At 39.1% G+C, this 144179-nt stretch overlaps 5 protein-coding genes, 2 long non-coding RNA genes, 2 other non-coding genes and 2 pseudogenes across 54 annotated transcripts; 4 read left to right on the top strand and 7 right to left on the bottom strand.

Annotated features, from left to right (window-relative positions):
- Window positions 1-25180: 25180 nt before the first annotated feature.
- LOC139187741 (uncharacterized) lies at window positions 25181-31943 on the bottom strand. 2 transcript variants are annotated; one of them, XM_070817191.1, is made up of 9 exons: window positions 31430-31890; window positions 30552-30632; window positions 29676-30179; window positions 29351-29500; window positions 29056-29187; window positions 27929-27979; window positions 27179-27612; window positions 26621-26861; window positions 25181-25518 (listed from the first exon to the last, which is right to left on the bottom strand). In XM_070817191.1, exons 1-9 carry the CDS (start codon window positions 31755-31757, stop codon window positions 25502-25504), a joined length of 1938 nt encoding a protein of 645 aa, XP_070673292.1. In that variant the 5' UTR covers window positions 31758-31890; the 3' UTR covers window positions 25181-25501. The 2 variants fall into 2 exon arrangements, with proteins under 2 accessions (XP_070673292.1, XP_070673291.1); XM_070817190.1 differs by lacking the exon at window positions 25181-25518 and having other exon boundaries at window positions 26027-26861; window positions 31430-31943.
- A 5197-nt stretch (window positions 31944-37140) lies between these two features.
- LOC139193687 (CSC1-like protein At3g21620) lies at window positions 37141-43940 on the bottom strand (annotated as a pseudogene).
- A 5042-nt stretch (window positions 43941-48982) lies between these two features.
- Window positions 48983-51802, bottom strand: LOC139193322 (CSC1-like protein At3g21620; annotated as a pseudogene).
- Window positions 51803-56750: 4948 nt separating this feature from the next.
- LOC103422370 (uncharacterized) lies at window positions 56751-59183 on the bottom strand. The gene is made up of 4 exons (XM_070817192.1): window positions 58813-59183; window positions 57985-58074; window positions 57104-57607; window positions 56751-56925 (listed from the first exon to the last, which is right to left on the bottom strand). Exons 1-4 carry the CDS (start codon window positions 59147-59149, stop codon window positions 56771-56773), a joined length of 1086 nt encoding a protein of 361 aa, XP_070673293.1. The 5' UTR covers window positions 59150-59183; the 3' UTR covers window positions 56751-56770.
- A 2305-nt stretch (window positions 59184-61488) lies between these two features.
- On the top strand, window positions 61489-62111 carry LOC114825352 (uncharacterized). Of its 2 annotated transcripts, none has more exons than XR_003774032.2 (3): window positions 61489-61626; window positions 61831-61893; window positions 62027-62111. It is a non-coding gene; the product is annotated as an uncharacterized lncRNA (long non-coding RNA). The 2 variants fall into 2 exon arrangements; XR_011578087.1 differs by having other exon boundaries at window positions 62036-62086.
- A 1109-nt stretch (window positions 62112-63220) lies between these two features.
- LOC139193690 (long chain base biosynthesis protein 1-like) lies at window positions 63221-64015 on the top strand. Its single transcript, XM_070817214.1, has 3 exons — window positions 63221-63312; window positions 63519-63660; window positions 63863-64015. The coding sequence occupies exons 1-3, from the start codon at window positions 63247-63249 to the stop codon at window positions 63910-63912; spliced, it is 258 nt and encodes an 85-aa protein (XP_070673315.1). The 5' UTR covers window positions 63221-63246; the 3' UTR covers window positions 63913-64015.
- A 1498-nt stretch (window positions 64016-65513) lies between these two features.
- On the top strand, window positions 65514-85005 carry LOC103430209 (uncharacterized). 42 transcript variants are annotated; one of them, XM_070817197.1, is made up of 20 exons: window positions 65514-65953; window positions 66071-66500; window positions 66994-67088; window positions 67613-67732; window positions 67832-68099; window positions 68174-68272; window positions 68382-68448; window positions 68544-68585; window positions 68982-69079; window positions 69986-70095; window positions 70840-70914; window positions 71518-71568; window positions 71899-71924; window positions 72007-72084; window positions 72288-72368; window positions 73338-73426; window positions 74136-74250; window positions 75422-75582; window positions 76546-76608; window positions 84634-84947. In XM_070817197.1, the coding sequence occupies exons 15-18, from the start codon at window positions 72322-72324 to the stop codon at window positions 75528-75530; spliced, it is 360 nt and encodes a 119-aa protein (XP_070673298.1). In that variant the 5' UTR covers window positions 65514-65953; window positions 66071-66500; window positions 66994-67088; window positions 67613-67732; window positions 67832-68099; window positions 68174-68272; window positions 68382-68448; window positions 68544-68585; window positions 68982-69079; window positions 69986-70095; window positions 70840-70914; window positions 71518-71568; window positions 71899-71924; window positions 72007-72084; window positions 72288-72321; the 3' UTR covers window positions 75531-75582; window positions 76546-76608; window positions 84634-84947. The 42 variants fall into 42 exon arrangements, 21 of the variants coding, with proteins under 21 accessions (XP_070673298.1, XP_070673299.1, XP_070673297.1 ...); XM_070817198.1 differs by having other exon boundaries at window positions 84677-84813; XM_070817194.1 differs by lacking the exon at window positions 84634-84947 and having other exon boundaries at window positions 65544-65715; window positions 65829-65953; window positions 76546-76787.
- Window positions 85006-105901: 20896 nt separating this feature from the next.
- LOC139193323 (CSC1-like protein At3g21620) lies at window positions 105902-107697 on the bottom strand. Its single transcript, XM_070816314.1, has 6 exons — window positions 107583-107697; window positions 107174-107414; window positions 106750-107080; window positions 106490-106665; window positions 106277-106343; window positions 105902-105976 (listed from the first exon to the last, which is right to left on the bottom strand). The coding sequence occupies exons 1-6, from the start codon at window positions 107695-107697 to the stop codon at window positions 105902-105904; spliced, it is 1005 nt and encodes a 334-aa protein (XP_070672415.1).
- Window positions 107698-118560: 10863 nt separating this feature from the next.
- On the bottom strand, window positions 118561-128967 carry LOC139193691 (uncharacterized). 3 transcript variants are annotated; one of them, XR_011578086.1, is made up of 6 exons: window positions 128752-128967; window positions 128548-128636; window positions 126552-126627; window positions 126321-126410; window positions 119476-119523; window positions 118561-118769 (listed from the first exon to the last, which is right to left on the bottom strand). It is a non-coding gene; the product is annotated as an uncharacterized lncRNA (long non-coding RNA). The 3 variants fall into 3 exon arrangements; XR_011578084.1 differs by having other exon boundaries at window positions 128548-128645; XR_011578085.1 differs by having other exon boundaries at window positions 128548-128662; window positions 128752-128946.
- On the bottom strand, window positions 125647-125749 carry LOC139193925 (small nucleolar RNA Z103). The gene has a single exon (XR_011578468.1). It is a non-coding gene; the product is annotated as a small nucleolar RNA Z103 (small nucleolar RNA).
- Window positions 128968-138504: 9537 nt separating the features above from the next.
- Window positions 138505-138611, top strand: LOC139193923 (small nucleolar RNA R71). The gene has a single exon (XR_011578465.1). It is a non-coding gene; the product is annotated as a small nucleolar RNA R71 (small nucleolar RNA).
- Window positions 138612-144179: the final 5568 nt, after the last annotated feature.

Consider the following 144179-nt stretch of genomic DNA (forward strand, 5'->3'; position numbering starts at 1 on the left):
AACAACCAAATCAAAGTTCAAATCAAAGTTGAAAAATAAAGCATTCATTGGAACAAAACCGTCGAAACAAGTTCAAAGAAGTTTAATCGCAGAAACCAGCGAAAAAAGTGTCTAGAAAAAAAAAAGAACAAAAAAATAAAACTGTTTCTGGATAACCCAAAACATAACATTGTTTTTGGAAAAAAAAAATCAAATATAGTGTTTGTTTTGTCTGTGCACAAACAAACACTGTATCCGGAAAGAAAATAACCAAAATTCAGAAAAAGGGACTTAAATTCCAGAAACAGTAACTTAGATTCCAGAGATAGTAACTTAGTTCCAGAAATAGTCTATGTTTTAACCTTTGACTATTTTTTTTTTCATGCATCAGTTGAGTATATTTAAGAAACATGGTGCTTATTTTGCTTTGAATCCAAATACAGTGAATTTCATTATTTCTTTTCTAGCTTACATTTAAGAAACCGTGTGTCTATTTCATTTGGATCCAGAAACAGTTTATTTTTATAGTTCAGAAACAGTGACCCGTCGTTATTATTGAATAGCGTGCATATCTCAAGTATATTTTCTAGAAAAACAAACAATGAACTTCACTGACGATAAAAATTTGAAAAACAGTACCTTGAATACACTATGAATAATAACGACGATCACATTTCAACGAAATAATACAAAATATAAATTAAATAGCATGAGGATCTATATTTTTGTTTAAAAAAAAAAAAAGGTCTGCAAAACAACGATGAGCTCCATTAACGACGAAAATTTGGAACTCAACCTAAAAAAGTTCGGGGGTATAATCGACAAATCATTATTTATTATAGTTGGGCCATTTTTAGTTGGACTACTTTAATATGGACCTTGTACTAATTATTAAACAAAACTTATAACAAGGTTTTTTTTATAATTAAAACTAAAACATTTCAATCACTTTTCATTAGTTTTCCTTTTGTATTAAAGAAATGTAATTTCTAATTATAATTTATAATTAGTATATGACTTCTATCTGAATAGGAATTGATATAACTATATATATATTGATATAGTCCTACTGAAATAGGAATTAATATAACCATATATCATCGCAATCAAGGTTCTTCACAAAAAAATCTTCTAAAATACGGTTTAAATGTCAATATTTTCTCAACTTGATTGCATGAAATACTCACGAGTGAGCATGTACCCTAATTTTCGATTACCAAATTATATATTCTACTCAAATTATTATTCACTATTATATTATCTAAACTACATATTAATAGAACTTTCATTGTCAACCAAAAAATGATAAAAAGACTATTTAGTTTTTCTATCACCATAAAATGTCAAATGTAGTTGTAGACATCGAAATTTCAGTAAAATAAATGTTGACCGATAAATAAAAGTGTCAACGCTCATGTATTACATAAATTTTACACGTAGCGTGTGACTCAACGAAAATTGAAATAAGTTGGAAAAGTCATCAAATAGGACACGTGTCAACACCTGGCAGAAACGACTTATTTCATCTGGAATATTATATTCAAAATTAGGCCTTGGAAAATTCTATAAATACAAGCCCATTTCATTCATTTGAGGGAACCAATTCATATTACACCTTGAAGCTCTGAAGCTCTGAAACTCCGAAGCTCTCAAGCATCCAGGTGCCCGAAGAATCAAGAAAGCTCTCTTCGTTCTTCGTTCATCGTTCATCCAAGATCAAGCCCCAACGGCCCTTTGGATCAACAATCATCCACCAATTCAAGATCAAGCCCCGACGGCCCTTGAAGAAAGCACCATCGTTCATCATCCGTTCATCCAAGATCAAGCCCCAACGGCCCTTTAGATCAACAACGTCGACAAATCCACACACATCCAACCGTTCTTCAAGATTAAGCCCAAAAGCCCTTGAAGATCTGTTCATCACTGTTTCTTCAAGATCAAGCCCAAAAGCCCTTGAAGATCCGCTCATCACCGTTATTCAAGATCAAGCCTCAAACGGCCCTTGAAGAAACATTCATCCTCAAGATCAAGCCCCAACGGCTCCTTGAAGATCCGCTCAAATCCACCTTCAAAGATCAAGCCCACGGCCCTTTGAAGAAACTTCCAAACAGTTCATCCAAGATCAAGCCCCGACGGCCCTTGGATCAACGAAACACCCACCAATCAACACCTTACGGAGATCGAATCAGAGGATCAAAATAGAGAGAGATTGTAACCCAAAATCATCAAAAATACTTAATATTTGTTTGAGCACGTCGTTTCTTGTCTCTTTCGTTTCAGGAATTTTCCGTGTTCACAAATTGGCACGCCCGGTGGGACAATCTCTGCCTCTCATCTCTTTCTCCGTTCAAGAAATTCAAGCACACTTCCAAAATTAATGGCATCAAGGAAGGCTCAAACTGTTCCCGCAACCGGTGCAAAGAACAAAAGCGTCCTCGTCGCAACTGGTGTCACTTTGGGCATCACGACTCGAAGCATGGCAAGAGCTACTTCTACCGCCTCTTTCACCTCTGCATCAACTCTGCCAAGGGAACAAAAGCACCCAAGGCACGAGCCTTTGATCACCTTAGCCTCACTAAGGGCACCAAGGGGGGAAAGCCCAAGGAAACACTCCGAATCCATGCTCTCCGATGCCGATTCAAGCGACAGTTCAGCCATGCAAGTCATGACCATTGGAGCAACTTCAATCGATGAGCAGCTGGCTCAAATGAATGAAGCAATCGCAAGGCTAACCCGAACTGTGGAAGAAAAAGACTTGCAAATTGCAGCACTAGTCAACCGACTGGAGGCGCAGGACGGCGATAAACCCGACCCAGAAGATGATCCACTAAAGGGAGGAGCTGGCGGAGACGAAGAACCCCCGGTGAAGAAAATCGATGGGAAGCCGGAGCCAGACCAAGCAGCGGCACTCATGGGATCTCTTTCTATCCAGCAGCTGCAGGAGATGATCACCAACACCATCAAGGCACAGTACGAAGGGAGCTCACATACCTCCTTGTTCTACTCGAAGCCCTATTCCAAGAAGATTGATGCCCTAAGGATGCCAAGGGGTTATCAACCACCAAAGTTCATGCAGTTTGATGGAAAAGGAAACCCAAAGCAGCACGTTGCACATTTCGTCGAAACTTGCAACAACGCGGGGACGGAGGGAGACTACCTCGCCAAGCAGTTTGTGCGCTCGCTGAAAGGAAATGCCTTTGAGTGGTACACGGACCTAGAGCCTGAGTCCATCAACAGCTGGGAGCAATTGGAAAGGGAATTCCTCAACCGCTTCTACAGCACCCGCCGCACTGTGAGCATGCTAGAACTAACGAGCACAAAGCAGTGGAAGGACGAGCCAGTCATTGACTACATCAACAGATGGCGCACTCTAAGCCTCGACTGTAAAGACAGGCTCTCGGAAACCTCTTCAATCGAGATGTGCATCCAAGGCATGCAATGGGGTTTGCAATACATCCTTCAAGGCATTAAACCACGGACTTTCGAGGAATTGGCCACTCGCGCCCATGACATGGAGTTGAGCATCGCCCATCATGGGAAGAAGGAACCGATCGCCGACTACAAGAACGACAAAGTTCTTGGGCCAAAGGTGGAGAAGGCTACGTGGAAATCCACCAAAGAAGCAATGACAGTCAACACAGCTCCCGTCAAAATCCCTACACGAGGCAAGGCGATTCAAAACGAAGCTTTTCATGATCAAGAGATGCGTAGACGCACTTTGAAGGAGCTTGAGGAGAAGACTTATCCATTCCCCGACTCTGATGTGGTTGCCATGCTGGATGACCTGTTGGACAAGAAGGTGATCAGTTTGCCTGAGTGCAGACGGCCGGAAGAGATGAATCGTACCGACAGTCCAAGATACTGTAAATTCCACCGCTTCATCAGTCATCCGACAGAAAAATGTTTCGTGCTGAAAGATCTCATCATGAAGCTGGCTCAGAAAGGAATCATCGAGCTAGATCTTGACGAAGTGGCGAAGTCAAACTATACCACCTTCACTTCTGGCTCTTCCGACTCAAAGTTTTCACCTCAACCGCTGGGGGCATCGTCCAAGACAAGCAAAATTGAAGGATGGACTCAAGTCACTCCTAAGAAATTGCACAAGAAGCATACGTCTCCTCCACAAGTCCGCCAATCGGAAAGGGGGCAAAGCAGCTCTTGTCAACCTTCAAAGCAACGTGAACGTGTTGAAGATGATGAAATTTCGACATATAGATCGTCCATCCCCATCACGATGCGTGATTTCTTACCCGAAGACTTCTTCAATCACTCGGTCAAGGCTCCTTGCTATGAAGATTGTGAGGAACGCCTCTCCAAAATTGCTTGACAAATTCAACAAAGCTCCTTGTCCGCACGAGCCTAATCTGTAGGACACAAGGCTCCTCGCCTGTAAGAGCCTAAACTGCAAGACACACGGCTCCTCGCCTGCACGAGCTGAAACTGCAACACGGCACAAAGCTCCTTGTCCGCACGAGCCTAAACTGTAGGACACGAGGCTCCTCGCCTGCACGAGCTGAAACTGCAACACGGCACCAAATGCTCCTTGTCTGCACGAGTTGAAACTGCAAACGACACCAAATGCTCCTTGTCTGCACGAGTTGAAACTGCAAACGACACCAACACTCCTTGCCTGCATGAGCTGAAACTGCAAACGGCACAAAAAAAAAAGAAAATACCAAAAAAAAAATATATATATATATATATATGTATGTATTTGAACTACGTTACGACTTGATCTCTTCTTTGGAGGGGTACGTAGGCAGCTCGAATATTCAAAATTTGAGTTCAGTCACATCAAAATAAAGAATAAGAAATTTTATTAAAGTTTGATGTTATTACAATATTATTTTGTCCAAAAAAAAAAAATACTACTGCTTAAAGGAAAAAAAAAAAATATATATATATATATATAATATATATATATGCCTCAAGCAGATCAAATAACATCTGCAATTCCAGCAGGCCTAAGCCTTCCTCCATTTTCACAGCTGCTTCCCCTTCCCAAATCCACACCATCAAATCCTAACCCGTGGCCCACCTTTTAAAGTTCAAGGCCCGGCCCAGGAAAATAGCCCATATCAGTCCACACCGCAGGACCAGGTCACTCTCCACACCGGAGTTGGCTCGTCCCGAGTCACCGACATGGTTCTAGATGCGACTCCCGGCCATCTTCACCATCACCTGTTGCTGCTGAGTGCTCAGATCGGCGCCATTAAATTGTTGGGTGCGATGCCCACGTCCACCAGGCTATCATCCTCTCCAGATCTCCCCAAGTCACCATCTCTTCCATTAAAACTGTTCATCTGCTCACGAATTCTCTCGCTGCATCACAAAGCTCTTCCTCTCTCTCCACGGCTAATGTAACTCCGCCCAAGCTCTCCTTTAAATCCACCATCTCCGCCAACCCTCTGCAGAGCCCTCTCTCTTTAGGGTCCGCGCCGCCCCTTCGACCCCTCCAATGGGGCCGCAATCCGTCGAGCTTCCATTGTCTGGTTCCGAAACGATTTACGAGTCCATAAAAACGAATGCCTCAACTCGGCCAATAACGAGTCCGTATCGGTCTTGCCCGTCTACTGCTTCGATCCGAAGGACTACGAAAAATCCTCTTCTGGGTTCGATAAGACAGGCTCGTACCAGGCGTCGTTCTTGGTCGAATCGGTGGCGGACCTCCGGAAGAATCTCCAGGCGAGAGGGTCCGATCTGGTGGTCAGAATCGGGAAGCTCGAGACGGTTTTGGTGGAGCTGGCGAAGGCGATCGGCGCTGACGCCATTTATGCGCACAGAGAGGTTTCACGCAACGAGGTTAAGGAGGAAGAGAAGGAACAATGCAGTCCTGTTTCTGTATTGGACCCTCCGTTCCAAGACGACGACGAGGGACGTGACGGTGAGGATGATGACGACGAAGACGGTTGTGATTTGAAGTGCAGCTATGCCAATGTACAGAGAACAAAGCATCACCTTCTGCAGACAACTCCATTTCTTTCGCAAATGTCTTCAACAGCAACCCAACTCCCCGACCATCCATGCTCGTCATCATCGTCCTCTAGCTTCCAACTTCATCACCATACTCGTGACCTTCTCTGAGCAATAGGATCCTCGAAAGTTATTGCTTGTGCTGCTATCCTGTCTTCGTCCTTCCCCCGTCACCCTCGCCTGTTCTAGTTCCTGCCCCTGGATCTCAAGCATTCCCAGTAAATGGTGGTAATTTTCACGTTGAAAATCCTGCTTCCAGGCAATGGCCTACCATGCAGCCCTGCTACCGGGATTCAGTCTGCTGGACAACAATATATGCCCTCCATTGATGGAACTTCGACTGTTGCATCATAATCGTCAGCTCGGGAAGCAAAGTCTACTGGAAGAAGAGAACTTCCTGCGGATATATTTTTTTTTTTTGCAATAAACTATTCTTCTTTTCCCGCATCGGTTCCTGGCAAGACCTGTGCCCTCCATTACTGAAGCTCCGCTGCTCTCGAACCTGCTCATCGCCCAGCACCGCACCTCCACTGCAACTCCAGCGAGTTTGGTCTAGATCCATCAACCACCTTCTTTTCTCCTCCAGTGCCGGCTATTTCCGTCCGCGCGGACATGGCTTCGAGGATGCTCGACGGAGCAGTGAGGCTGCCAAGGTAGTTAACGGGTAAGGTGACAGCTGTGACGGATGTGAATGAGGCTGTACAGCAGCCAAGGGCGACAGGAATTTGCTGAGGATCTTCTCTCGGTCGGAGCTCCGCGAAGCTTTCAGAGAAAATACGGACGGTGAGAGTGCAACAGAGCGTAGGGAGACAGCCTCCTTTGCAGCAGACAACCACCCTGGCTATGGGCATCCTTCCATGCAGCGAGCATAGCAAACAGCAAAGAGCAGCAGCCATGTCGCCGACTCGTCCTCGTCCTCGTCCTCCTCTGCAAGACCTTTCCTTTTGCCCAGCAAGGATGATCAGCCACGAACTCCACACCTCCGGCTCCCTTTCTCCGTCCATCTCCGTCGATGCTCTCTGCAAGCCCTCTATCCCTATATATATATATATATATAATAAATAAAAAATAATAAATAATAATAATAATAATAATAATAATAATAAATAAATAAATAATAAAATAAAAAAAAGTAAAGGGCTTCATGGTGCGTCTGGCACCATGTGCAGAAAAAAAGAAAGAAAGAAACGTCTGGCACCATGTGCAGAAAAAGAAAGAAAGAAAAAAAAAATATATATATATAAAGAAGTAAATGGATCCTTGGTGGCTAGCACCATGCAAAAAAAAGGGGAAAAGGTTTTGGAATGGTGGATCAGTCAATGTGAAAAATTAATATGTATGTATGTGTGTGTGCATAATATATGTATGTATATAGCAAAAAAAAAAAAAAAAAAAAAAAAGCATTGAGAGAAATAGAAGTCCATTTTATTTATTTTTCTGGAAATTTTACATAAATTTGCATTATACATACATTTAAAAAAAAAATAAAAAAAAATAAAAAAAATAAAAAAAAAATCAAATCAAATTTACAAGAGGGGATCTTCAAGGACGATCAGGTGGCGCCTCAGTACTCGGCGGAACCCCAGGAGAATGAGGCACTGAAGGTTGATCATTTGAGGCTTCATTACGCGGTACAGCCCTAGAAGAAGAAGGCAAATGCTGCTGGAACAAACCCACAAACCTCTGATGATCAAGTAAGATCTGACCATCAGATTCCTGCATCTGGTCAATTTTCCTCTTCATGTTTGTGGCATAGTTGTGTGCAAGCTTGTGCAACTGTTTATTCTCATGCTTGAGCCCTCTGATCTCCTGTTTGAGACTCATCACTTCAGCCGCCAACGATTCAACTTGACGGGTTCGAGCAAATAGGCGTTGGGCCATGTTGGACACAGAACCCGCACACTGCACACTAAGAGCCAGGGACTCCTTAACAGCTAACTCATCAGACCGCCTGGAAAGTAGTCTGTTATCTTTGGGAGTGACAAGGTTCCGGGCCACCACCGCAGCGGTCATATCATTCTTCATCACCGAATCCCCAACAGTAAGAGGACCAGTAGGGGATATGAAGGATGGGCGCCATATGTTATCTGGAGAAGATGGGACTACCTCTTCACCAAGGTTCAAATCAAAACGACGGTCGGAGGGTCCAGACATTTTCAAAGTGTTGAAGGAAGAAGAGGTCGGACGAATCAAGATCTTAGAAGTGCAAGAAGGGAGTTTTCACAAGTAAAATTCAAGTGTGCTTTGAAACGAACATCGTGCCTCTATAAAAAATCAACACTCGACGGGATTTCGGAGATCGAAGGGGCAAGCTCAGAATTCGAAGACGCCAATTCAAAAATCGAAGAGGCAAGCTCAGAAATCGGAGAAGCATCTTGCTTTTCCAAACGTGTCGGCACCCTTCACACGCAAACTCAGCTTTGCGGAAATCACGGGTAATTTGTCGAAGCGCCAATCCCAGATATCGAAGAGGCGCCAGTCTTTTTCAGCCGAGTCATCACCTGTCATATGCACACTCAACTTTGCGCAAATCACGGGCAATTTGTCGAAGATTTTCGGTGAAGGAGAAAGCACGTGAAATTTTACTGTTCAATCACGCGTTAGTTGCCGACACGAGTGAAAGAATAGTACCTCTACAGGTATTAAAGAACTTCCTATAAACTGTCCACCTTCACCTTACATAGTAAGGTAGACATACATAACATTTCTTCATCTCCAAAAATGCTTTCCCAACGAAACCTCTCGAGTCATTCAGTGTTCCTTATTCCTTGGGGTACCTCAGCAAACAAATGACTCCAAAGCAAAAGTATCTCATATCACCAGGGTAGAAAGCAAGAGTATCTCATATCATGCGTTCTCCCTGTCCTTTCCTTTGTCCTTGTTCTTACCTACAAAGACAAGGATAAAGAAAACAATATGCCGGAACTTCCACTCAAACTCGGGTAAGGAACCGACTGCTTGGAACCCTTCCCTGATTGCCTGCCTAGCACTGCTCTCGAGTACTCGTTTCGCACTGCTGTTGTACTTCCAAAGAAGCTGCCACATCTGCCTGGAGAACAGATAAGGCAAGTGAAAATGATACCTTGCAGCATGTGGAGACAAAGTGCAGAAGGAACAAGCAGAGAAGAATGTGGTCTGCACAGTCAACTCAGCAGAAGGAGTCCGAACTGAGGAACTCGAGAAGCTGCCATATCTGCCTGAAGAAACAAGCAGAGAAGAATGCAGCATGCACAGCCAACTCGGCAGAAAGAGTCTGAGATGAAGAACTCGTTTTGACCCTCAAATTCTTGGGTCGACTTACTAGGCGTTGTGGGCTGCACGTGCCGATTCACCACCCTTGAATCGAATCCTTAAAGATCAAGTCACCAACTGGAAGAAAAGCCCATCAATCTTGAAGATCATACCGTTGACCAAACTACTCAGGTGTGAATTAGAAAGATTGAACAAAGAAACAGGTTATCACCTTCACCTCGTGCCTGTTTGCCATGTGTTCGAGTCAACCTTCAAGAATCAAGCCTCAACGGCCCTTGAAGAAGTTTCCGGCCAAATTCAAGATCAAGCCTCGACGGCCCTTGAGGAAATCACAAGTCCGATTCAAGATCAAGCGTTCACCATATTTGAATCAAATCCAGTTCAAGAACAAGCTGTGGAAAATCAACAATTGGAGGAATCCAGAAAATCCTCCAACCCAGTTCAAGATCAAAGCTGTGGAAAGTCAACAAGCGCAACAAAATACGTGCCGATTCATCCACTACCAAAGCCAAATATCATCTACCACATGAAGCTCCTTGTGGCCCAATTTCAACCTTCAAGATCAAGCCTCGACGGCCCTTGAAGAAATTTCAAACAAAAGTTCAAGATCAAGCCTCAACGGCCCTTGAAGAAATCTCAAGCCCAATTCAAGATCAAGCCTCGACGGCCCTTGAAGAAATCTCCAGCCCAATTCAAGATCAAGCCTCAACGGCCCTTGGATCGACATCTACAGTAAGGGACTTCAAAACGCATTTCCTACACATGACAATCACATGTATACGACGCGCCTTGAAGTGGGGGCATTTGTAGACATCGAAATTTCAGTAAAATAAATGTTGACCGATAAATAAAAGTGTCAACGCTCATGTATTACATAAATTTTACACGTAGCGTGTGACTCAACGAAAATTGAAATAAGTTGGAAAAGTCATCAAATAGGACACGTGTCAACACCTGGCAGAAACGACTTATTTCATCTGGAATATTATATTCAAAATTAGGCCTTGGAAAATTCTATAAATACAAGCCCATTTCATTCATTTGAGGGAACCAATTCATATTACACCTTGAAGCTCTGAAGCTCTGAAACTCCGAAGCTCTCAAGCATCCAGGTGCCCGAAGAATCAAGAAAGCTCTCTTCGTTCTTCGTTCATCGTTCATCCAAGATCAAGCCCCAACGGCCCTTTGGATCAACAATCATCCACCAATTCAAGATCAAGCCCCGACGGCCCTTGAAGAAAGCACCATCGTTCATCATCCGTTCATCCAAGATCAAGCCCCAACGGCCCTTTAGATCAACAACGTCGACAAATCCACACACATCCAACCGTTCTTCAAGATTAAGCCCAAAAGCCCTTGAAGATCTGTTCATCACTGTTTCTTCAAGATCAAGCCCAAAAGCCCTTGAAGATCCGCTCATCACCGTTATTCAAGATCAAGCCTCAAACGGCCCTTGAAGAAACATTCATCCTCAAGATCAAGCCCCAACGGCTCCTTGAAGATCCGCTCAAATCCACCTTCAAAGATCAAGCCCACGGCCCTTTGAAGAAACTTCCAAACAGTTCATCCAAGATCAAGCCCCGACGGCCCTTGGATCAACGAAACACCCACCAATCAACACCTTACGGAGATCGAATCAGAGGATCAAAATAGAGAGAGATTGTAACCCAAAATCATCAAAAATACTTAATATTTGTTTGAGCACGTCGTTTCTTGTCTCTTTCGTTTCAGGAATTTTCCGTGTTCACAGTAGTAACGTAATTTCACAAAACAAAATTGTGCGGTTTATTGTTTAAATCTCACCTACATGTGATTTTAATATTTCTAATTTAAAAAAATAATAATAAAAAAATAAAACTCTCCCTACTCTTATGTTCTCTCTCACTCTCTTCCTCTCTCCTTCAATTAAAAAAAAATCAAAAAGGTGTTTTCAAAACCATAATGGTGCGCCACGCCACGCCGCCAAGTCACGACCTAAAGCAGTGTAAGCCGCACAGTCGAGCCTCCCGGTGAGCCACACCGTTGAGCCGCCACTTCGAGCCGAGTCGATGTCCAAACCCAGGAGCGATCGAAATGACATCATTTTGATGTGTCATCCCTCATTCCTCAATTTCTCTTATCACCTCTCAGCGCCTCCGTGTGATTTTTTTTCCACGAGATCTCTCTATCTCAGACCACCTGTGGTCATCCAATGAAGGATTCTAGCTACCCCCGACGACCTGTAGTTGTCCAGGTGACATCATTCTTCGGGCTGGTTTGATATTGTTATGCTTTGAAAAAAATCTGTTGTGAGAATAAACAGCTGTGAAATAAATCAGTAGAGTGTTTGGTAAACTTTTTTGTAAAAGTGCTTTTGGAAAAAAAAAATGAGCAGTCTGATAGTGGGTCTTTTCATTAACGGAGCACTGTAGCTTCGTTTGCTTTGAAAAAAAGCCAGTTTTCCAAAGCTGCAAATAGCAGCTTCAGCTTTTTCCTTTGATTTCAGCTTATTCTCACAACAGCTTCCAAAATAAGCCATTTTTTTTAGTTTACCAAACACCTAAAACCCTCACATCTTTTTTTCATGGGTACTTTTTTTTAAGCACCTCACTCCCAAACCACCCCTTCATCTTCTATTATAAGACATCCACGTCCTGAGATTATAGAGCCCGAGTCGTAGTGGATGGTTTATAGTGGGATTCTTTTTTTTTTTTTTTTTTTATGAATATTTTTTTAATAATACATTACCATCGAGTATCGAACACACATTAACACACTCTGTTAAGGTAAGAAGGGCTCCCCATTTCCACAACACCAGCAACAAATTCTTGATATGACTTAACTTTTATATATTTATATGTTAGATACAGGCTTTATGAACAAAAATTTTGGGGCCCCCCGGGATCAAAGACCTTAGGCGATCGTCTTATCCAGCTACCTTTAGAGCCGACCCTGCTAAAACGTCCCAAAGATCTTAAGTTCTAACACCACTTGAGAAGGCTTAGCGCAATAGGGGAAGTTAACCACCCTTATGGCCCTCCTCATTCAAATTTGAGACCCACTTTTCATCTCAAAACGCCACCTAACTATTGACGAAAAAAAAAACACACACACACACAACACAACACTACTCTATATATAAATGTTAAGAATAAGAGAAGAAATCATAATATGTGTATTTATATTTTGAATTTGCAACTTCCAACTCAACTCACCCTTCAGTTGTTCTTCAACGAAGGCAGGGCCGACCCTCATATTTTGGGGACCCTTTGCAGAGTGAATCGGCACCTCCCAAAAAATGCTGAGATTTAAATTTAAATTTTTTTTATTTTAATTTGTGTTTTCTATAAATTGTAATAAAACAAGTAATTTTGGTGTGGCAAATAAGTGTTCATTTTAATCATTTTGGAAGTCCAGAGTTCGCATTTTTAATTTGCATTCTTTTGTGAAAATTTATGTAGTTAATAGTAATAGAGTAAAAAAAGGCCAAATTTTTTTCGTGATCCTTGTGGTGATACCCTACTTTTAAATAGACATCTGTAGTGAAAAAACTATTAATTGTAATCCTATGGTGAAATTCGTTATCAATCATAGTCTAAATTGAATTTTTCCTCATTCTTCTGTCATTTGTAGGGGTAAAATTGTTATTTTCGTTTCTATTGATTCTATCAACCAATCATAAAGTACCATATGGACATAAATTTTTTTTCATTTTTAAAACTTTTAGAGCTACAATAAAAGAAAAAATAAACAATAAAATTACAAAGTTCATATTATCAGACCTTCTCATTTCAAGAGAGCCAATAGTCCAAATTAAGGATTTAAAAAATCACAAAGTACCTCGTCGCGTTTAGGTTAGAATATAAGTTATTATGCAAGCATTGAATTTAGTTTCATTTTAAGAAGAATAGTGGTGGACGGGATAACTAGGGTTATGTGACAGAGATGAGGGAAGGTGGTGGGTGGTCGCTATGGATGTGGCTGTGGTTGACAAGGGTAGGGATTAGAAAGGGATTTCTTCTCTTTTTTTTTTCCTTCTTTTTTTGTTGATTATAAAAAAAAAGTGGAATTACCAAAAAGAATGGAATGACCTTTTTTACCCTTGCATGTGGATGAGATTTTGACATAAATTTCAATTTGGACTACGATTGATAACGAACTTCACCACAGGGTTAAGATTAACACTTTTCACCACATGGGTTGATTTAAAAGTACTGTCTCATCACATGGATCAAGAAAAAAAGTTTAGCCTAAAAAAATGCTGAAATCAAATTCATGCACCTTCGAGGGCGGACGAGCTACGCAAGTCCGGTCACCTGTAAGAAAGTAAACAACCATGATCAACCTAAGGTACCAATGTGGTATCATTCAAAAGCCTCCGACGGTCAAGTTAGTAAGCAATAATTCAAGCAATGGGTTAGAGAATACGTAAATGATGCGTAGATTGCGTTCGCAGAGATATGACCCAAATGAGAGAGCATTCATATTAGTCGAGAGAGAGACTTTTTATGATATAGAATCCGTATTAAACCATGAGAATTTCAAACGATATATAGAGATAAATATTGTTCCCTTTTAGAAATATGCTTGCAAAACATGTCAATTCCTAGATTGTAAAAATCTCGAAGAATATGGAAAATCCGTATTAATAAGATATTGTTTGTTAGATTTAGACATTAGGCACGACAATTTCTTACATGACCTGCTAATCCGACACAACCTATTAACGAATTGATATAATTTTACCCGTTTGCCAGGTCTACTTCCAATCCAAGGTTTGTGATAAGATTATGAACCAACGGGGGTCCTACTTGTACAATTTTAGGCAACAACCTAGTGGAGTGGATGAGCACCTAGTCTTTACACAATCATTTAAAATGGAAAAAGTATACTCGCCGAATCATTTTCCTAAGGATTTTAAGGATCCCGTGATCTTACTTGTTTATCGTACATTGTGAGGTTATAAATTATTTCAAAATTTAAAATTTAAAATTAAATATGAATAATACTTAATCAAAACTGATAACACGATATACGATAAATAGATGAGAGCACGGGATCCTTAGGATCCCTAGGAAAGGGATCTGGCAAGGATCCCTTTCCATTTCAAATATCATGAAGGACAGGTAAGAGCAAAACCGTAAAATATCAGTCGTTAATTTACCTGAAAAAATTCTGTGTGGTTTCAAGTCTCAATCCCTAGTTTTACACTCTCATTTCGATGAAAAATTAGGAGTGAAAATCACCGCCGAAAAATAAAAAAATACTCCAAAAAAACAGAGGGAGAGAGAAACTGTAGGAAATTAATCCCATGTATCTCATTTCCCAGACTCAACTGCAACAAAAAATCACCACCATCCAATTGTTGTAATGGATGAGGATCTCATGAATTACTTTATCGTGTCCGTTCATCATATATTACGGCTAGTTTTCGTCAGGTACTATTTGTAATCAATTTTAAATAAAAAATTTTAAAATAATTTCTAACCATAAGATGAAAGATGAACGGACATGATAAAGTGATCGTTGGAATCCTCACAAAGAGATTCCGGATAAGATCCTATTCCTGCTGTAATGGTCCCCCATCGCGTACATGTTGGACTGATTTGTCCCTAAAGCATGACTCCTGTGATATACATTTGGACTATCTGGGACATTTCCAAGGAACACAGAAAACACAAGCCATTCTTTTCTTCCGGCCAAAATATCCAACCAATCACTCTTCGGATAATCTACTTGTGGTTCAGCAACCACTGAAAACAAGAATCATCTTCAAATGCTCAGCACAATTCTCTCTTTCTAAAGACTAGGTGACGTTCTTTTACTAGACAGTGATACTGAATTGTACATTTTAATTTTTAATAAAGATATACTAAATTAACCATTCAAACAATACGCTGCGACAAATCAGATTAATAATTTGGATTCATAGTCGACAATCTATAGTTTAATATTTCTAGTAAAATACTGGATGAGTTAATTCATTAACCACAGTGCAAAAATCTTCACAACCCTTTTGACAAATGAAAATTTCAAGCCTGTACTTTATGAGCCACATTGTTTATGACTTTATGAATTGAAGCATTATATAATTACATGTTAGTCGCTTTCAAAAATAAAATAAAGAGATTATTGATTTACGAGAATACCCTAGTGGCGAGGGTATTGTTTATGACTTTGTGAATTTACGAGAATACCCGAAGGTATTGATTTTCGTTGACCGTTAGTTCATGATGCGTATGAACTATTACCTTACTGTATTCCAAATGTATGTTGGTAAGGATTGTTATTTATTATTTCTTTCATTTCATATTATTATTATTATTATTTTAGGACTGATTGTTAGAATAGTAGGAGGGAAAAAGAAATAAGGGAAGAAAATGAAGGGGGAGGCTGCCTGATGGCAACAGAGGATAGGAAGAGAAAGAAGATGGGCATTGCCCAATCGGAAATGAGAGAGGGAGGTGAGGAAACCAATCAGGAAGGGAGATCAGGGAGGGAAATGACGGAAGTGAGAAGCACCAAATCGTGCCCTTCATCCCTGTGACCCATCTCTGTGACCCGTTCGACCCGAGAAGAACCCAGACCTCCCTGAGCCATTTCTGATGATATTCGCCATTATTCCCGGCAAATCATAACTCTTCCACACCTGAAATCATCATCCAACCTTTCCCTCTTCCATTTCCAACCAAATTTAGAAGAATTTTGGTTGAAATTTGGTGAAGAACCGTCGGTGGGGTGTGACGAGTTCGTGTGAGAAATCCTCAAATCTTGAAGCTAGTTCCTGCAATTAGCACCACCAAAACACTTCTATAGGGCCAGGAACAATGCCCAAACATTGGTTGGGGCAGTGGAACACTGGAGGTGGAGGATCGTGGCCACCCAAATTCTAAGGTTCCGATTGGTTTTATAGAAATTGAGGCTTTTCTCAGCCAAATTGACCTTGGCCACATGTATGAAAGTTGTCCTCTCTTTGAGATCTTCATTCCTGTAAATTTTGGTAATTTTTAGAAGAGTAAACTGTCGATTTGCCCCCTAAACTTTCACCGAACTTTCGATTTCCCCCCTGAACTTTTCGATTGGAAAATTCCCCCCCTGAACTAATTTTTTTAGCCAATTTGCCCCCTACCGTTAGTTTTTCAAACATTCCATCCAAATTTCTGTTAAGTGAGACCATGTGCACAACATATGAGGGTAGTTAAGTCATTTCACTCTTAAAAATGATTAAAAAACTGAAAATAAATTTTAAAAAAAAAATTCCCTCTATTTTTTACCTCTACCGCCGATCTCCTTGTACCCACCATTACCACCTCCTCCCACCCCTGAGACCCATCAACCACCATATCCGGTCCTCCCCCTTCCCACACACAGAGACTCCTCCTTCCCCTCTCTATTTGTTATTCTATGAACAATGCAAGGAACGAAGAAAGTGGGAAGAGAGAGAGAGAGAGAGAGAGAGAGAGAGATTTGTGATGCAGGAAAAGGGTTGGGTCATTGGGGTAGCAGAAGGTGGGGCCAAATCAGGGAGTGGGGTTACGGTTGAGGGAGATGAGGGTAGGGGGAGGATGTCGTAGGGGTGGGTGATGGGGGTGCGGAAAGGAAGTGGTGGTGGCTGGGGTTTTTGTATTTTTTTCTTTTTCTTTTCTTCGATCTGTTTTTGTTTAATCATTTTTTTTAATAATGTAAAATTACTAGAATGTTCATGCCATGAAGACAATAACACCGTATGTCATTTTTTATACATAGGAATGAGTGAAAAATAAAATTGAGGATATGAATTAGAGGGAAATTTTCAGTTTTTTAATCATTTTTAAGAGTGAAATGACTTAACTACCCTCATATGTTGTGCACATGGTCTCACTTAACAGAAATTTGGATGGAATGTTTGAAAAACTAACGGTAGGGGGCAAATTGGCTAAAAAAATTAGTTTAGGGGGGAAATTTTCCAATCAAAAAGTTCAGGGGGGAAATCGAAAGTTCGGTGAAAGTTTAGGGGGCAAATCGACAGTTTACTCTTTTTAGAAATAGTTGAATTTTTTGGCAAATCAGGGCGGCCAACCGCCACCCGCGGTGGCGTGTACAGCGGCACGTGGCCAGGGGAACGTCGATGTTATTCTTAGGCTAAATTAGATGTCTTGAGTTCAGTTTTGGTGCTTGTATATCGTAGGTTGATCGTTTGGACCTAAATTCATTAAAATACGTTACTTGGTAAAGATGTGAATCAACGATCCGACCGTTGGATCGTCATGAAACTTTAATACATTATAGTACATAATATTTAAGGAACATAGAAACTTACGGATTGGGAATCTGATACACGGATCTTCCCGAATTGGATTTGTGAGTTCATAAAATAAAATGTTGACCGCCACCTGGTTTTTGTCAATTGGCGGAGATCCGACTGTTGGATCGAAATGAAATTTTAGGATGTTGTTCTAGAAGAATAATGTGTATCTTTGGAAGTAACGGATCCGAAATTCGTAATGCAGATCTCCCGGATCAAATCTTAGGGGTGTGTTTTATGTGAATTATGTATTTTTATCGATCAGAACTCTGAGATGTGATTTGATAATTGGTCATAGGCGACAATGGTTCGTGATGTCTCGATATGCATGTTAGGGAGTCGTAGCACGGACCTCAGGTGAGTGGGTATTTTCCTTTCCATCGTATATTATATATATATATATGATTGATAATTCCATAAACGTTTATAAATTGATTATGGCTGTCACACCCCGATCCCAACATACGTCCAGGATCAACACGTGACGACACCAATATCCGTGTATCTAACATACCCCGCCTCCAAGATATGTACAAAGCACAACCCGAGAATCGAATCGCATAGTAGTTTTTCGTGTACTTTATGGCTGCATCTAACCTCCTCGTTAGACTGCCTACGTACCCTCATTAGGGATCAAGCCATTCGTAGTTCGTCATTTCACTACACTCGAAAATTCATCAATTAAATCGCTATGTCTCAACAATAAATCACAATGCATAACATGCACATTACAAGGGACAAACGATGGAGCACAATCATATTCACTAGTCATAAAGTTCAATGAGTCTAATCATAATTACCATAACCAACATCATTCCTTAATCACATCCATTAATAATGCCAACCATCACATCATCAATAACACATACAACACGTCAAAATGCGGGCTAGAGCGTCACAGCTCGCCCGAAGACCACATATCTTAAAAAGGAAATTTTGGACCACCCAACGGAACCAAGGCACCAAAGGGAATTCCGGACCATCACTCAACGGAATCCAATCAGGATACGATTCCGGACCATCACTCAACGGAATCCAATCAGGATATGATTCCGGACCATCACTCAACGGAATCGCGAAGTAGAAGGGATTCCGGACCATCACGCAACGAAATCCAATCAGAACTCAGTTCCGGACTACTCAACAAAACTAAACGGAAGTCCAGGAAGCATAACAATAGCTCGAAAGAATAAGACATGATTCAAGTTACTCAATTCACAAAGACTCAACGAAACGAAACAATATCAAGCAATAAATCCCCATCACAATGGGTTATCGGTCCATTACTAGACCTCACATCTCCCAAGCAATTCAATATGCATTTCAATCACATGTCACAACCATTTCCAATACATAAGTCAAATCATATTTCACTACATCATACCAATCACTATGCTTCCAACAGTATATCTCAATCCATAGCTTGTAACATATCAAGGAATCACGAAGCACAATATTAATATTTAATCACGTTAATAATCAATGAGATAGCATATCATTTCACGATTTTAATTAAAGACTCTACATAATTCCCTACTTGGGTTATGGATAATAACATGGTAATTCTAATTTGTATTCACAAGATCCATCGTGGGTAATTCTCATTCACACGAATCTAGGATTCTAAGATAACCTTATGGAAATGAGCAAGAGTAAGGATTCTGGACTACTTAACGGAATCAAAATATCAAACGGTTTCTTATAATTTACCCAGACCTATCGCATGTGAAATAAGTGCCTACATCATGGAAATGGTGCTATCAAACCAACACACGACTTACCTCCTACCTCCACACTTATGATTTACAACATGAGCACATACACCATCCATTTCTGTATTTCCCATCTAGATTCCAAAGCATTGTTTCGAATTATTACTACAAGCATCCATCACCTCGATCAACTCCTATTTTCAAGTATATGCAATTACTAAATGCATCACTTCCGACTCTAGTCTTAATTAGATTACTTGGAACTACTAATTCACACTATGAGATCCAAGTACTATTTTGGTTAACTTGAATTAACATGATCAAAATAAATGTAACATTTGAATGAAAACACTTAGAGAAAATAAGTGAAGATGCTACTTACAAATATAGATGTACCTGTATATAAAAGCCTTGGCAGTTGGTGTATATATATATATCTAGGGATATAAGTAAGTTCCTTTGAATATGCATACATAGATATATGTATACGGTAGATAAGGAAACAAATTCATCCCTTCATTAATTTATACATACATATAAGGATTCGTTCAACTTCAAACAAAAACAGAAAGGTCTGATAATGCTAAACCAATGAGATGGAATCAATATGCTCATCAACAATGGCTATTCACTGTCATCACAAGGATAAAATCTGGACCATGTTTGACTAAAGGTATACTAACAACTCCAGCAAAATTGTACCAAATATGAAGAGAAACAATTTCACATTATGGGATAATATAATTGTTGATTCCCCATCATCAACATTACATTAATGCATTCACTAACTTTAAAGCAACAAATGCAACATGATAAATGGGTAATTTTCAAATAAGACTATACATACATAATGTTAACCATCAGCATTTCATAAATCAGATGTCACACACCGGGAAAATCGACTTTTTCCAAAAAAATCTCAAATTTTACAGGAATAAAGATCTCAACAAGTAGAGTAAACTTTATACCTGTGGCCAAGTCCAATTTAGCAGGGAAGGCCCTTAGATTGGCTCGCACCCGTCGAAAACCCTAAGGTGGGTGTTCTTCAATTCGGCTTCCTTGGTGTTCTAACGCCCTTACAACTGATTGGGTCTTGTTCTTGGGTCCAAGAGAAGTTGATCAAGGGTGATGGTGAGTGGTGATACTCACCGGAACGACAAATCGTCGTCGAGAACCCCTGGGTTCTCCGATGGAGTTCTACTCGAATTTGGCCTTAAAACCCCTTCAATTTGAGCAAATAAGGTAGATGAGAGGTTGTGGAATAAGTTGCAGGTGGTGAATGGGTGCAAAACACCTGAAAAATGAAAGGATTTTGGCTTGAAATTGGCCAGGTCAAAACCCTTTATTTTTATTTTTATTTTTTATTTTTATTTTTATGGGTGCATGGGTTGACCAAAATTGGGGGGGGGGGGGGAATCCTTTCCCTCTTTTTTTCCTTTATTTTTTTTTTTAAAGCAACACAACTTCAAACGTCCGTAACTATATCGTTATAATCCGGACTCGTAAACGGCTTTCACCTATGCGTTCGTGGGTTCGAGATCTATTTAAAAACACTAGTTAAAACTTCAAAAAGTCAACGAAAGATAAAGATTGATTTCAAAAATTCAAACCCGATAACCATTCGATTTAATTCCCAAAATTTACGGAATTAAAATTAAGTAATAAAAATAACGTAAACGTGAAATACGAACTTAAATTACTAGATACATAATGAGTAGTGAAATTCTGGGGACGGGATTTCACAATGGCTTACGATTACTATGAATGCTTTGAAGTAATTATTGCGAACTACGAATGACTTGATCCCTGATTATGGTACGTAGGCAGTCTAACGAGATGTTAGATGCAACCATACAATAAATGAGACTAAATAATTGAGACAATAGCCTTGTTTAGGGAATTGAGTAATGTGAGGCACATTGGTGGAAAATATAAGATTTAACCTTATGATTTGGTGGTTCAATATTGGTCATAAATCAATGTATGAAGAATCAGGAATTTGAAGTAAGAAAGCGTAAGTAACGATAGTTAATTAAACTAGTATCTAGTTGGGCTTATCATCGATAATTATCTCCAAAAATAAGTAGTTCGGGAGTAGGGCATTACGGATTATGCATTTTATGCCATATTATATATATATATATATATATATATATATATATATATATATATATATATTTAGGAATACTATGTTTTGGTTGAATTTTGATTGCATCATGGTGTATTCATATGTATATTACCCGCACATAATCATTGTAAATGCTTGGAAGCGCGAAGGTGAACTCAGGACATCCAGGTAAGTCCAGGTGAGTTTATGGTATTAGTTGACATGATGGGGTTATGGCATAACTATATTATGTCGTAAGCAACCCCGACATTGTCGTATGGGTTGCTCATGAATCGTACATGTTATGTTGAGATGCATTGAGAGCTCATAAACTTGCACCCCGGTGTTAGCGCTCCCGCCCATGGCCAGGGCACAGTCCTTCACGTGATGTTTACCTCCCGCACCTTACGTTCACCTTGGATCCAAGGTAGGTACACAGTCTTGTCGTACAGACCACTATAGGTGGTTCCGACTAGTAGGTGACCAGTGATTATTCGCACAGTCTTCACGTGATCGTAGCACTTGAACGTATTTATTTACACTCAGTCTTGTCGTACAGACCATTTTAAGTGGTTCCGACTCGTGTGGAGGTATACTTATTGAGTTATGGATAAGTCCTACAGGTCACTAGAGGTGACTCCTGACTTATGAGCTAGCATATATGATGAGATATGGATAAGTCGTATAGGTCACTAAAGGTGACTCTCGACTTATAAGCCAGCATATGTGATGAGATATGGATAAGTCGTACAGGTCACTATAGGTGACTCTGACTTATGAGTTAGCATTGATTGATGAGATGTGGGTGCAGTCGTGCATGTCACTATAGGTAACTCCGACTTGCGTGCTAGTGTGGGTTGTTAATCACATGATTATTGATAATGCTGATGAGATGATGTGTTGTAGCATAATTATGGACTTACAGTTGATATCACTCTTGATTTCACATTGATACGTGGTATGATTTTTCTGGAAACTATACAGGTGTTGTAGCGAGAGGTTATAATATTTTGATATGGTTTCTATTAAAATTTTATCTCCAGGGCCACTCACCCTTGTGTTGTTTTCACCCTCCAGGTTTTATTAGTTGTGCTTTCTTATCGTCAAAGATTCGTGGCGATTCTTAGTATTGGAGATTCTTTCAAGGGTACGATTCTTAATCCTCTACTGTACTTACTTATGCTATAACGTCACGTGTGAAGTAGGTTCTTTCTTGCTCACCAGCGCACTCTGGTATTTAGGCACTCTTAGGTTTAAATTTATTCACATTTTTCCACATCATCACACTTTATGGCTTCGTCACCTTCCAGGTGTCCGCCATCGCAGCTCGATTCGGAGTCCTAGTGGACATTCCGGGTTGGGGTATGTCACCAACACTATAAATTATTGTGCCATAAAAAGACTCACAAACGATAGAATAATTATCTTAAATTACTGGAAAGGGAGATCGAATATGAAACCTAGGATGTAAGGGTGAATGCTTCTAATAAATTGAGTTACAAGGCACTTGTCTTTATTTACGATCTTTAAATCTAACAAAAACATCACACAAAATTAAACAAAAATGCGGTAGAGGAGAAAAAGGGTATGTCATTGTGTGGAAAATTATTTCCCTTGTACAAAACAAATACTAGTGTACTAGAATGAAAATATTATACTATGACGAATTATTATTCTTGTTGAACGAAACAGGTATTTGAAATGATTATGAGGTTTCCTTTAGAGCAAGTCCACCGGAATGGACATTGCCCAGCACCTAGTCCAAAACGCAGCCCAACACCCTGTCCATTTCCTCCAGCCCACAAAATAGCCTGGCACCCAGCCCATGCTGGTCTCTGGGCCAGCCCAAAACAAACTGACCAAGAAGCCAGGCAGTTTGCTAGCGCATGCATGTCACGGGGCCTGTGGCGCGAGTGCCTGACAGCATTTCAGATGCGGGGCCCGCGCATAGGCGCACTTAGACCACAACCCGAGTAGGCGACGTGGCCCACTTTTAGCTGTTGGATTTCCAACAGCTATTTTTTGTAGACCGTTGGATTTCCAACGGTAAAAAAAATTTTAAATTTGACTTTTAAAATGGACCGTCCGATCACAGATCAACGGTCCACTTTTTTTTCACCAAAAATAAAAATAAAAAAATAAAGTTTGTGGTTGAAGAATAAAATGTATTTGATGAGTTTATGTAATTTCATTTTAGTGTGTGTGTGTGTGTTTTTTTTATTTTTTTTTATAGTTTATTTAATGAGTTTATGTAATTTTATTTTAGTGTGTTTTTTTTTAAGTTTATTTGATGAGTATGTAATTTTATATTAGTGTGTATTTTAAGTTTATTTGAAATTTTATCCGAAATTGGTTAAAAATCTTATCCGAAATTAACTTAAAAAAAAAAAACACACCAAATAAATGCGCTGGGTGCCAGCACATTTTTTTAGGGGTGAAGATGTCTTGGCCTATTACTGTTCACTTCAGTCTATTACTATTCACTTGAGTGGATAAATGCGCTGGGTGCTGGCACAAAGTCCTTAGGGGTGGACTTGCTCTTAGAGCAGTTCCACCGGGGGTGGGATAGGCCCGCACATAGCCAAAAAAATGGCTCGGCACCTAGGGAAGTCTCTCCAGCCCAGCAGATTGCCTAGCACCCAGCCCAAGCTGGTCTCCAGGCCAGCCCAAAATTGACAGACCTTGGGACCGGCCCGTATGACGCCATGCTGACTCCAGCTCTTCCCACAACCTTCAACCTCCAACAGGAGGACTCAAACACCGAGAGTGGATTGCCTTGCGGCGCGAGGGGTGGATCAAGAAGAAACATCCTTGGCGATGTGCAAGAAAGTGGTAAAGCAAAGAATAGAAGCAATAAACACAAAGATCCCCAAACCAACCATCATTGAAACTCCGGCCACCGCTAAATCCAGTAAGCTCTGGATGCTTAATCCCATTATCCACATCATTTCTTTTTAAGTTTAACATCTAATTGGCAAACTGGAAAATCTGAATTGGGTATTTTTTTTTTCTTCAAATTTCAGCTTGTGAGAGGATTGTGTTGCTCCGACTCCATTTTCAAAAGCTGAGGAGGTAAGGACGTAGCAAAGGAACAAAAAGAGAAGGAGGAAAGAAATGCAACAAAATTACAAAGAAAATTTCCCGAAATCGGGAAGGGGAACTTCACTTTTTGGGATGGCGTGCTTTGCGATTTATAATAAAAAATAATAATATTTTAATAAAATTAGCTAGGTTATTTTTTGTTAAGAATGAAAATGCATTTGACATATTACTGTTTATTATGATCTATCACATGCACGTGCTGACGCATTTGTGTTAAGGGTGAAATTGGTCTTAAGCGTTTGGTTGGTGTGTCAGAAGAAACACATGCTATGTATTTTTAATGCAAGATAAGGACAAACATGGAACTCGTCAAGAAGCCATGGTGACATCTCTGACAGACACAGTGACATGTAGGTAGTTGATTGAAGTCATTGTTTACTTTCTTTTTATCCTCTCCAGAATCGTTCATCCGGATCATGCGGATCTCCGTCACTTACCTCTTCCTCAACGATAGGCGGCTTAATTTAATATTAAACTAACATATGAATATACACAAAGTGTGTGAGAAAATTTTTTTATTTTGTTTTTGAAATAGAAGGAGAGAGAGGAAGAGAGTGATACAGAATGTGGAAGTGGAAAGTTTTTTTTTTAATTTTATTAATATTATTTTTTAATTAGAGATATGTTAGGATTACATGTAAATGATGTTTTGAAAATAAAACAGTAAAATTTAGTTATGTAAAATTACATTTATACCTCATATTTCTTATGTACGTACTCACAAATTATCTATGTACTTGTGAGCATAGTTGTAGTCTAGTATTTCCTAATCAATTGTAAAATTCACTTGCATTAATAACCCACAAATCACTCGTGTACTCATTACAAAATCCCAATTAGTATTTTTTTTTTGTAACATGCGACATTGGCAGGAGGGAATTTAAACATACGATTTCAAGTGAAAAAATAAACGCTCTTAAATCTTAACCACTTCAGTCATTTATCATGTTACAATCTCTTCAAGATTAATTTAAAATGAAAGGGCAAAGTTATAGCCGATAGCAAACCCGACCTTGTTCGTCTTCTGGGACTGCTCTATTCATCCCACCAAGGACATTATATGCTTCGGAGTGTACTGAATCCACCCTCATTGAGTAAATTTGGACTCCACCTTCAAGAGTGCATCTTGCCTGCACAGATAGAGAAGTGATAAATATTTAAGCAAACATGGCGTATCCAATCGAATATGTGAACATTCGGCCACTCACTTCAAAAGTGGTTTTACCACAATCTTGGTCTTGATAGATTTCAAACTCCAAAACTAATCCGAAACATCGTAGTATCAATAGGCGAAGTTTACCTTCTGAAAATTCGTCTCCGTGTCGTTTTCCTCTTCAACCTTAATAATATCCGTTAAATGGTGGCGTATTTGTATCAAAAAATAAAATTCATCACCATTTGTATAAAAACACGTGATGTACCACCCATATTTCCATCACAATAAAAAATTTATGGATATAAACATCCATTTTCTTTTGTTGACCAATCTATGACCGTCAATCTTACATTTGTATTTGGGAGCTGCCGAGTTGGCATTTCAAAAAAGTCACAATTCAATTTAATTAGCATAAGTATAATTATTTTTCGATACCATAGTAAAATGTCACATGTAAAAAAAATGAGATGCAACACGAAGACTAAATATTCTAACACTTAGATTAATAGTTTTTGGTCACAATGTCATTCATTACAACCAAAGTGCATTTGCTTTGTCTTCCAAAAACAAAAAAAAAGTGCATTTTCTTTTATTATAAAGGATTCAAACAACTTTTCATTACAAGCTTCAAAAAAAAATTGTGGCAACTCCAAAACTAATAAAAATATAATCACGTTAACACGAGGCCGAGTATTTAGGGTCTTCTTCAGGCCAATTTTTTATTTTCTTGTCAAACACGCCTGCTCCATAAGTAGAAATGACTAACTCACGAAGGAGGGGAAATTGCATCCATATGAAAGATGCAATTGGAACACTTGCAAGCAAACAAATTAGAATAGTAATAGATGATTTTCCATGAAGCATAATGGAAAGGGCTGAAGAAAAAGCTATCATCATTGCCGCGATGGATAAAAAAAGGGTGATAAGGCCTGATATCATTTTTGTTGGCAATGATTTGAAGAAATCATCCTCGGCATAACGCGATGTGAGGATTCCCAAAAATATCATTACTGAAGTTGTGGAAGAAAAGAGTGATATAACATCTGAAACTATAAATGTTATGAATGTCTTCTTACTTAAGAATATAGGAAGACCTGTATCTTGTTTATTTCCACCAGGAACCGTAAACGCTGCAGCAAACATGATAGTAACGATGAGAGCCCCTACGACTGTGCAAGATGTTGCTGTATCTTTCATTGCCTTTTCACCCTCTTTCACCAAGTCCTTGTGACCCTTGGTAAATAATTCGCGTGGCGTCATCTCATCCGTTTTATTTATTACTTCATGATCTACCGGCTGTGCAAAACGTTCCACCTCCTGCATGTCATCCAACAAAAACTTAGAAGAGATGTGACTAAATACATCCGAAGGTAATTATGATCTCTTGGTACAAATCCTTATGGCTAATTCTCTAGGTATTTTCAGTTCAAGTTATGAAGGAATGGACCACAAATATATAACATAACTTTTGATTTCCTTATAAATTTCAATTATATACAAGAGAGAAGATGGTGAATAGGAGAAAGAAGGGGGTTCCATCATCAATTTTCACGAATATGATTAAGTAGTCTCTTATATAATAACATAGATTTTTTAAGTATAATATATAACTAATTTTATAGATAAGTAGTTACCTTCAACCATTGCAGTTCCCTTTGCATTTGCAAAGCTGCACCGCGAATAAGATTAATCTGTGCGGCGGAGGAAATAGTTCCTACCATATGCAGCATGTTATTGCTCGACTTATCTTTCCTACTTACGAACCATGACCAGTTGCGTTGATCATCTAGTCCATATAATAGACTAAAAACTTTATGTTGACGACATTCAGCTGCAAATTGAAAGATGTTCTGGCCTTTTTCATTGGTGATCATCCATTGGAGTTTATAATTTGCTCTGCATAAACGAGTAATATACTCCACATGCCCTTTTTTTACTGCTAGGAACATTGCTTTTTCCAAGCCTTGCAATTCCTTGACATCTTTATTTTTCGTCACTTCACACATGCGAGATAGAAATTCAAGGATTCGAAAATGGGCCAATCTCATTTGATATATACGATTGAATCCTATGTTGACATTCAAAACAAATCAAACAAGATACCCTTAATTCTGTATATAGAATTAGAAAATAATTGAAAATAACCAAAATAAAAAGAAAGTAATTAAAAACTATTAAGACAATAAATAGGAAAAGAAAAATGATTTTTACACACCCTTTTAAGTTTTTTCACACACCCATATTTATACATGGACATTAGATTGAATAAAACAAACATAATCAATGACCAAAATTAAATAAAAGTGTGTAAGAGACTGTAATAAAATACTAAAAAGAAGGTGTGAAATGAATTTCCATAGAAATTAACTCATAATGTAGCGTACCCAAAAGTTTACCGAAGGTCTTGACAACTAGTCCACGAAATAAACTTATACCTGCATTTGAAATTCCAAACTGTCAGTAAAGTCTTCAATTACCAATTATATATATATAAGGTTATATCCCCGTTTAAACCATATAATATGGTTCAAAAATTTGATCTCTTTAGTATTACTTAATATTGTACAAAAGTGCGGTAAGTTTCTTCGAAATCAAAATCAATAATGCGTACATAACCTCCTTGTGCTTGCACATATTTACAGTTGTTGGAGGTGAGTTTCTTTGAAACCAAAACCAACAACTGTAACCCACATATAAAAGACCTAGTAAGTGGTGGTTAGACCTTTTTCTTCAATCCACTAAGTCCCAGGTTTAAACTCTCTTTTTCCCCTTAGTTTAGATGAGTGTAGAATATCGATTTTAATAAAAAGGCAAAAAGGTTCCAAACTCCATAAATATTTCAAATAATTCCAAAACAAACACAATAATCAAACTTTAGTACCGCTAGATTTGAGAGCCTTGACCAATGTTCTAAAAGCCGTTAGTCGAACTGCGGGGCCTAAGCAGTTTGATTCAAATTTGATTAAATTATTATATGACTTATAAATAAGTGTCTACGTCTAATACATAGTTGTAATAGAAAACATAAATTGCAACATTGAATGATATATTAATTAATAGGTTGCGATGGATAAAAATATAAGATGAAGATTTGATATGTATGTTGATAGAAGATAAGCCCCACCATCATTTGAAACCAAGTTAGAAAAGAGGTAAATATGAAGAAGATGACCTCCTACATATCCATTGTCGAGGTAGATAGCACAGTAGTAGGACTGTAGAAATGAAAAAAGAAGAAGAGGAAGCATCCAAATGCATCTATAAATCAAGTTAAATAAAAAGGGAATATAAAAATGATATATACAGAACCAATAGGAAGATTGACCTTGCCAATTTCACTTCAAGAATAAAGGCTTCTCCTAAAATATGGTCAATGGGTTTATCTTGAAATATAAGGGCTTCTCCTAAAATATGCTTGCTAACTGATTTATATATAGCTGTGGTACCTTAATTTATGAAACAACTAAACTTTAACAAAAACAAATGGACGTCTGTCATGTAACATGCGTACCTGAGCAAATGAGATGCCTTTGCCTTTTATTACTCTGGTCGCCATCTTCCGGTTTTTCAACGTTTATACAAACATCATCATGAGTGGTAGGAATAGGTTCCTCAATGGTAGGCATTGGTTTTATTTGTATGTCTATCAAGATAAGAACACAAGCCCACTTATATCTTAATACGCGATATAAACTAGTTCCTTGAACCAAGAATTTTCTATTGCTGCGTCTAATAAGAATAAAAGAAAAAGAAAGCTTAATTAGGACAAAATTTAAAATGAAGAGAAAATGGAAAGCATTACTAACCGTCATAAATCCATTGTTCCCAGAAATTGAGCGGGCTTCCACTTAAAAATGCAGAAGGCATACTAGCTAGTTCATTTAAAGGTGTTTTCCCGTAAAAATCTTTAGCAATGGCTAACTCCGGACGGCGCTGAATTAAATCCCACGCAATATCTACATATTGTGGAGTGTTTAGAAATAACCTCTATAGATCTATTTATAAAATTAGCTTAGTCTCAACATTATTAATATCCAACGGTTTTATAGTATTTACACAAGGAAAAAAAAATTAAAAAATAAAAAATTAAGGCGCCACTAATAATACTTATCATTTGAATGTTGATCTTACCAAATCTTTTTAACCTAAAACCTTCGGTAATAAGCATAGCGCATTCGGAATCGTTCAGGGTTTCATGCGGAGTTACGGAATAAAGGTATTTAGCCATTTCTCCTTCATGACTAAGACCATAAGCCTCAAAAAGTGGGGTAATTTTGCCGGCCAAAGGTGCGACGGTTTGCTCGGGAGGATAGACAATACTGAGTAACTTATTGTTCTTTTCAACCATGCATTTTGCTAGTTCGACGCTTTCTGGAATATCGGTTATAACAAGATGAAGAGCGGTAAGACCCACATAGTCCTGTATTTCCAAGTCTTTTGGCCTCATTAAGTGCACCAATTCTTTTGCAATGTCCACCTTCTTATAAATAACTGCCAAGTGAAGAATTGTCCCACCATCCCTAATTCTTGCAGTTACTGCCTTGGGATGTTGGATAAGAAACTCCATTGCAGCATCCCAATCTTCCTTCTTCACTAAATTAAGCAAAGTTTGATTAACGTGGTTGTCTTCGTGTCCTGCCAAGCTAGCTAATGTTACATATATATCTCCATAAATACTGTACGTAACATATAGTTGCTACCCTGATCACCAAAAGAAAAACATAGAGAATATATACTTGTTACGGATTATTCTTATTCTTCTTAATTTTATTATATGTATATAGAGTACTTTTGTTTTATTTTACTATTGAATACCGTCTTTTTTTTTTCGTTGTAAATTGCAACCGTTAATAAGAATCAAAGTCCATAGCATCATGCATTTTAGTTTTTTCCTTGTAAAAAACGAAATAAACGACAATTTTAGAATGAAAATAACGATGTAGATTTGAAAGGTGTTTAATTAATAAATATTGAGCGGAAATCTTTGTGAGAATCGAGACATAATACCTGAATCTATTGCCGACCATTCCTCTAGCTCCGCATCAACAGTGGTTGGGTTGTTATTCGTGTGGTCGTCGGATATCTCCTCTGAAAAATAGAATCATTTATGTTTATGTCGCATCATTCTCTATTGGAAAATATATTTCTCCCTTTTCCTTTCTTATTTTTGTTGTTGTTTAAATTGAACTATTCTATTAAGGATAGGTATGGTTCAACTGACAAAAGGCAGGTCGAAGCCAAAACTGACACTACTCACACAATTGACGTCTCTCTTTTTATTGACCAAAAAAAAAAACATCTCTCTTTTTAATGAATATGAACCCAAAAAAATGTCAATATTAGTGGCTTTTCGTTTTTGGAAGGCCTAATAAATTGGGCTCACTACAATTTGTATACAGTACGACAAAAAGGCAAAGAGGTATGTTTTTCTTTTTTTCGGAAAACGGCGAAGAGGTATGTTTGGCACCTCAAAGTTGAGGAGTTCCTCATAATAAAAACTTTGTGATTGATTCACAATTCGTGCTTATGATAAAAATCGTTTAAATTATAAATCACTCAATAAAAATTTTCTTTGTAAAAAATCAATTAATTCTAAAGTTGTTTAGTCATTCAATTGTAGCAAATAAATATAGGTGGTTTGTAATGCTTGTATTGAATATAACCATCTGCTTTTAGATTGTTCAATGACTAAATGATCTCATATTTTATTAATTTTACAAAAAAAAAATCTTTACCAAGTGATTTATAACATTAACAATTTACATAAAATTCTGTAAATCGATCACAAAGTATTTTGATAATGAACTTCTCCCCGTCCTGTGAGGATCGAAGTTAATTCCAAAGACAAATGCCTAATTATATCGAAAAGGCGAAGATGCACATACCGGTTCTTGTGGCTTGGGATGCTTTAGCTGGCTTCAGCTTTTCTTTCAAAGTATCCCAGGCTTCTTTGGCTGTGTTGGCGCTCATAATAAAAGAAAAAGTATCGACCCCACAAGAAATCTGGATGGAGTGCAAAGCCTTGGCATTACTCTTCCTCCAAGCTTTAAATTCAACTTCATCATCTTCTTGTTCAGGGGGCTCAGTGGTGGTGGCAATGTCCCAAAGATCTTCTGCCAACAGATAGGTTTTAACTTGCAAACTCCATTCTTCATAGTTATTTTTGTTTAGAAGTTCATGAACAATTGGACTAGGGACAGCTGTGTGTGTCATCTTCAATCTGTAAATTTATGTCGAAATTTTTGGGCAATCTTCGTATTAAGCTACGTGCACATAGTGCAGCCAAAGTTCATATTTGTGTGTGTTCGTTTATGATAACAAATCAGCCATTTAAAAAGACTGGAGGCATCCCTATTATTTGTATTACAGCTCTGAAGACAAAAAAACAAACGGATTCAGCTTCACCGGGACAAAAAAAGAAAAGAGTTCTGGAAAACGAAAAAGGAAAAGAAGAAAAAAGAAAAAAGAAAAAAGAAAAAAGAAAAAAGAAAAAAGAAAAAGAAAAAAGAAAAAAGAAAAAAGAAAAAGAAAAAAGAAAAGAAAAAGATAATTAATTATTATCATTTTTATATTCCTGTTACTTGGTTTGATACTATTCCAAACGCTTCACTAAATCAGTCCAGTTTAGTCTAGTCTAAACCAGTCCAGTTTAGACCCTGAAACTAGTTATGTTCGATATAGTTCGGTGCAACAAATGCACCATAAACACTTAGTTATTGCCCAAGTTGGCCCTGGTAAAACCATTTCAAGTTTAATAGAAGGTTTTTTTAGTTAAAAGTGTATCTGAGATTAACATAACTTTTCATTTTGGTCCATGTGATTTGAAATCGTTAGAAGTGGTCCCTTAGTTTGTTCATCATCAATCATTGCGGTTATTCTGACTAATGGAGATTTTTGACTAACATGATTGATGGTGGACAAACGTGGCGGAATGCGATGACTGCATTGAGCGGGAATTGAGCATTCTCTTCAAGTCCCATCTCCTTTCTTTGTACCTTAAAAACACTTACATCACTCAATTTCACACCAATTGGACACTAAAGTTTCCTAATTTAATTTCAAATTGGGAAAAAAAAAGGAAAAAAAAAAGATAAAGATAAAAGAAAAAAGAAAAGAAAAAGAGAATTAATTATGGGAAATGTTATTGGCACTCCAAAAATTTCATTCTACACTCCTCACAAGTGTATTTTTCTTTCTAAATATAGAAAGTTTGGAGTGTAGAATGAGGAATTTGAAGTGCCAATAACAATTCCCTTAATTATTATTATTTTTATATCCTACTTTCTAGTTCAATACTACCCCAAACGCTTTACTAAGTCAGTCCAGCTTAGTCTAGTCTAAACCAGTCCAGTTTAGACCCTGAAACTAGTTCTGTCCGAGATAATTTGGTGCAACAAATGCACCCTAAACACTTGGTTATGCCCAAGTCAACCCTAGTAAAACCATTTCAAATTTTCAAGTTTAATAGAAGGTTTTTTTATAGTTAAAATAGTATCTGAGATTAACATAACTCATTCACTTTGGTCCTTGTGATTTGAAACCAATAAAAATGGTTCCTGAGTTTGTCCATCATCAATCATTGCGGTCATTCTAACTAATGGAGATTTTTTACTAACATCATTGATGGTGGACAAACGTGGTGGAATGCAATGATGACATTGCGTGGGAATTGAGCATTCTCTTCGAGTCCCATCTCCTTTCTTTGTACCTTAAAAACACTCACATCATTCAATTTCACACCAATTTGACACTAAAGTTTCCTAATTTAATTTCAAATTGGAAAATAAATGGAAATTTGTATAGACCAGGTGGTGAAGAGCTTGAGGAACTAAGTGAGAATGTAGGCAAGGAACGCAACGAGGAGAGCGAGGTTAAATGGGATCGACGGCGAAGACAACATTGTCGCATCCGCAGCCATCATCACCTCATCCATTCTCTCTCACGAGCAAGACTGTGGAAACTAGAAGAGAGGCAAAGATGAGGAGTATGAGTCGATTAGGCCCCACAGCCGAGTTCAATCAGGAGAAAGTGGCTACTGGATTTTTTTTCTCTTAGCTACTGGATTTTTTTTCTCTTACTTTTTTTATTTATGAATGCAGTGGATTTTGTAAGAAGCAAGAAATATAGAATTTTGGAATTTTGATTCACTGTGAAAGAAGCAAAGTAATTTCCATGGAACAAGAAATTCTCTTCATCCTTCACAAGTAAAATGCTTCTTCTATCCCTTCTTCGGTAGATTACACATAACTCAGAAGTTTTAAGGTCAATTTTGCAATCGGACTCTCTCTCAGAATTTTTAAGTTTTATTAACTAAGGACCATGACAAAATACCATCAATTTAATAAACAATGAGCTAAAATGATTTGACATAAATTGACGCTATTTTTGTCATTTTATTCATATTTAATGGAGATTTTTTTACCAAAATGATTGATGGTGGACAAATGTGGCGGAATGCGACAATGGCATTCCACGGGAATCAAGCATTCTATTCGAGTCCCATCTCCTTTCTTTGTACCCTAAAAACACTCACATCACTTAATCGCATCCGCAGCCATTATCACCTCGTCCATTCTCTCTCACGAGTCAAGATTGGTGAAAATTAGAAAAGAAGGAAAGATGAGGAGTATGAGTCGACTAGGCCCCACAGCCGAGTCCAATCAGGAAAAGGGGCTCTTGGATTTTTTTTTTCTCTTACTTTTTTTATAATTGTGTGTGTGTGTGTTTTAATTTTTTTTTTAATTTTTTTTAATTTTTTATTTTTATGAATGCGGTGGATTTGGTAAGAAACAAGAAATATAAAATTTTGGAATTTTGATTCACTGTGGAAGAAGCGAAGTAATTCCATGGAACAAGAAATTCTCTTCATCCTTCACAAGTAAAGTGCTTATTCAATCCCTTCTTCGGTACATTACACATAACTCAAAAGTTTTAAGGTCAATTTTGCATTCTAACTCTCTCACAGAACTTTTAAGTTTTATTAAATAAGGACCATGACAAAATACCATCAATTTAATAAACAATGAGCTAATATGATTTAACATAAATTAAAGCTATTTTTGTCATTTTATTCATATTTAATGGAGATTTTTTACCACAATGATTTATGGTGGACATACATGGCGGAATGCGATGATGGCATTCTGGGGGAATTGAGCATTCTATTTGAGTCCCATCTCGTTTCTTTGTACCTTAAAAACACTCACATCACTCAATTTTCACACCAGTTTGACACTAAAATTTCCTAATTTAATTTCAAATTGGAAAATTAAGCCATTGAGCGAGAGTGCAGGTGAGGTTCGAGGGGATAGTTGCCGCCGTTGACGGCAAAGACCACGTCATTTCATACGTAGCCGTCATCACCTCGTCCATTCTCTCTCATAAGTCAAGACTGGTGAAAACTAGAAAAGAGGGAAAGAGCAGTATGAGTTGACTGGGCCCCACAACATAGTCCAATCAGGAGAAGGGGCTCTTGGATTTTTTTTTTCTTACTTTTTTTTATAACTATGTTTTTTTATTTATGAATACAGTGGATTTGGTAAGAAGAAAGAAACATAGAATGTTGGAATTTTGATTCACTATGGAAGAAGCAAAGTAATTTCCATGGAACAAGAAATTCTCTTCATCCTTCACAAGTAAAGTGCTTCTTCTATCCCTTCTTCGGTACGTTACACATAACTCAGAAGTTTTAAGTTCAATTTTGCATTCTGATTCTTTCTTAGAAGTTTTAAGTTTTATTAAATAAGGACCAAAATGACAAAATACCATCACTTTAATAAACAATGAGCTAAAATGATTTGACATAAATTGAAGCTATTTTTGTTATTTTATTTTTATTTAATAAAGATTTTTTTTTACTAAAATGATTGATGGTGAACAAACGTGGCGAAATGTTCGCAGGAATCGAGCATTCTCTTCAAGTCCCATCCTCCTTTCTTTGTACCTTAAAAACACTCACATCACTCAATTTCACACCAATCTGACACTATATTTCCTAATTTAATTTCAAATTTGAAAATTAAGTTGCAGAAATGTGAAATTGTACAGACCAGCTGGTGAAGAGCTTTAGGAATTGAGTGAGAGCACGTGCGAGGAATGCAATGTAGAGAGCGAGGTTCGATGGGATTGACACCACTGTTGACGGCGAAGACGACATCGTCACATTCGCAACCGTCAATACCTCGTCCATTCTCTCTCAAGAGTCAAGACTGTGGAAACTAGAAAAGACGAAAAGAGGATGAGGAGTATGAGTTGACTAGGCCCCACAACTGAGTTCAACCCGCCAATTAGAGATGAGTTGGAATGGATTGCACTGTCCAATCAGGAGAAAGGGGCTGCTGGATTTTTCTTTTGTCATATTTGTTGATTTGTTCCCTAAACTTGTACAAAGCTGTCAATTTCCTCACTAAACTTTAATTTTAGCCGATTATCCCCCATAACTTATAATTAGCCAATTTCCTCCTTGAACTTTAATTTTAGCCACTTACCCCTGAACTTTTATAAATAGCCAATTTCTCTCATGATGCTAGATTTTAGAAAGTTTCATCCAATTTTTTTTATCAAAATGTTTCATCCAATTTTTTTATCAATTTTGATCACGTGGACAACACATGACAACTATATGGGGGCAAAAAGGAAGGAAATTTGGATGGACGCAAATTGGATGAAAAAAAAAAATCTTATGTTGGGGGGGATTGGCTATGTATAAAATTTTAGAGGGGTAATCCGCTAAAGTTAAAGCTAAGGGGGGAAATTAGCCAATTATAAAAGTTTAGGGAGGTAATCGGCTAAAATTAAAGTCTGGGGGAAATTGGCACCTCTATACAAGTTCAGGGGGGGGCAAACTGACAAATACATCTTGTTTTTTCTCTTGCATTTTTTATTACTTTTTTTTTCCTCTAATGAATGCAGTGGATTTGGTAAGCAAGAAATATAGAATTTTGGAATTTTGATTCACTGTGGAAGAAGCAAAGTAATTTCCATGGAACAAGAAATTCTCTTCATCTTTCGCAAGTAAAATGCTTCTTCTATCCCTTCTTCAGTACATTATACATAACTCAAAAGTTTTAAGGTCAATCTTGCATTCTGGTTCTCTCTCCTTCTATTTCCCAATCCCTCATATCTTCACCTTTGAATTAGCTTGGAATTGTTTTGAATGGCTGTGAATGAAAGGAAGGGATAGGAGGGAAGAGAATTTGGATCCGTCAATTTTAGGGTAGGTGGGTACATGACATAGCAGGGCTCGCTATTTGTGTTATGCCGCACAAAACACCTGGTCCGACAGGCCATATGTTTGCATACCACCTCGCAATATGTTGGATCAGTGTGTCCAAGTGGAACCAAAATACAAGAGGTCTCATAGTTGCATGGAAGGTGCCCTATAAATGGCGTGATAGAGCAACCCGATCAAAGCTTTTCATGAACAACAACAGGGGCATTCACAACAAGAGGTTCGACGGGATTGAAGTGAATAAGAATACTTACCACTACACCCGCAAAATAGTCGTATTTTGTTCTAATCCGACCTCAAATCTAAAACCGAAAGGCCTTTTTTTTTTCTTCCTGGATTGTTTTTCTCTATACAATGAAGATCCTAATAACTCTCTCTACAATTCCTTTACAACCTCCGAAGCCAAAAATGTACAGCTAACTTCTTTTTTTTTTGGTCAAAAAAATGTACAGCTAACTAAACAAAGAGTTACAACACACTCTTAAGGGATCATCTTCTGAATATCGTCCTCGGGTATTGATACTGATGAAGAAGAACCGCTATATTTGCTGGCATTGGTGTATTTCTTCGAGAACTGCATTTTGTTAGGACAACTGCGGGCTCCTTCTCAAATTCCTGGGCAGGTGCATCGTTCTTGCTGTCATCTTCACTCTTGAAAACTGGGTGGATGTACGCATTTTGAAGGAAGCCTTCAAGTTCAGATTCGGCTCTCTTGTGCATTCTAATGTATCTTTCATCATTGCTTCCTGCAATCCACCACAAGAAAATGTTCATCACAGTCAAATCACTTCGACCAGCACAACGAAGAACTAGGTCAACCAATAGTGAATGCAACAAACCTGCAAGGGATGTCTGATGAAAGCAGGTTTGTAACGGCCTTTGCAGAATCTATGGAACCATATGGTTAACACTGGGAGTGTGATGAGCAGTGGAGTTGACTAAGCAGCTTCTTTTGTGCTTAACAATCCCATCAGCAGCAGTTGTGAGACAATTAGTGCCGTTATGATGCGCCCATGGACATCAGGCCAGAATGCCGCAGCACTTTCATACTCTTGATTATAGACGTTTATAATCTAGAATCGACCAACGAAATGCATTAGAATTTAGCAGAATTACTCAGTCAAGAAATGAATATCTCAACCAAAAAATAACTAAACCCTTCTCTTGGAAAATGTCGCAACTTACCTGACGACGATAAACAACATATGCCAGGGCAAAGAAAACTATTATGAACGGAAGTAGGATTGGTGACACCACAGCATAAACAAGGCCAAGTAAGAAATATAGTTGTATTTGAGGTTCACCGGTGTTGAAACCAAGGGTTCCAGGATCCATGGCCTCTTCCCTATCCTTTTCAGTCTTCACCAAGAAGAAATTTTTCAGGTGATAAATAATCAAGGGTTTCAACCTTAGAATCCCACCAGAAATTCCGGCCCACCCATCAACCATTATATAAGTGATAAAGAAGGTTGTCTTCATTGGAATTGAAACACCAATTGTCTTCGGGATCCTGCAAATAGCCAATTAATTATCAAAACTTTTTGCATCAAGCAGCACTTTCGATATCAGATACAGAGCAGACGAAGCTTATATTCATTGCAGTCTATCAATTTATGCACACAAGAGATGATGTCAAAACTTGATTGACTTGCTTTCTTCCACGATCTCAAATTAGTGTATTTGTATGAAATGAAAAAGTACATTCCATATAACTAACCATCAGGATACTGCAAACTAAAAGGAGTTGAGGTGCAAATATAAGGACATACTCATTGGCAGATTGGTGGATGAATTCATCTAGTTGTTGAAATGCAGTTCCAGTGATTATGCTCCCAAGAAATAAATTGACAAATTGGAAAATATAATATCTTGTAGCCGATCTCCTCTCTAGAGCTGATACGCTACTGAAACCTTCAAATTTGGACATTACCATCAATATAGAGGGAAGGAATATAAAAAAATCTTCAAAGCAATTCCAGGCAGGAAACCTTGGATAAATGATTTTATGAATTTCCTGCATGAAAAACGGGATGTTGTTATTGCAAAACGACGGTAAAAAAAAGTAATTACGGCTGACCATCCAGCCAGGGAACATTCAAACAAAGATGCATTATATAGAAAGAAAATACTCACACTTCAACAATGGGCTTTAGGAAGGGGACTGCTTTCTCAATACCCTCAATGTTTGCAAGGGACTGTACAAATGCAATGGGGATCATAAAAAAGAAGGTGAGGAAGAAGAAAGCAACGGCAACCACAAGCCTCCTAATCGTCAATGTAACATACAGGATAGCCAAGTTATCCCAATAAACATCATGGGGTTCTGGAGCCCACTCAGTCAACCATATAGTTGGGTTTCTGGATAGTTGAGTTTGTGCACAAACAGCGGCACCCCATCGAGTTCTGAAGGAAACAAAAGCTGCTGGCATGATAGATTTAGGGCTATTTGTAATCTTATCTCTCTCCAAGGATATCTGTCAACAATAAATTTGATTTGAAAAAGAAAGAACATAAGTGTTCCTATAATGATTGATCTATAAAAGACAAAGAAGTAGTCAATCAGGACTTGAGCTAACTCCGAAAGCTTTCCTTGTCCAGTGTCAAATAGAAGCAACAGTGAGCAAGACTGGTGGAACAAATTTTACAGTAGTTAAAGGATACTTCTTTTGATGGCCTCTCAATCTCAGATGTATAAAAATCAATTGCATCCACCCATTTACCCCAAAGACCAAGAAATCCAGTCTGCTCACAAGACTTTGTTAATGGAAATGAGAAATAGCATGATGAAAAAAAAAGGGAAGGAAACAGAGAAAAAAACGAAGAAAGAAATCAGAAGAATAATGCAAATACCTTCTTAGATGGTCTTTTAGATGAATTTCTAGAAAATTTAAGTTGATAGTAGTCAAGCCAATTCTGAAATTTCTTCTTCTCATTGACTAATTCAGAAAGTTTACTTGCATTGTAAACAACCTGCATGCAAATAGTTCAGTAAGAAATTAAACATATAACCGAAATACATGGAAGAAGAGCACAGGTGTAAATCCCCTTTCACATACTGACGTGTTTGCATGTTTATTACTATAGAACAACCCTACTTTATTTAGACCCCTCTATAGTTGTGGAATGCAGAGCAGGGAATGTTGAAATTGAATTTTTTTTTGTAACTTGAAAGCCCGTTTCTGTGTGAATCAGTATTGAGGATGTAAAGAAAAGCAAGAGGACCAAACCTGATGAGTGAGATAGTGGTCTGGATGGTTGACCAGAAAAAAAATGTTCCTCGAGCTGACTAACTGTTTCATCAGGATCTGGTGGAACATTTCTAACCAGTACCTACACCAAATTTACATATTTCACAACAGTGAAAAGAAATGTCTAAAGAACACTAATTTTATAGTTTTCCCACTCAATAATGTAACTGGATAGTGCAGAGGAGTAGGAATACATCAGGTAGAAAGATATACGAGAAAACAAGACTCGGTACTATATAAACATATTGAACATTTACAATTTAATGATGTAAATTTAACTGCTTGACCCCCAGCCCTTGCTAGTGGCTGTTAATGTTATGTCCCGAATACTGTGCTTCAAGGTCAATTTATTTATCACATAAGCTTAAGAATAATCAAGTTGATCTTACCGTGAACTGATCAGGGCGCCGCCGTTCTGATGCAAGAAAATGCAACCTCATTGTTGCAACCTTCTCGTACTCTGTTTTCAATATGCAGCATGTCCAAATTGTAAAAGCATAGGCCATTATTAAATGAGTCCAAAATCTGCATCAGATGTTAAATAATCATGGGAAGGTAAATTTCCTTGAAATGCAAACAAGTGTCAATGCACAGTAGCATATAAATAAGTCCCATCAAAAGTAAATGATCACCAGAAGGATATAAACAAGGCAATTCTCAATTTAGATTAAATCTTGCATATTAACCTAGAATTCTAATTACCCTCAGTTGAGAAAATTAAGAAAATTAATTCCTCAAAGGTCAGATTTTTAAATAATTAGGAACTACGTTTGCAAGAAATTAAAAGTCGGACTTGAGGGAAAAAAAGAAGAAGCAAAACTTAAAGGAAAGTGATGCAATAGTAGAGCTTAGTGCAGAAAGTATTGCATACCTATGAGATCCAAGAGGAACATTTGAGATAGAGAGCTCATCTAATGCGATGGGAACAAAAAAATTTAGCCTGCACTTTAAGGGGCCAAAATCTCGTAATCAGTTGAAGAAGGCAAACATTATAAATCACATCTAGAAAGAAGAGAAGTATTCAGTTGACATATTACATTCCGCCATTGTAGAAAAGCATTTTATGCGAGGAGAAAAGTTGCAGAGAGGATATGGGTTGACAATATACATGAAACACTTGCAATATGCCAATAAAATTATCTTTACTTATGTCAAAATATAAGGGGACACGGTCTTCGCAAATGTGAAAACTCTCAGTTTAAAGTTCTGTGTCTGTTATGTACCACAACAGACATTGTACTCATGTCCTAATTATGGGAAGTTGTGCACACATCACATATTTAGATTCTAATTAGTTACATAATCAAAGAAACATTAACATTTACACTGTCAAAAGCAACGACTAAAACGATAAATATGATTTACCATAGCATACCCTGTCAAGTAGATACTCAAGTAAACCGCAGAGTCCAACCTTGCATGGTCAACTAGCTCAGGTTCTGGCATTTATAATGCAGCAGGCATCCAATTCAAGAATTTCGCATATGATCTGAAGTCCAGATTCACAAACTTGCTTACTCCGCCGAACGGACTACACCTTAACCCTTTAAGATACCATTTTGGAAAGTAGACCCTCTCATTGACATATTGAATCCTAAGTGTTCGTCGCAGGAATCTCCTGGCGGACGAGCACACAGCTCCCCTGGGAGAATGGCGTCGGTTGAGGGTATCTGTCGTACTTCTGCTTTCTTCTCGGGCTCGCTCGGGCAAGCCTTTGTCGGGCATATCTTGGTCGGGCAAGACACACTTCGGGCAAGGCTCGTCGGGCAGTTCTGAAAGAGAAGGACAGAGTTAATTTGAAAGGGTGCCTTTGTGGGGCCTTAGATGTAGGCCTTAAGGCTCACAATCAAGATTAACTTTGTCGTGCTCAGGCGTGCCACTGCCATCTTCAGTATGGCAGATGTTGAATGGGTGTTAAGCTTTGATTGAATATGTATACGCCCGAGAAACCAAGTTAGATATAACAGGTGCCTTTGTGAGGCCTTAGGTATAGGCCTTGAGGCTTCCTGTCAAACTAAACCAGCGCTTGGATGTATCATATTTGGTCTTTTATGGTTGCCAGAGTCTTATCACTATTATACTTTTGATTATCTGAATCCAAGAGGTAGGACGAACCCAAATGAGTGCCTTTGTAGGGCCTTAGGTATAGGCCTTGAGGCTTCCCATCAGAGTTAATCCTTATACTCGGACCAACTAGACCACAACATGAAATGAAGCTAAATAGATGCCTTCGTGGGGCCTTAGGTGTAGGCCTTGAGGCTTTCTATCAGAATTCACTCCCTGCTTAAGCCTTTTCTATGAATCAAGATATAATAGCAACAAAACGGAGAAATAGGTTGATTACTTGCGCCCCAAGTAACTTCGGACTTCTCGCTTATCAAGGATTGTCGTGGATGGGTTGAGTCCACATAGAGTTCTTTTTTATACCTTGAGGCCAAGGACTTTTAAACTGATCTTTAAATTACACGCCCGCCGGGCTTAAGACTTAGATCTGATTTGAACTCTGACACGATTCAGATCGGATCCAAGTGCTGAAGATTCATTTTCATTATGACTTTGCTAGAAATAACTTGTATATAACTGGGAATGTATAACATGTTATTGTGCTTTTAAAAGAAAGAAAAGACAAAGACAGAGCAAAGATAGTCGGGTAAGTTTGAACCTTATCGGCCAAGGCTGAACTTCTTACAAAATCTATCTTTGTGGCTCTGTCAGAGGTCTGAAAGCTTTTAGAGGGGTTGACGGGGGAGAAGAGGATACAAAATGAATCGATACCACCATGAACAAGGTAGCAGAGCTATTACAGGGGTTTGGGAAGGTTTATCCCGAATGGGATGAAGGCTTGTGCTGACTACAGCTTCGTTGAAGGCAAATCTGGCTTGAGCAGAGTTTTGGCTTTTGTTTGTTTGTTTTGAGTGTCCTTAATTCTGTCTTCTCTTCCTCCTTTTATAGACGACTTCAGCTTGGGTTCCTGTAGCAATAGCGGTTGCCCGAATGCGGTTTGGTGATGACTCACTAGCTTTTTTACATGAATGCCACCAATAAAGTACTTTATTGGGCTGTGTAGTGACTGAATAACCTACCCCCTGTGGTCTTTGAGCAGGTAAGCAGGTGGCCTTTGTAACTTGTGCCCAGCCGAAAGCCTCTTTCCTGCTTCCTAAGTTTTCCTTTGGGCCTTGGGTTTGGGCCGACTTTCTCTCTGGCCCAAAGTTCAGATTTTATCCCAAACACTAAGTATGGCAAACGCCACAAAGAAAGCAAATGCAGTGAGAATATTTAAAATATAATGAGGATTCTCTCTGGATCCTCTTTGTGAGGATCCTAGGATCCTCTTTGTGAGGATCCTAGGATCCTCAAATCGTGTCCATTCATCGTACATCGTGCGATCAATTTTCATCACATACTATTCGTATTTAATTTTAAATAAAAGTATTTAAAATAATTTCTGGCCGCACGATGTACGATGAAGGAATACGATTTGAGAATCTCTAAGATCTTTACAAAGAGAATCCGAAGAGATCCTCATTCTTTAAAATATTGCAAGGAACGCCAATAGAATGAATATAAAATTAAGTTGTAAAGTACACTTTTAGAGACACTTTCCAATTTTCTATTCAAATAATAACAGTATACAGAAACATTACAGCGGAGAAAAGAACAAGACTTCGCTGCTGAAATTTCAGCAGGAGGTCCTACTTACATCCAATTTCGGGTGGACACGTGTTCAGGTTTTGATTCTTTTAATTAAAACTTGGACACGTGTCCACCTGGGATTGGATGTAAGCAGAATTCCTGCTGAAATGTTCAGCAGCGAAGTTACTTCCCCGGAGAAAATGCTCCAAACTGTTTTTTCACGTAACGTGAATGCTGAGGTCATCCAGATTGGGGGAGCCCAGGATCATCAAACCATGCTCATTGGCCAAATGCAAAAGGCAGATGAAACATGGATGGGGGGAGATCAGCTGCTCTGCAATCACTTGGAAAGTTACCCAAAATTTGCTTGAACGACACCAAGCGCTTTTAGCATTTCTAAAAGCACTTCTAAACAAGGCCGAAATAATAGAAGTTCCTAAAGGACACAATTCAATCGGAAATCATACCTCAAATAAATATATCGGCTTGTATCAGCATATGAATAACTCCCCAATCAAGCTTTCTTATGTAATTTAACTTCTTTTTTAATAAAGATGGTTTCCTATATGTTATATTGCCTAATAAAATTGAAAACCTGAAAAATATATAAGCAAATGACTTAGCAGACCTGGGTCAACGTTTGAACAGATTCTTGTACATGGTTCCAAGGAGTTTCTTTCAAAGGCTGCACATCGACCTGTTTGGAAGTCTTGTCGTAGTGGACTTAATTTTGTTAACCTGCATTGTTGAGATGTAAGAAGCAAACCGTAAAGCAAAAAACTGCACATATTTGTTTTAACGTATTTTAAATTACATACTAAAAGTGTAAAACTATTCATAAAACTAGACATAATCCAACTGTAAACCTTTAAACTACATGAGTTGAAATCAAGTTCGTAAAACCACCACAACTCATGTCATAGGCCATATGACACTAAGATTCCAACTCGTGGAGCTAACTCAAATTACATCAAGCTGAAAAGTTTGGAACCAACCTGGCGAGGCTGTGAAACAAGTGTGCTATGATTGTTGACAGTTGACACACATTACCTTTACTTGAGGTAGAAGAAATAGCTTTATAAGCTCTTCTGGTTAGTAGTGGCAATCCTCAGGAAGTTTTGTATTACGGGGTGCTCCACTTGCAGGGAGCAGTAAGGATTTTGGATTTTTGGGGGGAGCAAAAATATCTGAGAACTCTGCTTCCAAGGATTTTGTGAAATCAAGATCCTGCTGTGCTTTGGTCTTCTTTTGTTTAACTGTTACTGGTTGTTCTGCAGGACGATCGTTCTCTGAAACTGAAAAAACAGATTGTGTGATGTGTTACCATACTATTGAACCACAAGAGATACACATACACATATTAATTGATGACATGATCACTGAACCTGACCTTTAATTTTTTGATGCTTCCAATGATCAAGACCTACCCATGCATTTTGTTTTGAAGTAAATCCAAGACTTAAGAACAAAAACCCATCAACTTTCTCAAATCTCTCATCCATATCAAGCTCAAGGTAAGCACCTGGTTCATTATTCTACAAAAGTTGAAAATTATCAAGGAATGAATTCATTCTTCAATTATTCATAAAACAAAAATGAAAAACCGATACAACAACAACAACAACAACAAAACCTTTTCCCACTAAGTGGGGTCGGCCTAAAAATGAAAAACCGATGGAACAAATATTTACGATTCAAACTTAATATGAATAGTATGTTCGAAAAACCTCATGATAACTAGGGAAATTTGAACTTTCACAGTTAAGGTCCTCCACGACGCTTGTTTGGTCATCATGATCATAATCCCAGTTCCCGCAATTATCAGATACATCACAATCAAAATCAGCTTCATTGCTATAGGCAGCATCAACTTGATCTGCTGATTCTTGATCACATGTGTGTGTGTGTGTATATATATATCAGGTGGGCTTCTGTTATCCTCATCAAATCAATCAACTAAACTCCTGAGATTGGTGAAATTTCATCTTTGATTTCGCATGTTCAATGCCATCTGTTCTACATATTCTATAAAATATCAAGAAAAAGTTAATCTTAGTAAGCCACATCATTCTCATTTGGAAAAAAAAATGGGAAGATGAGATTTCGAAGAACTCAATACAATACCGAAAACACAACTCACCACCAGCAAAAGAAAGATCAACGGTATTGATTTATCAAGTTGATTATCAGATGCTATGCGCTACCCTGGTACTTCCGAAGAGTCAAAGAGCACTCTGCATCCACCATATACTCCGAGATTATTCATTAAAAGACTTTTGGCCCCACCTTCGTCAAATTGTGCAGACGTCTGATCTCTGATGATAGAGGGGATCAACGGCAAATGCAACTGAAAATACAAACAAAATTGTATCACAAACTTGGCCTCGCATCTCACAATATAAAACTAGTAATGAGGATAGCACAGGATGAGTGATCACCGTCAAACGTTTTTACATTTAGAGCCTCAAAAGATGATTCCAGCGTTGATAAGGGAGATATCTGCGTGTATGGATTTATGTCAGCATTTAGTATACGGGAGTTCAATAAATCACTGTAGTGAGTCAGAGAACAGTCAACCTTCTTGTGCGTCTCATTCTTGGAACTAGCTGATCACTCATATATTTCATGCATTTATACCATTCATTTCTAAGGTTTTTGTGATGTTTTTGTGTTAAACTTGTGGCATTTTATCTTACCTTGTGTTAATGTGCAGTTAATTTTGTTTAGGATCAATTTCAAGCAAAATGGAGAAAATTGAATTGAAAATGGCTGCTTTTTGTTAGAGGGAGAGCACGGACTGAGTGGAAGGGATAAGAAAATAAAGAAGTGGGAGGACACGGACTGAGTGGAAGAATAAAAGAAAAAGAGAGAGGGCAGACACGGCAGATGGAGTGCAGAGAAGAATAAAACGGAAGAGAGAGAGGCACGTACTGCGCAGTGCAGGGAAAGAAAAACAGAAAATAAAAGAAACCTAGCAGAGCAGGGAGCGACGGACAGAAAAAGGCAGGAGACTGACGAAGAGCAGAGGCGCAGCAGAAGCACAGAAGCAGAGGGCGCAGAGCAGAGGAACCAAAAATGGGTGTTTTCTTTCTTGTTATTTTTTATGGATAATTTCTTATGTATGAACATAATTATGTGTAACTAATTTATTTTGCTAGAGTGAGACCATGAGCCGCAACATGAATACGTAGTTTTATCTTTCAATTGCTTAAGTGTTGTTACATGCTTGCTTTGATATTTTCAATCTCTATATTAAACTATCTATGTGTCTTGATGATTGATCATCATTAGGATGCTTAGAAAAGTTATCGGATGCAATTTTGAACGAATGTCACGTTAAAATTGGTTGTGCTTCTTGTAATTGAGAATTGTACTCTTCTAAGGTAAATATCATGCTTTTAGGGATTATATGGTTTAACAAAAGGATTTTCATCAAGATTAATGAATCACTCATGTTTATATTTAATCCAAATGTCATGGATAAGTTGCATGTAGTGGTATGCGTTTTAACTTGAATGTCACAAGTAAAACATATACAAGGAAAATCCAACCTTCAAAGCATGTGTGTTTTCAATTATTTAAGCAATTGGAAGAGCTACGTAGGAGTGTTGTTGGTAAAGGTTGAACTCTAGCATATTGTCAATCTATTTTTCTTCAATCATTTATTTTATCTTGAATTTCCTTATTTACTTGTTTTGTTTAAGTTGAATCATTATTCCTATAAACCAATTCCCATTTTAGATATTTGTTTAAGTCACATCCAATAATATTTAGTTTCGTCAAATTAGTGTAATTCTTAGAGTTAAATAAGTTAAATACACAAAAACTCGTAAATTGTTTATATCAGTCCCTGAGGAGATCGACCTTGCTTGAGCCATTCTATACTACAAACACTTGTTCTCTTGCAAGAATTTTCTATGGTTTAACCCTTTGTTTTACAAGTGGTAAAATCGCTATCACTAGCCACATCTTTTCCATTGTCAGCATTGGCATCCTCTACTCTGGTATCTAAAATCACAACAGTATCAAGATACTAACAAGACCAATGGAGCACAAGTCCAATGTGAAAGAAATTACTATTACAATTTACAAATGAGCTGCTTAAAGATAACTATACCATATACTATTAAAAAAATCAAATTGCTTCGGCCAGGAAAGGTCATTGATTGTATGTTGTCTATTGTCTAATTCATTGTATAGGTTATAAATGCAAAGGTTAATACAGCAAAACTATCGATTTTATCTACCTTGAAACGGTATAATGACTAAAAGGTCAATTTTGCATTCTGATTCTCTCATAAAAGTTTTAAGTTTTATTAAACAATCACCAAATTGACAAAATATCCTCAATTTAATAAACGATGAGCTAAAATGATTTGACATAAATTGAAGCTATTTTTATTATTTTATTCTTATTTAATAGAGATTTTTGACCAAAATGATTGATGGTGGACAAACGTGACAGAATGTGATGACAACATTCCTCGAGAATCAAGCATTCTCTTTGAGTCCCATCTCCTTTCTTTGTACCTTAAAAACACTCACATCACTCAATTTCACACCAAGTTGACGCTAAAAATTCATAATTTAATTTCAAATTGGGAAACTGAGCTGTAGAAATGCGAAATTGTATGGACCAGGTGATGAAGAGCTTGAGGAACTAAGCAAGAGCACATGCGAGGAATGCAGCGAAGAGAGCGAAGGTTCGATGGGATCGATGCCGTTGTTGACGACGAAGACGACGTTGTCGCATCCACAGCCGTCGTCACCTAGTCCATTCTCTCGCAAGAGTCAAGATTGTGGAAACTATAAAAAAAAGGAAAAGAGGAGGAGGAGTATGAGTCGACTGGGCCCCACAGCCGAGTTCAACCTGCCAATCAGAGATGAATTGGAATGGATTGTCACCGTCCAATCAGGAGAATGGGGCGGCTAGATTTTTTTTGGCATATTTGTCGATTTGTTCCCTAAACTTGTATAGAGTTGTCAATTTTCCTCCTGAACTTTAATTTTAGATTTCCTACTTGAACTTTAATTTTAGTCAATTACCCCTTGAACTTTTATAAATAGCCAATTTCTCTTGTAACGCTAGTTCAGGGGGGAAATTGGCTAATTATAAAAGTTTCGGGAAGTAATCGGCTAAAATTAAAGTTAGGGGGAAATTGGCACCTCTTTACAAGTTATGGGGGCAAACCGACAAATACCTCTTTCATTTTTTCTCTTACTTTTTTTATTACTTTTTTTTTTTTTTTTATGAATGTAGTGGATTTGGTAAGAAGCAAGAAATAGAGAATTTTGAAATTTTGATTCACTGTGGAGAACCAAAGTAATTTCCATGGAACAAGAAACTCTCTTCATCCTTCACAAGTAAAGTGCTTCTTCTATCCCTTCTTGGGTACATTACACATCACTCATAAGTTTTAAGATCAATTCCTTTACAAATCATGCTAAAATTTGATTTTAACTCTCTCTACAATTCCTTTACAACCTCCGAAGCCAAAATTGTACAGCTAACTTCTTTTTTTCATCGAAAAAAATGTACAGCTAGTTAAACAAAGAGTTGCAATACACTCTTAAGGGATCATCTTCTGAGTATCGTCCTCGGGTATGGATGCTGATGAAGAAGAACCGCTATATTTGCTCGCCATTGGTGTATTCCTTCGAGAACTGCGTTTTGTTAGGACAACTGCGGGCTCCTTCCCAAACTCCTGGGCAAGTGCATCGTTCTCGCTGTCATCTTCACCCTTGAAAACTGGGTGGATGTAGGCATTTTGAAGGAAGCCTTTCATGATCAGATTCGGCTCTCTTGTGCGTTCTAATGTATCTTTCATCATTGCTTCCTGCAATCCACCATAAGAAAATGTTCACCACAGTCAAATCACTTCGACCAGCACAACAAAGAACAAGGTCAACCAATAGTGAATGCAACAAACCTGCAAGGGATGTCTGATGAAAGCAGGTTCGTAACGGCCTTTGCAGAATCTATGGAACCATATGGTCAACACTGGGAGTGTGATGAGCAGTGGAGTTGACTGAGCAGCTTCTTTTGTGCTTAACAATCCCATCAGCAGCAGTTGTGAGACAATTAGTGCCGTTATGATGCGCCCGTGGACATCAGGCCAGAATGCCGCAGCACTTTCATACTCTTGATTATAGACGTTTATAATCTAGAATCGACCAACGAAATGCATTAGAATTTAGCAGAATTACTCAGTCAAGAAATGAATATCTGAACCAAAAAATAACTAAACCCTTCTCTTGGAAAATGTCGCAACTTACCTGATGACGATAAACAACATATGCCAGGGCAAAGAATACTATTATAAACGGAAGTAGGATTGGTGACACCACAGCATAAACAAGGCCAAGTAAGAAATATAGTTGTATTTGAGGTTCACCGGTGTTGAAACCAAAGGTTCCGGGATCCATGGCCTCTTCCCTATCCTTTTCAGTCTTCACCAAGAAGAAAATTTTCAGGTGATATATAATCAAGGGTTTCAACCTTAAAATCTCACCAGCAATTCCGGCCCACCCATCAACCATTATATAAGTGATAAAGAAGGTTGCCTTCATTGGAATTGAAACACCAATTGTCTTCGGGATCCTGCAAATAGCCAATTAATTATCAAATTTTTTTTGCATCAAGCAGCACTGTTGATATCAGATACAGAGCGGACGAAGCTTATATTCATGGGAGCTTTAACGAAAAACTCCATGTACTGTTCATTTTAACGAAAAACCACATTTTTACTCTAAAAAATCAATCATGATACTATTCACTTACAACACCTTTTTGTCCTTTTAGTTAAAACTCAAAGTTTGCAAGCCCTTTTTATTAGTTTTCCTTATATTCATTGCAGTCTATCAATTTATGCACACAAGAGATGATGTCAAAACTTGATTGACCTGCCTTCTTCCATGATCTCACGTTAGTGTATTTGTATGAAATGAAAAAGTACATTCCATATAACTAACCATCAGGATACTGCAAACTAAAAGGAGTTGAGGTGCAAATATAAGGACATACTCATTGGCAGATTGGTGGATGAATTCATCCAGTTGTTGAAATGCAGTTCCAGTGATTATGCTCCCAAGAAATAATTGACAAATTGGAAAATATAATATCTACTAGCCGATCTCCTCTCTAGAGCTGATACGCTACCGAAACCTTCAAATTTGGACATTACCATCAATATAGAGGGAAGGAATATAAGAAAAATCTTCAAAGCAATTCCAGGCAGGAAACCTTGGATAAATGATTTTATGAATTTCCTGCATGAAAAACGGGATGTTGTTATTGCAAAACGACGGTAAAAAAAAAGGAATTATGGCTGACCATCCAGCCAGGGAACATTCAAACAAAGATGCATTATATAGAAAGAAAATACTCACGCTTCAATAATGGGCTTTAGGAAGGGGACTGCTTTCTCATTACCCTCAATATTTGCAAGGGACTGTACACAGCAAGATTTTTCTATTGCTGTGTCTTATAAGAATAAAAGAAAATAGAAAGCTCAATTAGGACAATTTAAAACAAAGAGAAAATGGTGGAGATTGTTGAATAATTGGCCAAGTGGCCAAGTGGACAACAAAACAATTCAAAAGAAAAAAAAAAGAAGGTGGACAACATCCTTCCTTGTTTTGGGGAGGAAAACATGGAACTTGTCTAAAGTTTTTTTGTTTTTTCTTTGGTCCATGTGAGAAGTCACGGGGTGACTTAATGAATTTTTAGCAGCAATTGCTGCTTTTGTTGTAATGAGAAGAAAGACAGTCGCATAGAAGAAGAAAATAGAAGGGAGCAGCAGAAAGAAGAAGAGAGGTACGCAGCTCCCATATAAGAAAGAAATGTGATTTTCTTTCTTGGTTAGTTCTCACTCCATCAAAGTATTATTGTTGTAATAGCTTTGAGCTTTGTATAAAGAAGACATTAATCATTATATTTCTTTCTCTATTTGTTTCCTTGGTGTGTGAGAGCTATTGGGTGTATTGGGTTATTTGGGTTGTGAGCTTGCCAACACTTTGTAAACTCCCATTCGGTTGATAGTGGATTATTGGGTGAGCTCCTACTGCTCCGAGGACGTACTCCAGTTACACTGACTGTTGAGGAACCTCGTTAAAATCTTGGTGTCTTTTATATTTTGTTCTTGCATTTTCATTTGATATATTATCTGTGGGTTAACTTGAGTTGGTTCCAACGGGTTTGGTGCTATCCTAGCACAACAATTGGTATCAGAGCACTAGTTGCTCTTGGGTACTGTTTAGTTGCCAAAGATGTCAGACGGGCAAGATGAGAATCCTTTTGGAAGCAGCTCCGGGTTTGCAAGAACTACGGTGCAAAATGCAAAGTTCGAAGTGGAAAAGTTTGATGGCACAAACAATTTCGGGATGTGGCAATGTGAGGTCAAAGATGTGTTGGCTCAACAAGATCTACTTGCTACTTTGGGAGAGAAGCCGGAAGCTATGTCGAAGCCGGAATGGGAGAAATTAAATTTGTGGGCTTGCTCTTCAATTCGGTTGTGCCTTGCAAAAACTCAGAAGTATTTTGTGATGCGGGAGACGGTAGCAAGTGTGTTGTGGCAAAAATTGGAAGACAAGTATATGATGAAGAGTGCAGAGTACCGGCTACACTTGAAGAAAAAGCTCTACCGCTTCCAATACAAAGAAGGTACAAAAATGATTAGACACCTTGATGCTTTTAATAAGTTGATTGCCGACTTGTTAAATTTAGATGAGGATATTAAGGATGAAGATAAGGCCTTAATATTGTTGAATTCCTTGCCGGACTCTTATGAGCATTTTGTTACCACTATTATGCATGGTAAAGAAACTGTGAAATTTGAAGATGTGTCAAATGCCTTGATGAATTATGAAATGAGGCATAGAGATAAAAACCATGATAGTACCTCTGAAGCTTTATTTGTTAGAGGTAGATCATCGGAGAGAAGATCATCTTCTAACAGGAAAAAATCATAGTCTCGACCTAGAGGAAACTCTAAAGGTAGAAAAACTTTGGAAATGGATGAATGTGCCTTTTGTCATAATAAGGGCCATTGGAAGAAAGACTGTCCTAAGTTGAAGACCAAAGGAAAAGAAAGTTCTGAAGCCAATGTTGCTGAGGTTGAAACAGATGTTTTTGATTTTGCTTTAACCACTTCCTCATCATTTGATTGTGCTACTAAATGGGTGTTGGATACGGGTTGTACTCATCATATGACTCCTCACAAGGATTGGTTTTTAAGCTTGAAAGAGTTTGATGGTGGCATTGTGTTCATGGGAGATGACAATCCGTGCACAACAAAAGGGATTGGTACAGTTCGTTTGAAGTTGCATGATGGCATGGTTAAAGAGTTGACAGGTGTTCGGTATGTACCGAATTTGAAGAAAAATCTTATTTCTTTGGGTACTTTGGAATCTAAGGGTTTCAGGTTTCATTCAGATGGACAGACATTGAAAGTTACTTATGGTGCACTTGTTGTGATGAAAGCTCCTAGATGTGGTCATTTGTATTTATTGCAGGGAAACACTGTGACAGGTGAAGCATCTGTAGTCTCTAAAAATATGGGCACATCTGATTCAGATACTACTAGACTGTGGCATATGAGATTAGGCCATGCCGGTGAGAAAGCTCTACAAGGGCTTGTGAAACAAGGTCTTCTAAAAGGTGCCGCGACTTGTAAGCTTGATTTCTGCGAGCATTGTGTCTTGGGGAAGCAAACTAGAGTGAAGTTTGGTACTGCTGTACATTAGACGAAGAGCATTCTTGATTATGTGCATTCGGATGTTTGGGGTCCTACAAAGACTCCCTCTTTGAGTGGTAGATATTGGTTCGTGACCTTTGTTGATGATTATTCAAGAAGGTCTTGGGTCTACACTATAAAGCACAAGAGTGAGGTGTTAAGCATTTTCTTGGGTTGGAAGAAAATGGTTGAGAACCAGACTGGGAGAAAGATTAAGATTTTGAGATCGGATAATGGTGGTGAATACACATCCGATCATTTCTTTAAAGTTTGCAAAGAGGAAGGAATTGTGAGACATTTCAGTGTTCGGGGAACTCCACAACAAAATGGAGTTGCAGAAAGATTGAATCGAACCTTGCTTGAGAAGGTTAGATGTATGTTGTCTCAATCGAGTTTAAGCAAGTCATTTTGGGCAGAGGCAGTTAATTATGCATGTCACATCATCAACCGGTTACCCTCAGCTGCTGTTCAGGGTAAGACACCAATGGAGGTATGGACTGGAAAACCTTCTTCTGATTATGACTATATCCGTATTTTTGGTTCACTTGCTTATTTTCATGTGACTGAAAATAAACTTGATCCTAGAGCCAAAAAGGCTATCTTTCTTGGTTTTAGTAGTGGTGTCAAAGGTTATAGGTTGTGGTGCCCAGAGATGAAAAAACTTGTAATCAGCAGAGATGTGACATTTGATGAAGAAAGTATGTACAAAGTCTCTGAGAAGAATGTGAAAGATGTCCAACAGGTGGAGCTTGAGAAAGTTGCCTCTGGTACTTCAAATCCTATTTTCACTGATGTCGAAGCCACTACAAGTGAAGAAGTTGGAGACCATGAGGATGTTGAAGAAGTTAAACTTGAAGATTCTATTCAAGTTGAAGAGCAAGTTTCACCTCAAGAGTCTATTGCCAAAAACAGAGGAAAGAGACAAATTACCAAGCCAGCTCGGTATAGTGACTATGTTTCTTTTGCTCTTCCTGTTATCACTGATGAGATTCCATCCAATTTCGAGGAAGCCATTGAGAGTGAAGAGAAGGAGATGTGGTGCAATTCCATGGGTGATGAGATGAATTCTCTCTTGAAGAACAAGACTTGGGAGTTAGCTAAATTGCCTAATGGCAAGAAAGCTATCGGTTGCAAATGGGTGTATGCCAAGAAGGAAGATGCTGATGAGAAAAGCAATGTCAGATTCAAAGCAAGATTAGTTGCTAAAGGGTATGCACAAAAGGAGGGCATTGACTACAATGAAATATTTTCTCCGGTTGTGAAGCACTCCTCAATTCGCATTATGTTAGCTCTTGTTGCACAGTATGATCTTGAGCTTGTGCAACTTGATGTGAAGACGGCTTTCCTACATGGTGATTTGAATGAAGAGATTTATATGTGTCAACCGGATGGGTATATAGTGAAAGGGAAGGAGAATTTGTTTTGCAAATTGAAGAAATCACTTTATGGCTTGAAGCAATCTCCAAGGCAATGGTATTTGAGGTTTGATAAATTTATGAGAGGCCAAAATTATTCTAGAAGTCAATATGATCATTGTGTGTACTTCAAGAAGTTGCAAGATGGGTCTTTCATTTATTTATTGATATATGTTGATGATATGTTGATTGCCTCAAAGAATGTTGAAGAGATTGAGAAATTGAAGAAACAAATGAAGAATGAGTTTGAGATGAAGGATCTTGGTGAAGCAAAGAAGATCCTTGGCATGGAGATCACTAGAGATAGAGAGAAGGGTTTGGTCAGTTTGAATCGAAGACAATATCTTGAGAATTTGATTCGGAAGTTTGGAGTTCATGATTCAACCAAACCGGTTAGTACCCCTTTGGCTCCTCGTTTTAAATTGAGTTCTCTACAATGTCCTAAAACTGATAAAGAGAAGCTGCAAATGAAAAATATACCATATGCAAATTTGGTTGGTAGTTTGATGTATGCAATGGTATGCTCTAGACCGGATATTGCTCATGCAGTTGGCATGGTGAGTCGATATATGCATAATCCAGGTAAAGAGCATTGGCAAGCAGCTAAGTGGATATTGAGGTATCTCCATGGTACTCGAGATGTTGGTTTATGCTTTGAGAGAGATGACTCTGGTATTGGTCATTTTGCAGTTGGTTATGTTGATTCAGATTATGCAGGTGATATGGATGGAAGGAAGTCTACTACAGGCTATGTGTTTACTATGGCTAAAAGGCCAGTTTGTTGGAGGTCCATTTTGCAGTCGTCTGTTGCCTTGTCTACTACAGAGGCTGAATATATGGCAGTTGCTGAAGCTATAAAGGAGGCCATTTGGATACATAGGCTTATTAGAGATTTGGGGGTTGATCAGAAGCAGGTGGAGGTACATTGTGATAGTCAGAGTGTCATTTATTTGGCTAAGTATCAGGTTCATCATGCGAGGACCAAGCACATAGATGTGCGTTATCACTTTGTTCGTGAAATTGTTGGTGAAGGGGAAATCATTCTCCAGAAGATTCCAACTAAAGACAACCCCGCTGATATGTTGGCTAAGGTTGTTGGTGTAGCCAAGTTTGTTCACTGTTTGAACTTGGCTCACATTATGCCTATATAAAGAAGGCGTTGAGCAGTAGGAGTTTTGGAGCATTTGGCTCGGCATGAGTTGTTCTCTTGCTAGTGTTTGGGAGTGATGTTGTGTGTTAATTGTGTTGGTTGGCTTATCATGGCGTTTTTCGGAATTTGGCCAAGGTGGAGATTGTTGAATAATTGGCCAAGTGGCCAAGTGGACAACAAAACAATTCAAAAGAAAAAAAAAGAAGGTGGACAACATCCTTCCTTGTTTTGGTGAGGAAAACATGGAACTTGTCTAAAGTTTTTTTGTTTTTTCTTTGATCCATGTGAGAAGTCATGGGGTGACTTAATGAATTTTTAGCAGCAATTGCTGCTTTTGTTGTAATGAGAAGAAAGACAGTCGCATAGAAGAAGAAAATAGAAGGGAGCAGCAGAAAGAAGAAGAGAGGTACGCAGCTCCCATATAAGAAAGAAATGTGATTTCCTTTCTTGGTTAGTTCTCACTCCATCAAAGTATTATTGTTGTAATAGCTTTGAGCTTTGTATAGAGAAGAAATTAATCACTATATTTCTTTCTCTATTTGTTTCCTTGGTGTGTGAGAGTTATTGGATGTATTGGGTTATTTGGGTTGTGAGCTTGCCAACACTTTGTAAACTCCCATTCGGTTGATAGTGGATTATTGGGTGAGCTCCTACTGCTCCGCGGACGTACTCCAGTTACACTGACTGTTGAGGAACCTCGTTAAAATCTTGGTGTCTTTTATATTTTGTTCTTGCATTTTCATTTGATATATTATCTGTGGGTTAACTTGAGTTGGTTCCAACGGGTTTGGTGCTATCCTAGCACAACAAGCATTACTAACTGTCATAAATCCATTGTTCCCAGAAATTGAGCGAGCTTCCACTTAAGAATGCAGAACTCAAACCAGCTAGTTCATTTAAAGGTATTTCCCCGTAGTAGCTTTTAGCAATGGCTAACTTTGGGTTGCGCTGAATTAAATCCCACGCAATATCTACATATTGCGGAGTGAAAGAAGAATAACATTGTTTAGAAATAATCTCTATATATCTAGTTATAAAAATTAGTTTAATCTCAACATATTTAATATTCAGCGGTTTTATAGTATTTATAGAAGGAAAAAAAAATTAAGGCGCCACTAATAATAATTATCATTTGAATGTTGATCTTACCAAATCTTTTGAACCTAAAACCGTTGATAATAAGTGTAGCGCAATCGGAATCGTTCAAGGTTTCGCACGGAGTGGCAGAATAAAGGTATCGAGCCATTTTCTCTCCTCCTTCATAACACTGAGCCTCGAGAAGTGGGGTGTTTTTGCCGGTCATAAGTGGGTCGGTTTTCTCGGGAGGAAAGACAATACTGAGTAGCTTCTTGTTCTTTTCAACCATGCATTTTGCTAGTTCGACGCTTTCTAGAATACCGCTTATAACAAAATGAAGAGCGGTAAGACCAAAATCGTCTTGTATTTCCAAGTCTTTTGGTCTCATTAAGTGCACCAATTCTTTTGCAATGTCCACCTTCTTAGAAATGATTGCCAAGTGAAGAATTGTCCCACCGGTCTCATGTCTTGCAGTTAATGCCTTGGGATGTTGGATAAGAAACTCCATTGCAGCTTCCCAATCTTCCTTCTCCAATAAATTGAGCAAAGTTGGATTAACGCGGTTGTCTTCGTGTCCTGCCAAGCTAGCTAACGTTACATATATATCCCCATAAATAATGTACGTAACATATAGTTGTTACCCTGATCACCAGAAGAAAAACATATAGACTATATACTTGTTATGGATTTTTCTTGTTCTTCTTAATTTTATTGTATATATGCATACATACATACATATATATATATATATATAGATATAGTACTTTAATTTGTTCTGTTTTACTATTGAATGCCAGCTCTTTTTCTTTGTAAATTGGCATTATGCATTTTAGTTTTCTCCTTGTAAGAAGCAAAATAAACTATTTTAGAATGCAAATAACAATGCAGAATTTGAAAGGAGTTTAATTAATAAATATTGAACATAAATTTGTGTGAGAATCGAGACATAATACCTTCATGTGGCAATTCTTCTATGACATCATTCTGTGGCTCTGCCTCAACAGTGATTTGGTTGTTACTCGTGTGATCGTCGAATATCTCCTCTGAAAAATGGAATTATTTATGTTTATATCGCATCATTCTCTGTTGGGAAATATATTTCTCTCTTTTCCTTTCTTATTTTTGCTGTTGTTTAAATTGAAATATTCTATTAAGGATAGATTTGATTCAATTGAACAGAGCCAGGCCGAAACCAAAACTGACACTACTCACACAACTTGACGTCTCTCTTTTTAATGAATATGCAACCAAAAAAATGTCAAATATTAGTGGCTTTTCCTTTTGGAAGGCCTAATAAACTGGGCTAACCACACTTTGTATACAGTACAAGAAAAAGGCAAAGAGGTATGTTTGGCACCTCAAAGTTGAGGAGTTCTTTATAAAAAGAACTTGGTGATTTTTACAGGATTTTGTATTTATGAAAAAAATTGTTCAAATTATAAATCACTTAGTAAAAATCATTTATGTAGATAATCAATTAATTCTAAAGTTGTTTAGTCAATCAACTGTAGCAAATAGATATAAATGGTTTGTAATGCTTGTATTGAGTCTAACCATCTATTTTTGGACAATTCACTGACTAAATGATCTTATATTTTATTGATTTTACAAAAATGATATTTACAGAGTGATTTATAACGTTAACAATTTTGATCATAAGCATAAAATTCTATAAATCGGTCACGAAGTATTTTGAGAATGAACTTCTTCTCATCATGTGAGGATCCAAGTTAATTCCAAAGACAAAGCCTAATTATATCGAAAAACGAAGATGCACATACCGGTTCTTGTGACTTGGGATGCATTAGCTGGCTTGAGCTTTTCTTTCAAAATATCCCAGGCATCTTTGGCTGTTCTGGCGCCCATAATAAAAGAAAATGTTTCGACCCCACAAGAAATCTGGATGGAGTGCAAAGCCTTGGCATTACTCTTCCTCCAAGCTTTAAATTCAACTTCATCGTCGTCTTGTTCAGGGGGCTCAGTGGTGGCTTCTACAACGTCCCAAAGATCTTCTGCCAACAGATAGGTTTTAACTTGCAAACTCCATTCTTCATAGTTATTTTTGTTTAGAAGTTCATGAACAATTGGACTAGGGACAATTGTGCCTGTCATCTTCATTTTTATGATAACAAATCAGCCACTTAAAAAGACTCGAGGCATTATTTGTATTACAGCATTGAAGACAAAAAGCAGAGGGATTCAACTTCACCGGGACAAAAAAGAAGAAAAGAGTTCTGGAAAAAGAAAAAGGAAAAGAAAAAAAGAAAAAGAAAAAAGAAAAAAGAAAAGAAAAAACAAATGTGGCAGAATGCGACGATGGTATTGCGCGGGAATTGAGCATTCTCTTCGAGTCCCATCTCCTTTCTTTGTACCTTAAAGACACTCACATCACTCAATTTCACACCAATTTGTCACTAAAGTTTCCTAATTTAATTTCGAATTGGTAAATAAATGGGAAATTATACAAACCAGGTGATGAAGAACTTGAGGAACTAAGCGAGAATGTAGGCGAAGAACGCAGCGATGATAGCGAAGTTCAATGGGATCGACGACGAAGACGATATCGTCGCATCCGCATCCATCATCAACTCGTCCATTCTCTCTCACGACTCATGAGCAAGACTGGAAACTAGAAAAGAGGGAAAGAGGAGGAGTATGAGTTGATTGGGCCCCACAGCCGGGTTCAATCAGGTGAAAGTGGATGCTAGATTTTGTTTTCTCTTACTTTTTTTATAACTTTTTATTTTATTTTAATTTTTATGAATGCGGTGGATTTGGTAAGAAGCAAGAAATATAGAATTTTAGAATTTTGATTCACTGTGCAAGAAGCAAAGTAATTTCCATGGAACAAGAATTTCTCTTCATCCTTCACAAGTAAAATGCTTATTCTATCCCTTCTTCGGTACAATACACATAACTCAGAAGTTTTAATGTCAATTTTGCATTCTTATTCTCTCACAGAATTGTTAACTTTTATTAAATAAGGATCGTGACAAAATACCATCAATTTAATCAACAATGAGCTAAAATGATTTAACATAAATTGAAGCTATTTTCGTCATTTTATTCATATTTAATAGAGATTTTTTATCAAAATAATTGATGGTGGACAAACGTGGCAGAATGCAACGATGGCATTCCGTAGGAATCGAGCATTCTATTTGAGCCCCATCTCCTTTCTTTGTACCTTAAAAACACTCACATCACTCAATTTCAAATCAATTTGACATAAAATTTCCTAATTTAATTTCAAATTGGAAAATTGAGCTGCATAAATGTGATATTTTACAGACTAGGTGCTGACGTGCTTGAGGAACTGAGCAAGAGCGCATGTGACGTTCGATGGGATAGATGCCGCCATCGACGGCGAAGACGACGTCATCGCATCCGCAGCCGTCATCATCTCATCCATTCTCTCTCACAAGTCAGGATTGGTGAAAACTAGAAAATATGGAAACAGGAGGAGTATGAGTCGACTGGGGCTCACAGCTGAGTCCAATCAGGAGAAAGTGCTCTTGGATTATTTTTTTTCTCTTACTTTTTTTTATAATTATGTTTTTTATTTTTATGAATGTGGTGGATTTGGTAAGATGCAAGAAATATAAAATTTTGGAATTTTGATTCACTATGGAAGAAGCAAAGTAATTTCCATGGAATAAGAAGTTCTCTTCATCCTTCACTGAACTTTAATCTCCCCACTGAACTTTAATTTTAGCTTATTACCCCCAGAACTTATAATTAGTCAATTTCTTCCTTGAACTTTAATTTTAGCCACTTACCTTTGAACTTTTATAAATAGCCAATTTCTCTCATGATGACAGATTTTAGAAAGTTTCATCCAATTTTTTTTATCAAAATGTTACATCCAATTTTTTATCTATTTTGATCATGTGCACAACACATTACTTATTCTAAAGTAGGGGGGAGGGCAGGCGCTATTCACGTTTGTTTTGATTTTGCTTTATTTACGACAATGCCAGCCGAATGTGGCTGGGTTGGGGGGTGATTCTCAAAAATTCAGAGGGTGATTTTGTCTTTTGAGGTCAATTCCTCCCCCCTCGATTTTGCTTTATTTACAACAAAACCGTGGGATTTTGGGCTGGGTTGTAACGTAGTTATTAAAAGTTAGGAGGGTAATTTTGTCCTGTGCATTTGAGACGGATTGGGGTGGGTTTGGGTTTGCTGTCATTCAGTAAGGGTTTCGGGGATGGGAGGCCATGCCTCCGATAGAGAGGGAGAGAGAGAGACAGAGCGAGAGAGAGGTGTGGGGATCTCAGCGCCATTGCTGCAGATCCTCGATTTCATGAGTGGGAGAGGGGGGACAGTCAGAGAAAAGTATGGGGGCCTGTAGTTAACGGGACACGAGTCTCAGGAGTAGAACCCAACCAGCTCTCATCTCTCACTCTTCCTCTCTCTCCTACGCGAGCCCTCTCATCTCTCACTCTTCCTGTTTCTGTCCTCCTCAAACCCTAGCAGCCACAGCTCCATCTCTTCCGTTTCTCTCATCCTAGAACAGAAGAAATATGGAAAATCAGGGCCTTTTCATTTGCTTCCACAGATTTCTCGAGCTCCGGATCGCTAGCCTCCGTATGAAGGTTCGTCTCTCTCTCTCTCTCACTTTTTAATCTTATATATATATATATATATATATAACCTAATATTATTAGGACAAATAGAACATTTCATCTGGAGAGATTTTTTTAATTGATTGTTGTAAAATTCGATTCTTGCTAAATGCTTTCTTTATTTTTTGCTGATTTGTGTGTGGATTTTTTGTTTGATTTCATTTTTGGTTGCAGGAAACGTTTATCTTCTAATTTTAGGGTTTTGTTTTGGGAGTTTGCAAACGCTTTCTGGGTCAGGTGTGTAACCTATCATTAACAATTTTTTTTTTTTTTTTATAATTAAAATTGAAAGATTGCTGAGGAATGGATTTGCCTGCGGTTATATAACTTATCTTTAACCATTTTCTAATATTTTTTGTGTTTTAATTAGAATTCAAAGATTGTTGAGGAATGGATATGGCTACGGTTTAGTTGTGAATTAGTGGTGCAGCGGCAACTCCTAAGTTGCCATTTAGGTAAAATATCAGAGCTCCCCCAATTTGAATTTTCAATTCTGAATTTCAATTTCTAGGGTTCATTTCGATTTGGGTTTTTTTTGGAATCTGATCTTTCTTTGGTATTTTTGTTTATTCCGTCGTCAGTCATGGCCTCCTGAGATGAAAGAGCCATGGGCGTGCATGGCTGCTACTGTGTTTGCTTAGTGTGAGAGGCTGATTTGCTTTTGGGTTTGTGTTTCTCTTGCTAATTTTGGATATGTTTGGATTATTTTTTTTTTTTTTGTTTTTGCTGGGGTTGTCATTCTTTAAATTTTTGTAAATTTTCTATGAAGAGTTGAATATTTGTGCCTGTCCAGGGTTTAGGTTTCGCTGAAATGTTCATATCTAGGATTAGATTTAGATAAAAAATTGGGTTTTGAGCTGGGGCTTTTTTGCTTTTTGCTAATTCCATTGTTCCAATCTGCTTCTTACTTATGAAGATAATGTATTTTCCTGTATATTGTTTTCCTTTTTTTTCGTTGGTATTTTTGGTGATTTTCCTGTATGTTGCTTTCCCGTATATCAAATTTTATTTATTCATTTTTTATATGTTGTGAGCTGTTTTATGATTCAATCCAGCATCATCCACTTTCACAAAATAGGTTGCTCATACTTCAGTGGACACAATTTTTTAAGGTTTTTCTTAAAGTCTTGGTGTCATGTTACATTTTGAGGAAAGCTTCCATCTCTACGTGAATCACTGGCAAATAGAAAAACAAACTGTCTTTTCAGCATTCAACGTTGTCATTTGCATCTTGACAAATTGTCTTCAGTTTTTCTGAGAACTTCAATAGCTGAATGCAATTAGATGTAGGTTGATTTTATTTGAATTTTGTTTCCTTTTAATAAAATTTGCAGAATTCTGGCCAAATAGCCCCTTTAGACAAGATAGTTGAATTGAAGGAGAAATATAAGTTTCATGTGTTATTGGATGAGAGTAACTCATTTGGTGTGCTTGGAAAATCTGGAAGAGTTAACTGAATACTGTAGGATTCCGGTATTTTTAGAAACCCGTCTTTTTTTGTATCTCTCATAACTATTGATCCATTACCTGTTTGTGATTTCTGGTGGTGTGATTTTGCAGGTTGAAAAATTAGATATTATTACTGGTGCAATGGGACACGCATTAGCCACAGTAGGAGGATTTTGCACTGGAAGTGCTAGAGTCACCAATCACCAAGTATGTTTACCGAATACACACTATTAACCATTTATATGATGTCTCTGTTGATAGATGAAATTTTTAACAAGCAAATGACTTTCTTATCTTTCTATTTTAGTGAATGCTTAATTATGTGCTCACAATCACTTATGTGCATGCATATATTAAACAAAAAGCGTCAAAAGTTTCTAAATGATCAAATTTTGGGATATGGTATTTGGCAGCGATTGAGTAGCTCTGGGTACGTCTTTTCTGCTTCTTTGCCCCCATATCTTGCGAGTGCTGCCATTACTGCCATTGATATCCTCGAGGAAAACCTTGGTCTGATAACAAAGCTGAAGAAAAATATTGCCATATTATGGAAAGGTATGTTCTTGATCTCTTATTCACTTGCATGTAGTTTGATGTTCTTTATTCTGTATCTGGACAGTTGTCAGCGCCGTGGTGTGTACTCATCACTTGATCAATTTCCTTGGCATCCCCTTTGCTTTGTGAGATCACTTACTGCCTGCCTTGCATTATGATGCTCTTGATTGAGAAATGTGACGTGATGTGATGTGGTGTGCAGGATTGTCAGCTATACAGGGCCTCTCATTCGCTAGCAGTCCAGAATCCTGAATTGTCTTCCTCAGACTACAGAAAGCAGATTCTGTGAATCCTTTTCTGTCCTTTTCTGCCTCTCTACTTTTAATTGTAATGGTTGCGGTTATGCAGTTGTTGAAAGAGCATTCCATCTTTGTGGTTGCCTCCAAAAAGTCATCGCTTGATAAATGTTGTCTTCCATTAGGAATTAGATTGTTCGTCTCCGCTGGCCATATGTAATCCGATCTGTTCAAGGCAGCTGCATCCATGAAAGGAGTTGCAGAATTGGTGCTAGATTATATAACCAAGCAGATTGTCATTTTCTGAAGGCGGTATGTCTTTTTAACCAAGCAGAATTGGTGAAAAATTGAACCCAATAGAATATAGAAAATGAAGTGTTTAGAAAAGAATTTTTTTCAATTCAAGTTGTCTTTTTCTTTCTGTTTATTTAACTTCGGATTGGCTGCTTTATTTGTTTTTCTAGATTATATATTTTGATATTCTCTAAAAACTTATGTATCGTCTACCGTCACCTGCTTCTGCTCCTCAACTTGCTTCATTTTTAATTTTCAAACTTTATTTTTTACATGTGAAAGCAATTGATTGCCTTCTTTTGGAAAAATGCTAATGGAAAACTTTTTCCCCGTTTCTAAATGATTCTCATCTGTTTTTTTGCAGTTTTCTATAGAGGTTTAGTTGAACATGGAGACAATATCCGATTGCTTGAAGGCAGGAATGTCTGGTATTGCTCACCTGGTATGTTTAATTTTCATTGTTCATCTGTCTGATTACGCTTTTTATTTTTGCTATCTCCCTTCATCTATAAACCGTCTGAGACTTATCTATCTCCATTTTGGCGATACAATTTCTTCATTGTGGAGATAATACTGTGTGATTGTTTTGCTTCTGGTAAATCTTTTATCTATTTTCCGTCTGTTCCAATTTGAATTCCCTTTTTGGATTTTATATGCCGTTGATTTTACTAATTAAAGTATATAATTCCTTTGACACCCTCCGTGTATATATAGTGGCAATTTTACTTAAAATTGTCTTAAACCTAGACATGGATGATCATAACCTTGATGTACATGTGATTTGCAATTAGATGCGTTGTCTTCTATAATTATTTGTTTGCCCTGAGGTTTTATACGATATACTTAGTTTCTTTTCTCTACTTCAGACCAAGCAGTGCAGTGCACGGTAGATATGACAGATTATATAGTGTGATGAATTGCTTGCTACTACAGATCTTTTTATCGACAGATATACATTGTATTAATCGTGAATTCCTTCGTGTGACAATAGTTGTGCTTTTGTGTCTGCATTATTTAATTTGGTTATGGTTTAATTTAATAAGATTATTATTAGAGGTTGAGCTGTCTTTAAGGTTTAATACATTACATAAGTGGGTTAGGTTTTTCAACTTTAAAATTGTTTTGTTGTAAACATGCAGCGCCCATGCTCACAAAGTCCTAAACTAATTTTATTAAATTAAGGAGTTGGCAAACCACTTACAAAATTATGGACTCAAGGAATTAAAAAAACTGGTCCATTTCCTACTATCCTAACCCGTCTCCCCCAACCATTTTCTGCCATCCATTAGGTCCTTTAAATAATTAATGTCTTAAGTCTTGCATGACCAAACTTTCCACTTCCCATTTTGGGGGGAGAGAGAGAGAGAGAGAGAGAGAGAGAGAGAGAGAGAGAGAGAGAACCATATGGGGTATTCAGGATTTCAGGGAGAGGGGTAGGGGTCATGAGCAGAGGCTCAGTGTTGTGGGGTGAAAAGTTATTTGAAAATAATGGAAAGAACATTTTCTGCATCGTGATTCTTTAATTGTATGATAATGTTTCCAATGTTTTAGATTACATTGATCTGTATTATTTTAAAGTATATATGAAGATTAGTTTATAGGTTTATGCACTTAAATTGGATATATGGTATTTTTCAGATTATTTGACATACAATTGCATATAATCTCAATTTTTCTCATGCAATTTTTGTCTGAGCTTCGGAATCGTTGAATAGGATAATTCATACTTGGATAGCTACATCAGCACAATTGGAGTTGAATTTGTAAGCATTTTGTCAGTTTTACACTACTGATTCCTTTGATTCAACTCTCATCTTACCAACATCTTTCACTCATCTATCCCTTTTGTTTGTTCCTGATTATGATGAATTTTTTTGCAGATTAAATGTCCTATTTACAGCAAAGCCGTCAGGTTTGGGCTGATATTGGGGCTGGGTTGGAAGGGCAATTTTGTCCTGTGCGTTTGAGACAGATTGGGGTGGGTTTAGGTTTGCTGTCATTCAGTGAGTGCTTTCGGGAATGGGAGGCCATGCCTCCGATAGGGAGAGAGACAGAGCGAGAGAGAGGGAGCGGGAGGAGTGGGGATCTCAGCACCATTTCTGCAGATCCTCGATTTCATTTGGCTTCGTTTTCCCTTTCTGAAACCCTAGCAGCCACAACACCATCTTTGGAATAGCATCGGCTTCCTGCTTCCTAAAATCAAAACCACTCAAAGTGGCCTTCATTTCTGTAACTCGAGAGCTTCGGTGAGATGGAGGAGAGGAGCATGGAGATGGGCTCGAGTCCGCAAACGACGGAAGAGATCTTGAGGTTTGATAATTTTCGCACTTTCTCGAATTGATTCAGTGCATTTTTTTATAAATTACTTAGTTTTGGGTTTGAATCTTTATCTGGAAATCCAAAACGAAAAAACTGCTCTGCAACACGATTGACGATTTCGATGTCGGCTTCATGAGATCTCTTCGATCTTTGCTCCCAATTTCTGTAAATTTGGGGTTTCTTGGGGTATAATGTTTTCAAACTCTGTTACTTATTGGATGTGAAGATCTAATTCAGTTTGGTGATTAATATAATTAGATTGTATTAAATTTTTCATGATTTTGTAGAATTTTACGTTTTAATTTGTGGGTTTTGGAGAATTCTTCATTAAATTTCTGGGTTCTTTTGATGTGAGATTTAGTTAATTTTTGTAGCTTTTGTAAAATCCTTCGATTAACTTTTTTTGTTTTGTTCTCTTTTCGTATTAGCAAGTTATGGAACCAACTAAGATCAATTAACTTATTACTGATTCTTCTCTCTTCAGGTTCATGGATTGTTAAGGAGAGTGTGGGAAAGAAAGGGTGCCTCACTGGTTAGGCACTGGAAATCAATTATTTCCATCGGAAGAACTACTTGGAGGTAAAGTTGAAGAAATAATTATTAAAGTACATTAAAAATTGTAACTTGCGTTTTGATATTCTATTACTCCACATGCTAAATCTGCTTGGACATTGAATGATGGAGGAGCTGGTTTCTTTTTTACTTAGGGCGTGTGGGATGAGATTTAAATGCATGTCTCTCATGATTTGCATAAACATAACTTGGATATGAAAGTATAAGATATCATGAATCATATGTTATTTTCTAATTTGGATACATTATTTGAATTATTGCTTCTTTAGAAAAGATTAAGGAAGGTGGGTTCATCATGGGATTTAAGTTTTAACAATACAACTTCTTAAAATTGAGTAAATGCTCGCATTTGATAGAACTTTGAAGATGGATTTTCAGGTTCAAATTTTGGTTGTGTATTGGTACTGTGGAGTTTTTACTTTTGTTTTATTTGGATGTATGGTTGGGAATGAGGTATCTGAAAATTTTGGAGAAAAATTAGCGGCTATTGTTTACTTGCAAAGTCTGTAACTTTCTTTTAGCTTTTGCAGTACGTTTGGGAGCAAGCTGAAATTGATATCATTGAGCACAAGACAAGAAAAAGCCTCCATTTCCATCTCCTAAAAGCAGCAGAAGAAAATTAAACAAGCATTTTCATACAGCTGGAGGCTGTAAGTTGTTTATGTTTTTCCAATTATTACTTATTTGATAATATTTTGTTTTTCTGGTGAATTCTGAATTACTGAGAGACAATTACTCATGTGTTACAGGTGGTCACTGCCTGACATCAAAGACTACTTAGAAGTGGCAGCCTTTAAGTCCGTTCATTTTTTAATGCGCAAGATGCAAGACAACAGAAAAATCCGAAGAACAGAGGAGTTTACTATCAGCCGGGACATAAAATATGAAGAGATGAAACGTTTTCATCAACATGATTCTTGGAAATAAGAAGCGTGCTTATGTTTTTGTCACAGATCCTGAAGAAAACTATAGATCTGCATGCATTTGTATCTTCAGAGAATTCTAACTGTTGTTCTGGTGAGAAAATAATCTCAAAACATATGATGTGAAGTGGACTTGGCTAATAATTCATTTTGATTATGTATATGCAGAATTAGTAGCTGAGAAAATAGAATGGGCAAGTATACAAATGGATTTGATTTGATTCTTGGAGCTCACATATATCTCCACAATTGTTAATTTTTATCATGGTTAGGCGGCATGACTATATTATTTGCTACTAACTGAGAGAGTGCACCTGCAATTCAAGCCCATAACGTGTTCTTTATTTATTTTTTTATATTGAAAATCATTACACAGCGTTGGTGGTGGGTACCTGATACGGTACCTCTGGCTCTCTTCTTCACTGCAACAAGTTGCCAAAAAAGTAAGTCGAAATCGTGATGCATAATTTCCTTTCATTTTTTAATTAATTTATGAATATACTTTCATCATAATGTATTTACTTCTTGGGCAGTGCAGCCTTTACAGAAATGGATGCATCCATTCTTTTCCCTGGTACAGGTATTGACCTCTGTTAAATTTGATTTTCCTGAGCATTTTCTTTTATTTAAGGTCAAAACTATTTATGAGTCATATTTATCATCGTCGTGCATAGAAAAATGTTGTAATTATTTCTCTCTCTCACAAAATTAGTAGATTTGAAGTCAGTAATTGACTAAATCATTTGTATTTTGTTTGAATGCAAATGTCTTATTAGTTCATTTATGATATTTATTGTGACTGTTAAAATATTATTCTCATAATTATTTAAATTATGTTTCTTACCATAGTAACTAAATAATTTAAAAAATCTAAACAGGAATTAGTATGCAGTTTGTTGAATCCGAATGATATTTATATATGCCCTCATTTCATCTGAAAAACGGCTTTTATGCTTGGTGACAATGTGTTTTTCAGTTTGCTGCAGCCAACGTCGAATTCTATCTAATTAGGGAAAAGGTCCAACAAATTTCCACTAGATCCATCAAGCGCATGATTAAGCTTTTGAAATTTCTGTAAGTAATTCTTTTGTTTGTTCCTTTAAGTTTGCATATATGATTTTTTGCATTTATAAAAGTTAAAATCAAGTTTTGTTTTGTTTTTTTTTTTTTTTGATGAGAATGCAGATTTTGGATTTAGCATTTGATTTTCTTTGATGGGATTTTGAATTTAATGTGTGGAAATTGGGTTTCATTTGAATCTGAAAAATATGAATGTTTAGGGTTTTTGTTTGCTGATTATTGTTTGTTTTATTTGTATTTTTTCGAGTTATATTTAATTTATGTTTATATTGGGTGGTATCTTTAAGGTTTAATAGAATAGATGAGTGGATAAGGTTTCTCAACTTTTAAATTGTTTTGTTATCAACGTGCAGCACCTATGCTCACAAGTCCTAAACTAATCTTATTAAATTAAGGAGTTCGTAGACCACCTACAAAATGATGGAATCAAGGAATAAAAAAAAAGTGGTCCATTTCCCACTGTCCTAACCCGTCTCCCCCTACCTGTAGCAGAATTAAATTTTTGTTTTGAAGTGTATGCCATTTCGGATAATTTGGGCTTTATTTTGAGCACGTTGTTAAGATTATTAATCACACTTTTTCATAGTAATTTAGATGAAAAAAAAATGCTGAATTTGGGGGCATGGGGATGGGGGAGTGGGAATGCAGAGATAGAATTATGGGTTGAGTAGTGATGCTGAATATGGGGGTATGGGGGTGTGAGAATTTCAGAGAGAGAGAGTGAGGGAGGGATGGGGTTGGTTTTGAAAGATTTGCTCTACCTAGGATTGTTCCTGTAAGATTTTGACAGCGTTGTCTCTCTAAAATTTGTACCCTTTTCTGACGTTTGTAGGGTTTAGGTTTCATCAGATGGCGTTTGTAATGTTTATACTGAACTGTCGACTCTTTTATTCTATGTAGGTGAAATTGAAGGTCAGTAGATCTCTTAAATTGATGAGGGGGCTACAATTCGTACAAGGAAACTAGCCAGAGATATGCTACTATTTTGGAAGAGAGTAGATAAAGAGATGGTATCCTTCTTTTCTCCTCCGGAAATGCATTGAGTACAAGAAGTACATGCATGAAAATATCAAAATGCATGTCTTTTTATCCTATTGATCTTAAATTTAGTCCTCTGTAATGATGTGTAGTAGACCTCAAATTCATATCTTGAAATATTCGTGTCTAAAGTTCTGTACATCTTCTGTTTTGGGTTTTTTCCTATTTTAGGCTAAATAAAAAAATTATTATGAAGTCTGGATAGTCATTTAGAATTTTGGTGATATTGAGAGTTGATGAAGTAGGTGATGAAGGAGGGGGGGACGGAGAAGGTGAAGGTACTGATGGAGAAGGTTATGAAATTGGTGAATTTAAGTCTGAAGGCACTTTCAAATGTTTTCAAAAAGTCTGAAAGCACTATTATTTTGCTAATTTGCACCACTGATATATAATAATCTTCATCAGAAGCAATATGTCGAACTACTGCTGCTTCATCAGAATTAGCAGTTGAAACAATTGAGTTTATTATTTATGATTTTCCTAATTAATTTGACCATGAAAATTGTCAATTATTTTCTAAATATTGGATGCTTTAATTCCTAAGTTGAGCAGTTTGTGTTACCCCTGTTAGTCATTTTCACGCTCATTATTTAATTGCGGACATTACACTAAACGTGTTCAATCGGTTTCATAATACCTGATAAGTTCATGCCCATTGAACGCATCAACTTATTATATATATATATATATCTGATATATGTGACTGTTTGAATCAGGACTTATCGAATGAAGGCAGCAGCAAGGGAATTTGAGCCTTGGCCTGTAGAGATACGATTTTGTAAGGAAGCTAGGTACCTTTCTAAACTTATTGGATGTGAAGATTTGAATGATCAAATTTGTGAATAATGTAAATTTATGTGATGATTATTCAACCGCCAAATAGGTGGGCATGTTCATATGTTTTCCAATGTTATATACTCTCCTGTCAACTCTGAATGTTGAATTACTCAACTATTAATGTCAGATTAATTAAAGTTGGGCATCAGTTCATATGTTTTTCAATGTTTTGTAAAAACGATGCAATTTTCACTTGGTATTGAGTATGTGGTTTTTTAAGTAGAATAGTGGGAGATTCATTTGTAAAAAATCCTCAATGATCATTTGAATATAATTCTGAATACTACACTACCGTTCTGCTTAAAGCGCTCTAATAGATGCATAATCTTGAATGAATATGTAAAGACTACTTGAGAAACTAACAGTATACAAAATCGGAATAATTTTATTTTATTTATTTATTTTTTTTACCGACACAAAACCGAGCGCAATGGCGTTCTAGGATTCATATAGCCGACCCCACTTAGTGGGAAAAGGCTTTGTTGTTGTTGTTTCCGTCTTTTTCTAGGTTTGTCTGCTATGGTTATTATGAGTTTCTGGTTTTCTTCATCCTTCAGGCAGTTGCTTCTTTAGGGACTTATGACATAGCATTAGAGATGGGAAAGAAGGTGATATGTATTTTCGTTATCCGTTCAATTTTGATGGTGGTCCTTATCTTAGTTGTGTTTATTTTCTATGTTGTATATATCCATGTACATATGCTATGTGTGCGTATAGATCGATCATCTAACAAAAAACATGCTAAACTATATAGAAAATGAAAATTATACGTAATAATGTGTAAAGTTGTTGCCTTTCTATTATTTTGTGGTACATTATTTTTACAGGTTTGAACCCCTTACTTGCCACTCATCAGTGGTTGCTATTTCTGGAACTTCTACTTGAATTTCTATGATCTGATTTTATAGTTTATTTCTCTTGCATTTTGTGAATCTCAGTGATGGGCGCAAGAGCTGATGAAGAGGTAAAACTTATTGCACTATTGAAATTGCGGTATATCTATACCACTGTGAATGCTCATTTTCTAATTATTTTACTTTGTACAGACAATTGAAAGATTAATTGAGACGGGTGACGGTGAACAAATTTTCCAGAAGGCAATCCAAGAACAAGGGGGAGGCTAGGTTTGTCAAATATCCTTTTTTATTCTCTGCCCCTAAATAAGCACTTTTTACAATCGAAATTGTGCATTCTCTCACAAACTTGACACATTTTTTGACATCTTAAACAATTAATTTTAAGCTCCTAACTCTTCTAGCTTGGGTTGTTGAAAACTTAATTTTCTGATTAAGATTGATCATTTCCAAAATTGTGTATCAAATTGTAGATAATGGACACTTTGGCCGAAATTCAAGAGCGACATGATGCTGTTAGAGATCTTGAGAGGAAGCTTCTCAATTTACAACAGGTATCTTCTTAGTTTGTTCAATGATGTGTACTCTCTGATGGAAATGAAGTTGCTATATAATACAGATATCTACCATAGGCCTTACTTTTTAGAGTTCACTTTACAATTTGGTATTGCCATATTGAATATAATAACATTTTAGATTACATTGATCCATATTATTTTAAAGTATATATAAGGATTAGTTTATAGGTGTATGCACTTAATATTGGATATATGATATTTTTCAGGTTTAGTTTGATTCCAATTCCTTTTTGAATAAAAAAATTGGTAAGTTCGAGTCAATTTCTTGCTTTTCTGCTTAATTTCTACTTCTTTTTTTCCTGCTTTTCTGCTGTTTTTCTGCAGCTTATCTGCTGCCTGTCTGCTCTCCCCCTTTTCTGCTGCCGTCCATTGCCTTGAACAAAAAAAAAAAAACCCATTTTCCAAAGCCACCAAAGCCACAAGAAAAGAATGTATGATGTTGGTGTTTTGTGTATCTATTTCACATCTGTGAATGAAAAAAAAAAACCATTGTAATGTTGGTGTTTTGTGTATCTGTTTCACATCTGTGAATGAAAAAAAACCATTGTAATGTTGGTGTTTTGTGTATCTATTTCACATGTGTGTTGCAAAAATTTGATTTGAATTGGTGGATTTGGGTAAGAAACTAAGAAACCGAAACAGTTCTTTCGGTTTTAAGAGCGGAAATGGACATGCATGTGTTTCTCTTTGTGAGATATAAGGGATTGAGGAATTTTGAGAGTAATGGCTAGCTAAGGAATAGAGAAGGAATAATTTTTTTGTTTTTGGATCTAGAGTTTACTGCAAAGTTGATTGCTCTTGATTTTTTGTTGTTTTAATATCTTTTGTTCATGTATTTGAATGGATTTTTTTTTTAAATTTCTGCCTATTTATGTAAACCCCTATTCAATTTGTTGGATTTCATCAGAGACTATTGGGTCTAATCATTTCCTTTTAATTTTTCAGGTTGTTTTTTTATTTCTATAGGGGAGTTGCAGGTGTCCGTGTCAGATTCATAAGGAAAAAGAACCATTTTTGTGGATATATTGAAACATGTAAGAAATTGTTCTCTACTAACATATTAGGAAAAATTAGAAATTTTCCAGTAAATTTGTTCTCTTTCGGTTAAGTAGTTTAGGCAATATGGACAGATTACTTCAAAATTCAAATTGAATGATGGTTTATTGGTGTGAATTATGTTACATGTTTAGCTATTCTAATAGATGTATATGTATTAATATTCAATTTATCCCCATTCACTTATGGTGTTTACTAAACTGTTGTGCACTATTGCTGCACAACCTCTGATGGTTCCATTGTTGGGCAAAAAATTGAGATTAAATTTAATTACAAAATAAAAAACTAGATCGCTACACGGACTCTGATGTTATTTTGTAACTTAGTTGATTTGGGTTTGTACAGTTTTTTTTCGTCTTTGAGCCACTGGCTTGCAGGTTTTCGAGTGTTAAATTGTTTACTCCTTGCTATGAGAAACTAACAAAATACAAAATTTGAATGATTCTATTTGTGTCTATCTGTTTTTCCGGATTTGTCTGCTATTGGCTATTCTGATTTTCTCTGGCTAACAGACTCTCTGAAAATGTGTTTTGGCTTTTTTAATTCAAAAACTAAAACTCATTTCGTTTGTCGACGATGATTTGTTATGAGGTATTGCTATAAAATGGAGAAATTAACACTGATTCTATTACTATGTGTACAGCAGTTTGTAATATCTAATCTTAAAATATATTTTTTTTTTGGTAGTCAGAAAGAAGGCACTCAAATTACTTCTGCTCCAACCCATTTCAACAATTTATCAAGCTTTAGTTGAAGCTCCTGGGAAGCATATCCATTATATTGCCAACCTTGAAAAGCCTTGGTAAATAATGTCAGTTGTTGCTTCTCCAACTCTTTTCCCTAATTTAAGCTTTTTAAGCTTCATTTCCTTTTTCCTATATGTAGTTTTGATTGTGTTGGGAGTTAGCATCTTTGGTTTCGACACTGTTTTGTTTGTGATAGATCTCAATATATTGCAAATATTTTGCAAGTTGAGGTGCTAAAGATTTTGCATTAACTTATTTTTTCATTTGCCCGTGTTCTAATCCAAAAGGTTTAAAGTTGGTTGAATATTACAAACTGGTATTACAAACTGGTATAGGTTTGGGTATAATAAAGGAAGTAATATAAATTATTACTAGGGGTGTGACATTCACACACCTCATTTTACTTCTCACACCTTTTTAATTTTCGATCATCGGATCGGATGAATTGAAGAATATCAACGGACTAAATTATCAAGGGGTGTGTGAGAAGTAAAATGGGGTGTGTAGATAGCACACCCTTATTACCATGACACAGTAACATTGCGAGAGGTCTTTTATTAATCTCTCTATCTATGACAGTACGAAATATATCATAGATGAGACTAATATTTAAAACCATGTTTATGTACTGGTGAAATACAAGCATCTATATTTCATTGGAAAATCAGGTGAAATACAGGTGTTTTTATTTGCAAAAAATTCAGATATGGTGTCTTAATAACTTTCTCATTCTATTCTATATGATTCTTTAATCAAAGTTTTGCAGCTTTTGGATTTGGTAGATGTTAGTAAATTAGGAAGTAAAAAGTACTCTTTTGCTTATTCTCAATGTAGTCAAATTTTCTCAAGACAATTTGAGTGGCGAAAAACAATGTCAAACATATGTCGTATATATAAACGTTTCTTTTGGTTGTGAAGATAATACTATGGAGTGTGTGCATATTTGAATTTTCAGTTTCCTCGACTGTATTCAATCTCCCATTTCATTATAGACCTCACGTAGTACTTAATTGTTCTCCACTAAGATGCATGCTTCAGTACAATCGAATGAAAAAAAAAAAACCATTGCAATGTTGGTATTTCGTATATCTTATTTATAACAATGTTTTCTATTGCAAATTATTGCCACAACAATTTATATACACAAGGTCCATGTGGCTATTATGCATGCATTATTTTCTTCTAACTGAGGATACGTTTTAATTAGTTCCTCCCTTAATTTTTTAGGTACACAGTGGTGTTGAAAGTTTTCCTCATTATGCTCCTATGCCCAGTTGGTCAGGTGTATATGACATGCAGTGAGCTCGGGGACACGGATAGGTTAATTCATCCATGATGTTGAGCCCTGTCTTGAATGGTATCTTGGGCGCCGCGTTTTAGATGCTTAGGTATATGATTGAAGTGTTATCTGTAGTTTTTCTTTTTGAATTCATAATATTTGCAACTATAAAAAATAATATACTTTTATACCTCTGTTTCTCATTTCTTTGTTTCCATGAAAAATTAATTGTCATTGGCAGCACTATAGAAAACCATCTTTCTGCATTATTCTCCGCTTCATACATAGTTACATGATTTTAGGTTTAATATCTAGCTTTTTAGTTGTAGATTACTTATATGGTCTTTAACTACAATATTTAATTTGTCATGTTTTTACTTTTGACTTGCTGATATTTATTTTAGAATCTGGAATCATATCTAATATTTGTTTATTTCCTGACTGTCTTATTCCCTCACTATCTCCAGATTTTAAATTTTGGTAAGAACCATGAAAATGACTGAAAAGTACAATGTTGTTTTTGAAATATATATTAGCATCCCCTTCTCACCCAAATGCCAAAATCAGGTGGCTTGACTTGAGGTATTTTCAGATATTGTAATTGAATCAACAATTAGGTTACACTTTAACAAAAATATGTAAAAATGGTTGATAACCACATTTATAAGAGAGAAGTACTATTTTGTCTTTGATAGTTAACAGATTTGTGGTGGAGTCAATAACATGCTCTGAGTCTGAAATCTTTGCTCTTCTCTTTTGCATTCCCAAAATTTGTTTCCTGTAGCTTGGGAAGAAAATTTTGCAAACTGTGCAAGATCCTTTACATGTGCAATTTGGGATGCTCATTTTGCAATCCAACAATAGAAAAAAAGTTTAAAAGTCTTAATTGAAAACGTTAATTCCCAACCATTTATAACAGGATAGCTTTTTAAGTGTGAATAATCATATTGTTTGTTACACATTGCTGTATAACCATTTGTGTGGTAGATAGATCAACTACTTTTTTAGCTGTTATAATTTCTTTGTTTGACATACTAATTTTTCTTTATTTGGTTGATTTGTTTTGTAACAGGAACCAAAGAGAAAAAAGAATGAGCTCAAGGGTGCAATATCGTTGAAGATCAGCCCTAAACAAGTTATGTAAATCCTATCAACTCTCTACGTATAGAAGGTTCTGCAAATATAACTAAGCTACCAACTAATCCTTAGTAGTCAAAGTGCTCCAATGTTTGGAGTACATCGGTAAAATAGGAACGACTATATTTTGGGCATCTCTTAATATGTATATATCAGTGTACATAGCTAAGCTATAAACTACTACTATATACAACAACAACAACAACAACAAAGCATTTTCCCACTAAGTGGGGTCGGCTATATGAATCCTAGAACGCCATTGCGCTCGGTTTTGTGTCATGTCCTCCGTTAGATCCAAGTACTCTAAGTCTTTTCTTAGAGTCTCTTCCAAAGTTTTCCTAGGTCTTCCTCTACCCCTTCGGCCCTGAACCTCTGTCCCGTAGTCACATCTTTGAACCGGAGCGTCAGTCGGCCTTCTTTGCACATGTCCAAATCACCGGAGCCGATTTTCTCTCATCTTTCCTACAATTTCGGCTACTCCTACTTTACCTCGGATATCCTCATTCCCAATCTTATCATTTCTCGTGTGCCCACACATCCCACGAAGCATTCTCATCTCCACTACACCCATTTTGTGTACGTGTTGATGCTTCACCGCCCAACATTCTGTGCCATACAACATCGCTGGCCTTATTGCCGTCCTATAAAATTTTCCCTTGAGCTTCAGTGGCCTACGACGGTCACACAACACGCCGGATGCACTCTTACACTTCATCCATCCAGCTTGTATTCTATGGTTGAGATCTCCATCTAATTCTCCGTTCTCTTGCAAGATAGATCCTAGGTAGCGAAAACGGTCGCTTTTTCTGATCTTCGCTAGATTGCTCCGGTCATTAGTGTGGATAAGTATATAAATGGATAGAGATAGGAAAGCAAACACAAGATGTACGTGGTTCACCCAGATTGGCTACGTCCACGGAATAGAAGAGTTCTCATTAATTGTGAAGGGTTTACACAAGTACATAGGTTCAAGCTCTCCTTTAGTGAGTACAAGTGAATGATTTATTACAAATGACATTAGGAAATATTATGGGAGAATGATCTCGTAATCACGAAACTTCTAAGTATCGGAGTGTGGTGTCGTCTTGACTTGCCTTATCTGTCTCATAGGTAGATGTGGCATCTTCTCTGGAAGTACTCTTCCTCCATCCAGGGGTGGTATCTTTAACTGGTGGAGATGCACAAGGTAATGTATCAATTTCACTTGAAGCTTACTTGTAGTTTCAGGCTTGGTCAAGCGCGATACAAACCATGTAGTAGGAGTCCCCCAAGTCGCCGAGCTAGGGGGTCTGCTGAAAGAGGTGACAGACAAGGTAAGCAATCAGAGCTCCGACTGATTGTTCACCTTCTCCCCATCTTGCAGCAGCATGAAGGATAAAGAGAAGAAAAATGAGAAGAGATGATATGAGATACTTTTGCTTTTGAAGAAGTAACTTTCCACAGGCTTATTCTTGAACTGAGCTGAAGGGTTTTCTGGTTTCCTCCAGAGTATAAGGCCGACTGGAGAATTTGAGGGTCAAAACAAGTCCATCAAATCTAGAGTACGTTCCACCCTGCTGATATGGGATACTTTTGCTTTTGACAGAGTAATGGATGTATCGGCACGTGTGCTGTTACGCTTGTCTCCACATGCTTCCTTGTATCCTTCGCACTTGCCCTATCTGTTCCTCAAGCAGATGCGGAATCTTCCCTGGAAACATAAGATGTTGAAGATAAGTACTCGAGAGCAATGCCAGGTAAGTAATCAGGTAAGGGGTTCCAAGCAGTCAGTTCCTGGCTGGAAGCTTGATTCCAAGTGCTGACTGATTGCTCTCTTTCTCCTTGTCTTGCAGGTAAAAACAAGGCCAAAGGAAAAGACAGGGAAAAAGCATGATATGGGATACTCTTGCTTTTAACCCTGATGATATGAGATATTCTTGCTCTAGTATAGCTTGTTTGCAGAGGTATTATCGGGGGGAAAGAAAGCTGAATATTTCGAAAGGCTTCGTTGGGAGTGCCCTCTCAGATATGATGAAGGGTTGAGCATTTTTGCAGGTCTGCCTGTCCGTTGGGGATGGAGGTCGACATATATAGGAGTCTCCCTAACAACAAGTAGTAATGCTATTCCTTTACCCTGCTTGGTCATAGCACAGTAGTGGGAGCTGCCAGTTTCACATGTTTTAACTCTGTCAGAGCACTTTGAAAAAAGTGGTCTGTGGTATCTGGCTCTCGAGATTCGGAGAACGATGCCTCTTCGATTTTTGAGAAAGCAATCATGCTGGGGGTCTGGCTCTCGAGATTCGGAGAGCAGTGTCTCTTCGATTTTTGAGGAAGTAATCATGTTGGGAATCTGGCTCTCGAGATTCGGAGGGCGGTGTCTCTTCGATTTTGGAGCAAGCAATCTTGTTGGGAGTGTTGTCTCGAATGTGAGTAAAGGTTGGGCATGTTTGCTAGTCTACCTTGCCACGAAGCACAAAGGTTGACACACAGGGACTTTCCAATTATCCAGCAATGGTACTGTTCCTTTACCCTCTCTTCGATTTTGAGAAAGTAGTCATGTTGGGAGTCTGGCTCTCGAGATTCGGAGGATGGTGCCTCTTCGATTTTGGAGCAAGCAATCTTGTTGGGAGTGTTTTCTCGAATGTGAGTAAAGGTTGGGCATGTTTGCTAGTCTACCTTGCCACGAAGCACAGAGGTTGACACACAGGGACTTTCCAATTATCCAGCAGTGGTACTGTTCCTTTACCCTTGTGGGTAATAATATGGTAGCTAGACCTTCAAAATTTATGTGTCTAAACTTTGTTAGTGCTGTTTCTTTGCTATTCTTTTACCTTTCTTGGTCAGAGCGATGTAGTGGGAGCTGCAAGCTTCACGTGCTCAACTTTGGCAGAGAACTTTGGCAAAGTTATCTGTGGTACCCATGAGCTATTGTTGCGTGTGGGAAGTGGGTGATTGAACAGTAAGATTCATGTGCTTTCTACTTCACCAGAAGTCTTCGACAGAATGCCCATAATTTCTGCAAAGCTGAGTGTGCGTGTGACAGGTGCTGACAAGGCTAGAAAAGTAGGTGCCTCTTCGATTTCTGAGATCGGCCCTCGTGGTCTCTGAGCAGCCCAGCTTTTGAGAAAGCGAGCGCCTCTTCGATTGATTCGGAGAACGATGCCTCATCGATTTTTGAGAAAGCAATCATGCTGGGGGTCTGGCTCTCGAAGATTCGGGGAGCAGTCTCTTCGATTTTTGAGAAAGTAATCATGTTGGGAGTCTGGCTCTCGAGATTCGGAGGGCGGTGCCTCTTCGATTTTGGAGCAAGCAATCTTGTTGGGAGTGTTTTCTCGAATGTAAGTAAAGGTTGGGCATGTTTGCTAGTCTACCTTGCCACGAAGCACAGAGGTTGACACACAGGGACTTTCCAATTATCCAGCAGTGGTACTGTTCCTTTACCCTTGTGGGTAATAATATGGTAGCTAGACCTTCAAAATTTATGGGTCTAAACTTTGTTAGTGTTGTTTCTTTGCTATTCTTTTACCCTTCTTGGTCAGAGCGATGTAGTGGGAGCTGCAAGCTTCACGTGCTCAACTTTGGCAAAGTTATCTGTGGTACTCATGAGCTATTGTTGCGTGTGGGAAGTGGGTGATTGAACAGTAAGATTCATGTGTTTTCTACTTCCCCAGAAGTCTTCGACAGAATGCCCATAATTTCCGCAAAGCTGAGTGTGCGTGTGACAGGTGCTGACAAGGCTGGAAAAGTAGGTGCCTCTTCGATTTCTGAGATCGGCCCTCGTGGTCTCTGGGTAGCCCAGCTTTTGAGAAAGCGAGCGCCTCTTCGATTTCTGAGATCGGCCTTCGAGGTCTTTGAGCAGCCCAACTTTTGAGAAAGCAAACGCCTCTTCGATTTCTGAGATCAACCCTCGTGATCTCTAAGCAGCCCAGCTTTTGAGAAAGCAAACGCCTCTTCGATTTCTGAGCAGGCGCCTCTTCGATTTCTGAAGCTCCGTCGAGTGCAGATTTTTATAGGGGCTGGCATTAAGTTCCAAAGCACACTTGAATCTCCACCAGTAGAAGCTTCATTCTTGCACTTCTAAGATCTTGATTTGTCCAACCTCTTCTCTCTTCAACAACTTTGAAAATGTCTGGCCCCTCCGACCGTCGTTTTGACTTGAACCTTGTTGAAGAGGCAGCCCCGCCTTCTCCAGACAACATATGGCGCCCATCCTTCGTCTCCCCTACTGGTCCTCTTACCGTTGGGGATTCCGTGATGAAGAATGATATGACCGCTGCGGTGGTGTCCAGGAACCTTCTCACTCCCAAAGATAACAGACTACTTTCCAAACGGTCTGATGAGTTAGCTGTTAAGGATTCGCTGGCTCTCAGTGTTCAGTGTGCAGGTTCTGTGTCTAATATGGCCCAACGCCTATTTGCTCGAACCCGCCAAGTTGAATCATTGGCGGCTGAAGTGATGAGTCTCAAACAGGAGATTAGAGGGCTCAAGCATGAGAATAAACAGTTGCACCGGCTCGCACATGACTATGCTACAAACATGAAGAGGAAGCTTGACCAGATGAAGGAAACTGATGGTCAGGTTTTACTTGATCATCAGAGATTTGTGGGTTTGTTCCAAAGGCATTTATTGCCTTCGTCTTCTGGGGCTGTACCGCGTAATGAAGCTCCAAATGATCAACCTCTGATGCCTCCTCCTTCTAGGGTTCTGTCCAGTACTGAGGCTCCAAATGATCCCCCTCCGGTGCCTTCTCTTTCTGGGGCTCTACCGACTGCTGAGACTTCTCCTAAGCAACCTTTATGAAGGCTCCCTCTTGTGTGTTTATTTTGACTCATGTATATGTACATATTTGTAACTTATTGGGGATATCAATAAATAAGCTTTCCTTCATTTCAACGTACTGTGTTAAAAACACCAAAGCCTTCTTCGCTAAGTTCTTTGAATTTTCTTTTGTTGAAGCTTGTATGTTGAAGCTTTCTGAGTGGAGCATGTAGGTTGGGGTAGTGTTCCCTTAATTTTCCGAGTGAGGAAAACTTCTCGGTTGGAAACTTGGAAAATCCAAGTCACTGAGTGGGATCGGCTATATGAATCTTAGAACGCCATTGTGCTCGATCCTGTGTCATGTCCTTCGTTAGATCCAAGTACTCTAAGTCTTTTCTTAGAGTCTCTTCCAAAGTTTTCCTAGGTCTTCCTCTACCCCTTCGGCCCTCTGTCCCATAGTCGCATCTTCTAATCGGAGCGTCAGTAGGCCTTCTTTGCACATGTCCAAACCACCGTAACCGATTTTCTCTCATCTTTCCTTCAATTTCGGCTACTCCTACTTTACCCCGGATATCCTCATTCCTAATCTTATCCTTTCTCGTGTGCCCACACATCCAACGAAGCATCCTCATCTCCGCTACACCCATTTTGTGTACGTGTTGATGTTTCACCGCCCAACATTCTGTGCCATATAGCATCGCCGGTCTTATTGCCGTCCTATAAAATTTTCCCTTGAGCTTCAGTGGCATACGGCGGTCACATAACACGCCGGATGCACTCTTCCACTTCATCCATCCAGCTTGTATTCTATGGTTGAGATCTCCATCTAATTCTCCGTTCTTTTGCAAGATAGATCCTAGGTAACGAAAACGGTCGCTCTTTTGTATTTCTTGATCTCCGATCCTCACCCCTAACTCGTTTTGGCCTCCATTTGCACTGAACTTGCACTCCATATATTCTGTCTTTGATCGGCTTAGGCGAAGACCTTTAGATTCCAACACTTCTCTCCAAAGGTTAAGCTTTGCATTTACCCCTTCCTGAGTTTCATCTATCAACACTATATCGTCTGCGAAAAGCATACACCAAGGAATATCATCTTGAATATGTCCTGTTAACTCATCCATTACCAACGCAAAAAGGTAAGGACTTAAGGATGAGCCTTGATGTAATCCTACAGTTATGGGAAAGCTTTCGGTTTGTCCTTCATGAGTTCTTACGGCAGTCTTTGCTCCTTCATACATATCCTTTATAGCTTGGATATATGCTACTCGTACTCCTTTCTTCTCTAAAATCCTCCAAAGAATGTCTCTTGGGACTCTATCATACGCTTTTTCCAAATCTATAAAGACCATGTGTAAATCCTTTTTCCCATCTCTATATCTTTCCATCAATCTTCGTAAGAGATAGATTGCCTCCATGGTTGAGCGCCCTGGCATGAACCCGAATTGGTTGTCCGAAACCCGTGTCTCTTGCCTCAATCTATGCTCAATGACTCTCTCCCAGAGCTTCATTGTATGACTCATTAGCTTAATACCCCTATAGTTCATGCAATTTTGTACGTCGCCCTTATTCTTGTAGATAGGCACCAAAGTGCTCGTTCGCCACTCATTTGGCATCTTCTTCGTTTTCAAAATTGAAAAGGTCAGTGAGCCATGTTATACCTGTCTCTCCCAAAAGTTTCCACACTTCGATTGGTATATCGTCTGGGCCTATTGCTTTTTTATGCTTCATCTTCTTCAAAGCTACAACCACTTCTTCCTTCCGGATTCGACGATAAAAAGAGTAGTTTCTACACTCTTCTGAGTTACTCAACTCCCCTAAAGAAGCACTCATTTCATGTCCTTCATTGAAAAGATTATGAAAATAACCTCTCCATCTGTCTTTAACCGCGTTCTCTGTAGCAAGAACCTTTCCATCCTCATCCTTGATGCACCTCACTTGGTTTAGGTCCCTTGTCTTCTTTTCCCTTGCTCTAGATAGTTTATAGATATCCAACTCTCCTTCTTTGGTATCTAGTCGTTTATACATATCGTCGTAAGCCGCTAACTTAGCTTCTCTGACAGCTTTCTTCGCCTCTTGCTTCGCTTTTCTATACCTTTCACCATTTTCATCGGTCCTCTCCTTGTATAAGGCTTTACAACATTCCTTCTTAGCCTTCACCTTTGTTTGTACCTCCTCATTCCACCACCAAGATTCCTTTTGGTGTGGGGCAAAGCCCTTGGACTCTCCTAATACCTCTTTTGCTACTTTTCGGATACAACTAGCCATGGAATCCCACATTTGGCTAGCTTCCCCCTCTCTATCCCACACACATTGGGTGATTACCTTCTATTTGAAAATGGCTTGTTTTTCTTCTTTTAGATTCCACCATCTAGTCCTTGGGCACTTCCAAGTCTTGTTCTTTTGTCTTACTCTTTTGATATGTACATCCATCACCAATAAGCGATGTTGATTAGCCACGCTCTCTCCTGGTATAACTTTGCAATCCTTACAAGTTATACGATTCCCTTTCCTCATTAGAAGAAAATCTATTTGTGTTTTTGACGACCCACTCTTGTAGGTGATCACATGTTCTTCTCTCTTCTTAAAGAAGGTGTTGGCTAAGAAGAGATCATATGCCATTGCAAAATCCAAGATGGCTTCCCCATCCTCGTTTCTCTCCCCAAAACCATGGCCACCATGAAAACCTCCATAGTTGCCTGTCTCCCTGCCCACGTGTCCATTTAAATCTCCTCCTATAAATAACTTCTCCGTCTGAGCAATTCCTTGCACCAAGTCTCCAAGGTCTTCCCAAAACTTCTCCTTCGAACTCGTATCCAACCCTACTTGAGGTGCGTACGCACTAATCACATTGATAAGTTCTTGTCCTATTACAATCTTGATTGCCATGATTCTATCTCCTACTCTCTTGACATCTACAACATCTTGTACCAAGGTCTTGTCCACGATGATGCCAACACCGTTTCTCGTTCTATTTGTGCCCGAATACCAAAGTTTAAACCCTGAGTTTTCTAGATCCTTTGCCTTACTACATTTAGGCCCAGACGATATACCAAAGTTTAAACCCTGAATTTTCTAAATCCTAAATGTATTATGGCATGTTGCATAGATAAGGGCCTACACCGTGCTTTATTTAGTTGCTTAAAGCTTTAGTTTGTTGATTGTTATGTTTTATCAGCTGTTATGAAGCCGCTCTCCATGTTTTTGCCTTTGAACATGTGTGCTTGAAAACTTGCTGAAACGACAACGGAACAATTTTTATGTTTTTTGTTAACTGTTTAAACAGGTGCCTGGCCTATAGGACAAGTATTTAGCCACCTTTACTACAGGGGCAAAATATGTGTGGACTACATCTTCCTTCTGTTTCTTCTGTAACTTATGGAAACAGGCATCCTGCATCTTTTTAGCTTTGAACATTAGTGCTTGAAAGATTAGCTGCTGAAACAAGAACAACACACTTTTTTTTGCTTTTTTGTTTAGCTGTTAAAACACGTGCCTGGCCTGTAGGACATATATTTTGCCATCTTAACTTGAAGGGCAATATAAGTGTTAAATGCATGTTACTTCTGTTTCTCAAGGAAACGGAGCATTTTTTTGCAACTATACCTTTTATAATCAGCTCGGTTGAATGTATATAAAAGTCGAACTGCTTATCTTACCGACACCTTTTACTCATCTATCCCTTTTGTTTGTTCTTGATTATGTTGATTTTTTTTTTCAAGTTAAATGTCTTAATTCATGTGGTTAAGGTTGGTGCATTCAAGTCCCGCAGCAATTCGCGGGCATTTTTACTAGTGACAACTATATGGGAGCAAAAAGAATAGAAAATTGGATGAAAAAAATGTTATGATGGGGGGATTGGCTAGGTATAAAATTTTAGAGGGGTAATCAGCTAAAGTTAAAGTTAAAGGGGGAAATTGGCTAATTATAAAAGTTCAGGGAGGTAATTGGCTAAAATTAAAGTCAATGGGAAATTGGCATCTCTATACAGGTTCAGGGAGCAAACCGACAAATACATCTTGTTTTTTTCTCTTACTTTTTTTATTACTTTTTTTTTTCTCTTACTTTTTTTATTACTTTTTTTTTCTTCTAATGAATGCGGTGGATTTGGTAAGAAGCAAGAAATATAGAATTTTTTAGTTTTGATTCATTGTGGAAGAAATAAAGTAATTTCCATGGAACAAGAAATTCTCTTCATCCTTCACAAGTAAAGTGCTTCTTCTATCCTTTTTGGGTACATTACACATAACTCAGAAATTTTAACATCAATTTTGCATTCTGATTCTCTCTCCTCCTAATTCCCAATCCCTCATATGCTCACCTTTCATTCATAGCGTGTAAAACAAATCTTCACCTTTGAATTAGCTTGGAATTGTTTTGAATGGCTGTGAATGAAAGGAAGGAATAGGAGGGAAGAGAATTTGGATCTGTCAATTTTAGGGTATAGGTGGGACATGACATAGCAGGGCTCGCTATTGGTGTTCTGCCGCACAAAACACCCGGTCCGACATGCCGTATGTTAGAATACCACCTCGCATTAGGTTGGATCAGTGTGTTCAGGTGGAACCTGATAAGCCCACTCACTTGAGCCCATCACTCCTCCTCTTTGAAACGGCCCACACGAGGTTATTTCCATCGGGTCCAAGTACCTAGGGTTTTTCACTTTGAAAGAGATATAAATATGTAATGATGAGGACAGAGACAAGACATGAATGAATGACTAAAACTGCCTCTTTTTCCTCTATTCTCTTTTTCATTCCTGCACTATTTCCTGTTAAAATTGCCTTTCTTAGCCAACCTGAACCGATTGGGGTGTACCAGAACCAAAGATACAAGAGGTCTCATGGTTGTATGAAAGGTGCCCTATAAATGGCGCGCCAGAGCAACCCGCAGAACATAACAAACCTGTTGAATTTAATTTCACTACCAATAGAATTTGGGAGACTTTAGATGCGGTCCCTAGTTATGAACAATCTTTGACTGAAACCTTTTTGTTTTTCAATTTTTGATCCAAGTCCCTAAAATTAATTGATAATTTATTTCTATGTACATTACTATATTTTTTAAATTAAAAATTATAGTTGTTTATAGTAATGAGATTTTAAATAAAAAACCATAATTTGTGGGATTAAAAATATTAAAATATAAATATACTATTGTGTGTGTCTGTGTGTAAACATGGGTACATTCATAAAAAATAACCAAAAAATTATTGTATCAAAACATGGGTACATTCTTCAAAATGGGTATGTAAACACGGAATTCCTGCAATGAATGAGACAAGAACACGTGTACAAAATAATATTTGTATTAATGATTTAGGGGTTACAATCTCTTCTACGAATTTGGCCTCTGATTCTATCTTTGAAACGTGTAGATGTAGTGTTGTTGATCCAGGGGCCGTCGAGGCTTGATCTTGGACGAACAGATGATGAACGATGAACACCTTCTTCAAGGGCCGTCGGGGCTTGATCTTGAATGGGTGGAAGTTCTTCAAGGGGCGTTGGGGCTTGATCTTGAAGGAGGATTTCACGAAGAACAAAGAGGGCTTTCTTGATCCTTCGGGATTTGCTTGAGAGCTTCTAAGTTTCGAGGCTTCAAGGCTTTGGTGTGGTGTGACTTCTCTTCCAATTTGGGAGTAGAGAAAGTGTATGTAAAAAATCCTCTTTTGATTCTTTGATGGAGGAGCCTATTTATAGGCTTTGGGAATGAACCACCACCATCCATTTGTTTTGGTGGATGTTGTAGGTGAATTGGTGGATTGTTGTAGGTGAATTTGGGTGGAGGTTGTAGGTGAATTTGGATGGATTGTTGTAGGTGAATTTGGGTGTATGTTGTAGGTGAATTTGGGTGGAGGTTGTAGGTGAATTTGGATGGATTGTTGTAGGTGAATTTGGGTGTATGTTGTAGGTGAATTTGGGTAGGTGAATTTGGGTGGAGGTTGTAGGTGAATTTGGATGGATTGTTGTAGGTGAATTTGGGTGTATGTTGTAGGTGAATTTGGGTAGGATTGTTGTAGGTGAATTTGGGTGTATGTTGTAGGTGAATTTGGGTGAAGGTTGTAGTTTTAATGCAATGGTCAACATTTATTTTACTAAAATTTCAATGTTTACAAATGTAATTTTAATGTGATGGCTAACATTTATTTCAACGAAATTTCAATGTCTACAAATGCCCCCACTTCAAGGCGCGTAGTATACATGTGCTTGCCACGTGTAGAAGATGCGTTTTGAAGTCCCTTAATGTAGATGTCGATCCAAGGGCCGTTGAGGCTTGATCTTGAACTGGTCTGGGAGTTTCTTTAAGTGCCGTTAAGGCTTGTTCTTGAATTTTGTTTGAAATTTCTTCAAGGGCCGTTGAGGCTTGATCTTTGATGAAATTGGACCACAAGGAGCCTCACGTAGTAGACGATCCTTGGCTTTGATAATGGATGAATCGGCACGTATTTTGTTGTGCTTGTTGACTTTCCACAGCTTTGATCTTGAACTAGGCTGGAGGAGTTTTCTGGTTTCCTCCAACGGACTTTCCACAGACTTAATCTTGAACTGGATTTGACTCAAGGGTGGTGGACACTTGATCTTGAGTCAGGGTCGTTGAGGCTTGATTTCGAACTTAAACATGACCACGAGCAGTTTCAGGACATGCATGCTTTGAAAGATCAAGGAAGTTCGCAGCATTTTCATATGAACCCTGAGCAGTTTGGTCAACAGTATGATCTTCAAGATTGATGGGCTCTTCTTCCAGTTGGTGACTTGATCTTTAAGGATTATCGAGGCTTTGCTCTTCGGTGACGGTGCCAGCGAAGGGTTGTTAAAGCTTCTCGAGCCTTTTGGTTAGAGCAACGCTGTCCAGCTTGGATCTTTACTTGAACTCATCCGTCTGGATTGTGTGGTTATGCAGGGAAGGGCTTCATGCTTCATGATTTATTCCAGCTCGTTGTATTGCATTCTTCTCTGCTTGTTTCTTTTGCATAGCTGAAGCGGTGTGCAACCTTTTGCCTTTAAATGGTTCTTCGGAGCACAATCTCTCAGCGACTCACCCATGCTTGGCAGCTTCAGTGCAAAGCGCCGATGTTAACAGATCCACACTCCTGAAGCATTTGCTGAGGGGATTCGAGACATATCAGCAGTTGAAGATGAGCACTCGAGAGCAACGCTAGGTAAGTAACCAGGCAAAGGTTCCGGGCAATCAGTTCCTGGTCGGACATTTAATTTCAGGTTCCGACTGATTGCATCCTTTCTCCTTGTTCAGCAGGCAAGAGCAAGGGCAAATGAGAAGATGGGGGAAGAGCATGATATGAGATACCTTTGCTTTCGACCCCAGTGATATGAGATACTTTTGCTTTTGAAGAAGTAGCGGACGATCAGCACATGCATTCGTCGTGCTTGTCTCCATATGCTTCGATGCATCATCTTCATCTGCATCATCTTCACCTGCATCATCAGGAGCTTGAGTGGAGGTTCCGACATATTGCTTTCTTTATCCTTGTCTTCGTAGTGAAGAAGGAGGACAAAGAAAAGGATAGGGAGAAAGCATGCTATGAGATACTCTTGCTCTCAACCCCAATGATATGAGATACCTTTACTCTGGTGTGGCTTGGTTGAAGAGGCGTTTCTAGGGAGGAAGAAAACTGAGTTTTGGTTGCAGATGCCCTCGGCGAGGAAGAAAGGTCAGGCTGGATGTGTTTTCAGGGAGGAAGAAACTGAGTTTTGGTTGCAGATGTCTTCGGCAAGGAAGAAAGGGGTCAGGCTGGATGCGTGTCTTGCTATGGGATGGAGGTCGAATTATATGGTGAGCTCTCAACATCAAGTGGCAGGGCGAGCGTGGCCTTGTCACCCACGCTTGTCGGCAGAAGTGTGGTAGTTGGCATAATGGACCTCACGCGTTTTCAACTTTGTCAGTGATATCTGACAAAGTTGCACGTGATAGCCGAAAGCTGAGATTGTGTCTGAAAAGTGTCGACGGACTTTACGCAGGAAAATCCGGGTTTTGAAATTCGGAGAGTGGTGTCTCTTCGATTTACGAACGAATGGTTGTGCTGCCTCTCATTTTTAAGAGGTGTCAATTGTATTCAACACGCAAAATTTGAAGATTGCCTGCCCGTGAAAAATTATCTCTGCTACTCTTTGCTTCATCCAACCTTTTTCTTTTAGTATTTTTTGAAAATGGCTTCCCCTTTTAACATTTGCTTAGATTTGAGTCTTAGCAGTGACACAGGTGCACCGCGTCAGGGTAATGTATGGCGCCCGTCTTTTTTTTCTTCTAATGGCCCTCTTACAGTTGAGGACTCTGTGATGAGGGATGCAACCACGGCTACGGTTGTAGCTAGAAACCTCATCACTCCTAAAGATAATAGGATACTTTCACGACGGTCCGATGAGTTAGCTGTTCAAGAGTCCCAGGCTCTCAGTGTCCAATGTGCGAACTCTGTTTCCAACATGGGCCAACGCTTACTTGCTCGAACTCGCCAGGTTGAATCATTGACAGCCGAGGTGGCGGCTCTTAGTCAAGAGATTAGGCAGCTCAAGCGTGAGAATAGAGAGTTGCATGTGCTTGCAAATAGTTATTCGACGAGCATGAAGAGGAAGCTTGATCAGCTGACGGACTCCGAAGGTCGAATTCAAAGTGACCATCGGAAGTTTGTGGATGTATTCCGGAGGCACTTTTTGCCTTCGTCATCTGGAATTCGACCAAGTATTGAGGCTCCGAATAAGCTATCTTCAGTGCCTCCCTCCTTTAGGGTTCCACCGAGTACCAAGGCTCCAAGTACTGAGGCTTCACACAAGTGACATTCGTGAAGGCTTTTTTTTTTTTTTTTATTTTTTATTTTTATTTTTTCGTGTAATTTCTCGGAGATATTAATGGACATGCCTTATTTTATTCAGTATGTTGTGTTGAAACGCAAACAAAACGCATATCTGACTAAGATGCATTACTTCCCTATGCACCCACTTCCTTTTAGATGGTGACTAGTGCACCCATTCCTTTTTAGATGGTGATTGGAAGCATCATTTTGTCATCACCACCCATTTCCTTTTCCATTATTGACTTGCGAATAGTAATACACACTCGTGAGTGGCTTGACGATAGCACAGTTGGTTTTTTTTTGTGGCCTTCCTCACTGCATTGCGTTCTTCTCGCATGCGGACCATCTTTTCACTTGCACAATCACCTTATCACAATCTTCATTGGATGCGGATTGCTTTTTTTACACAGTCACTGTATCGCATGCGGATCACTGTTTGCACAGTCACTGCACTACATGCAAACCGGTTTTATTTGTAGCCTGTTGAGACCAATATATATATACACACGCATTCATACACACATGCATACATACATAGGGCATTGCGTAGTCTTTACATAGACACTGCACCAGCTTACTGCCCTGAATCTTAAATGCACTCTCCTGTTTCTTTGCTGCGACGTGCTCTTCTCGTCTGCCGTGTGGTGAGCTCGGTGTTGGACAAAAAGTGGTGCAGCTTCTTCAACCCCATCACCCTGCAGTCGGTCACGTCTATGTTCATCGTGTTCATCCGAAGTCTTCACTGCGGCAGAGGAAAAGCTCACCATCATCAAAATTAGGGCAGCAACAACAAACTTCATTATCCTGCAAGCTTCAGGGAGAGTTGCATGAGAGTATGAGGACGGAAGGATGAAGGACTGCAGCATGGTTGCTACAACCGCTCGGGCTTCCGTTTATCGTCCTCGACGGCGCTGCAAATGTTTCCACCAATGGAGAAGAGGAAGGAGGGCGCTGCCTTCACTCTGTGAGGTATGTTTTATTGCTGAGGACGGTTTGCCGCATATATAAATATATATATATTTTTTATTTTTTATATAGTGCTCTATCAGGCTGAGGTTGCTAAACCGGCGAAGAACCTAGGAAGGCATCAAAAGTCTGCTCTGCTTGACTCGGTCAGAGAAAGTGAATGCGAGTGCAGGTTCGAATGACAAGGCCGAGTTGCTTTCCCCGTCTTCAACCGCTGCAGCTTCATTCTTATTGCTACAGGTTCGTCTTTGCTGTGGCTTGGAGAGAGAGACGTCGCTGCAAAGGAGAGAGAGAGAAACACCACATATGGATTCAGATTTTGTGCATCTGCAGGTCTTCCTTTCGTTTGTGGGTGACTGTGCAACTTTTATGAGAGGAAGAAGAAGAGTCAACGGAAAAGAAGGTGTTTGCGGAAGAGGTCGCGTGGCTGACTTGGAGGTCCACTTGCTTCGGGTGTGCGCACCATGTGTTGCAGGTGGGGTTTTGCTGTGTAATGCCTTTTGGTCACAGTTTTCCCTTGGTGGTGACGTTGGCGTAGTGCTCACCTTTGTAATATGGCTTTGTAACCAAATCATTTCTTTAAAGAAATAAAATATTCATATCTTGAATTGCTATTTATTCTTCAAAGTGTTTGTGTTTTTGTTGGTGATGTGACTGTACTTGAAGTTTTGAAGTTTCAAGTTGCCTACGTACCCCCGGTTGATGAGGGATCAAGTCATAACGTAGTTCAAATGAACGATGATTTTTTTTTTTTTTTTTAATAGTGATTTTGATGATGATTTTGCCGTACACAGTTTATGCTCTTGCGGGCCAGGAGCCTTGTGCCGTGTGCAGTTTAGGCTCATGCAGGCTAGGAGTCTGGTCGTCGCCTTTTAGGGGTAGTAACGCTTCAAGAATCTGCCATTGATGGGACCGATCTTCAAGCCGTCCTCTGCCATGATTAAGTAGGCGCCGCTTATGTAGACCTCTTGTATTACGTACGGTCCATCCCACTTTGATGTGAACTTGCTTTTTGTCTTGTGAGTTGTGATGATAGGCCTTCGTAATGCAAGGACGAGATCTCCAGTTTGGAAAGACCTTGGGCGGACCTTCTTGTTGAATGCTTTGGATAGCCGTGCTTGGTAGCATTCCAGGTGTTGTTGAGCTTCGAGCCTTCTTTCGTCAAGTGATTCCAACTCTTGAAGGCGCAACTTTGCATTCTCTTCATCAGTCAAACCTTCTTGTATAGCCATCCTAAGTGAGGGGATTTGACTTTCTAGCGGTAAAACAGCTTCCACGCCATATACGAGAGAATAAGGGGTAGCTTGGGTAGGAGTCCTATGCGTCGTCCTATATGCCCAAAGTGCTTCGCTTATTCTTTCATGCCAGTCCCTCTTTGTTCGGCCGATCACCTTCTTTAAGAGGTTGCACAATGTTTTGTTGAATGCTTCCGCGAGACCGTTGGCTGGAGCATGATACATGGAAGACTTGTGCTGCTTGAACTTGTATTTCTCACAGAGCTCGTCTACAAGTCGGTTGGAGAACTGTTTTCCATTGTCCGTGATAATGTAGCGAGGCACACCATATCTGTGGATGATATGTTCTTTGATGAAACGGACAACAGTTTCCTTTTTTACTTCCCTTAGGGGTATGGCTTCAGCCCACTTGGAAAAGTAATCTGTTGCAGCTAGGATGTAGGCTTCTCCTGCAGATGACTTTGGAGTAATTGGTCCCACGACGTCCAGTCCCCATGCATCGAATGGCCACGAAGCAGTTGTAGGGTGTAATGGTTCAGGTGGTTGATGTATGAAGTTGGCGTGGAATTGGCAAGCTTGGCACCTTTTGGCATGTTCCAGGCAATCCTTCACCATACTTGGCCAGTAGTAACCCATTCTTTTGAGCTGGAAATGTAGCTTTGGTCCAGATTGATGCGCCCCGCACACGCCTGAGTGCGCTTCTTCCATGGCTTGATTGGCTTCTTCCTCACCTAGGCATCTCAGAAGTACTCCTTCGAAAGAGCGCCGGTAGAGTGTTTCTTTGTAGTAGAGGAAGCGAGGTGCTCGTCGACGTATTTCAGAGCGGTGTCTAGGATCATTTGGAAGTTTTCCATACTCTAAGTAGTCAATCAATGGTTGTCTCCATTCTTCAACATCGACTGGAAGTACCGAGATGACATTTGTATCATCTAGTAGCATTTCGGTGGCGAGGGGGATGACCCATCTTTGGCAAACTGGCACGTCTGCCGCTTCGTCTTCTCCTAGTGTCATACTCGAGGCTAGGTTAGCGAGAGCGTCTGCCATTTGATTTTCTTTTCTCGGCACATGTTCTAGTGTTACGGCCTCGAACTTTTGTAGCAGCTGAGTTGCCAGTCGGAAGTACGGGACGAGATCGTCTTTTCTCACCTCATATTCAGTCAAGAGTTGACTAATTATGAGCTTGGAGTCGCCATATACCTCGAGGGTTGTGATTTCCATGTTGATCGCCATTTGGAGCCCGATGATTAGTGCTTGGTACTCAGCGACGTTGTTGGAGCACAATTCGCTTAGTTGGAATGAATAAGGTAGTATTTGCCTTTGTGGCGACATGAATACTACTCCTGCCCCCGCTCCGTCTGCTCGTGCAGATCCGTCGAAGAACATCGTCCATCTCGGGAGTATGTCAATGTAGAATACCTCCTCGTCAGGCAAGTCGTCTGAGATTTTCCAATCGGCTGGGATTGGATGATCGGCAAGGAAGTCTGCTAATGCTTGTCCCTTGACGGCTTTAGCTGGGACGTAAATGATCTCGTATTGATTGAGAATCAACGCCCATTTAGCTAGTCGCCCTGTTAAAACTGGCTTGGACATGACGTATTTAACCGGGTCAGCTTTAGCAACCAAGTGGATGGTGTAAGCATGCATGTAATGTCTGAGCTTCTGGATGGCAAACACCAAGGCAAGGCACATTTTTTCTATTGGGGAGTAGTTCAACTCAGCGCCGGTGAGTGTTCGACTCAGGTAGTAAAGCGCTCCTTCTTTCTGGAATTCGTTTTCTTGTGCCAAGAGTGCTCCCACTGAACTTTCCTGAGCGGCGATGTACAATATGAGTGGTTTCCCGGGCACAGGCGCCCCCAGGACAGGTGGACTTGATAAATATTTTTTTATGCTTTCAAAAGCGTTGTGGCACGCTTCGTCCCATACGAACGGGACATCCTTTTTCATGAGTCGACTAAACGGTTGACAACGCCCTGCAAGGTTGGAGATGAAGCGTCTGATGAAGGCTAGTCGTCCTTGTAGACTTTTCAGCTCGTGCAGGTTTCTTGGCTCGGGCATGTTTTGAATGGCCTTGATCTTTGATTGGTCCACTTCAATGCCACGGTGCTTGACAACGAAGCCGAGAAACTTTCCAGAGGTGACGCCAAATGCACATTTTAACGGGTTCATCTTGAGGTTGTATTTTCGCAGCCTTTCGAACACTACTCGCAAATCCTTCAAGTGATCTGATCTTTTCTTTGTTTTGACCACCACATCGTCTACATAACATTCTACGTTTTTGTGTAGCATGTCATTGAAGATTTTCTGCATTGCTCGCTGATAGGTGGCTCCAGCGTTCTTTAGACCAAAGGGCATCACCTTGTAGCAGTAGATACCTTTTGGAGTGCGGAATGCTGTTAGTTCCTCATCTTCGAGAGCCATACGAATTTGATTGTATCCAGAAGAGCCGTCCATAAATGACAGTGCCTCATGGCCAGTGGTTGCGTCCACCATGATTTCGATGATCGGCAAGGGAAAGTTATCTTTTGGGCAAGCGTCATTGAGGTCCCGAAAGTCTACACAAACACGTATTTGTCCAGATTTCTTAAGGACGATGACGATGTTGGAGATCCACTTGGGGTATTGCACCTCTCGAATGAAGCCTGTTTCGATTAGCTTGTCAATCTCTACCTCGATTTGTGGAATGAGCTCGGATCGATAGCGCCTTTGAGTTTGCTTTATTGGTCTCGTTCCAGGCTTAACTGCAAGATGATGTACGGCGATGACAGGGTCAAGGCCGGGCATTTCCTTGTAAGTCCAAGCAAAGACGTCTTTGTATTCTGATAACAGTTGGTAATACTCGTCTACCTCGTCCGCACTTAGCAGCGCACTCACGAAGATAGGTCTCTGCTCCTCTTTTGTGCCTAAGTTGAGTTCCTTGAGATCATCGACCGTGGATTGCCCCCCATCCTCCAGTTGTGGTGGCGCAGCAGTGACATCTTCTTCGGGGATCTCATCTTCTTCGCTTTCTTGGATCGTGATGTGGAAGACATCTTGGAATTCCTCTTCGGTGTCGTCCTCTTGGGCTGGTCGGCATGAAGATTGTCCAGTGTGGATGATGGTGCGCCTTCTTACTTTTAGTGGTCCATTTGTGTCCACCTCCAAGATTGCTTGGCGCTTCATCCTTGAAGGAATTGAGCTTCGAATATCACATTTTTCTGCTATCATGTCGAGCTTTTCTTCCTTTGACGTGGTCTTCCTATTTCTAGAAAACTTTTTGTTGTCTTCAAGTCTTTCCAAAGCTGACTGACGAGGAAGAGAGCTAGTCGTGTTGCTTTGCTTCTTAGGTTTTGACAACCTTTCAAAAACAGAGCTTTGGGATGCTAGCATGTTAAGTCTCTTGAAGACGGAGGTTCGTTTTTGACCACCAATGCGGTTAAGTGCTGACATTCTGGGTTTTGAACGATTCATCCTATCGAAGACTGACGTCCAAGGGGTGGATTTAGGCTCATCATGATCTTGTTCAATACTCACGCTGATGTGTTGAGTGCTAGCATTTTTCGCTTTGCTTGAAATCTTCACGGGTGCATTTGGTGTGAAGCCTAGTCCAGCTTTGTTGTTATCAACTCCGTAACCGTGCTTCTTCAACTTCCTTTGAGTCTCGGTGAGGTCACGTTCTTTATTGTTAACGGTGTTTGAAACCTTCTTTCCATGATTCGAAGAAGAAGCAAAGTCGTAGCCAGCTTTCGACATGAGTTTATAGGCGTTTGGATCAAAACCTTCTTCGGTCCTCTGGGTTGGGAGAAAGCTTGGTTCCACCCCCTTTGGTAGAGCTTTTATGAAGCCTTGTGGTAGTCTTGCGACCTTAGTGCCGCCTAGCTGTGTCAGAGGTAAAACTGCATTCGTCTTGAGCAACTTTACATTATCCATATACCTCTGTGCATCGGCTTTGTTTGCTCCAGTTTCGAACGGAGATTGACCATTCTTTCTTCTCGACATCGGGATGTATCGGAAGACGGGTGTGTTTGGTCCATTTGAGGGCGTCTTACTCCCCTTTGTTGTTGCACGTTTAGCCAGCTCATTATCGTTCTTGCTTGAAGACGGCGTAACTTCTTCTTCTTGCTTCTTGGGCATGGCTTGTCGCTCCTGCTTTTTAGGTGTTGCTTTGCCCGTGGATTTGATCTCTTTTGGAAGAGCTTCGGGCACCATGTCTTCATCCATGTAGAACTTGGCGTCTGCGAAATGTGATTCGGCTTCAGTGAATGGTTTGGTGTCGCCATAGATCACCTTCACTCATTCTCGGTAGAATTTTAAGCATTGGTGAAGGGTGGACGGTACTACTCCATTCGCATGGATCCAAGGCCTTCCTAAGAGTAAGCCGTAGGAAGTTCTTGCATCAATCACGTGGAATATCGTGCTCGACTTGAGTTCGCCAATAGTCATCTCCACTCGGATCATGCCCATCGCTCTTTGTCCTCCTTGATTAAAACCTTGGATTAGTAGACGACTTAGGGACAGTTCATCCGCCTTGATGCCGATTGTAATCATTGTCGACTTTGGCATGATGTTTATGGCTGATCCACCATCCACAAGCATGCGGTTAACTTTGTGCCCCTTTACATACCCAGAGACGAAAAGAGGACGGTTGTGAGGCTTGGATCCTAGTAGCAAGTCTTCATCGGTGAAATGGATTGCGTCCTCGATGGCATAACATGTGGCACATTCATGTGGCCGAGGTTTCAAGCCTTCGTTCTTGCTTTCTTGCACTTCGTGTTCATTGGGACTTTCCAAGACAGCTGCTAATGCTATTCGCATCTTCTTTGGTAATCGTAACGCTTCCTCAATGTTAAAGTGTGTTGGCAGACCTTCTTCGAGCGTGAAAGTTTTTTCTCCCTCAGTGGTGATATCTTTGCCTTTTGAAGGTTCTTCCATTTCTACTCCGACCATATGGCATGCAGCGATAGTGCATTGTTGGAAGAAGTCATTCGGGAAGTACTCGTACAAGGAGACAGGAATGCGTGGCTCTTGCTCCATAGGTTCCCCAGCATATGTTGGCTTATCGACTTTTACGTTTCTTTTAGGCTTCCTACTGTTGCGGCGACGGTGTTTTCTCACTTGTTCCACCTTTGGTCTTGTGGCTTGTGGTTTTGGTTTCCTTGTTTTTTTGTAGGTCACCAATGTCCATCCTTCATCATCATCGGTATACGCATCTTGTTCGTTTGCCCCCGGCGATGGTTGTGTAGAAGGCGCCGTGTAGCTTGCACATTGATAGGAATGGTTGGGTGTCGTTTGGAGAGGCACGGGATCGAAGGATCCGAACGCCACTGTAGTAGTATGTGTTGCGGCTGTGTCCTCAAGGTCTAGCTCGATTCTCCCTTGTTGCGCTAGCTTCATAATGAGTTCTTTGAGGACGAAGCATTTGCCCACATGATGGCTTACGATACGATGGTACTTGCAGTACCTAGGATCGTTCGTTCGATTCATTTCTTCAGGGCGCTTGCACTCTGGTAACTCAATTACCTTCTTTTCCAGCAAGTCATCTAACATTGCATCCACGTCTGAGTCAGGAAAAGGGTACGTCTTTTGCTCCAACTCTCTCAAGGTGTTTTTATACTTGTCTTGGGTGCGAGGAGGCTCACTTCTTTTTGTCTCCTTTGCCTTGGTCTTGGAGGAAATCTTGATAGGTGCAGAGGTGGTCTTGATAGGCGCGGATGGGGTTTTGATGGGGGTAGTGTTGACAGTAAAAGTTTCCTTGGCAGGCTTTTTTCCGGTCTTGTCCACACTCGGGGCGAACACCTTATCCTTCTTGAAGTGGGTGATCGGCTCATTCTTTCCGTGATTGGCGATACTCAGCTCCATGTCGTGGGAGCGCGTTGCCAGCTCCTCAAACGTTCTTGGTTTTATGCCTTGGAGAATGTAATGTAACCCCCAGTGCATGCCTTGAACACACATCTCAATGGCAGAGGTTTCAGAGAGCCGATCTTTGCAATCCAGACTTAATGAACGCCATCTATTGATGTAGTCGACGACGGGTTCCTCCTTCCACTGTTTCGTACTGGTCAACTCCAGCATGCTTACGGTGCGGCGCGTGCTGTAGAAGCGGTTGAGGAATTCCTTTTCTAGCTGATCCCAACTGTTGATAGACTCGAGCTCGAGGTCGGTGTACCAGTCAAAGGCGTTGCTTTTCAGCGAGCGCACGAACTGCTTGACGAGGTAGTCTCCCTCTGTTCCAGCATTGCTGCAGGTTTCAATGAAGTGGGCGATATACTGCTTCGGGTTCCCCTTTCCATCGAACTGCATAAACTTTGGTGGTTGATAACCCTTCGGCATCTTCAAAGCGTCAATCTTCTTGGAGTAGGGCTTTGAGTATAGTACGGAATCATGTGAGCTTCCTTCATACTGCGCCTTGATGGTGTTGGCGATCATCTCCTGCAGCTGCTGGATAGAGAGAGACCCCATGAGTGTTGCCGCTTGGTCTGGCTTCAGCGTCTCTTCGACGTTCTCCAATGGAGGTTCCTCATCCTCGTCGTTTTCCTTCTTTACTGGATTATCCCCTTGCCTGACTTTTTCATCGGGCTTTGCATCTAGTTGGTTAACGAGTGCTGCGATTTGCAGGTCTTTTTCCTCCACAGTCCTTGTGAGCTTTGCGATTGCTTCATTCATCTGAGCCAGCTGCTCCTCAATTGAAGTTGTTCCAGTAACCATGACTTGCATAGCTATGCCGCTGCTCGAGTCGACATCGGAAAGTAAGGATTCAGAGTACTTCCTCTGGCTTTCCTCTCTTGGCGCCCTGAGCGAGGCCAGGGTGATCATCGGTTCGAACCTCGGGTGCTCTTGTGCCTTCGGCGGAGTTGATGAAGGGGCGAAAGAGGCGGCGGAAAGAGCTTTTGCCTTGCTTCGAGTTATGATGCCTGAAGTGATGCCCCCTGCCGTGATGACGCTTTTGTTTCTTGCATCGGCAGCGGGAACAACTCGGGCCTTTTTTGACGCCATTTGTGCTTGTTGCGGATTCAAAGATAGAGATGAGAGGTAGAGACTAGTCCCACCGGGCGTGCCAAATTTGTAAACACGGAATTCCTGCAATGAATGAGACAAGAACACGTGTACAAAATAATATTTGTATTAATGATTTAGGGGTTACAATCTCTTCTACGAATTTGGCCTCTGATTCTATCTTTGAAACGTGTAGATGTAGTGTTGTTGATCCAGGGGCCGTCGAGGCTTGATCTTGGACGAACAGATGATGAACGATGAACACCTTCTTCAAGGGCCGTCGGGGCTTGATCTTGAATGGGTGGAAGTTCTTCAAGGGGCGTTGGGGCTTGATCTTGAAGGAGGATTTCACGAAGAACAAAGAGGGCTTTCTTGATCCTTCGGGATTTGCTTGAGAGCTTCTAAGTTTCGAGGCTTCAAGGCTTTGGTGTGGTGTGACTTCTCTTCCAATTTGGGAGTAGAGAAAGTGTATGTAAAAAATCCTCTTTTGATTCTTTGATGGAGGAGCCTATTTATAGGCTTTGGGAATGAACCACCACCATCCATTTGTTTTGGTGGATGTTGTAGGTGAATTGGTGGATTGTTGTAGGTGAATTTGGGTGGAGGTTGTAGGTGAATTTGGATGGATTGTTGTAGGTGAATTTGGGTGTATGTTGTAGGTGAATTTGGGTAGGTGAATTTGGGTGGAGGTTGTAGGTGAATTTGGATGGATTGTTGTAGGTGAATTTGGGTGTATGTTGTAGGTGAATTTGGGTAGGATTGTTGTAGGTGAATTTGGGTGTATGTTGTAGGTGAATTTGGGTGAAGGTTGTAGTTTTAATGCAATGGTCAACATTTATTTTACTAAAATTTCAATGTTTACAAATGTAATTTTAATGTGATGGCTAACATTTATTTCAACGAAATTTCAATGTCTACAGGGTACATTTAGCAAAAATAAAAATGGGTACAAATAAATAAAAAAATATGGGTACAATACAAATAAAACTTTAAAAAATATGGGCACAAAAAGAAATTAATATATGGGTACAAATTAAAATTGAAAGGAAAATTGGTACAAATTAAAAAAGGGTTGCAAATAAAAAATGGGTACAAACTAAAAATAAAAATATATGATAAAAAGTTTAGCCATAAATATAAATATACTAATTGTAACATTTTTAATATTAAATGAATATATTTAGAAATAAAAAATATTTTATTATTGAAATAATTAATGATATTATTAATACAAAGGACCTTGATCAAAAATTGAAAAGTAATAAGGTTTTAATCAATAGAGTAGTAAAAATAAGGATGAAAACCTAATTACTCCTAGAATTAAGCATTAACCTCAAATCTAAAACCGAAATGCCTTTTTTTTTCTTCCTCGATTGTTTCTTTACACAATGAAGATCCGAATAACTCTCTCTACAATTCCTTTACAACCTCCGAAGCCAAAAATGTACAACTAACTTCTTTTTTTTAGTCGAAAAAAATGTACAGCTAACTAAACAAAGAGTTACAACACTCTTAAGGGATCAACTTCTGAGTATCGTCCTCGGGTATGGATGCTGATGAAGAAGAACCGCTATATTTGCTGGGCATTGGTGTATTCCTTCGAGAACTGTGTTTTGTTAGGACAACTGCGGGCTCCTTCTCAAATTCCTGGGCAGGTGCATCGTTCTCACTGTCATCTTCACCCTTGAAAACTGGGTGGATGTACGCATTTTGAAGGAAGCCTTTCATGTTCAGATTCGGCTCTCTTGTGCGTTCTAATGTATCTTTCATCATTGCTTCCTGCAATCCACCATAAGAAAAATGTTCATCACAGTCAAATCACTTCGACCAGCACAACGAAGAACTAGGTCAACCAATAGTGAATGCAACAAACCTGCAAGGGATGTCTGATGAAAGCAGTGTTGTGCGGAAGCGGCATCCGACTGTAAGTGAAAAGTAAAAAAAAAACAGAAACAAAATAAAAACAACACCAACAAGAACACCAAGATTTATACTGGTTCGGCAATGCCTACATCCAGTTTGGAGACAACGGAGTATTCCACTATAATCAATGAGAACATACAATAGTGTTTATCACTCAATTTCCCAAAGACCCAAATAACCCAAGCTCACACACTTTGCAATAGGAAGGGAGAAAACCAAAAATACAAAGCAAAACAATTTGAGAAAAAATCTTTTCTCTGCCGAAAGGCTTCTTGCTCTTTTTCCTCTACATCCTTACGGGCTGCACCTTGCTCCCCTTTTAAAGCCAAAGAAATTGGCTCTTCAAGGACATCAATGGCCAAAGGCCTACCATCAGGTCAAAAAGAATTAGGCACAATTGTTGTTTGTCTCCCATTACCACAAAGTAGCCGAAATTTTTGATCTTTGACTACATTGTTTGAGTCAATAATCAACAATCTCCACCTTGGCTCAAACCCTCTAAGTAGAACTCCTAATAGTCGTCTCCCAATCCCCCATGGGGCAATCAACAAATTTTACAAATGCCAATCAAGTCTAAGCAGTGCTTAAACTTGTGCAATGAAACTGGCTTTGTTAACATATCCGCAGGATTGTCAGCGGTCCCAATCTTCTGAAGAAGAATATCTCCCTCGTCAATAATCTCACGAACAAAATGGAACCTCACGTCAATGTGTTTCGTACGTGCATGATGAACTTGATTCTTTGCAAAATGAATAGCACTCTGACTGTCGCAATGAACATTCACATGGTCTTGTTGAACCCCTAAGTCATCAAGCAACCCTTGAAGCCAGATGGCTTCCTTTATAGCTTCTGTTACAGCCATGTATTCTACCTCAGTAGTCGACAAAGCAACTGTAGATTGTAGAATCGACCTCCAACTTACTGGACCTCCAGCAATAGTGAATACAAAACCAGTAGTGGACCTACGCTTGTCCAAATCACCTGCGTAATCAGAATCCACATATCCAACAACACATTTACCAGTAGCTTTATCCTGCTGGAACAATAAACCAACATCCACAATACCCAGAATATACCGTAGAATCCATTTCACAGCTTGCCAATGCCCTTTTCCTGGATTATGCATATATCTACTGACAATACTAACAGCTTGTGAAATATCAGGCCTAATACTCACCATAGCATACATCAAACTACCAACAACATTTGCATAAGGAATTTGAGCCATGTACTGACTCTCTTCAACAGTTTTAGGAGACATAGAAGCGCTAAGTTTGAAATGAGAGGCAAGAGGTGTACTAACCGGTTTTGAATTTTCATTCATCCTGAAACGTTGTAGTACCTTCTTCAAATATTGCTTATGACACAGACTAATCTTGCCCTTCACTCTATCTCTTTCAATTTCCATACCTAGTATCTTCCGAGCTTCTCCCAAGTCCTTCATCTCAAATTCATTACTTAGTTAAGTCTTCAACCTTTCAATCTCCACTTGGCTCTTACATGCTATAAGCATATCATCAACATATAAAAGCAGATAAATGAAGGTTCCATCTTGTAGTTTGCGAAAGTATACACAATGGTCATAGTGACTTCTTGTGTACTTTTGCCCGATCATAAATCGATCAAATCGCTTGTACCATTGTCTTGGAGACTGCTTCAAGCCATACAATGATTTTTCCAATTTGCAAACCCAATTTTCCTTTCCAGCAACCTTAAGACCTTCTGGCTGAGACATATAAATCTCTTCCTCCAAATCACCATGTAAGAACGCAGTCTTGACATCAAGTTGGGCCAACTCAAGGTCAAACTGCACAACCAAAGCCAACAAAATACGAATAGAAGAATGTTTTACTACATGAGAAAATACCTCATTGTAGTCAATGCCTTCATTCTGAGCGTAGCCTTTAGCTACCAATCTGGCTTTGAATCTTACATTGTCTTTTCCCAAAGATTCCATCTTTTTGGCATACACCCATTTACAACCAATTGCTTTCTTCCCCTTTGGTAACTGAACCAGATTCCAAGTCTCATTTTTATGAAGAGATTTCATCTCCTCATCCATAGATTTCTTCCACAATTCGCAGTCTGAACTCATGACAGCTTCTTTGTAGGCGGATGGAATATCATCTTCAATAACAGGAAGTGCATATGCCACAATATCAGTAAATCGAGCAGGCTTTCGAATTTCCCTTCTCGATCTTCTGGTTGCAATATAGTCTTGTTGCTGTGGAGGCTCTTGGGTAAGTGCTTCCTCTTCATCATCCTCGTCTTCATCATCAGAATTAACTATAGGACTAGTGGTTGTAACATCAGACCTTACTGGAACAACTGGAGTCTTCAGTAACTCCACCTGCTTTGAGCTACTCATGGTCTCGGTCGCTTTAGTTTCACCTTCATGCTTGTTTTGATTAACCATAGCAGCCTCATCAAAAGTCACATCTCTGCTTACAACAAATTTATTCTCATCTGGACACCAGAGTCGGTATCCCTTCACGCCAGTGCTAAAGCCCATAAATAGAGCTTTCTTTGCTCTTGGATCCAACTTGCTTTCTCTGACATAATAGTAAGCAGAACAACCAAATATGTGTAAAAACTTGTAATCAGTACAAGGTTTACCAGACCATACCTCCATGGGCGTTTTGCCCTCGTTCGCAGCGGCTGGCAATTGATTAATGAGATGGCTTGCATAAGTAATTGCCCCAGCCCAAAATGCCTTGCCTAAACCAGCATTAGACAACATACACCGGACTTTCTCAAGCAAAGTACGGTTCATGCGCTCCGCCACTCCATTCTGTTGCGGTGTCTCCTTAACCGTGAAGTGTCTCACAATACCCTCATCTTGACAAACTTTCAAGAAAAAATCAGACTTATATTCACCCCCATTGTCTGATCTGAGAGTCTTGATCTTTCGACCGCTTTGCGTTTCAATCATCTTTTTCCACTTCAGGAATATCTTCAAGACTTCAACTTTACGCTTCATGGTGTACACCCATATTCTTCTAGAGAAGTCATCAACAAAGGAGACAAAATAATGGCTACCTCCCCAAGATGCATTCTTGGAAGGTCCCCAAACATCAGTGTGAACATAATCAAGAATGCCTTTAGTGTGGTGAATAGCAGTGCCAAATTTTACTCTAGTTTGTTTACCCAACACACAATGCTCACAGAATTCCAATTTGCATGCCTTTGCACCTTTCAATAAGCCTTGCTTCACTAATCCTTGCAACGCTTTTTCACCAGCATGCCCAAGACGCATATGCCATAACCTCGTGGTGTCTGTGCTATTTGCGTCAGCAGCTTCGGTGACAGCTGCTCCACCAATAACTGTATTCCCCTGCAAGAAATACAAGTTATTTCGTCTTGTACATTTCATCACCACCAGTGCCCCGTACACAGCTTTAAGAACTCCACCCTCCATGGTGATCTTGAGACCCTTGGATTCCAATGCACCCAGTGAGATAAGATTTTTCTTCATATCCGGTACATACCGAACATCACTTAATTCTCTGACTGTTCCATCATGCATCTTCAAACAGATTTTACCTATCCCTTGTGTTTTGCAGGCATTATTATTACCCATCAAAACAACTCCACCATCCAGCTCCTCGAAATTAGAAAACCATTCCCGAATGGGACACATATGATAGGTGCAACCTGAATCCAAAATCCACTCATTTAAGTGACCATCAGCATATGAACTAGCCAAAGCAAACTCGAAATCATCATCATCTCCAGATTTTGCAATATTTGCATCAGAACCCGCTTTCTCCTTCTCTTTGTTCTTCAATTTGGGGCAGTCTTTCTTCCAATGACCCTTTTGGCGACAAAAAGCACATTCATCTTTAACAGGAAACTTCCCTCGTGACTTTGAACGAGATTTTCCCCGCTTCCCATATTTTCTTTCCTCTGTTCGACCCCTTGCAACAAATGCCTCGGTTTGTGAATTGTGAGTCTTCAGTTCCTTCTTACGACACTCATGATTCACCAATGCCGCAGACACCTCATCAAGTTTCACCTCGGATTTTCCATACAACAGAGTAGTTATCAAATGATCATAATCATCTGGCAATGAATTTAACAAACATAGTGCCTTGTCCTCGTCAGGAATTTTCACATCAAGGTTTGCTAAATCAGCAAGTATTTTATTATAATCATTGAGGTGTTCGTGCATAGAGATACCTGGACGATACTGAAATCGGAAGAGTCGCTTCTTCAAGAAGAGATGATTTTCTGCGCTCTTGGTCATATACTTCTCCTCCAATTTCGTCCATAACTCCTTAGCATAAGTTTCCTTCATATACGAGTATTTCAACTCCTTATCAAGGAACGATCGAATAGTGGCACAAGCATGAAGATTAATTCGCGTCCACTGCTTGTCATCAATATCTTCTGGTTTATTTTCCAGAACCATATCCAACTCTTGTTGATACAACATATCCATAACTTCACATTGCCACATACCAAAATTATTAGAGCCATTGAATTTATCAACCTCTAACCTTGTAGTAGTAGTTGGATGTCTATTGGATGAAGACGATGCTGACCCCTTCTTTATAGATTCATCCTTATCTCCAGCCATCTACTCGGCACTATTCACAAATACTGCACTGTTCATAGGTACAATACCGTTCACAGATACTGTAGCAGTTTACTGTTCACAGAACTGTAGCGCCAACACTATTCACGGAACTGGGCTCTGGTACCACTTGTTGTGCAGAAGCGGCATCCGACTGTAATTGAAAAGTAGAAAAAAAAACATAAACAAAATAAAAACAACACCAACAAGAACACCAAGATTTATACTGGTTCGGCAATGTCTACATCCAATTTGGAGACAACGGAGTATTCTACTATAATCAATGAGAACATACAATAGTGTTTATCACTCAATTTCCCAAAGACCCAAATAACCCAAGCTCACACACTTTGCAATAGGAAGGGAGAAAACCAAAAATACAAAGCAAAACAATTTGTGAAAAAATCTTTTCTCTGCCAAAAGGCTTCTTGCTCTTTTTCCTCTACATCCTTACGGGCTGCACTTTGCTCCCTTTTAAAGCCAAAGAAAATGGCTCTTCAAGGACATCAATGGCCAAAGGCCTACCATCAGGTCAAAAAGAATTAGGCACAATTGTTGTTTGTCTCCCATTACCACAAAGTAGCCGAAATTTTTGATCTTTGACTACATTGTTTGAGTCAATAATCAACAAGCAGGTTCGTAACGGCCTTTGCAGAATTTATGGAACCATATGGTCAACACTGGGAGTGTGATGAGCAGTGGAGTTGACTGAGCAGCTTCTTTTGTGCTTAACAATCCCATCAGCAGCAGTTGTGAGACAATTAGTGCCGTTATGATCCGCCCGTGGACATCAGGCCAGAATGCCGCAGCACTTTCATACTCTTGATTATAGACGTTTATAATCTAGAATTGACCAACGAAATGCATTAGAATTTAGCAGAATTACTCAGTCAAGAAATGAATATCTCAACCAAAAAATAACTAAACCCTTCTCTTGGAAAATGTCACAACATATGCCAGGGCAAAGAATACTATTATGAACGGAAGTAGGATTGGTAACACCACAGCATAAACAAGGCCAAGTAAGAAATATAGTTGTATTTGAGGTTCACCGGTGTTGAAACCAAGGGTTCCGGGATCCATGGCCTCTTCCCTATCCTTTTCAGTCTTCACCAAGAAGAAATTTTTCAGGTGATATATAATCAAGGGTTTCAACCTTAGAATCTCACCAGCAATTCCGGCCCACCCATCAACCATTATATAAGTGATAAAGAAGGTTGCCTTCATTGGAATTGAAACACCAATTGTCTTCGGGATCCTGCAAATAGCCAATTAATTATAAAATTTTTTTGCATCAAGCAGCACTGTCGGTATCAGATACAGAGCAGACGAAGCTTATATAAGGACATACTCATTGGCAGATTGGTGGATGAATTCATCTAGTTGTTGAAATGCAGTTCCAGTGATTATGCTCCCAAGAAATACATTGACACATTGGAAAATATAATATCTAGTAGCCGATCTCCTCTCTAGAGCTGATACGCTACTGAAACCTTCAAATTTGGACATTACCATCAATATAGAGGGAAGGAATATAAGAAAAATCTTCAAAGCAATTCCAGGCAGGAAACCTTGGATAAATGATTTTATGACTTACCTGCATGAACAACGGGATGTTGTTATTGCAAAACGACGGTAAAAAACAGTAATTAAGAGCTGACCATCCAGCCAGGGAACATTCAAACAAAGATATATTATATAGAAAGAAAATACTCACACTTCAATAATGGGCTTTAGGTAGGGGACTGCTTTCTCAATACCCTCAATGTTTGCAAGGGACTGTACAAATGCAATGATGATCATAAAAAAGAAGGTGAGGAAGAAGAAAGCAACGGCAACTATAAGCCTCCTAATTGTCAATGTTGTTGTAGACATCGAAATTTCGGTAAATAAATGTTGACCGATAAATCAAAGTTTCAACGCTCATGTATTACATAAATTTTACACGTAGCTTGTGTCTAAACAAAAAATCGAAATAAGTTGGAAAAGTCATCAAACAGGACACGTGTCAACACCTGGCAAAAACGACTTATTTCATCTGGAATAATATATTCAAAATTAGGCATTGGAAAATTCTATAAATAGAAGCCAATTTCATTCATTTGGGGGGGGAACCAATTCATATTACACCTTGAAGCTCTGAAGCTCTGAAACTCCGAAGCTCTCAAGCATCCAGGTTCACGAAGAATCAAGAAAGCCTTCTTCGTTCTTCGTTCATCGTTCTTCCAAGATCAAGCCCCGACGGCCCTTGGATCAACAATCATCCACCTTCAAGATCAAGCCCCAAGGGCCCTTGAAAAACTTCCACCAATTCAAGATCAAGCCCCAACGGCCCTTGAAGAACTTTCACCAATTCAAGATCAAGCCCCAAAGGCCCTTGAAGAACTTCCACCAATTCAAGATCAAGCCCCGACGGCCCTTGAAGAAAGTGTTCATCGTTCATCATCCGTTCATCCTAAAGATCAAGCCCCAACGGCCATTTGGATCAACAACGTCGACAAATCCATACATCCAACCGTTCTTCAAGATCAAGCCCAAAAGCCCTTGAAGATCCGTTCATCACTGTTCTTCAAGATCAAGCCCAAAAGTCCTTGAAAATCCGTTCATCACCATTATTCAAGATCAAGCCTCAACGACCCTTGAAGAAACACTCATCCTCAAGATCAAGCCCCAACGGCTCCTTGAAGATCCGCTCAAATCCGCCTTCAAAGGTCAAACCCACGACCCTTAAACAACGTTCATCCTTAGATCAAGCCCAACGGCCCTTTGTATCAATCGCACATCCACAAATACACACCTTACGGAGATCGAATCAGAGGATCAAATTTGAGAGAGATTGTAACCCAAAATCATCAAATACAAATATTTGTTTGTGCACGTTGTTCTTGTCTCTTTCGTTTTCAGGAAAAATTCGTGTTCACAAATTGGCACGCCCAGTGGGACAATCTCTACCTCTCATCTCTTTCTCCATTCAAGAAATTCAAGCACACTTCCAAAATCAATGGCATCAAGCAAAGGACAAGTCGTTCTCACAAAGGGAAGAAGCCTGAGCACTTCCGCCATGAACGGAGCATCCATTGGTGCCACAACCGCTCCTCAACATGCCGCTTCAAAGTTGGTGCTGCTAAAGGAGCAAGGGGAGCATCAAAGGCGCGAGTCCGTCATCAACCTGACCTCGCTGGAGGCACCGAAGCATGATGCTGAGGCACACAAGATGACATCCCAAAGCAACCAATGACGTTCTTCGTCAGCATCCTGGATGTCTAAAAGAAAGTCACGTCTATTGGTTGCACAAGTCATGACCATCGGCGTTACCTCCATCCAAGAACAACTGGCTCAAATGAATGAAGCGATCGCAAGGCTAACACGGATTGTGGAAGAAAAAGACTTGCAAATCGCTACACTCGTCAGCCGACTAGAGTCACAGGACTGCCAGAAACCCGACCCAGAGGATGATCCACTAAAGAGAGGAGCTAGCGAAGAAGAGGAGCCTCCGGTGAAGAAAATCGATGTGAAGCTAGAGCCAGACCAAGCAGCGGCACTCATGGGATCTCTTTCTATCCAGCAGCAGCAAGAGATGATCACCAACACCATCAAGGCACAGTACGAAGGGAGCTTTCATGCCTCTACGTTGTACTCAAAGCCATACTCCAGGAAGATCGATGCCTTAATGATGTCGATGGGTTATCAACCGCCGAAGTTTATGCAATTTGACGGAAAAGGAAACCCAAAGCAACATGTCGTACATTTCGTCAAAACTTGCAACAACACGGGGACGGAGGGAAACTACCTCGCCAAGCAGTTTATGCGCTCGTTGAAAGGAAACGCCTTTGAGTGGTATACGAACTTAAAGCCTGAGTCCATCAACAGCTGGGAGCAATTGGAGCGGGAATTCCTCAACCGCTTCTACAGCACCCGCCGCACTGTGAGCATGCTAGAGCTGACGAGCACAAAACAGTGGAAGGATGAGCCAGTCATTGACTACATCAACAGATGGCGCACTCTAAGCCTCGACTGTAAAGACAGGCTTTCAGAAACCTCTTCAATCGAGATGTGCATCCAAGGCATGCAATGGGGTTTGCAATACATCCTTCAATGCATTAAACCACGGACCTTCGAGGAATTGGCCACTCGCGCCCATGACATGGAGTTAAGCATCGCCCATCATGAGAAGAAAGAACCAATCGCTGACTACAAGAATGACAAAGTTGTTGGGCCAAATGAGGAGAAGACTGCGTGGAAACCCACCAAAGAGACAACAACGGTCAACACAGGTCCCATCAAAATCTCCACATGAGGCAATGCGATTCAAACCGAACCTTTTCGTGATCAAGAGATGCGTAGACGCACTTTGAAGGAGCTTGAGGAGAAGACTTATCCATTCCCCGACTCTGATGTGGTTGCCATGCTGGATGACCTGTTGGACAAGAAGGTGATCAGTTTGCCTGAGTGCAGACGGCCGGAAGAGATGAATCATACCAATAGCCCAAGATATTGTAAATTCCACCGCTTCATCAGTCATCCGACAGAAAAGTGCTTCGTGCTGAAAGATCTCATCATGAAGCTGGCTCATAAAGGAATCATCGAGCTAGATCTTGACGATGTGGTGAAGTCAAACTATACCACCATCACTTCTGGCTCTTCCGACTCAAAGTTTTTGCCTCAACCGCTGGGGGCATGCTCCGAGTCAAGCAAAGTTGAAGGATGGACGCATGTTACTCCAAAGAAACTGCACAAGAAGCATACGTCTCCTCCACAAGTTCACCAATTGGAAAGGGGCAAAGCAGCTCTCCTCAACCTCCAAAGCTACACGAAAGTGTTGAGGATGATGAAATCGCGACACAAAGATCGTCCATTGCCATCACGATGTGCGACATCTTGCCCGAAGACTTCTTCAATCACTCAGTCAAGGCTCCTTGCTATGAAGATTGTGAGGAACGCCTCTCCAAAATTGCTTGACAAATCTAACAAATGCTCTTTGTTCGCACGAGCCTAAACTGCACGAACCAAAGCTCTTTGTCCGCACGAGCCTAAACTGTAGGACACGAGGCTCCTCGCCTGCACGAGCCTAAAATTGCATGGCACTAAGCTCCTGGTCTGCACGAGCATAAAAGGCAACACCAAACGCTCATTGCCTGCGCGAGTTTAAACTGCAAACAACACCAACACTCCTTGCCTGCATGAGTTAAAACTGCAAGCGGCACAAAAAGAAAATACCAAAAAAAAAAATGTATGTATTTGAACTACGTTTTGACTTGATCTCTTTAGAAGGGTACGTAGGCAGCTTGAATTTTCAATTTCAAGTTCAGTCACATCAAATAAAGAAAATATAATAAAAATGTTTTATTAAAAAAAAATTACATATGTTTTATGTATTTAAAAAAAAAAAGGATTTCTTTTACATACATATACATATATATATATATGTATGTATATCCATCAGCAGCAAGCCTCTCAAACGGAGGCCATCCAAGCCCAAGTGACAGCCTCCAACCCAAATTCCCTCCCACTTCCTGCAAGTTCTCGTTCCGTCCAGGCTCGTCTCTCCAAAGCTAGCAAGCCCAGCCACAAATCCAGGCCCAAGCTCCAGCTTGTCGACCCTCTCCCTCCAAGCCCAATCCGTCATCCCCCTCGGGTCTGCTATGCCCTCCACCTCATCCACTTGTTCTTAACCCTCTCCATTCTTCTCAGAGCACCCGACCAACGGCGAGGACGAGGATCTCAGCTTCCTCGAGGAGCCCACTGAACAAGACAACGCCACTCTGCTTCCTCATTTTTCTTCAGCGTCGGCGCAACCTAATTCCAGCAACCACTGCACCACTCTCTGCCCCCACCGGCACGTTCGTTGTCGGAGACCGAGAGTACCAGAAGATGATTGAAGACCTCAATTGGGTCTAATTTCGGCGGGATTGAAGTCTCCGGTGTTGTATCTGACCCGACTCGGACCTTCCTGCACCCAATCAACCTCATAGCTCGAAGGCCCAACTGGTATTGACGCCAGAGTCGCCTGGTCCACCTCGAGGATCAGACCCAACTCACGATCAGAGAGCCCAAGAATGGTAGCTCGACCTTAAAAAACGACGTCGTTTGCTGCTCCGGCAAATCTCGAGGCATGTCTGGATCCAGCAATTCAAGCAGTGGCAGCCCGGCTTTCCCCAACAAACAGCTCCAGGTCTAGCTCTCGCCAAGCTCACCACGGGCCACAGACCGGCCAGTGCCATCATTATCCCCAGCTTGCTCGAAGCAGCAGGATTCCACTAGCCCAAATCCGAGCCCAGCTTTCTCTTTCTTACATCGTTTTTTACGCTTGTAGCAGCGCCGTCAGCAACATGAGCAGCACCCTCTAAACAGCAGCTCCACCTCGCCCAAAACCTCCGTGCTAGCCATCCAAACTTCATGGCCGTGCCCTCTGTTGCTTTCGAACCTGCTCAGACGTCTCAACTCTGCATCATCCTCCTGACCGCTGTCAAACGACTAGCCGGTCTTTGCACTCCGCCTCGCCAAGTCCACCTTCATCACTGTAGGATCGTTCCCAAGCAGAAGCTGGTCCCCGCGAGGTTCGAGGTAAAAACGTACTTAGGAATGCCGTGGTGGCTGCTCTAAACCACTATACATAAAAAAAACTTGTGAATGCATGGGGCAGCCCAATCTCAAACGCCATCGAGCGGGACTCCTTCTCTGTCATCTCCTGCTACTTCCAAGGCTGCACCGCTCCTTTCTGCCCATCTTCCGCCGCAACACCTGGCCTCCCTCGAGCTCGTCACTATGGCCACCATGATAGTAAAGAACATCAACAACCGCCGTCAAACGACTAGCCGGTCGTGAAGTTCGAAGCACCATCTTCTCGGCCTCCTTGCTCCGCTCCCTGCAAATTCCCCATCCCATCATCAAAATTTATACAAAAAAAAATATTAAAAAATGGGATGATGGAGCAAAGTGGTGCCTCACCACGTGAAAGAAAGAAAGGAAAGAAATATATAAAATAATAAAAATAAAAAAATGAATGGTGGATCAGCACCACCGAAAGCAAAAAAAAAGGTACAATAATAATGTAAAAGAGTGATGGTGCATCTGGCACCATGTGCAAAAAAAAAAAAACAAAAAAAACAAATGCATTAAGAGAAATAAAAGTCCATTTTATTTATTTTTTCTGGAAATTTTACATAAATTTGCATTATACACACCTAATACAAATAAAAAATAAAAAAGTCAAATCAAATTTACAGGAATGGATCTTCAAGGATGATCAGGTGGTGCCTCATCACTCGGCGGAACTCCAGGAAAAAGAGGAGCCGGAGGTTGATCATCTGAAGCTTCATTACACGGTACAGCCCTAGAAGACGAAGGCAAATGCTGCTGGAACAAACCCACAAACCTCTGATGATCAAGTAAAATCTGACCATCAGATTCCTGCATCTGGTCAATCTTCCTCTTCATGTTTGTAGCATAGCTATGTGCGAGCCTATGCAACTGTTTATTCTCCTGCTTAAGCCCTCTAATCTCCTGTTTGAGACTCATCACTTCAGCCGCCAATGATTCAACTTGGCAGATTCGAGTAAATAGACGTTGGGCCATATTAGACACAAAACCTACACACTGCACACTGAGAGCCAGAGAATCCTTAACAGCCAATTCATCAGACCGTTTGGAAAGTAGTCTGTTATCTTTGGGAGTGACAAGGTTCCGGGCCACCACAGCAGCGGTCATATCATTCTTCATCACCGAATCCCCAACGGTAAGAGGACCGGTAGGGGATATGAAGGATGGGCGCCATATGTTGTCTGGAGAAGGCATGGCTACCTCTTCACCAAGGTTCAAGTCAAAACGACGGTCGGAGGGGCCAGACATTTTTAGAGATGTTAAAGAAAGAAGAGGTCGGACAAGTCAAGATCGTAGAAATGCAAGAAGGGAGTTTCTACAAGCAGAAATTCAAGTGTGCTTTGAACGTACTGCGTGCCTCTATAAAAATCAGCACTCGACGGGATTTCAGAGATCGAAGAGGCGAACTCAGAATTCGAATATGCCAATTCAAAAATCAAAGAGGTAAGCTCAGAAATCGGAGAGGCATCTTGCTTTTCCAGACGCATCAGTACCCGTCACATGCAAACTCAGCTTTGAGCAAATCACGGGTAATTTGTCGAAACGCCGATCCCAGATATCGAAGAGGCGCCAGTCTTTTTTAGCCTTGTCAACACCTGTCACATGCACACTCAGCTTGGCGGAAATTACGGACAATTTATCGAAGATTTCTGATAAAGAAGAAAGCACGTGAAGCCATACTGATCAATCACTTAATGGTTGCCGACACGAGTGAAAGAATAGTACCTCTACAGGTATTAAGGAACTTCCTATAACTATCCACCTTCACCCTCCATAGCAAGGCAGATATACATAACCTTTCTTCATCTCCGAGAATGCCTTCCCAACGAAGCCTCTCGAGTCACTCAGTGTTCCTTATTCCTTGGGGTACCTCTGCAAACAAATGGCACCAAAGCAAGAGTATCTCATATCATGCATTCTCCCTGTCTTTTCCTTTATCCTTGTTCTTACATGCAAAGACAAGGATAAAGAAAGCAATATGTTGAAACCTCCACTCAAACTCAAGTAATGAATCGACTACCTGGAACCTTTGCCTGGTTGCTTACATGGTATTGCTCTCGAGTACTCGTCTTCCACTGCTGCTGTACTTCCGAAGAAGCTGCCACATCTGCCTGGAGAACAGATAAGGCAAGTGAAAATGATACCTTGCAGCATGTGGAGACAACGTGCAGAAGAAACAAGCAGAGAAGAATGCAGCCTGCACAGTCAACTCAGCAGAAGGAGTCTGAGTTGAGGAACTCGAGAAGATGCCACATTTTCCCGGAGAACAAATAAGGCAAGTGAAAATGATACCTTGAAGCATGTGGAGACAACGTACTGATTTCCTTCAAAATCAAGTCTCCCATTCGCTGCACAATCGACCAACCCAGCAGAAGGAGTCTGAGTTGAATCCAAGAGCTCGAGAAGCTTCAACAACATATTGACGACACCATCGTCGAAGAGCAAAGCCTCACTGTGCAACGCTGTCAAATCGCCACCACTTCTTCGAAAACAAGAGTATTTCATATCACACTTTCTCCCTATCCTTTTCTTTGTCCTTGTTCTTACCTGCGGGACAAGGAGAAAGAAAGCAATCAGCCAGCACTTGGTATCAATCTTCCGATCTAGAATCGACTGCCTGGAACCCTTCCCTGATTGCTTACCTAGCACTGCTCTCGAAGTACCCATTGCTTCAACATCTTATGCTTCCGAAGAAGCTGCCACATCTGCCTGGAGAACAGATAAGGCAAAGGAAAATGATACATTGAAGCATGTGGAGACAAGCACAACAAAGCACGTGCCGATTCATCCGCTACTTCTTCAAAATCAAAAGTATCTCATATCATCAGGGTTGCAATCACTCTGGGTGGTGGACTCATTTTGACCCTCAAATTCTTGGGTCGACTCGCTAGGAGTTGTGAGCTGCACGTGCCGATTCACCACCCTTGAATCAAATCAAGTTCAAGAATAAGCTGTGGAAAGTCAACAATTGGAGGAAACCAAAAAATCCTCCAACCCAGTTCAAGAATAAGCCTGTGAAAAGTCAACAATTTGAGGAATCCAGAAAATCCTCCAACCCAGTTCAAGATCAAAGTTGTGGAGAGTCAACAAGCGCAACAAAATACGTGTCGATTCATCCACTACCAAAGCCAAAGATCATCTACCACGTGAAGCTCCTTGTGGTCCAATTTCAACCTTCAAGATCAAGCCTCAACGACCCTTGAAGAAATTTCAAACAAAGTTCAAGAACAAGCCTCAACGGCCCTTGAAGAAATCTCAAGCCCAATTCAAGATCAAGCCTCAACGGCCCTTGAAGAAATCTCCAACCCAATTCAAGAACAAGCCTCGATGGCCCTTGGATCGACATCTACAGTAAGGGACTTCAAAACGCATCTCCTACATGTGACAAGCACATGTATACGACGCGCCTTGAAGTGGGGGCATTTGTAGACATCGAAATTTCGGTAAATAAATGTTAACCGATAAATCAAAGTTTCAACGCTCATGTATTACATAAATTTTACATGTAGCGTGTGTCTAAACAAAAAATCGAAATAAGTTGGAAAAGTCATCAAACACACCTGGCAGAAACGACTTATTTCATTTGGAATATTATATTCAAAATTAGGCATTGGAAAATTCTATAAATAGAAGCCAATTTCATTCATTTGGGGGGGGGGAACCAATTCATATTACACCTTGAAGCTCTGAAGCTCTGAAACTCCGAAGCTCTCAAGCATCCAGGTTCCCGAAGAATCAAGAAAGCCTTATTCGTTCTTCGTTCATCGTTCTTCCAAGATCAAGCCCCGACGGCCCTTGGATCAACAATCATCCACCTTCAAGATCAAGCCCCAAGGGCCCTTGAAGAACTTCCACCAATTCAAGATCAAGCCCCAACGGCCCTTGAAAAACTTTCACCAATTCAAGATCAAGCCCCGACGGCCCTTTGAAAAACTTCCACCAATTCAAGATCAAGCCCCAAAGGCCCTTGAAGAACTTCCACCAATTCAAGATCAAGCCTCGACGGCCCTTGAAGAAAGTATTTATCGTTCATCATCCGTTCATCCTAAAGATCAAGCCCCAACGACCATTTGGATCAACAACGTCGACAAATCCATACATCCAACCGTTCTTCAAGATCAAGCCCAAAAGCCCTTGAAGATTCGTTCATCACTGTTCTTCAAGATCAAGCCCAAAAACCCTTGAAGATCCGTTCATCACTGTTCTTCAAGAACAAGCCCAAAAGCCCTTGAAGATCTGTTCATCACCATTATTCAAGATCAAGCCTCAACGGCCCTTGAAGAAACACTCATCCTCAAGATCAAGCCCCAACGGCTCCTTGAAGATCCGCTCAAATCCGCCTTCAAAGGTCAAGCCCACGACCCTTAAAGAACGTTCATCCTTAGATCAAGCCCAACGGCCCTTTGGATCAATCGCACATCCAAAAATACACACCTTACGGAGATCGAATCAGAGGATCAAATTTGAGAGAGATTGTAACCCAAAATCATCAAATACAAATATTTGTTTGTGCACGTTGTTCTTGTCTCTTTCGTGTTCAGGAAAAATTCGTGTTCACAATTGTATGATGTCTTCTTAATATAAGATGATTAGGTTTAGTTGATTATGTTTTGTACTAGTAACATCGATTGTTTCGTGTTATGAATTAACAATCTTACCATACTATGTTCATCCTCAAATTTATGACTAACAGGTTGCTGAGAAAAACAAAGGTGTGCAGTTAACAGATTTTGTTGAAACTGAGTTTTTGGTTGAGCAAGTCAGTCTTGATATCTTCCCTTTATTTTTCCTCAGTTGGAAAGGTTCTACAAGGACACTTGCGGTATGATTTTTTATGTTCTGCTTTTACCTTTGTAGGTGGAAGCCATCAAGAAAATATCTCAATATGTTGCTCAACTAAGGGTTGGTTTGGTATTGCTTTGCTTTGAAAAAAAAGCTGCTGTGAAAATAAGCGGCTGTGAAATAAAGCAGCAGAGTGTTTGGTAAATTTTTTTGTAAAAGTGCTTTTAGAAAAAAAAAACTGTATGATAGTGTTTGGTAAGCTTTTATGTAAAACAGCTGTGACTGTGTGAAATGATCAAAAAGGGTATAATACCCCGTCACAGTCGCAGCTGTTTTACATAAAAGTTCAAGTTCGTTGCGAACTGTCCTTTTTGGGTTTCTACTGGCACGGTAGAAACCCAAAATTCAAGTTCGTTGTCATCTTTATCCTATGTTTAGTGTTCATCTTTTGAAAATAACATTACTTTATCCGATTTTGTTTTCCATTTCTTAAGGGGTGTACTATCCACACACCTCATTTTACTTCTCACACACCCCTTGATGATTTCTGTCCGTTGATCTTCTTCAATTCATCCGATCCGACGGCCGAAAATTAAAAAGGTGTGTGAGAAGTAAAATGGGGTGTGTGGATATCACACCCCTTTCTTAAAACCCAGGCGCTGCTCAACCGAGATGTTGTTGCTACGTGATGATGAGTTTGTCGCTGTTGAAAGTGGTGTTATGTTGTCCGGTGCGCTGATTGTAGCTGTTTAGAGGTTTTGGTTGTAATGTTAGAACCTTATATTAGTTTTTTGGATGAGAAAAATACATGAGGGACAAATTTTAGTCAAATTAGTTGTTTGCATTACGTTTTGAGAAACTCAAGTAATTCTATATAGGTGGGATTTAGAAATCCGCACTTTTTGTTGTACATAGGCTCCCAATTTCTGGGCAAAGGAAAGCAGGAAGAGAACACCAATGGTGATGACGATGGAGAATCCCTTCTTTGCGGGGGAAATCGACGGTTCATGTGCAGCATTCAGCACAGTTTATAAGAGGAGAGGTCAAAATGCAAAACGAATGACATGAGGATTTGTTTAATTTTATCATGTTTTGTACTGAAGTAAAACTCCCTTCCCATCTCACATAAGTTTTAAATGTTGATTAGTATAGAATCTGGATCCTCTTTGTGAGGATCCTGGGAATTTGTAAATCATGTCTGTTCATCGCACATTATGCGATCAAAAATTATTTTAAACATTTTTATTTAAAATTAAACATAAATAGTACATGACAAAAACTGACCGCACGATATACGATGAACGGATACAATTCACGGATCCTTAGGATCCTCACCAAAAGAATCATGAGATGATCTTGTTGGATTAGTAAATACTAGATATAATACCCGCGCATTGCTGCGGGATTAGAAACCGTATAAAAAAAATGTTCCAAAGCTATAAAAAATTGTTACACTATAACATCCAAAGAGTATAAATTGGGCGAATGAGGCTGTTGGAATTCTTTGAACCACTGTATGAATGAGGCTCTTGGAATTCTTTGTACCACTGTATGAACAGCATGATCTGTAAGTGGTTGATTGTGTAACAAAAGTTAATAAAAGTGAGTGTAAGAGTATCATATAAGAAACTATATTTTTGGGACAAGTTTATGAAAAATTGTAGTGTTATGGTACACTCAATTATGGTTTCAAAACGAATAAAAAATGCAAGACAGAATAGATACATAGAGAAGTAAAAACTACAAAGTTTGAAAGACATGAGTGATTATGTCTTAGAAGATTTATACTTTCTAGGTTGGCCGGAAAATCTTTTTATGCAGAAAATTTGATTGATATAAGTTTGTATACAAAAGATGATATAGATTCTTTTATTTTTTTTATCTGAATGGAAAAAAAATTTAGATCAGACATTTTATTTAGGTAGTTTTTGTGGTTTTCAATTGATAGGTGTAGTTATATACAAAAAACATAAAACAGCAGAATATAAATTGACAGGAGCAATTTAGACTTTTACATATTTATCTGTAGTTTACCAGCAAAATGTAAAATAGCAGTATACAAATTGACAGGAGCATCAAATTATTGAGAAACTTGAGTTAGGAGTTGTTAAAATTGATTTTCATTTGTACAATTTAAACTTTGACATATTTATCTGTACTTTACCAATTGTTAAAGACTCTGTTAAGATAACAATTGGTATCCGGTAGTTGCTAAGCTAGTAACATAATGCATTCCATTAGGTAAAAAAATGATATGCAACTTTAACTCACCATGCTAAAGAAGCTTTGTATTCATCAAAAGCATTGCAACAGCAAGTCCTGGCAATTATAAAAATTCATCCAGTTAAGAGACAGAAAGTAACAGTTGTGGGTAGATGAATGTGCAATAAAAAATCTAAGATATACTTGGCAAATTCACCATTCCATTACAATTTCATAAAAATTAAAAAAAAAAAAGGATCAAATTTTGATTTAAACAAAACAATCCCATTTGATTAGCTTTTAAAAATTTCTGAGTTGCAGTAAGGATTTTACCGTAGTTGAATCCAATCAAAGTGGGACCAATCATTATTCATTTAATCAGTCATGTATATTGGAATTCACATTCAATTCATGCATTTTGGAAGTCAGGTCATTTTGGAACACAATCAACTATGATCAAATTGATTTCGATACCAAAAGAGAAAATTGCAAAAATATACAAATGGAGAATAGTAAAGTTGCACATACCTGTTTTTGACACAAAGCTGAATAAGTGGATTGAAAATAGAAATTAGTCTAAATTAATCTATGTTGATGTTTGCAGTTTCACCAGCATAAGTAAGCCCAAGAACAGTTTCTAGACAAAATGAGAATGAAGCAATTATAATTAGTAAAAATTTGTCGATAAACATGGGTTAACTTATTGCAGGAACATATTAAGGCAGTGAAATTACAAATTGATGCACTATCTGTAAAAGGAAATGAGATGATGTGCAAAGATTAGAAAAGGATGTTAAAAAGTTCAAATTACACCCGACAACAACAACAACAACAACAACAAAGCCTTTTCCCACTAAGTGGGGTCGGCTATATGAATCCTAGAACGCCATTGCGCTCGGTTTTGTGTCATGTCCTCCGTTAGAACCAAGTACTCTAAGTCTTTTCTTAGAGTCTCTTCCAAAGTTTTCCTAGGTCTTCCTCTACCCCTTTGGCCCTGAACCTCTGTCCCGTAGTCACATCTTCGAACCGGAGCGTCAGTAGGCCTTCTTTGCACATGTCCAAATCACCGGAACCGATTTTCTCTCATCTTTCCTTCAATTTCGGCCACTCCTACTTTACCTCGAATATCCTCATTTCCAATCTTATCATTTCTTGTGTGCCCACACATCCCACGAAGCATCCTCGTCTCCGCCACACCCATTTTGTGTACGTGTTGATGCTTCACCGCCCAACATTCTGTGCCATACAACATCGCTGGCCTTATTGCCGTCCTATAAAATTTTCCCTTGAGCTTCAGTGGCCTACGACGGTCACACAACCCGCCGGATGCACTCTTACACTTCATCTATCCAACTTCTATTCTATGGTTGAGATCTCTCTCTAATTCTCCGTTCTCTTGCACGATATATCCTAGGTAGCGAAAACGGTCGCTTTTTGTGATCTTCGCTAGATTGCTCCGATCATTAGTGTGGATAAGTATATAAATGGATATAGATAGGAAAGCAAACACAAGATGTACGTGGTTCACCCAGATTGGCTACGTCCACGGAATAGAGGAGTTCTCATTAATTGTGAAGGGTTTACACAAGTACATAGGTTCAAGCTTTCCTTTAGTGAGTACAGGTGAATGATTTAGTACAAATGACATTAGGAAATATTGTGGGAGAATGATCTCGTAATCACGAAACTTCTAAGTATCGGAATGTGGTATCGTCTTGACTTGCCTTATCTGTCTCATAGGTAGATGTGGCATCTTCTCTGGAAGTACTCTTCCTCCATCCAGGGGTGGTATCTTTAACTGGTGGAGATGCACAAGGTAATGTATCAATTTCACTTGAAGCTTACTTGTAGTTTCAGGCTTGGTCAAGCGCGATACAAACCATGTAGTAGGAGTCCCTCAAGTTGCCGAGCTAGGGGATTTGCTGAAAGAGGTGACAGACAAGGTAAGCAATCAGAGCTCCGGCTGATTGTTCACATTCTCCCTATCTTGCAGGCAGCATGAAGGATAAAGAGAAGAAAAATGAGAAGAGATGATATGGGATACTTTTGCTTTTGAAGAAGTAACTTTCCACAGGCTTATTCTTGAACTGAGCTGGAGGGTTTTCTGGTTTCCTCCAGAGTATAAGGCCGACTGAAGAATTTGAGGGTCAAAACAAGTCCATCAAATCTAGAGTACGTTCGACCCTACTGATATGGGATACTTTTGCTTTGACAGAGTAATGGATGTATCGGCACGTGTGCTGTTACGCTTGTCTCCACATGCTTCCTTGTATCCTTCTCACTTGCCCTATCTGTTCCTCAGGCAGATGCGGTATCTTCCCTGGAAGCATAAGATGTTGAAGATGAGTACTCGAGAGCAATGCCAGGTAAGTAAGTTCCAGGCAGTCAGTTCCTGGCTGGAAGCTTGATTCCAAGTGCTGACTGATTGCTCTCTTTCTCCTTGTCTTGCAGGTAAGAACAAGGCCAAAGGAAAAGACAGGGAAAAAGCATGATATGGGATACTCTTGCTTTTAACCCTGATGATATGAGATATTCTTGCTCTAGTATAACTTGTTTGCAGAGGTATTATCGGGGGGAAAGAAAGCTGAATATTTCGAAAGGCTTCGTTGAGAGTGCCCTCTCATATATGAGGAAGGGTTGAGCATTTTTGCAGGTCTGTCTGTCCGTTGGGGATGGAGGTTGACATATATAGGAGTCTCCTTAACAACAAGTAGTAATGCTATTCCTTTACCCTGTCAGAGCACTTTGAAAAAGTGGTCTGTGGTATGTGGAAAGCTGATGTTGCGTGTGAAGATTACAGATAGCTTTATCCAAGGAGATCCGGCTCTTGTAGTTGGGAAAGTGTTGCCTCTTCGGTTTTCAAACAAGCAATCCTATCAGGGATCTGGCTCTCGAGATTCGGAGAACGATGTCTCTTCGATTTTTGAGAAAGTAATCATGTTGGGAGTCTGGCTCTCGAGATTCGGAGGGCGGTGCCTCTTCGATTTTGGAGCAAGCAATCTTGTTGGGAGTGTTTTCTCGAATGTGAGTAAAGGTTGGGCATGTTTGCTAGTCTACCTTGCCACGAAGCACAGAGGTTGACACACAGGGACTTTCCAATTATCCAGCAATGGTACTGTTTCTTTACCCTCTCTTCGATTTTTGAGAAAGTAGTCATGTTGGGAGTCTGGCTCTCGAGATTCGGAGGACGGTGCCTCTTCGATTTTGGAGCAAGCAATCTTGTTGGGAGTGTTTTCTCGAATGTGAGTAAAGGTTGGGCATGTTTGCTAGTCTACCTTGCCACGAAGCACAGAGGTTGACACACAAGGACTTTCCAATTATCCAGCAGTGATACTGTTCCTTTACCCTTGTGGGTAATAATATGGGGTAGCTAGACCTTCAAAATTTATGTGTCTAAACTTTGTTAGTGCTGTTTCTTTGCTATTCTTTTACCCGTCTTGGTCAGAGCGATGTAGTGGAAGCTGCAAGCTTCACGTGCTCAACTTTGGCAGAGAACTTTGGCAAAGTTATCTGTGATACACATGAACTACTATTGCGTGTGGGAAGTGGGTGATTGAACAGTAAGACTCATGTGCTTTCTACTTCACCAGAAGTCTTCGACAGAATGCCCATAATTTCCGCAAAGCTGAGTGTGCGTGTGACAGGTGCTGCCAAGGCTGGAAAAGTAGGTGCCTCTTCGATTTCTGAGATCGGCCCTCGTGGTCTCTGAGCAGCCCAACTTTTGAGAAAGCAAGCGCCTCTTCGATTTCTGAGATCGGCCTTCGTGGTCTTTGAGCAGCCCAACTTTTGAGAAAGAAGACGCCTCTTCGATTTCTGAGATCGACCCTCGTGGTCTCTGAGCAGCCCAGCTTTTGAGAAAGCAAACGCCTCTTCGATTTCTGAGCAGGCGCCTCTTCGATTTCTGAAGCTCCGTCGAGTGCAGATTTTTATAGGGGCTGGCATTAAGTTCCAAAGCACACTTGAATCTCCACCAGTAGAAGCTCCATTCTTACACTTCTAAGATCTTGATTTGTTCGACCTCTTCTCTCTTCAACACCTTTGAAAATGTCTGGCCCCTCCGACCGTCGTTTTGACTTGAACCTTGTTGAAGAGGCAGCCCCGCCTTCTCCAGACAACATATGGCGCCCATCCTTCGTCTCCCCTACTGGTCCTCTTACCGTTGGGGATTCCGTTATGAAGAATGATATGACCACTGCGGTGGTGGCCAGGAACCTTCTCACTCCCAAAGATAACAGACTACTTTCCAAACGATCTGATGAGTTAGCTGTTAAGGATTCTCTGGCTCTCAGTGTTCAGTGTGCAGGTTCTGTGTCTAATATGGCCCAACGCCTATTTGCTCGAACCCGCCAAGTTGAATCATTGGCGGCTGAAGTGATGAGTCTCAAACAGGAGATTAGAGGGCTCAAGCATGAGAATAAACAGTTGCACCGTCTCGCACATGACTATGCTACAAACATGAAGAGGAAGCTGGACCAGATGAAGGAATCTGATGGTCAGGTTTTACTTGATCATCAGAGATTTGTGGGTTTGTTCCAAAGGCATTTATTGCCTTCGTCTTCTGGGGCTGTACCGCGTAATGAAGCTCCAAATGATCAACCTCTGATGCCTCCTCCTTCTAGGGTTCTGTCCAGTACTGAGGCTCCGAATGATCCCCCTCCGGTGCCTTCTCTTTCTGGGGCTCTACCGACTGCTGCGACTTCTCCTAAGCAACCTTTGTGAAGGCTCTCTCTTGTTTGTTTATTTTGACTCATGTATATGTACATATTTGTAGCTTATCGGGGATATCAATAAATAAGTTTTCCTTCATTTCAACGTATTGTGTTAAATACACCAAAGCCTTCTTCGCTATGTTCTTTGAATTTTCTTTTGTTGGAGCTTTGTGAGTGGAGCATGTAGGTTGAGGTAGTGTTCCCTTAATTTCCTGAGTGAGGAAAACTTCTCGGTTGGAGACTTGGAAAATCCAAGTCACTGAGTGGGATCGGCTACATGAATCTTAGAACGCCATTGTGCTCGGTCCTGTGTCATGTCCTTCGTTAGATCCAAGTACTCTAAGTCTTTTCTTAGAGTCTCTTCCAAAGTTTTCCTAGGTCTTCCTCTACCCCTTCGGCCCTGAACCTCTGTCCCATAGTCGCATCTTCTAATCGGAGCGTCAGTAGGCCTTCTTTGCACATGTCCAAACCACCGTAACCGATTTTCTCTCATCTTTCCTTCAATTTCGGCTACTCCTACTTTACCCCGGATATCCTCATTCCTAATCTTATCCTTTCTCGTGTGCCCACACATCCAACGAAGCATCCTCATCTTCGCTACACCCATTTTGTGTACGTGTTGATGCTTCACCGCCCAACATTCTGTGCCATACAGCATCGCCGGCCTTATTGCCGTCCTATAAAATTTTCCCTTGAGCTTCAGTGGCATACGGCGGTCACACAACACGCCGGATGCACTCTTCCACTTCATCCATCCAGCTTGTATTCTATGGTTGAGATCTCCATTTAATTCTCCGTTCTTTTGCAAGATAGATCCTAGGTAACGAAAACGATCGCTCTTTGGTATTTCTTGATCACCGATCCTCACCCCTAACTCGTTTTGGCCTCCATTTGCACTGAACTTGCACTCCATATATTCTGTCTTTGATCGGCTTAGGCGAAGACCTTTAGATTCCAACACTTCTTTCCAAAGGTTAAGCTTTGCATTTACCCCTTCCTGAGTTTCATCTATCAACACTATATCGTCTGCGAAAAGCATACACCAAGGAATATCATCTTGAATATGTCCTGTTAACTCATCCATTACCAACGCAAAAAGGTAAGGACTTAAGGATGAGCCTTGATGTAATCCTACAGTTATGGGAAAGCTTTCAGTTTGTCCTTCATGAGTTCTTACGGCAGTCTTTGCTCCTTCATACATATCCTTTATAGCTTGGATATATGCTACTCGTACTCCTTTCTTCTCTAAAATCCTCCAAAGAATGTCTCTTGGGACCCTATCGTACGCTTTCTCCAATAGAAAGCGAAGATTGTAATCAAATTTGGTGAGCTTAACTCAACCAAATTAAACAGTGAGATACAAAATGTATTTAAAAGCTTAGAATATGCTACAAAAAGACACTTAAGCAGAATTTAGTTAAATGGTTTTAATAAAAATAGCAGACGAAATTATCTGAAGAGTAACATTGTCAATTAGCAATTAATTTCATAGGATTTTCATTGTACAAATGAAATAAAAGAGCATATAAAGATGGATCAAATATATTTGATTTGGTGTTTCTGTATAACACAGAGATGTAATTTGCTGAATTATTTCAGCTTCCATCATTTGGAGAAATAATCATCATTTCCATTTTGTTCTCTTAAGAGGAATCAACTGTTACCAATTTATAGCCAAATACTTTCTTCTTTTAACCTGCTCTAAACACATGGCTAATCACTCGACTGTTCATTGAGAGGTTTAAGATGGTCGTCAAAAAGTATAAACAAAGACACTCACACCAAAGGTATACTTCGTCCACATGTTTTAACTAAGTCAAATAACACCTCAAGAGTAGGGGAATTGTTAAACCTAACTAATTAGTAATGGAAATGATATATGGATAGATTTAACAATTTCTCTATTTCCTTGGTGTTCTTTGGTTGAATGAAGACATGTGGAGAGGGTATATCTCTGGTGGGGACGTCCTAAGTAATACTTTTGGACGTCCAACATAACCCCTTAGTAATACTTTTGGACGTCTAACATAACCCCTTAGCGGGCAAGCAAGCAATAGTCATGTATTCATACCAGGTGAAAAGAAGATAGTCTTTATCTATATTGGCAACAGCTAATTCCCCTGAAGAAAAACGTTAGTAGAGATTGAATTTAAATGCAAAACGTTAATAAAAGAAAGCTAATAAAGTCAGAATTTTTCCACATACCACTGAATCCTTGCGTTGCAGTTTAAGATATAGGATCTGTGGTATAGCCAATAATTATTTTATGTTTGTTCCTCTCTATCATCGCAGTTTCTTGTACAGTATTTACAAATTTACACAGAAACAAAAAATTACTATTATTTTGATATATATGGAAGTCAGATGAGGAAACATTAAAAACACGAACGTCTAAACAAAATTAAATGTAAATGGAATATAAATTTTTTTCCTTACCAAAGTAGGGAGCGGAAACGTGTCGATACTTGTGATTGGTTCTTTGATCAACCCTTCTTGATACCTTATTGCACACCTAAACATTAATTATGTACACTTGATTTATTAAACTGGGTAGATAAAAGAGATAAAACAAATATTTTTCAGATTTTACTATAGTTAAGAGAAGTATGTTATTTCAAAACGATCAATTTATTTTGAATTAAATACGATTGATATGTATCATGAAGATTAAAAAATGATCAATGCAAGAATTTCCAAAAATTTATCAAGCTGGACTAAAATTTATTTATTTTTTATGTAAGCGAAGTGAAAAAAGAACAGTTGCAACGAAATTAAACTAAGTTTGTAACATGTAAGCATAACCAATTTTGATTTTATATAAACCTATCTAACCTTTGTTTCCAACATGGACTAAACGTTGTATTCTGTCTTGCCCTTGCAGTGAATGCACTGTTAATTATGCATACATTAAAAACGCATGTTTATAATGGTTAGCAGTGATTTGCGAACTATAGTCAAACACTATACGGTTGCTTCAATTGTATCCAACAAATATAAAAACATTTAAAAATGGGTTAATTAAACTAACAATTTGATTCTAAATTTGTAAGACATCTTTAAATAGTATATTTATGGTATAGTTGTTTACATTGTTTTCTCCATTCCCTATTAAAAATTTTAAACCTTTTTATGTCACTCTAGATAAAGCAACATATAATCAACTATGGGTAAAAACAGGCTTAGGAAGATATAACCCAACTTGTTTTAAAATTGTCCTTGACTTTTGTTAATAGTCATTGCATAACATGGTCTGATTCGGAATCGGCACATTTTAAAAATAAAAGGCCATTTACTTTCAGTTGCTGTAAAAGTGGTTCTTGGTATGAAAAATTTGTGGCCAATATTGTTCCTGGCAAGTATTTTAGTTTAATCTCCTATTTAATCAGCCTGTAAAGCTTTTTTAAAAATTTTGCTTTACCAATATTTCTTCAATCAGATACATTTTCTATTGAAGCTTAGTTGAATATAAGAAAATAAATAGGTACACATTATTTCCATACACACTATACGATGTGTATAATCAACAGCTTCAACTAATCTGTAGAGTTGTTGGAGATGCTTATCAGGCTACCCTAAAAATGGACAATTTAAGCAAAGAAAGACTTCCGCACAAAATTTAACAAATATAGACCCATCCAAACCACTCAAACACAATCTAGTCTAATAAGCGCCTATTTTCATCTTCACAAGTAACTTCAGTAAGTTTGTGGAGGCTTAAAAATTAGTGTTATCATACCATCATGCATGAAAAGATCATAAGCAATAATCTAATAACTATAGTTGCACTTCTCCCTATAGTTTAACAGGTTTATGTGATATAATCTTCCAAAGTTACCTTCCAATTTGAATTAATCAAAATAATTCAGTAACATTAATCAATGACACACCACAAAATTGCAAACAGTAATCAGTCTGCTTAATTGAAAAGCAAGAGGTGAAAATTTCAGAAAGGAAACAAATAATCCTAACAGTTAAGAAATGTAGAAACATTAAACCATGACACAACCTTATATTATTTGGTAAGTCAACTATATATCATCCATATAATATTTGAAAAACTTTTCAAAATTATCACAAAAAAGTAGAACACAAATGTTTCCACGTCAAACTATCAATTTTCACCACAAATCCGAGAAAATAACACATATTAAACAAAGCATACTAATTATATCTTCCACATGATCAAATTATACAATCGGGTACTTTTAATTTCAATTCTATAAAAAACTTAAAAATCACAATTAAAATTAATGTTTTTCTCTCTTCCTCTCCCTGTTCGTGTTCCCTTTGTAGGATTAAAGCCAATAACACAAAGCTTCCCAAATATGCAGTTATTTTTCTCATCTCTTCCCAAAAATTACACATGCACTTTAATCCAACAATTATAAATGCATGTTCAACTTGGGAAAAAACAGGAGGACAAAAATCATACCCAAAAAGTACCAGCACCGTCCCAGCAGCTGTCAAATCTCATATTCATCAACTGAGAAAGCAAAACGCAGAATACCGTTTTAGCCTGGCCTGAAATCCCTAACAAAACAACACAACTCACCGCAAAACCAAACCGTTAGGGTTTGGTCCAAATTAACAAAAATCCAAAACAAAAATACTCTCATACAGTTGTTATAAAATATACCTGAGATCTGAACACATGCCGCGCCCAGAGTGGGCTAAAAATTCGAAAAAAATCGGGCGACAACTCCGGAATCCCAGACGGAAAAGAAGACAAATACTGTGAAATCTTAGCCTGCCGATTGCAGATTAAGGAATTCTAGAAACCAATTTTATAAGTATCCACCCAAAAAATCACAACCCTAGGGTTACAGAGATGCACAACGCCCCTCAAAACAGGGACCACAAAGAAAATCCCTCCAAAAACAAAAATCAGGATCTCTTCGGCGAATATTTTGTGAAAATATTTGAGAGAATCGGAGGATTTGAGAAAAAAACAAACGGTCAGACGAAGAGGGAAATGCCCAGATCAGAAAACCACCACCAACAACAACAACAACAAAGCCTTTTCCCACTAAGTGGGGTCGGCTATATGAATCCTAGAACGCCATTGCGCTCGGTTTTGTGTCATGTCCTCCGTTAGATCCAAGTACTCTAAGTCTTTTCTTAGAGTCTCTTCCAAAGTTGTCCTAGGTCTTCCTCTACCCCTTCGGCCCTGAACCTCTGTCCCGTAGTCACATCTTCGAACCGGAGCGAAGCTGAGAAGAATACTCTCGAAGCGAAGCTGAGAAGAATACTCTCGAAGCGAACAGACCAAGGATGAAAGACGCGTGCCCAACATGGGCAAAAGCGACTTTCGACTGCACAAAAAAGGAATCAACGCTTTGAGCCAAGAAAAAACCGAGGGCATTTCCGCCATTTCACTGTTCACGAACAGTGAAAAACTGCACCACCCGAGTTTGGGTTTTAGTATATGTATAATGTGTAAATAGAATTATAAGTACAATTATATATATGTAGTAATAGAATTGTAAACATTGTTGTAATTATGTGGAACTCGGGTTGTAAACCCGTGACATCGCGGGCTGTTTTGCTCGTGAGAACTAAAACTTAGTTTATATACGAATCTGCTATGGTAGTCTCAGCGCCTCATGTTGGACCAGCAGGTCACGAGTTCGACACCTCATGATGGTGTTTTCTTACTACATCTTCAGGATTTTTATCTCTTTTTGGTTGTGGGCTTGCTTCCAAGATTGAACTTCAACAAACAAATGGGTTGCTCAGGCTTGTAGCTGACTTGGATCTTTCCTAGCCCAATAGTTCACATCAATCCATCAATCACGAGGTCATCCCTTCGATTCCACGTGTGTCCAATTCCCTCTCACTTCTTTAATTTTCCGTTTTGTTTATTATTATTATTTTTTTCTTAGGAGTTTTAATGAAAAGAGTTTGAGCAAAGTTTAATTTAACAAAAAATCATCCTATATTATTATTTAACCAAAGGAGCTTCATATTTAATCTTAAGAACACAACTAATCTATATTAGATCCCACAAACATTGAAAACACATGGGATGAATTAAAAGCCCAAAACGGAATAACTTTTTTTCCAATTCTTGCCCCTAACGGAACCATTCTGTCAGCCAATTTGCTCGAAACACCTCTCCCACCTCGCTCGCCGTCGCAGTCTCCCACCTCGCTCGATTTGCTGCGATTTGGCTAGAGAAACAATCCCCTGAATCTTCCAGTCGATCTTGTCTTCTTGTTCTAGGTTCGGTCAGATCTTTGTCTCTTTGCTGCAGACTATTATTTATTTAATTAAATCCTGTGTCATTCTATTTGTTCGATTTGATTCTGATTCCTTTAGATGTTAGTTTCGTGAAAGTTTTTGAAATTTTATGGTTTTTTTTGTTCGTTTATGGATTAATTAAATCATGTGCTCTCTCTTCCCTCTGCCCGTCAGTCTCTCTTCTCTCCCTGCGCCTGCTGCTCTGTCCCTTCCTCTTTTCCCTCTGTTTTTCTTTTGTTTTTTTTTTTGTCAGTCCGTCCCCCTCTGCCTCTTTATTTTCTGTTTTTCTTTCTCTGGACAGTACCGCTCTGCCTTCCGTCTCTTCTTCTTTTATTCTTTTTGTCAGTGTGCACTCCATTTCCTTCCCACTCTTCTCTTCTTTTCTTATTTTATTTCTATTTTCTTTTCTTTCTGCCATCCCCGTCAGTCTCTCCACTCCCTGCCTATTTTATTTCAGTCTGTCCTCCACTCTCTTTGTTTTCTGCTCAGTGTCTTCCTTTTCGTCCCATTTATTTTCTGTTGCTCAGTGTCTCCCCCACTGCTTTTGCGCACTCCACTTACTTTCTTTTCTTTTATTTTCTTTTTAGTTTTTTTTATTTATTTTCTCCATTTTTCTTGAAATTGATCATAAAACAAAATTAACTGCACATTAACACAAGGTAAGGTAAAATGCCACAATTTTAACACAAAAACATCACAAAGACTTTAGAAATGGATGGTATAAATGCATGAAATATATGAGTGATCAAATACCCCCAAACTTGCATTTTTGCTAGTCCTCTAGTAAAACAAAACAAAACAAAACCACTCAACTAAAACTAGACTCAACAACTTAGTAGCCAACTTCTCAATTTCGATTTCAGAGATAAGTGCTAATCATGAAACAAACAACCAAGAACTAATCAAGAGCTCAAAACATCATCCAATAATTAACCAAATTTCCTTCAAACAAAACGTTGAAATGCCATGTGTGAGCTAGCCATGTCAATGCAATTCCAAACTCCTTTAAATCATCATATGCAAACATGTGAGCTTCTCACAAGACATACGCTCATTCACTCATAAGTTTTGGTTAATGTGTTTCACTCAAGTGATCTCTTTGTACATGCCGTCATATGTTTGCTTGTCCACCTAACTCACTTATCAATATTTAAGTAATACCTTGGATCAATAGGACTTTATTACGGTTGTAATGGGGCTAAAGGTGATAGGCTAATGAAAGAAAGGATATGGAAATCAAAAATTTTGAGAAAGTACACTTTGGTAGTTTTCCAACACCTCAATATCACACCACCTCAAATTGAAAGCAAAATAATAAAACCTTGAGCACCTGTTACTCCCCAAATTTAACTTCAAAAGGAAATTTATACTCTACCGACACATTTTCAACAAAACAACGCTCTCCAATTTTCTTTTTTTTTGTTAGTCCGTCCCCCTCTGCCTCTTTATTTTCTGTTTTTCTTTCTCTGGACAGTACCGCTCTGCCTTCCGTCTCTTCTTCTTTTATTCTTTTTGTCAGTGTGCACTCCACTTCCTTCCCACTCTTCTCTTCTTTTCTTATTTTATTTCTGTTTTCTTTTCTTTCTGCCATCCCCGTCAGTCTCTCCACTCCCTGCCTATTTTATTTCAGTCTGTCCTCCACTCTCTTTGTTTTCTGCTTAGTGTCTTCCTTTCCGTCCCATTTATTTTATGTTGCTCAGTGTCTCCCCCACTGCTTTTGCGCACTCCACTTACTTTCTTTTCTTTTATTTTCTTTTCAGTTTTTTTTTATTTATTTTCTCCATTTTTCTTGAAATTGATCCTAAAACAAAATTAACTGCACATTAACACAAGGTAAGGTAAAATGCCACAATTTTAACACAAAAACATCACAAAGACTTTAGAAATGGATTGTATAAATGCATGAAATATATGAGTGATCAAATACCCCCAAACTTGCATTTTTGCTAGTCCTCTAGTAAAACAAAACAAAACAAAACCACTCAACTAAAACTAGACTCAACAACTTAGTAGCCAACTTCTCAATTTCGATTTCAGAGATAAGTGCTAATCATGAAACAAACAACCAAGAACTAATCAAGAGCTCAAAACATCATCCAATAATTAACCAAATTTCCTTCAAACAAAACGTTGAAATGCCATGTGTGAGCTAGCCATGTCAATGCAATTCCAAACTCCTTTAAATCATTATATGCAAACATGTGAGCTTCTCACAAGACATACGCTCATTCACTCATAAGTTTTGGTTAATGTGTTTCACTCAAGTGATCTCTTTGTACATGCCGCCATATGCTTGCTTGTCCACCTAACTCGCTTATCAATATTTAAGTAATACATTGGATCAATAGGACTTTATTACGGTTGTAATGGGGCTAAAGGTGATAGGCTAATGAAAGAAAGGATATGTAAATCAAAAATTTTGAGAAAGTACACTTTGGTAGTTTTCCAACACCTCAATATCACACCACCTCAAATTGAAAGCAAAATAATAAAACCTCGAGCACCTGTTACTCCCCAAATTTAACTTCAAAAGGAAATTTATACTCTACCGACACATTTTCAACAAAACAACGCTCTCCAATTTTCTTTTTTTTTTAATTGAAAGAAACAAATCTGCAAAAGCTACATCATCCATCAAATTCACATTTCATTGTAATACACATGCTCCATCCATTTTTCTACATAAATGAAACCCCCAAAAGCACAACCCATGTAATACTTTCTCAAAACAATAAGGAATCGATTTTTGTGTATAGGCTCAACTCCAATATTGAAGCAAGGTAAAGAGATGTGGCTAACAAAGAAATGGCTTAGTTAAAGGCTCAATGGGCTACTACGGATAAACATAGCATATAAGGTAGGCATGAAAGGCTCAAACGATCCAAAGATGGCCTATATCACTTCCAAGTTATTACATGAATTGATTAATGAATCGAGTAGTATAAAGCAAGTTCTAGAGATACATGTACAGTGAGATCATACGCACAAGAAGGAATGAGATTGATGCATAATGGCTCAATCATGTATAGGCTCAAAAACTCACAAGGTTTACATAATCTCACATGATTCACATATGAAACGCTCAATCATGCTCAAGTTTCACATTGACAAGACTAGGCACATTTATTTTTCAAGTTGATTTCTGGAAATCACAGTTAACACAAAGACAACGAAAAGAACTTAGACTTCTTGAAAGTAAGAAGGAAATTAAAATCAAATCTCATCATTGAATTGAGAAGTAGCTATAAACAACAATAAAAATGCAAAAACTTTTTTTTTTTGTTTTAATAGAGAAATAAACTAACGAAATATATTTCCACCCCCAAACTTAATTATAGCATTGTCCCCAATGATAATGAAAGGAATTTTTTGAACAATAAGACATAAAAATGGAAGGAAAGAAATATAAAATGAAATAAAGACACAGAAAGAAAAGGAAAGAACACACCAATTTGTGTAGGCGAGGAGAGCAGCAGTAAAGATGCATTGGCAAATTGTCTTTCTTCAATCTTTCCAAGTGCCCACTTTTTGCTTTCTTTCTCCTTGTCCCTAGTTGAGGATGAATTGGCAAATTGTCTCCACATGCTTCGAGGTATCATTTTCACTTCCCTTATCTGTTCCCCAGGCAGATGTGGTAGACGAAGAGGAAGCATAAGATGATGAAGATGAGTACTCGAGAGCAAGGCTAGGTAAGCAATCAGGAAGGGGTTCCAGGCAGTTGGCTCCAGATCGGAAGATTGATACCAAGTGTTGGCTGATTGCTCTCTTTCTCCTTGTCGTAAAACAAAGACAAGGAGAAGGACAGGGAGAAAGCATGATATGAGATACTCTTGCTTTCAACCTTCATGATATGAAATACTTTTGCTTTGGAGGGGTTGTTTGCAGAGGTACCCCAAGGAATAAGGAACACTGAGTGACTCGAGAGGGTATGTTGGAAAGGCATTCTCTGAGAAGAAGAAGGTTATGTATGTCTGCCTTGCCATGGAGGGTGAAGGTCGACATTTATAGGAAATAATAACCAGTACTGTTCTTTCAATCTTGTCGGCAACTGTTAGATGATTGAACAGTAAACTTCACGTGCTTTCTACTCTACCAGAAATCGTCGACAGATTGCCCGTGATTTCCGTAAGCTGAGTGTGCATGTGACAGATGCTGACACGTCTGGAAAAGCAGATGCCTCTCCGATTTCTGAGCTTGCCTCTTCGAAATCTGAGCTCCGTCGAGTGCAGAGGTTGCATGTGACGAGTGCGGACAAATCTGGAAAAGAAGATTGGCCGTGGTTTCTGAGCAAGCCCAACTTTTGAGAAAGCGAACGCCTCTTTGATTTTTTTTAGTTGGCTTCTTCGATATCTGGAATTGCCTCTTCTATCTCTGAAATCCCATCGCGTGCTGATTTTTATAGAGGTATGCAGGACGTTCAAAGCACACTTGAATTTCTGCCTGTAAAAACTCCCTCTTTGCATTTCTATGATCTTGACTTGTCCGACCTCTTATTTCTTTAACACTTCTGAAAAATGTTTGGCCCTTCCGACCGTCGTTTTGACTTGAACCTTGGTGAAGAGGCAGCTCCGCCTTCTCCAGACAACATATGTCAGCATACCATGGTACTTGATGAGTAACCGCTAGAAGTTGCTCGTCTGGAAAGCTCTCTTGCAGGGGCAATGAATCTGCCTCATCAGTGCTTGCATTTACTAATCTTGAGAGATGATCCGCCACAACATTCTCACGTTCCTTTTTATCTAGGATCTCCAAATCAAACTCTTGCAAGAAAAGGACCCATCGAATCAATCGTGGTTTGGCCTCTTTTTTAGACAATAAGTACTTAAGAGCAAAATGATCAGAATACACAATGACTTTAGCACCAACTAATTACGATCAAAACTTTTCAAGAGCAAATACCACTGCAAGTAATTCTTTTTCCGTAGTGGCATAATTCAGCTGAGCATCATTCAAAGTGCGGTTGGCATAATATATAACATAGGGGAGCTTGTCACGTCGTTGACCAAGGACAGCACCCACAGCGTAATCGAAAGCATCGCACAGGAGCTCAAAATGAAGGGTCCAATCTGGAGCTGTTATAATTGGGGCTGATGTGAGAAGATTCTTCAATTTGTTGAAAGCATCATGACAATCTGCATTAAAATCAAAACAAGCATCTTTAGCAAGTAAATTACAAAGAGGACGACTAATTTTGGAAAAACCCTTGATGAATCTTCGATAAAAACCCGCATGTCCCAAGAAAGATCTCACATTCTTCACAGAAGTTGGTGGTGGTAATTTGACGATCACCTCAATCTTTGCTTTGTCGACCTCTATTCCTTTGCTTGAAATTAGATGTCCTAGCACAATGCCATGCTTAACCATAAAATGGCATTTCTCCCAATTTAACACAAGATTAGTCTCCCTACATCTTTCCAAAACCAAAGACAAGTTATCCAAACATATATCAAAAGAATTACCAAAAACAGAAAAGTCATCCATAAAAACCTCGACAATATTTTCAACCATTCCAGAAAAAATACTCATCATGCATCGTTGGAAAGTGGCAGGGGCATTGCACAATCCAAATGGCATTCGTCTGTATGCAAATGTACCAAAAGGGCATGTAAACGTTGTCTTCTCTTGATCCTCAGGGGCAATTGGAATTTGGTTGTACCCTGAATAACCATCTAAGAAACAATAGAAAGAATGACCAGCTAGTCTCTCGAGCATCTGATCAATGAATGGCAGCGGAAAATGATCCTTTCTAGTGCTGTTATTGGGCTTTCTATGGTCAACACACATTCGCCATCCGGTGGTCATCCTTGTAGGCACAAGCTCGTTGTTATCATTCTTCACCACAGTAATACCAGTTTTCTTTGGAACCACCTGAGTCGAGCTCACCCATTTGCTATCCGAGATTGGATAAATGATACCTGCATCGAGTAACTTCATCACCTCAACTCTTACAACTTCCTTCATGATCGGATTTAGACGTCTTTGAGCTTCAACAGTTGGTTTAGTCCTAGCCTCCGTAAAAATCCTATGCATGCACAAAGCTGGACTAATGCCTTTTATGTTAGCAAGTGTCCACCCCAGAGCATCTTGATGCTTGCGAAGAACTCTTAGTAATTTGTCTTCCTCCGTGTCATTAAGATCAGCAGCAATAATAACAGGCAAGGTCTTATTCACCTCGAGATGAGCATACTTGAGGTGGCTCGGCAGTAGCTTGAGCTCTAACTTCGGAGCTTGCTCACTTGCAGGAAAAAGAGGCTACTTAGGCACTCCAAGGCTTTCATAAACATGTCGCCACTTTGGATTATGAATTGGTGCACTATCCAATGCAGCGATGACGTCCACCACATTTTCTTCCATAGATAAAGTAGCATCATGGTTGGTGAGGCAAGTTAACAGCTCATCATTAGATGATCGTGAGGCAAAGTTTGCATGCACAATCCCATCCAAAACATCAACACGAAAACACTCTTCAGGTTTGAAAGGACGCTTGACAGCTTCAAAGAGTTTGAATACAACTGATTCTCCTTGCACTCTTAGGGTTAAAGTACCTGCTTCCACATCAATAAGTGTCCGGGCGGTGGCTATGAACGGTCGGCCTAAAATGAGAGGCACTTCCTTGTCTTCCTCCATGTCAAGTACAATGAAATCAGCTGGGAGATAGAATTTATCCACTTTAATAATCACATCTTCCAGAATACCCAAAGGATAGGTCACGGACCTATCTGCCAATTGAAGACTCACAGATGTGGGCTTGAGTTCTCCTTCACCTAATTTTTGAAAAACAGAATAAGGCATAAGGTTAACACTTACTCCTAAATCAATCAATACTTTATGAAAATCAAGACTACCAATAGTACAAGAGATAGTGAAACTCCCCGGATCTTTCTTCTTGGGTGGTAGCTTATGTAAGAGGACAGCACTGCATTGTTCAGTTAAAATCACATTCTCGTATTCCAAGAACTTTTTCTTTTTAGAACATAGCTCTTTCAGAAATTTGGCATATGATGGGATCTGTTTAATAGAATCTAATAGAGGCAAATTAATTTGAACCTTAGCCAACGTCTTCATGAATTCAATGCATTGTTGATCCTTGGAACGTTGTTGCTGCCTTTGTGGAAATGGCAAAGGTGGCTTGTATGGTGGCTTGTCAGAAGGTGCAAATAAACTACCAAGGTCTTTTTCCTTGTTTGCATCAAAGTTGGGTCGAGATTGCACTTTGTCACTTGCACTAGGATCTGGAATACCTGCTTCAGAAATAGCCTCTGACCGAGACTTTGCAACTAATGGTGTACTTTCAGTAAACTCTTCTTCTTCCACTTCGGCTTCATGGTGCACCACTTCTCTGTTGTCATAGCTCTTGCCACTTTTCAATGTTCGTATTACTTTGCAATGCTCCATCCCTCTTGGATTTTGCTCAGATTGGCTCGGGAACTTTCCTTTCTCTCTTTCATTGAACATGGTAGCAAGCTGTCCAACTTGAGTCTCCAAATTCCCCACTGATGCCGTGAGATTCTGAATGCTAGTTTGTGTGGATTGGACAAAACTGTTGGTGCTATTAGAGAGAGCAGACATATGTTGAGCTAGCTGTGACATTTGGTCTTCAAGAGATGGTTTCTTAGTCTCACTAGTTGATTGGTAAGACTGTTGGTATTAACGTGGCTGTTGGTTGCCACCCCAACTGAGATTGGGATGGTTCTTCCACCCAGGATTATATGTATTGGAATAAGGGTCACTTCTGGGTCTAATGAAATTATTCACCATATTCACATGATCTTGCACAAGCTCAGGGTAGCTATCCTTGTTGGGGCATTGAGTGATGTCATGAGTTGTCTCACTACAAATGATGCACGCTTCTTGGGCATTGGGCATGGAAGAGACCCGCATTAAGGCAACAAATTTGGCATTAAAATTCTTTTCCATTTTAGCAATTTGAGCAAAAACATTAAGAGAACTCTGAGAAATCTCAAAAACTCCCCTCTTTTGTGTTTGTTCTTCTGTCCATTGTTGGGATTCAGAAGCCATCATATTAAACAACTCAAATGCTTCCCTTGCTGATTTTGACATTAATAACCCTCTAGCAGATGCATTCACTTGACTCTTGGTGGTGGCATTGAGACCATCATAAAATATGTTCATTTAAAGGTTAGAATCAAACCCAGCATGAGGACATTTTGTGTACATCTCATTATACCGTTCCCAAGCTTCATGGAAAGACTCGTTTGGTTTTTGAGCGAAAGCCAATATCTCTTTCTTGAGTGCAAGAGTCTTGGAAGAAGGAAAAAACTTATTGAGAAATTTTTCTTGCAATTCTGTCCATGTTGTAATGCTATTGGCAGGCAGAGAATGCAGCCACGCCTTGGCTTTGTCCTTCAAAGAGAATGGGAACAAGCATAACTTGATAGCTTCAGAAGAGAAACCTCTGATTATGGTGTTGTCACATGCCTCAATAAAATCAACCAAATGCATGTTGGGATCACTGTTTGGCAACCCATGAAAGGATGGCAATATGTTGAGAATGTGAGGTTTGATTTCAAAGGATGTCCCATCTTCCACATCTGGATATATAATGCACCTTGGCACTGCATTGATTCTCGCCGCCAATGAATTCCTTAAAGGTTGACCTGCTGCAGGTAAGGCTAGGGTCATGTGTGCAACTGGTGCCAAAGGTTGGAAAATAGATGTGTTGCTCTCAGGATCACGGAACAAATCCTTAAGAAAAGTATCACCAAGGTTGGAATTTTGTGCTAAATATTTTTCTGTAGCTAACTTCCTTGCACTTCTCTCTGGTTCAGGGTCGTAAGGAATAAGCACTTGATTCTTGGACCTTGTTCCAATCACCATATACTACACCTGAACAAACAACAAAAATATTAAGCCACAATAAAAATAAAAGTAAAATAAAATAAAACTTAACAGAAACTAACTAAACAACAAAAAGAAAAAGAAAGTAAGTAAACCTAGATGAATTAAAAACACAATTTATGCAAATTGGCAACCACTAGTTAATTAAACGAAAACAAAAATCTCACACCACACATCCACTACACTTAATTAAAGATCAAAACTCAACTAAATTAATTGCTGTTTTTTTTTTAATTTTAAATAATTTTTTTTTAATTTTAATAATACTTGACTTAGAACAGAAATTTGTGAAAGGGATACATAAACAGATAACTTTTTTTTTTAATTTAATGATTAATAAAAATAAGACATAAACACAAGCATAAGAAAAATAAACACAAAAGCTCGGGAACTGTTGGCACAGTCCCCGGCAACGGCGCCAATTTCTTGATAGCGATTTTACCACTTGTAAAACAAAGGGTTAAATCATAGAAAATTCTTGCAAGAGAACAAGTGTTTGTAGTATAGAATGGCTCAAGCAAGGTCGATCTCCTCAGGGACTGATATAAACAATTTACGAGTTTTTGTGTATTTAACTTATTTAACTCTAAGAATTACACTAAATTAACGAAACTAAATATTATTGGATGTGACTTAAACAAATATCTAAAAATGGGAATTGGTTTATAGGAATAATGATTCAACTTAAACAAAACAAGTAAATAAGGAAATTCAAGATAAAATAAATGATTGAAGAAAAATAGATTGACAATATGCTAGAGTTCAACATTTACCAATAACACTCCTACGTAGCTATTCCAATTGCTTAAATAATTGAAAACACACATGCTTTGAAGGTTGGATTTTCCTTGTGTATGTTTTACTTGTGACATTCAAGCTAAAACGCATACCACTACATGCAACTTATCCATGACATTTGGATTAAATATAAACATGAGTGATTCATTAATCTTGGTGAAAATCCTTTTGTTAAACCATATAATCCCTAAGAGCATGATATTTACCTTAGGAGAGTACAATCCTCAATCACAAGAAGCACAACCAATTTTAACGTGACATTCGTTCAAAATTGCATCCGATAACTTTTCTAAGCATCCTAATGGTGATCAATCATCAAGACACATAGATAGTTTAATTTAGAGATTGAAAATGTCAAAGCAAGCATGTAACAACACTTAAGCAATTGAAAAATAAATCTACGTATTCATGTTGCGGCTCATGGCCTCACTCTAGCATAATAAATTAGTTACATATAATTATGTTCATACATAAAAATTTATCTATAAAACAAAATAACAAAGAAAGAAAACACCCGTTTTTTGTTCCTCCTCTGCTCTGACTTCTTTTCCTCCTCTGCTCTGACTTTCTGCGCCCTCTGCTGTGCTCTCTCTTCCCTCTGCCCGTCAGTCTCTCTTCTCTCCCTGCGCCTGCTGCTCTGTCCCTTCCTCTTTTCCCTCTGTTTTTCTTTTGTTTGTTTTTTTTTTGTCAGTCCGTCCCCCTCTGCCTCTTTATTTTTTGTTTTTCTTTCTCTGGATAGTACCGCTCTGCCTTCCGTCTCTTCTTCTTTTATTCTTTTTGTCAGTGTGCACTCCACTTCCTTCCCACTCTTCTCTTCTTTTCTTATTTTATTTCTGTTTTCTTTTCTTTCTGCCATCCCCGTCAGTCTCTCCACTCCCTGCCTATTTTATTTCAGTCTGTCCTCCACTCTCTTTGTTTTCTGCTCAATGTCTTCCTTTCCGTCCCATTTATTTTTTGTTGCTCAGTGTCTCCCCCACTGCTTTTGCGCACTCCACTTCCTTTCTTTTCTTTTATTTTCTTTTCAGTTTTTTTTTTATTTCTTTTCTCCATTTTGCTTGAAATTGATCCTAAAACAAAATTAACTGCACATTAACACAAGGTAAGGTAAAATGCCACAATTTTAACACAAAAACATCACAAAGACTTTAGAAATAGATGGTATAAATGCATGAAATATATGAGTGATCAGTAAGTAGACATTTTGAATACGTTGTTGTATTCTTCATATCATCGTTATTGAGGATGTCATTTTAGTTCTATGCTTTAAATGAGAATTGATGTTGTGGCTAATGTTTCTTTCGCTACATTACTCTTTCGTAGTCTGTTCCATATCTGTTGTATTCTTATTCATCACTCTTAGGTTCAACTACCGAAACGAGTAGGGAAGAAACCTATTAATCTAGAGTATTGCCATTGTGTGTCACTCATATACATACACCCTTACTTACTTATAGAGATTAGAGAATAAACCTGTAACTACTCAGGGTTTTCCCTCACCCCGCTTACTTCTTAGATGGTTTTCCATCCCCATATATTACCTCAAGGAAAAGCGCACTCCACGGAAACCTTGTTATTGCTCAAAGAATCTGAGATGTTATGATGGCCGTACCAAGAACTAATATGGTTTCTCAATCAGTTGACAATGCATTTTACTATGCAGGTAAGAAGAACATCAGCACAAGTAGAAGGTGGAGATGTGTGATCATAATCTAATGATCTTGTAATCTATTAAAGTAACTGACTGATTTATTTCTGTTAATTAGTTTGATATTTAAGGAAGCACAATTTGTTTCTACCAAAGTTAAGGAAGCACAGTTTCCCAAATAATAAAATTTCAGTTTTTTTTTTTAATTTCAGGTTTTATAAATGTATAAAAAAAGGAACTGAAATCGTATCGGAAAAAAAAAACTGTATAAAACCGAACCAGAAACTGGATATTAAATTCAGTTCGATTTCGCTTTTGGTAAAAAACTGAACCAATTGAAATCGAACCCACCCCTAATTGGTACTATCACTATTTCTTAAACTGAACACCGACTATTTCTAAAATTGAATATGGACACTATCACTATTTCTTAAACTAAATACTCATTTTTTTGCATTTTATTTTACTGATTTGAGCTTTGAAAGTCTGAAAATTCCAAAAAGATTCATAAGACACATGGAAGGCAGAACATCTGGGTTAGTGTTGAATCAATCGATTGGTGGTTTGTTCTTGCATCATAAATAATGCTTAGTCCTTAGTCATGTTTCATAAGTGCCTAGTTATTAAGTCTAGTTTCATAAATAGTTTATAGTATTTGGTACAGTTTCATAAATAATGTCTCTTTCTTGGTCTGATTTCATAAATAGTGTTTAGTAATTGATCAACTTTCATAAATAGAACCGAGGGTGGTGCGTCATCACAGGAGAGGGTTTGTATTTCAATTTGGAGGGAGGGAGGTTGATTCGGTGGAACTGGACTAAGAACTAGACACTATTTATGAAATCGGGTACTATTTATGAAACTGAACAGGGTACTATTTATGAAACTGAACATGATTATTATTTATGAAACGGGACATGAAAACTATTTAAGAAACTGAACACGGGTACCATTTATGAAACAGAACACGAAAACTGTTTATGAAACTAAACACGGGTACTATTTATGAAATTGAACACGATTACCATTTATGAAATTGAACACAGAAACTATTATGAAACTGAACACGAAAACTATTTATAAAACTGAACACGGGTACTATTTATGAAACTAAACACGAAAACTATTTATGAAACTGAACACATATACTATTTATAAAACTGAACACGAGTACTATTTATGAAACTTCAAATATACCAAATACGAACAATGTACCATTTTTTTCCTCGGTGAGAATAAAGTAGAAACATACAACATGTTGAGTAAATCAAGAAAGCATATGCCACCACCAGACTTATATCAAAAATTCTAACTTTTAATTTGAACACATCACAATTTCTAACACAATAATCCAAAATTAACTAAATTAATCAGTCAAGTAGAAATCAGGAGTGCAGATCTTCTGCACCGAAAATCATATGTGGCCTCTCATTGGCTTCCCTCAAAATTTACACTTGTCCCTCAATTGATTCAATATAACACTGTTAACCATCCAAATAAAAACTCTGGAAAAAAAAAGAAGGAAAATAGCAGCCCATTACCCAGTCTTCACCTACCAATGCCACTAGCGCACAATCCATCATCAACCCCACCGCGTCCAAAATTGCAAAACCTAAAAACAAGGGGATTTTTTTCGCGTGGGGAAGGTGAAAGGTCTGCGACTCTCTGTCCGAGAGAAAAACAACAAGGGGCTTTGATTCCATCTGCATCAAAGTAATTTTTTTGTCCTCATGGGAGGAAAAAAACAAAAGAAGGATAGGAAGTTTTATTTGATCAAGGGATGGCTGAAAAGGGGAATCAGTTTTTGTTGTCATTACGAATCCATCGGCGGAGCCCCCAGTCACCCACTTTGACAAATCCAGTTCCACCGAATCAACCTCCCTCCCTCCAAATTGAAATACAAACTCTCTCCTGTGATGACGCACCAACCTCGGACTAATCAAATTCAACACCCCCGTTAACCTCAAGAAATGATTCAGGATTTGGAAGCAAACGAGAAGCAATCCGAGATTAGAAAATCAAATGACAGATGAATAAAACCCAGAATTTATGTGTGTTCTTCTCTCTCTCCTCTCTTTATTTGCGCACTAAATCAGTTTCTCATCATCAACCTGAAAAATCGAAGTGGAGTTGCAGATAGAAAGTTAGAGAGAGAAAGTGAGAGAGAGATAGTGTGGGGGAGCTCGAGAGGGAGTTAGTGGGATTTATGGGTTGTTGGGGGTGAATATAAAGAATCGTGACTTTTTCAGCTCTCTGACAGGGGCAAAAGTAAACTGACGGAATAAAACGAAACTGACTTAACCTAAAACGTTAGGGGCAAAATCGACAAGTAATGATATTATTTTGGTTGGGCCATTGTAGTTGGACTGATTTTGTATTGGGTTTTGTACTAACCATTAAAAAAAATTGTAACATGATTTTTGGTTAAAATATAAAGTTTACAAGCCCTTTTCATTAGTTTTTCTTTTTGTAATCTAATTTTCATTTTTGTCTTTTCTTTTTCGTAAAATAGGATCTTTGTT

This window comes from Malus domestica, chromosome 17 (genome assembly GCF_042453785.1).
Source record: "Malus domestica chromosome 17, GDT2T_hap1".
NCBI classification, from domain to species: domain Eukaryota; kingdom Viridiplantae; phylum Streptophyta; class Magnoliopsida; order Rosales; family Rosaceae; genus Malus; species Malus domestica.

What these genes read in the sequence shown, in the direction of transcription:
- LOC139187741 (XM_070817190.1), bottom strand. Translation starts at nt 31,757, where the DNA reads ATGACACACACAGCTGTCCCTAGTCCAATTGTTCATGAACTTCTAAAC. An exon ending in ATCCCAAGCCACAAGAACCG is followed by an intron (nt 30,633 to 31,429) that starts GTATGTGCATCT and finishes TCTATTTTTCAG; the next exon opens with AGGAGATATCCGACGACCAC. An exon ending in GGGAACTGCAATGGTTGAAG is followed by an intron (nt 26,862 to 27,178) that starts GTAACTACTTAT and finishes GATGACATGCAG; the next exon opens with GAGGTGGAACGTTTTGCACA.
- LOC103430209 (XM_070817197.1), top strand. Translation starts at nt 72,322, where the DNA reads ATGATGCTGTTAGAGATCTTGAGAGGAAGCTTCTCAATTTACAACAG. An exon ending in AGCTTCTCAATTTACAACAG is followed by an intron (nt 72,369 to 73,337) that starts GTATCTTCTTAG and finishes TTAATTTTTCAG; the next exon opens with GTTGTTTTTTTATTTCTATA. An exon ending in GCCAACCTTGAAAAGCCTTG is followed by an intron (nt 74,251 to 75,421) that starts GTAAATAATGTC and finishes TTAATTTTTTAG; the next exon opens with GTACACAGTGGTGTTGAAAG.
- LOC139193323 (XM_070816314.1), bottom strand. Translation starts at nt 107,697, where the DNA reads ATGTCTACAACAACATTGACAATTAGGAGGCTTATAGTTGCCGTTGCT. An exon ending in GTCCCTTGCAAACATTGAGG is followed by an intron (nt 107,415 to 107,582) that starts GTATTGAGAAAG and finishes CATGCAGGTAAG; the next exon opens with TCATAAAATCATTTATCCAA. An exon ending in AAGGGAGCAAAGTGCAGCCC is followed by an intron (nt 105,977 to 106,276) that starts GTAAGGATGTAG and finishes TTTCAATTACAG; the next exon opens with TCGGATGCCGCTTCTGCACA.
- LOC139193690 (XM_070817214.1), top strand. Translation starts at nt 63,247, where the DNA reads ATGGGACACGCATTAGCCACAGTAGGAGGATTTTGCACTGGAAGTGCT. An exon ending in CTAGAGTCACCAATCACCAA is followed by an intron (nt 63,313 to 63,518) that starts GTATGTTTACCG and finishes GGTATTTGGCAG; the next exon opens with CGATTGAGTAGCTCTGGGTA. An exon ending in TATTGCCATATTATGGAAAG is followed by an intron (nt 63,661 to 63,862) that starts GTATGTTCTTGA and finishes TGTGGTGTGCAG; the next exon opens with GATTGTCAGCTATACAGGGC.
- LOC103422370 (XM_070817192.1), bottom strand. Translation starts at nt 59,149, where the DNA reads ATGAAGATGACAGGCACAATTGTCCCTAGTCCAATTGTTCATGAACTT. An exon ending in AGAAGAATTGCCACATGAAG is followed by an intron (nt 57,608 to 57,984) that starts GTATTATGTCTC and finishes CTAGCTTGGCAG; the next exon opens with GACACGAAGACAACCGCGTT. An exon ending in TTTTAGGTTCAAAAGATTTG is followed by an intron (nt 56,926 to 57,103) that starts GTAAGATCAACA and finishes CGCAATATGTAG; the next exon opens with ATATTGCGTGGGATTTAATT.